We start from the raw sequence: 144,179 nt of genomic DNA on the forward strand, positions 1-144,179 counted from the left end.
AATACGTTTAGCATGTTGTTTTTGACATGTAAAACAACTCCCATGTCCAAGACGTTTTGTTTGTTGTTCCCTTAGAAAACAAAACAAGCACTTGATTTAAAAGGGTGGTTTGCCTTTAAATTCACTTTTAGTATGTTATAGAATGGCTAATTCTAAACAACTTTTCAACTGGCCTTAATTTTTTCTTTGTTATAGTTTTTTAATTATTTGCCGCCTCCGGACTCTTTCCAGCTTTCAAACGTGGGTCACTAACCCCCATCTAAAAATGCTCTGTAATAGTGATGCGAGAGCCGACCCGATACCCGCGGGACCCGCTCGTTTACTGGCGGGTTCGGGTCGACCTCTTCTCCTGCTCTCCCCGCCCCCTTCCGACTTTATATAGCCGTGCGCCTGCTCTTCCTGCCCCTTTTGCTGACGTCATTGGCGGTGTGGGTGGGCTTAAGGCGGGCAGGAAAACCTCTTACTCTGTAAGGCTACACATTTATTGTTATTGCTACTTTTTATTCAGATCCTCTTCTATTCATATTCCTGTCTCTATTTCAAATGAATGCATGGTTACTAGGGTAATTTGCTGAAATTGCTGGAAACTGGAGGGCTGCTGAATAAAAAAATCTAAATAACTCAGAAACCACAGAAAAAAAACAAAAACCAGTTGCAAATTATCTGACAATATCACTCTCTACATCATATTAAACTGTAATTCAAAGGTGAAACCCCTTTTAATTAGTTAAGACTAATTCAAATGAGCAGCTACAAAACTAAAACAAAGTGTATTTAATATACCTTTTGAGTGCTTCCTTCAGCTCTGGAACAGATCGGATACACTGAACAGTAGCATTCATGTAACATGTGTTACCAAGGTTTGTTAAGCCACAAGGTAACTCCATCTGCAGGAGGGAGGATACAACAGATGAATCTGCCTACATCTATATACACTCACACATTTACATTACACCACACATGGCTGAAAATATTCACACATCCCATACTAAACTAAAACACCACTACGTCATACAATGAGGTTCTTGAGAATTCTGTACTTCATACTTTGCAAGAACAGGTTGGGCAATGCTCTTTCCTGTTTCAGCACAATAATTCCCTGTGCCCAAAGTAAGTTTTGTACAGAACTGGAGTGCCAAGATGTGGAAGAACTTGACTGGCCTGTAGAACACTGTGTGATGAACTGGAATACCAGCTGTGTGCCAGACATGATACATAACATCAGTGCCCAACGTCTTGAGAGGACCAATTTCATATTTATAGGGAATGCCTGAAATGCTCTTCAACCTAAAGCACTTTCAGGCTAAAACGAACCAGTACTGGTTCTGCCAGGCCTTTAACAACAAAAAACATCAGGGAAAATCAGAATTAAATATAAAAAGAATACTTACAGCAGAAGCCAGCTGCTCTTCTGTCATGTCTTCTACAAAAACAGGTCTTACTGCAGGTTCCTCTGGCAGAGCTTCAGCAGATCCCATCATTAATAAGGTCATGCCCTGATAACAGACACGCATTCAGTATGTACATACATACATTATATCTGTACAGTTAAGTCCATAAATCTTTGGACAGAGACAACTTTTTTTCTAATTTTGGTTCTGTACATTCCCACAATTAATTTTAAATGAAACAACTCAGATTTTCTGAAACTGAACTGCAGACTTTCAGCTTTAATTCAGTGGGTTGAACAAAAAGACTGCATAAAAATATGAGGAACTAAAGACTTTTAACACAATCACTTTATTTCAGAGGCTCAAAAGCAATTGGACAATTGACTCAAAGGCTATTTCATGGGCAGGTGTGGGCAATTCCTTCCTTTATTCATTATCAATGAAGCAGATAAAAGCCCTGGAGTTGATTTGACTGTGAACAGACAACATGCGGTCAAAAGAGCTCTCCATGCAGGTGAAACAAGCCATCCTTAAAGGAAAACTATACCCCCCAAACAATGTAGGTCTCTATTAAAAGATACTGAGTAAAACAGCTCATGTGTAAAACCCTGCTTCATGTAAATGAACCATTATCATAATAATATACTTTTTCAGTAGTATGTGCCATTGGGTAATCATAACTAGAAAATTGCCATTTTAAAAAATAAGGGCCGCCCCCTGAGATCGTAAGATTCACTGTGCAAACATACACACCACATGTAAGGTCACATGAGCCAATTAACAGACAGAGTTAGCCTTTTGCTTCCTCACTTCTTCCTGTTACAGTTAGTGTTGTAGTATTTCTGGTCAGGTGATCTCTGAGGCAGCACAGATAGAGTCACGAAATGGTGGTTCAAGGCAAGAGGTGTAAAAGGGCAATATTTATGTAAATATATATTCCAGTTTGGTAAGATTCTTTAATATGTCATTCAATTTGATATAAACTATCTGTTGCTTAAGTATTCATTTTGGGGGTATAGTTTTCCTTTAAGCTGCAAAAAACAGAAAAAAAACCATCCAAGAAATTGCTACAATATTAGGAGTGGCAAAATCTACAGTTTGCTACATCCTGAGAAAGAAAGCAAGCACTGGTGAACTCAGCAACGCAAAAAGACCTGGACGTGCACGGAAGACAACAGTGGTGTATGATCGCAGAATCATCAAGAATAGAAAGGCTACCTTTCCAGCACAGTTCTCGAAAACCATTCTTTGGACAGTTGAAACCAAGATCAACCTCTACCAGAATGATAAGAAAAAGCATGATCCAAAGCATACCACATCTCTATAAAACATGGTGGAGGCAGTGTGATGGCTTGGGCGTGCATGGCAGCCAGTGGCACTGGGACACTAGTGTTTATCCATGATGTAGAGGACACACAGCCAAAGCAACCCAGGAGTTTATTAAAGCAAAGAAGTGGAATATTCTGAATTAAAGCTGAAAGTCTGCAGTTCAACTGCATCTGAGTTGTTTAATTTAAAATTCATTGTGATAATGTACAGAACGAAAATTAGAAACAATTTGATATATGGACCTAACTGTATATACAGCTATGTGCAAAAAGACATCAAAAATGAAGAAAATAAGAGGTAACAGAAATACTTACAGACTTTATTTTTAAGTTTCCCCAGTCATCATCCTATGAAGAAGATAAAGAAAATATATACAGCTATCAGCCAGTGGTTTGTTTCTTTCCATGATACTTTCTTTTCTAGTTCCAACTTTTTGGAACTGCTGGCGTCAAAATGAGCATATTTTTCAGAAAACAGGAACATTTCTTAGTTTCAACCTTTTTTTACTTGTCTTTGTACCATTTACAATTAAATACGAGGTGTCAATGATTTGCAAACCATCCTATTATATTTTAATTTACATTTTACACAGTTCCAAAAAACAAGTTGTGCAAACATTGCAAATGCAAATTCACAGCATTCGCAAATTCAGCTTTTTCGGCTATACATTCTGCTGCATGCAAAAACCATAAATATTACTTTGTGACTACACATGGCATCGGTAAAGTGAGGATGAGGATGGCACCAAACAAAGGATAATAAGTACTACAATTTATACCTTTAATGTTCCTCCTTTTACCATAACCTTTTGTCTGTCTGGCTGCACTCCAGTCAGTGCAAACAGCTGCGCTTTGAAAACCATGGGGGGTTCATCAGTGTTCAGTTCCACATTGTCAAACTTCTCCTTTCCCCATTTGACGTTCACTGTCAAGGAAAAGCCCAATGACTAATTCACACAGAAATTGGAATTCTCAAAAGATATTACAGTTAATGACTAGTTTGCTGCATAGACTCAAACACCACAATCAAAACAACAAAAAAACCTTAACAGTGTAGTAGTCCAAATTCTATCTAAATAATAGCAAAATAGCCAACATAGTGCTGGCAGGCAGCATTCTTTTTCCTGAATATTTTTTGCTCTGTTATTATGGGATGAATTCACCTTTACAGTAAACTTTTAGTATGGTATCACACCAATAATGTGACACATTGGTTAAAGTATTGCAGTTTTGCAAACAATTATTAATTATTTTCATTTATCAATCTATTTCCTTTAACTCACCTGCCTATTTCTATTTCCTATATGGCAAAGAACAGAAACCCTATCTTGCTTTATGGCAGGGATTTTACATAAACTGCCAGGATTAGAGCCACTGTCGCACAACAGAAATCAGCATCAAAATATCCTTAAAGGAATAGTATACACTTTAGTCCAACATGTACACAATGAATAGTCATTGTGTAAACAGACAATTTGCCTCCCATTTGTCATGTTTCGCTCACTAAGTAACAAAAACCATAGTTGTAATTAGTGAGGAGCGAATTTATTCGCTAGGCATGGATCCGCAGCAAAATTCCGCCCTTTGCCACCTGCAAATTTTTTCGTGAAACTGCGGCAAAAAATTGCCATGACAAATACAGTACATCTATTGGCCTTGTGCTTTTACACAAGTCATGGAAATCCGAGGTCATTCCTAAAATAATCATATTATTCAACAAGGGGTACTTTATTTATTATAATACACAAGTTTTAGTATGTCATGTGACAAAAATGACAAAACTAAGCTCGGTTTATAACTGATGACATCGCTTATAGCCGTTTATATAGTGAATAAAGTACCCCCTATTGTAAAATACAAGGATATTATAAATTACCGAGGAGTTTCATGACCATATAAAAACATGAGGCCGAAGGCTAAGTGTTTTTATACAGGTCATGGAACTCCTAGGTAAATTCTAATATCCTCATATTTTGCAACTGGGGGTATTTTATTTATTATAATACACAAATTTTAGTGAGTCATGTGACAGAAATGACATCAGAACTCACCGTTTATAACTGATGACATCAGAACTCACCGTTTATAAGGATATAACTTACAAGATATTCATGGCTTTTGTGTATTATATACTGATAAACAGACAACCATGAATATCCTGTAAATGATATCCTTATAAACAGTGCTTAGAGATGTCAGTTATAATCGAAGCTTAGTCATGTCATTTCTGTCACATTTCCGTCACTCAATGAAACTTGTGTATTATAATAATATTAGGAGCCCTCTTGCCATTCCACGACCTGTATATATGGTCACGGAACCCTAGGGGGTACTCTATTCACTATATAAACAGCGTTTATTAATGTCATCAGTTATAATCAGTGGTTTGTGTATTATTAAAAAAATATTGTGGCCCCTGCTGTAGAATACAAGGATATCAGAAGCCCATTTGGAGTTCCATGACCTGTATAAAAGCAATCGGTCTATGGCCTTGTGTGTTTACATGGTGAATCCTTATACTTTACTACAGAGTAAATTATCCTCTATATATTTAGCACTTCTATACATTAAAAAGTAACTAAAAAGTAATGAAAATGTACGGAAAGAAAAAAGACAGCAGTAGTATGATGTACTTGTTGACAGAAGATCACCAGTTTTTGTGACACTAGGGGGCAGGTTTATCAAGGGTCAAATTGAAAATAGTACTTCGACTAGGGAATAGTCCAAATATGATTCGGAAAAAATTTGAATATAGAAATCTATCATGTATGGTTTCTTTAAAACTTTGACCATTCATGCTGTTTTATCCTATGGGGGACTTCCTAGAACCTATTTGGAGTCAATTGGTGGACTTTTAAAAATCAAAAAGTTTTTTTTGTTTTTGTAAATACTTCAAATCGAATTCGATTGAATACGATCGATCTTACTTTGATTTGAATACAGCCTATTCACCCGTAGAAAAAAAAACGTTGAAATTCAACCCTTAATAAATCTGCCCCTAGGTGTGGCTGCCAGCATATGCACTAGGAGAACTAAAGCCTACAAATAAATATAAGTAGAAATGCTGTAGTTTATATATTGAAGTTACTTTACCAGGCCAGAGGTTCAGCAGCCCTAAAATGAGCCTGATTTTTACCTTTTTTAGAGCAGCTCCCCATCTTGGTTCCTTACCCTGCCTTTTGAGTGTCAATGTGCATGCTCAGTGAACTCTAGTAGTATTTGGGTCTGAAATAAAAGCTGATGCTGCAGGGTTAGTTATTAAAGTTATTGTTCAGTATACAAATAAAAACTGGGTAAATAGATAGGCTGTGCAAAATAAAATATATTTCCAATATAGTTAGCCAAAAATATAATAATGTATAAAGGCTGGAGTGACTGGATGTCTAACAAAATAACCAGAACACTACTTCCTGCTTTGCAGCTCTCTTGGCTTCCACTGATTGGTTACCAGGCAGTAACCAATCAGTGACTTGATGGGGGGGCACATGGGTCATAACTGTTGCTTTTGAATCTGAGCTGAATGCTGAGGATCAATTGCAAACTCACTGAACAGTTATGTCCCATGTGGCTCTCCTTAAAGGGATACTGTCATGGGAAAAAAATGTTTTTCAAAATGAATCAGTTAATAGTGCTGCTCCAGCAGAATTCTGCACTGAAACCCATTTCTCAAAAGAGCAAACAGATTTTTTTTAATTCAATTTTGAAATCTGACATGGGGCTAGACATTTTGTCAATTTCCCAGCTGCCCCTGGTCATGTGACTTGTGCCTGCACTTTAGTAGAGAAATGCTTTCTGGCAGGCTGCTGTTTTTCCTTCTCAATGTAACTGAATGTGTCTCAGTGGGACATGTTTTTTTACTATTGAGTGCTGTTCTTAGATCTACCAGGCAGCTGTTATCTTGTGTTAGGGAGCTGTTATCTGGTTACCTTCACATTGTTCTTTTGTTTGGCTGCTGGGGGGAAAAGGAAGGGGGTGATATCAGTCCAGCTTGCAGTACAGCAGTAAAGAGTGACTGAAGTTTATCAGAGCACAAGTCACATGACTTGGGGCAGCTGGGAAATTGACAAAATGTCTAGCCCCATGTCAGATTTCAAAATTGAATATAAAAATATCTGTTTGCTCTTTTGAGAAATGGATTTCAGTGCAGAATTCTGCTGGAGCAGCACTATTAATTGATTCATTTTGAAAAAATGTTTTTTTCCCATGACAGTATTCCTTTAAAGTCGCACTCAGAGTTAGAGAGCTGAAAAGCAGGAAGTAGTGTTCTGTTCTATTAGACAGCCGCTCACTCCAGCAATTATACATTACATTTTGGCTAACTAACTATATATAAGCATTATTTATTTTGTACAGCCTATTTACCCAGCTTCTATTTTTACACTGAACTATTTCTTTAAATCCTACTGCAAAGCACTGGCTTATAAATGGCCATGCAATGTAAATGTGTTACCAATAGGCTTTGTATGGTGACTTCTATATTGTATACATGCAGTACATTGAGAGTGAGTCCCTGAGATCAAGAAAGTGACAGCAACACAGAGCATAAGTGTGTGTATGTGTAGATAGATAGATAGATAGATAGATAGATAGATAGATAGATAGAGAGATAGAGAGATAGAGCTAATTACAATCTACTAAACACCAACACTTTAATCTTCCATGTGGGGCTTTACACACCTTCAAACAAAATACACAAACAGAATCCCACACATGACAGGCATAAAACACCAAGCAAACGTCTCATTAAAATAGCTTCTATATCCCCTATCTGAACTATACCTCCCACCACTCTCCAACAGCAATACAGTCTGAAACCAACAGTAAAAAGAGACACACGCGTTAGACATCCCTCTCCAATAACCCTATAGTGTAAGAGTATGCAACAGTCTTCCGCCGAGGATGCTGGGAACTGGAGTTTAGCAAAGGTCGCGTGTGAGGAATCTCCGTAATATAAGCTGTGTCTCTATTACCTGAGTACAGGGGCATGCTGAGACAGTCCCAAGTTCCTCCGATACAGGATCAGTGCAGGCCTTTCCTATCTGCCTGTCTCATTCAAACACTGACCCGCACACCGGTGACGCTGCGAAATTGCACGCCGTGCGATCAGAGAGCCAATGAGAAGCTACAGCTACAAATTTTATCCAATGAGCGCTCAAATGCAAGTCCTCGCATCCAATAAGATATCTAAAGAATCCAGAGTCCAATTGGGTACCGCCGTCTTCCTCATTTACCCGGAAGGGATTGTGCTTCACATGGAATGCCGGATCAGCAAGGCCGGAAGTGAGGCATTACCGGCAAAAAGCAGCTACCGGGTTAAGTTTTTCTTATGATGAACCGAGGACAAAGTCTGTGGCTGTATGCTAATCATTAACCGTTACCTTATACCGATGTGAAAAAGAACCTTGAAACGCGAGAACAAATAAAAATCACAATGTTCTCATTACAGGTCATTACATACTGGACCTAATGGTTGGTAAATGTACCATATTGTCGGACAAGACAGTTTTTTTAAAAAAAAAAGAAAAGACAAATGAAGTGTGTATGTTTGGAGGTTATTACGAATGTGTATAAAGCAGCAGCATATTCCAGTGCTGTACAACAAGACATCATCCATTCATAGAGCAGGACATACAGCAGGAGAAAGAAACCTCAGCTCATAAAGTCTTTATTTGTTCACAGTGGGGCTTATGGGTCTTTAGGTGCCAAACTAAATGTTTCTGTAAGTGAAACTGAGCTTTACTATAATGTATAACAGACTGGGGTCTTCAAGGAACGTAAGAAACATGTTAGAGGTACAGAATAAAAGGATCAGAAAACCCTGCTCACAAGAGCCTAGTAACCAGCATCCAACCTAGCCTGAAATTATCTTTGTGCAAGTCATTGAACCCCTGGGTAATAGTGACCAAAACAAATATATAATGGGGCAACAAAAACTGTGAATTTCAGAAAAGCTCATTTTAGTGCCTTCAGTTAGAGTCCTGCAGCGGGTCGGGTACCCGCGGGTTACCCGCAAAAACCTGCGGGTTGCGTTTAGAAATTCCAGGTGCGGGTATACCCGCGGGTCTTCTCAATATCGATATTCACTCCTTTCTTCTGGTCACATCTACTTCCGATGACGTCACTTCCGGGTTTACAATGACAGCACTTTCTGTTTTTCTCCTTTTTTTTCTAATCATGTCTACTTCCGATGATGTCACTTCCGGTTTACAATGACAGCACTTCCTGATTCTTGATGGTCAGTGGGTCAAGGGTCCGGGTTGCGGATAAGGTACTTGCGGGAGGGTCGGGTAGCGGGTCCAAGCGGGTAAGAATGCGGGTTGCGGATTGCAGGTACGGGTCGGGTTCGGAGCCCAAAAAATGGACCTGCGCAGGACTCTACCTTCAGTAGGGTTGCCACCTGTTCAGTTTTTTGAAGGGCTGCCAGGGTCAAAACTGCCTGGTTTTCCAAATAAGGAAAACCGGGCAGGATTTCCTAGGATTGACGTGGCGATCGACCAATCGCCACATCAAGCCCCGTCCACTGAAACTGTGGCACGCCCCATTATGTCATGGCCCGCCCCCACACATAATGGCCCTGTCCCCTGCCCGGAGTTCGGCAGTAAAGAAGGTGGCAAGCCTAGCCTTGAGGGCTACCCTTCAGAGCATAGATCAGGGGCAATATGTTTTCAGCTAAAAACACAACAGGAATGGTTGTCATTTAAAATTATATTAAATCTTTACTGTTCTCAATTTATTCCCTTAAGGAGTAAATGTAGAAGCTCTAAGAATCACCCTATGTGGCTTAAAGAGCATGTCAAGTTTAAAATAGAATAAGGCTAGAAATGCTGTATTTTGTATCCTAAATATAAAAATGAACTTACTACACCACAAGCCTAATCAAACAAATAATTTATGCTTTCAAAGTTGGCTACAGGGGGTCACCATGTTGTATATTAAACATCTTTGCAAGACTAAGACTGTGCACATGCTCAGTGTGGTCTGGGCTGCTTAGGGATCGTCATAAACAAAGCTGCTTGAGTTCTGCATGGCTGGGAAGTAAGGCGGGGGCTCCCCCTGCTGTTCATAAGTATGATTGTTTCCCTGCTCAGCAGTTAGGGACCATCTGACAATTCCTATCCACACGGGTAAATGAAGGGAGAATTTCACTGCATACAGTCAGGTTTCTTATAAAAACTGTACACATTTTTTAATTAAAGTATATTGGAGATAGGTTTCTTTTTTATTAAAGAAAGTAAAAATGGGGTTTTATTTTTTGCATTTACATGCCCTTTAAGTAAAGTTAATAGGAAAGCAGAGAAAGGCATTTAAAAACTACAAGTCTGTTGGGACAGAAGCTGCTTTGAATGAATATAAACACTATAATAAATGTTGTAAAACAGCAATCCGGAAAGGCAAATATAGGAAATGAGAATTGCGGCTGAGGCTAAGACTAACCCCATAAAGTTTTTTTAAGTATATTAATAGTAACAAGATGCGGGTTGAGAGTGTTGCTCCTTTAAATAATGGTACCAGTATGGTTGTAACAGATACAGAAAAGGCAAAAGTGCTAAATCATTTCTTTTCTTCAGTGTATACAATAGAGGAGTCAGATTTCCCAGGCTCATTTTAAAGCTGCACTGATGGCTCAGCTCAATATAGTCAGTGGCTGACTCAGGATATGGTTCATAAGGCTTTAATAAAAATGAATGTAAACAAGGCGCCAGGGCCAGGGCATACAACCCAGGTTCTAAGAGAGCTTAGTTCAGTTTTAAACAGGCCCCTATTTCTTATTTTCTCAGATTCACTTTCATCTGGTATGGTACCTATAGATTGGAGGAAAGCTGATGTCATTCCAATATTTAAAAGGTATAACGATATCAGCCTGGCAATTATAGGCCAGTAACTGTGGTAGGCAAATTATTTGAAGGCTTGTTAAGGGATCACATTCAAAATTTATCCTAGGGAATTGTATTATGAGCAGCAATCAGCATGGCTTTATGAAGGATAGGTCTTGTCAGACAAATTTGATTGTTATGATGAGGTAAGTAAGATGCTGGACAGTGGGGGGGGGGCAGTAGATGTGATCTATTTGGATTTTGCCAAAGTGTTTGATATAAGGCCCCATAAACAACTGCTTTCTAACCGAAGTTCTGTTGGGATTAATGAAGTCGTTTGCACATGGATAGGAAACTGGTTACAGGAGGGTGGTTGCTAATAGTACTACTTGGAGTACGGTTCTTAGTGGGATCCCTCAGGGCTCGGTATTGGGTCCACTTATTTAAAGGACATGTAAACCGCCTCCACAAAAATTGAATCAGTGAACAGCCTCTTTGAAATTAGATAACCACCACTTTGGTTATTAAAAGGTTAACAAGGTTGCAGCGTCCCCTTAATAACTTAGAAATCCTTCTCCTCCTCTAACCTACTCGGCCCCTCCCTCAGGAATTTGCTTTAACTTGACTTATGAGCATGCTCAGTTCTTCTCAGCGCAGATGACTTAACACACCCTACAGTCTAACAGCCAATGAAGAGACAGCATTGCTGGTTCCCATAGAAACTTTAGCTGTCTGATTCTATTTTTTCTCCTAACCACCTCTCCTGAGTTTAGCTTAACCACTTCAGTGCTCAACCCCAGCAGAACTTTTTAGCAAAGTATGTTGTGCCTGTGTAAACCTGCATTCTATTTTGCTTGAAGTTTACTGCATACATGTCCTGTTTGCAGATGGCAAGGTTACTGATGATGTGTCAGAGGGAAAATGGCTGCTGGGTGAAAGCTACTATTGGTTTTAGAAAAATGTGATGGTGCTGGCAAATGGAGGGGGGGGTATATGCATTACAAATTATGTAGCTTGGGTGGGGAAGATATGCCCAACTTATATACATGGTAGGAAAATGTAGGCTTTGTATGTCCTTTAACTTGTTCATAAATGACTTAGGGGAGGGTATTGTAGTAATGTATCAGTGTTTGCAGATGACACAAAACTATCCAGCCCAATTAATTGCATCCAGGATGTGGCATCCTTGCAGCATGATCTTGACAAACTGGCAATCTGGGCAGCTAAGTGGCAAATGAGATTCAATGATGATAAATGTAAAGTCATGCACCTGGGATGTAAAAATATCCAAGCCACGTATACCCTTAATGGGACTGCACTAGGCAAATTCATAATGGAAAAGGACCTTGGAGTCATTGTAGATAATAAACTTGGCTGTAGCAAGCAATGCTAGTCAGCAACATCAAGGGCAAATAAGGTCTTGAGCTGTATTTAAAGGGGCATTGATTCACGGGAGGAGGTGTTATTCTTCCACTGTATAGAGCACTTGTAAGGCCCCATCTAGAATATGCCATACAGTTTTGGCCTCCATCACTCAAACAGGACATTATTGTATTAGGGAGGGTACAGAGAAGGGCAACTAAGCTGGTAAAAGGTATGGAAAATCTTCGCTATTAGGAAAGACTGGCCAAATTGGAGATGTTCACGCTGGAGAAGAGGCGCTTAAGGGGTGATATGATAACTATGTATAAATATATAAGGGGATCATATAATAATCGAATGCTTTATTTACCAGTAGGTCTTTCCAGCGGACACGTGGCACCCATTCCGATTAGAAGAAAGGAGGTTCCATCTAAATATTTAGAAGGGTTTTTTTTTACAGTGAGAGCTGTGAAGATGTGGAATTCTCTACCTGAATCAGTTGTTCTGGCTGATACATTAGATAGCTTTAAGAAGGGGTTGGATGACTTTTTAGCAAGTGAGGGAATACAGGGTTATGGAAGATAGCTCATAGTACAAGTTGATCCAGGGACTGGTCTGATTGCCATTTTGGAGTCAGGAAGGATTTTTTTCCCCCTCTGAGGCAAATTTGAGAGGCTTCAAATATTTTTTTTTGCCTTCTTCTGGGTCAACAGGCAGTTAGGTAGGTTAAAACAGAGTTAAAAGGTTGAGCTTGATGGACGTGTGTCTTTTTTCAACCTAACTTACGTTTCTATGTATTTTATCACCTGAATCTGGTCGGTCTCTCCTCCAATGGCATAATAGACAGGATCAGACACCAAATGGCTGGGGCCCTGCTTGTAGTTTTACCTGTGATCCAACCACACTTCTACCTGGAGAGGTTAATTTTCCTAGCCAAAATTGGCCAAACCCAAGCTTGTGGGTTGACCTGCTTATTATCGCATGTTGTGGTGCTGGATAACTTTGTTTCTTGAAAACGGTAAAAATTTATATATATATAGTTAGAAGTGTACTTGAGATTTAGCGGTAAATAGTGTTTCATTTTGATCCAGATATGGACCATGAGGCCCTTGTGTGCCATGTCAGGGTGATCCATGACATTTTAAATTGTGTGTGTTTGAATCCTTTTGCTACTTGATTACCTAATATCAGACTTCCCACCACCCACGCCTGACTTCAGGGTTCCTTTTATAGACCCGCACCAACCTGCCCCGCCGATGACGTCACAAAAGGGACGGGGCAAGCAGGCGCGCAGCTATAAAACCGGAAGCCAGCAGTGTAAGGTGGCGGGCAGGGAGAGCAGGAAGAAGAGCTAAGAAGAGCAAATGGGGGTGCGAGGTCGGCCTGACCGACCCACAAGTAAACCCGTGGGTATCGGCCAGGCCCACACATCACTATAAGGAATCTTCCGGGACTCTGTTGCCTAGAAACAAGGTAACAACAATTAATTTAAAGGGGTGGGTCATCTTCAAGTTAACTTTTAGTATGTTATAGAATGGCTAATTCTAAGCAACATTTCAATTATTTATTTTTTTATAGTTTTTAAATCATATACCTTCTTCTTATTCTTTCCAGCTTTCAAATGGGGGTCACTGACCCTATCTAAAAAACAAATGCTCTGTACGGCTACAAATGTATTGTTATTGCTTCTTTTTAATGCTCCTCTTTCTATTCAGGCCCTCTCCTATTCCAGTCTCTTATTCATATTGATGCATGGTTGCTAGGGGAATTTGGACCCTAGCAACCAGACGGCTGAAATTGCAAACTGGAGAGCTGCTGAATAAAAAGCTAAATAACTTAAAAAACACAAATAATAAAAAATGAAAACCAATTGCAAATTGTCTCAGAATATCACTCTACATCATACTAAAAATTAATTTAAAGGTAAACAACCACTTTAAGGGTTAATCTTTAATAACGGCCCTCTGTGTCCTGACCTGGAACTTCTACATACTGTAAATTTAATATGAATGGGTATTCTTTGCAGGTGACAATGTGCAACATTATTTGTACTCATAATGCGAAAAAGAAAAAACTAATTCGATACATTTACATGTAATTCAAACAGTGTACTTTATTTGGAAACAGTGGTTCCATAAATAGGCTTTATTTCATTTCAAATGATAACACAGTCATTAGCATATTAATAACAGATATGTTTATTATTACATATCCATCAGTGCGTATTTCAATACCACTTGAAACATGCATATTGCCTTCAGACGAAACCAGTTTTCCAGTGCTTTCTGTCTAATTTTAATTATTACACAAACTGCAAAGCCAGTATAAATTATTCAAGAGGTATTTGGTAAAAAAAAAAAAAAAAAAAACCCCTAAAAACAAAAGGGAAAAAATGGCTGTATGTATGTACATGCGTGTGTATATACTTATGTGTAAACATTATGGGGTAGATTTATCAAGGGTCCAATAGTAAATTAGAATTTTCGAGTTTCAAAATTCACACATTCAAATTTTAATACCCCATTCGAATGTAAATTAGAATGTGAGATTTATCACATCTCGAGCATGGAAACAGTCCTAATTCGAATATTCGCAACTAAAACCTGCCGAGTTCACGTACAAGTCAATGGCAGAGGTCTGGTGAGCCATTTGGAGATGTTAATAGCCTTCCTGACATCCAAGTTTTTTTTCGGGAGAAAAAAAACTCGATTCATATGAATCAAATACGATTCGCATTTTCGGGTCGAATCCATTCAATCGAATATTAGACATGTAATTTTTTTCTTAAATCACCTCCCAGTCGAATTGTTAGTATATTCGAATTTTTAAAAAAATTTACATAAATTCGACCTTTGATAAATGGGCCTCTATGTGTGTGCGCATAAAAAAATCTAGAATCTCCAACATTAGAAACAATGAATAAGCTTATTCTAACATTTCTCTGCCTTACTAGCTATGGGAATGATAAGCTTCAACTGATGGGAATGAAACTTTCAAGATCTTTATAATTAAATTAAAAGTAATGTATGGTTACTGAAATAATCAAGTTACTCTTCAATATCTCCCTCTTGCTAATCTTGTCTCTCTACATTTACAGATTGCCTTGTGGGGAATAGTACATATTTTTAAAGGTATACTTTTTTTGACAATAAAGCTTAAATATTAACTTTTCTTTAAACACTGTGTCCGCTGATATTGCTCTGGCAGTGTACAGTAAAAACAAAGCTAACAAAATAACAGAATGCAAAAAATGGAATTAAAACACCCATTCATCATTTAATAATGCATATTTAATACTTGTGTATTAAAAGGAATAATACTAAATCTGCAAAAAAAATAAACATAGAAGGATGATAGAAGGCAGAGTCCCATAACCTGTGGTCTTGTGCTTTATACGATCACTGAATTCACGCCACTTCTAATATCCTTATATTTCATAGGAGTATATACACACACAGCATATACACACAGAGATATACATAATCAGTGGTCTCTGCTTATTAGCAAAATATTTTATGATTCACTATATTATGAAGTGTTCATAAAAATGCCAAACGTCTGTTGGAATAATTTGTAACTGTAGCAAGTGAAGCACGTGCACACCCGAGCCCTTCAGAGATAATTAAACCAGGTGCACAGACCCTAGGAAGTCGGCACTTCCCCCAAACAGACAGGAACAAAGAAATAGGTACAGGCACTCGTGGCAATTTCAAACCAGGGACAAGCCCCTTACATGTTTATTTTAGCATTAAAAAAAAAAAAAAACACGTAAGGGGTTTGAATTGCCACAGTACCTATTTCTTTGTTCCGGAATAATTTGTAAGCCTTGCAGATTTCCATTATATATATTTATATATGAAACAAAAAAAGATAGCAGGTAGTTTTGATCAGCGATTGTACATAATCACATGATAGGTCTTTCAATTGTTGGTGGTGGTGGTGGTGGGAGGGGGGGAAGCGAGTACGTGGCATAAATGACATTTAAATATATTTCACATACATTCAGGATTATTTGCTGTGCATTTACTCAAGACACACCACCTAACACATTTTCCCGTCTGTACAACTTTTTTAGCCTAGTATCTCCCTTTTTTCTATTGGAATGCAATAATTTTCGACTAATAAAACTTGCCTGGAGGGAAGAATCATTTTTAGAAAACAACTGCTAAAAGAGTGGCAGTAAAAGAACGAATCCGAATGAAGGCACACAATAAAAGGGGCGGGCGATACCCAATAAAAGTGTTCTAACAATAATTTAAAATTTCACACAGTGCATACTTTTTTTTTTTGTTTACGTTTGTTAACTTAATGTTCTTTATCATTTAAAACCTGTAAGGCAATACATTACAAAATAAACAAAAATGATGTACCCAAAACACGCATAAAATGGTCTTTTACGGTTAGTTTCTAATGCCTCTATGTATAAAACTCAAATCAATATGGCTTGGCAAAAAAATTAAATGCATAGTTAAAAAAAAAAAAAAAAAATCTTGACCTTTAACCTTGATGACCAATTGAATAGTACACTCCTGAAAGGGCTCACGTCTCACCCAATCTATTTTGCTCTGCAATAAGACTGACATGAGCTGAACAGCCAAGGCACTACATATAGTTCAGGGGTCACTTAGCTTCTTTCAAAAGAAAGGTAAAGTCTTTGAGGAACACCAAAAAACTACGAAGAAATCTCTGATCTTCTCATCTTGAGGTACTCTTGAATAATCTCCGTTGGGTGTTTATGCAAATCTGCATTCAGTCATCACAAACAGGCTTCTGTAGATATCCGACACAACTTCTGATTGATAGTGATTTTAATATAATAAATATATATATATGAATATATATATGGATATGTAGCTAAGCCTTGTTTTAATTGCATTACATAGTAATAACTCATCTAAATCTACCTTAAGGCAAACCCGCAATAAGAGACCCTCACAGCATTCTTTGTGCCAAAGCAAGGGGAAGTAGAACTGCATTCTAGCCCTGAAGCCTGTGATGTCTGTGAATTCCAGTCTTTTTGCACCACTCATACGAAGACGCAGCCACGGCACCTCATGACGGGGAAGCATTATTAGCTGAGAACAAAGTGGGAAATTATTAGTCTTTATATTGCAGATGGAAAATAACAGGCAGAATATTTTTATCCACATAGATCCTTTTCCTAGTTCACATTAGTTCAGTAAATATATTGACATTGCTCACAAACCTTAGATGTTCCCTCACCCTCTTTTCATATACACAAAAACAACTGCATAAATGGAAGCCAACACGCACAAATAAATACATACAAACACATATACAAAAATGTGGGGGCTTTGAGCTGAAGAAGGGTAGTCTACCCTTGGTAGATTTGCTTCTGTTTGGGGGTATTACACCTATATTATAGACCCCAAAGATAGGGCCATTCCCATAGGGTTAATAAATGCCTATGCAGTAATAAAACCTAAATGGGAACCATAGGGGGTATTTATCAGAGTCTGAATCTATCTCAATATTTTCTGCTACAAATCCGCTTGTTTTTTACGATTATTTATTATTACATTTTCCCGAAAATTAGCTTTTCGTGAAAAAATGGTTTGTTTTTTTTTGTGTGTTTTTTGCCATCTGATATTCATGATTTTTTCGGGAATTTTCACCCGAAAACTTTTGGGTATTGCACGAAACCCAGCACACATCAAAAAATCATTGGGACTTCTCCCATTGACTTATATGCAACCTCAACAGGTCAGAGATGCCCAATTTTCAAATTCAAAATTTTCCATCCTCTGGGTTTAATAAACTCAGGTTTAAAAAAGCTCTAAAAATTTGAGGTTAATTAAGTGTAAAAACCACAATAAGCTGTAATGCAAAACTTCGCCAATTAAACGTTGTCACGGTGCTAAAGAAGTCAGTGGGAGCAGCTTTGATCTTATTCAACCTCCTTAAATCAATTCGGACATTTAGAGGTTTTCCGATTTTTCCTTTGTTAGAAATTGTAAAAAAATTTTTAGTGGTTTCCATATTTTTTACCGCATCATCTAGAGCTTTTTTTTTTTTTTTTTTTTTTAGAATTCTCACTTTTTATATTCAAATCTTTTATAAATCTAATAATAATCGTGGTTTTAGAGTTTGTGAGTTTAGTGGTGATTTCAAAAACCTTTAAAATACGACATTTAATAAATAAACATTAAGCAAATAGTGGCTTTGGCTTGAATAATCAAGACCAAGTCTTCTGTAGTTGAGTTACTGTTAAAATAAACTTTTAGCTAAGAAATGTTGGGATTGGCCACAATACCTACTAGAACTTGGTACATGTAGTGAGCCAATTATAACTTATACAGTATGTTTTGGGCCCAATATATATGACAATAAGATGCTGAATGGGTTTAGAATGGCTGAATTAGCAGGAAAGATTGGGCTTGTCTGGTCAGTATTACCTGGATCCTAATCTGAACTCTCCCTAATGAAACTAAAGGTGGCCATCGACGTAACAATTACGATCTTTCCTGGAAAGATTGTTCTTTTCAATACACGGGTATAGCTGAATCGTCAGATATACAGGTAGAAACAATAAAATCTTACCAGTATCTAACGATTCAGCACTAAAAATGGTCGATGTTCGGGTGCCTTTACAGGTCTTCTGCTGATATTGGTCGGCTTGTCTCCCACCACACACTCACCGAATATCATATGAAAATTCGTTTGGCCACCTTTAGGAAACCTAGGGCCAAATCACCTTTCTAGTCTCTCTCTAGTTCATGAATTATCTCCTTTGAGGATTAAAAAGACAGAGCCCTGATAAAGCCTCAGCAATGAGAAGAATGCATTTAAGTCTAAACTCCTAACCAAACTGCATCTGTTTAACTTAAAAACCTTTATTTGGATGTATTCAGAGGACATTAAGAAATTATTATAATGAAAGTGATGTGGTAGTTCCTATGAATCTACACAGTAAAGTGCAAAGAGTACCTGGCTTTTCCAGATGAAGTTTTTGCAGGCTTTCGGAAGGACTGATTTGTTGAAGACCTAGTAGACAATGTTCTCTGATTTCCCCGAACTAATGTTGGAGGTGGGGTTTTGGGAATTTTCTTCACCAGATGAGACACCCATTTTGTCTGTTCTTCCTGAGTGCATGCCAGCAAAAGCATATCTCTTGCAGACGTTACATCATAGCTCACTAAATATTAGGAAGAGATGCATGGATTTAGTTACATATACAGTTATAGAAAATGTTACATGACCCCAAGACACAAAGTATATGGATATTGAAATACTTACTAAAGAGAATAAGTATTATTTGGGATAGTGGATTTTCTGTTATATACAGATGTTTAATCATAATAAATATAAACTCTAAAAGCTTAGCAGTGGAATTAAAAGGGGTAATATACAAACAACCCCCGCCCTTCCCTGAGTTACAGCCTGTTAGTCTTTGTATATAAGATAAGCCTGTTATGTAAAGGGCTAATCACTGGACTGGCAATATGTTTTGATTGTGCTTGTACACACAGGAAGAAGACTGGCACTTTAGTTTCAGAATTTTCCCATAAAAAAAAAAAATACATATTTCATATTATTTAGAAAGTACAGGTATGGGACCTGTTATCCAGAATACTTGGGACCTGGGGTTTTCTGGACAATGGATTTTTCGATATTTTGGCTCCTCATGCCATAAATAAAGCTAATAGACTGGTTTTGATTCTAATAAGGATTAATTATATCTTAGTTTGGATCAAGGTACAGTTCTATTACAGGTATGAGACCTGTTATCCAAAATGCTTGAGACCTGGGGTTTTCTGTATAAGTGATCTTTCTGTAATTTGGATCTCAAGTCTACTAGAAAATTATGTAAACCCAATAGGCTGGTTTTGCTTTCAACTAGGAATTCATTATATCTTAGTATGGATCAAGTAAAAGGTACTGCATTATTATTACGGAGAAAAAGGAAATCATTTTTAAAAATTTGGATTATTTTGTTTAAATGGAGTCTATGGGAGACAGCCTTTCCATAATTCGAAGCTTTCTGGATAACGGGTTTCCGATAATGGATCCCATACCTGTACAACAGAAAAAATAAACCATTTTTTTTAAAAAAAATTGGATAAAATGGAGTTAAAATGGATAATTCAGAGCTTTCTGAATAATACGTTTCCGGATAATGGGATCCATGCCTGTATATTCAATATACACCTTATTCATTCATTTGACGTCAAAAAGGGGCATACTGTCCCATGTAACAAGTATACTGTATGAGCTGTTTTTTATTTACCGTCTTTTCATAATGTGCCAAAATGTTCCTGATTCTGCACAGGATATGTGTAATGTAATAGAGACAGGCACGCTAGGAATGAAATCAGACATTAAGGGGGTTATTTATCAAAGTCTGAATTTATCTCAATATTTTCTGCTACAAACGCCTATCAAATCGGCTCGGGTTTTTAACGCTTATTTATTATTATTATATTTTCCTGGAAATTTGCAGGGAAAAAAAAAAAAAAAAAAATCAGCTTTTCCCAAATTTCACGAGTTTTCCAAATTTCCACTCGAAAACTTCGGGGTATTGCACAAAACCCAGCGCACATCAAAGAATTATTGGGACTTCTCCCATTGACTTATATGCAACCTCGACAGGTCTGAGATGCCGGATTTTCAGACTTTCCATCCTCAGGATTTAATAAATTCCGAAACATTTGTGATTTTGTTTTTAAAAGTCTGATTTTATATATAAAAAAAAAAACCCTACTGTTGTAGTAATTAAGTAGATCTCATTCCTAAGGAAATACCTTTGCAGGGGGAGATCAATTCCTCCTTTTTATCCAAGTGATCTTTATGACATTTGACATGGCATTTTCGACATTCGAGTGCTGGAGGGGGTTTGAAAACATGCCACAAAGGTTTGGCACAGGCTTCGCAATTTGCTGGAAAGTGATAAAGTGTTGGAATAAACTCATGGCCTTTATGATTGAGGAAATTGGTCTTCTCAGTTTGCTGGACTGGCTCCAGTTCCACGTCTTTCCTACATTCTCCCTCATTGGCATAAAGTATCTGTTATGATAAGAAAAAAAAATTAACTAATCTTCTGCATCCCCAAACCCCATTATACAATTCCATATACTGTTACCCAGAACTTGCTTCAAGCTCTAAGGCTAATGTGACATTTTCTATGCTGATGAAAAAACTGTGAAACCCCTGGTCACTGAGTTTAATGACAAACTGCTGTTATTGGGGAGACTGGAGTTTTTCAGACCCAAAACTTTCTGCACCAGCAGTGACAGAGGGTTGCCATTACACTCAATTACATAAAATTCAGACAAACTATTAGGTATGACATTACCTTAACTACTATATAAATAACAAGGAATCCGATCGATACAATTATATGGTCAGATATCCACATATCTCTCTAGTCACACATATAATTAAAACTTGTTATACAAAATAGAACTGCACAATGTATAAACTGTATTTGTTTTCAAATTTTGCTGTTACTGGCCCTATATAAATATAGCTTTTTACTAGGTATGAATAAACTTATACTCGTGAAATACTGCTTATAGCATATTATCTTTACAAAATTATTACAATTATTATGAAAAAGATAAAAAACAAAAACAAAACACTGGTTACATTACAATATGATGGCTGCAAATTACCTGAAATATCCTTGGAATCTCTTCAGTATTGGCTCTGTATACATCTCCTTGTGTAACAGCACGGACATGAAAAAGCTTACTGCAATACACACATTTTTTTATTAATAATTTGTTATATATGTTAAATACCCACCTATTGCAGCAGGTGTGGGTAAATTATGTACATGAAGATGGTTATGTGTACATATTTTATATATATTACTCTTATGTCTTATGTTTCCTTTTTTTCTTATTAACCTGTTTTGTTTTTACTCTATGCCAGCCTTACTCTCTCACCTTCTGTCCCCATTATTTTATCTTTTTTCCATTCCTTTCTCCCTTTTTTACCACCAGTTTTATTTCCTACTCTGTGCCATTTTCTTCTGTTTTTTCCTTCTAACACCAGACCCATTTCTCTCCTTTTTTAAATCTTCACTCCATTTCACACTCCCTACTGTTCTATCTGCTGTTCCTATTTTTTATAACTCCACTCTAGTTTTGTCCCCCATATATTCCCCTCCCTTTTTACTCTGCTTCCACGCAAAGTCTTTTCTCCTAGTGTTCCCACCTTTTCTGTTCTATGTTATCTTTCACAGTCGGTGTTCCATTCTGCCCATTTTAAAACATTTAACATAGATAAAGATAATCATATGATAATCTTAAAATATATATTTGAAATAAATTCTTCTCTGGACTTTGCACAAAGCCTAGCAAGTATGGTCTTGCAGCAAATAAATGTACTAATTCTGATGGTAGGTAAGTGATTAAATCAATACTTACTCTATGTCAAGCACCATGGATGGGTTTGATTGTTCCTTATTCTGTTCATCATTGTAAAACAGAACCTTTTTGCTGCTCACTACAACATACTAGAAACAAGAAGACCATAAGACACTTAACCAGGGATGCAATAAAAGTAAATAATTAATAAATCAGTTGGTTTCAGATTGCTCCACACATATAAAGACTTTTTCCTATTACTGTTAATTTTCTATTTGTGAGCATTTTTTAATATTGAAGTGTAAAGTTTCATTTTTCACCTTCCTTCTAAAGCAGCTCTAGGAGGGGGGTAGCTGACTCTTAACTGTTCTAAATTGATACATTTAGTCGATACGTGTGTTATATTTGTCCCTGCTGAGCTGAATCCTGATTTTCATTAAAGGCAGCTGTAAGAATTGATACAACAGTTGCAAATATTCCACAGATGCTGCTGAGAAATATATCAACTATTTGTATCAACTAAATGTAGCAAATTGCAACATTTCCGCATCTGCTCCTGGATCACTAAGCTGCCAGACTGAAACACTAGAGACAGGAACATTAAACTTTAAACTTAAATTTTGGGAAAGCATTAAAAAATAAAAGATTGAAAGCAACTGAAAAAAGTCTGTTTATGGTGAACAATCTAAAAAGTACTGAAAAAAGGTTTTTGGAAGGTGAACAGTCCTTTTAATGAACATAAAATTACGAACAACACTAACAAATACTGTATTTTTCTAGAAATTGTTTTTCACAAATTTAATCCAGAATCAGTTTTGTATATATAAAGCAGACTGTTGATCACACAGTTACTGTAGAACTTGCACCAAATAGGAGCACACATTTAACATCAAATTCCCCCCAGCTGGATTTCAGCATAGAGAATGCCATTTATTCATACTTTTTTAAAGAAACGGGTAACTGTGATTTGTATATTAGGGGTTTCTGTGTTATGTTGGCCTCTTTATAAAATTTTGGTTTGGAAGCCGGAGTTCCCCTTTAAGTCTGCTAAAAAAAATATTTAAACATTAAAAAAAACCAACATTATTGTTTTGCCACCAATATGGATTTCTGCGGCTTAGTATCCATTAAGTATTAGCTACTTCTTTAATATTACAGAGAAAAGGGAAATCATTTTTAAAAAGTTAGAATTGCTATGGAAGATGGCCTTATTGTAATTCAGACTGAATAACAGGTTTCCAGTTGAGGGATCCCATCCCTAAACATATGAAAAGTGGCCTTTCCCCCTCCCAACCATTTTTTACAGATCTATGCACAGCAGTGCATGAAGCAAATCTATTTATTTATTATGATCACATAAAGTACAAGTATGGGATCTGTTATCATCATCATCATTTATTTATATAGCGCTGTCAAGATACGCAGTGCTTTACTGCAGTTATAGCAAACAGGGAATAAATGGTGGATAACAGACAAGGATTACAGAGTACAATAGGGTTTACAAACTAAAAGGTTAGGGTACAATTGAGACATTAGGATTGTATAAACACTGTCATTTTTGATACAGCAATGATTAATTAAGGTACATTGAATAAGCCTCTTTAAACAGATGGGTCTTTAAGGAGCGCTTGAAAGTTTGGAAGGAAGGAGAAAGTCTGACAGCTTGTGGCAGAGAGTTCCAGAGAAAAGCAGAAGCCCGAGAGAAGTCTTGTAGACGAGAATGGGCAGAAGTGACCAGAGGAGAAGTGAGGCGAAGATCAGAAGCAGAGCGTAGGTTTCATGAAGGAGTGTATTTGGAGATTAGAGATGAAATATAGGGAGGGGTTTCATTATTAAGGGCCTTGAAAGTGAGTGTAAGTAATTTGAATTTGATTCTAGAAGAGATTGGGAGCCAGTGAAGGGACATACATATGGGAGCAGCTGATGTTGAGCGGCGAGCTAGATAAATGAGTCTAGCGGCCACGTTTAGAACAGATTGGAGTTGTGAAAGGTGACTTGTTGGAATACCTGCGAGGAGTAGGTTGCAGTAATCAAGGCGGGAGATGATGAGACTGAATCAGTGTTTTAGTTGATTCTGAACTGAGATAGGGTCGTATTCGAGCAATGTTGCGCAGTTGAATACGGCAAGATTTTGCAAGTGTTTGAATGTGTGGTGAAAAAGACAGATGAGAGTCTAAGATGACTCCTAGGCAGCGTGCCTGTGTGGTGGAATGAAAGGTGGTGTTGTTTACGGTGAGTGATATCTGAGGGACAGGGGAAGATCTAGGAGGAAATATAATGAGTTCTGTTTTAGAAAGGTTCAGTTTCAGGTGGCGCTGTGACATCCAGGAGGAGACAGCAGAGAGACAGTCTGTGACTTGGGAAAGGACAGAATTAGAAAGATCAGGAGTAGACAAGTAGAGTTGGGTGTCATCAGCATAAAGGTGATACTGAAGTCCAAATGACTGAATGAGTTTTCCTAGTGAAGTTGTGTAGAGCGAGAACAGCAGGGGGCCAAGAACAGAGCCTTGAGGAACTCCAACAGAGAGTGGGAAAGTAGTAGAAGTAGAGTTAGAGAAGGAAACTTTAAAGGAACGGTCAGACAGATAAGATGTAAACCATGAAAGAGCAGTGTCCCGAATGCCAGATGAGTGTAGAATGTCAAGGAGGAGTGTGTGGTCAACTGTGTCAAAGGCTGCAGAGAGATCTAGAAGGATTAGAATGGAATAATGACCTTTAGACTTTGCCAATAGAAGATCATTGGTTACTTTGGTGAGTGCAGTTTCAGTCGAGTGTGATGGGCGGAAGCCAGATTGCAAGGGGTCGAGGAGGGAGTTGTGAGTGAGATGCTGGATCAGGCGTTTGTAAACAAGCCTTTCTAGTAATTTGGATGCGAATGGAAGAAGGGAGACCGGTCGATAGTTAGTGGGACAGCTAGGATCAAGGGAAGGTTTTTTGAGGATAGGAGTGATTAGTGCTTGTTTGTATAATGATGGAAAGGTACCAGTAGAGAGTGAAAGATTGAATAGGTGGGTAAGTGCAGGAGAGAGTGTATCAGAGATTGGGTGGAGAAGGCGAGAGGGTATGGGGTCAAGGGAGCAGGTGGTGGGTTTTGGGCTGGCTAGAAGTTTGCTAACTTCATCTAGAGTTGCAGGGGTGAAGGAGTGCAAAGTAGATGTGAGTGGACTGCACGTTGGTCTGAGATTGTTGTCGGACGGTATGCTCAGCCTGTTATCCAGAAAGGTCATCTCCTGTAGACTCCATTTTATCCAAATATTTGAAAATTGTAAAAAAAAAAAAAAAAATGTGTTTTTTTTTCTCTGTAATAATAAAACAGTAACTTGTACTTAATCCAAACTAAAATATAATTAATCCTTATTGGAAGCAGGGCCAGCTAATTGGGTTTATATAATGATTACATGATTTTCTAGTACACTTAAAGTGATACGGACACTAAAAAAAATACTTTTTAAAATATGAATGTACATTAAAAGTTAATTATAGGTCATGCTGATTGTTTTTTACTGAGAGATTTGTATTTGAAAGAGTTTTGTATTTGTAAGTAATTGTTAGTTGAAGTTTCTAAACCTGACTGTTTTGCCACCCTGACTGTCACATCTCAGTCCGCATTGCTGCGTGTGCTTTAGTGCAGGCGACTTTTCAGAATAGCCTATGGGAAGACACGCTGAGGCAGTTCGGGGAGATTGTCGCCCAGAAGACGAGGTGATTAGTCGCCAGGCGAAAACATCTCCCCCGAATCTCCTCGTGTGAACTAACCCTTAAATTACAAAGATCCAAATTATGGATCCATAATCTGGAAAATCCAAGGTCCCAAGCATTCTGTATCCCATACCTGTCTGTACATGATTTTTGTTACTCACTATAATCCTTAAATGATAAGATCATCATTCTGCTTTTAAATAAATAAATATTACCTGCTTCTTCCATCCATATCTTTTAATGTTTCCTCTGTTTGGTATAGAGAGCCAGCCTTCAATTCTTGATTCTGTATGGAAAAAGGTGTTATACTGAATGTGCTATATTTCCATTTAACAAGTGCAAAATAAAGCAATAAGTAAAAACCATGCATAATGAAACAATGCATAGCAGAGAATAAACCAGAGAAAACACGGGTTGATTCTCAGCACTTCATGCCTGTAAACGAAACGGTGCTCAGAATGATGCAAAAATTGAACATGAATATTTTAAAAACAAGCCAAGGGAAAAAAAAAAAAAGTTGGCGTTGAATATGAATACAAAGCATTTAAAATGAAGTAACAAAAGCAGAGATGCAACAAGCTAAAGAAAACTGGTCAACATATAACAGGCAGGAAACGTGTGTTCCAATTACTCACAGAGGACAATAATAGGAGAGAAATAAATAAGGAATGCAGGTAGACTCGACTAGACGGAGAATAAGAGACAAACATTTTATTTAGACTGAATCAGAAATGCAGATCATGAGAAGATTGCTGAAGAACTAGATGTAATCAGACTTCATATAGAATCAGATTTATTAACAATGTGTAAATTCCTAGTATCAATAAAAAGCACTGCAATAACACACACACACGCAAACACACCTACGAAATGATGATCCAGTAAGACCACTGATTGCTAGCAAAAAAGAGAATACTTTGGGATAGTTGGATTGCCAGTTCCAAGAGCTAGCAATTTAAACTGCCACTGACACCTACAAATATACTGCATAGAACTCTTTGGAAAGTTTGGCTGTGCTTTTTTCTCACTTCTATACAGTAGTTCTAAAGTTTTCTTAACCCTTTGTTTCCTGGTTTCTTCTGGTGAAGGGTTAGGACTGGCAATGTAAGGGCTGTAGCAATCAAAGCTCTACATCCTTCCTATTTAACTAGTTCAGAAACCTCTAGTAACCTACTATATGGATTCACGTTGGTGGGCGACAGTGTTGATAAACAATGTCACAATAGAGGTATGGGATATTTTATGTTGATTGCTTGAAAACAGTTTTACAGATAAGGATTAACAATTTGGAGCACCATTCCTTAAAGCTACTAATAACAATTAAAGGACCCTGTAACATCAAAAAATTTAAGTGTTTTAAAGTAATACAAATATAATGTTGCCCTGCACTGGTAAAACTGATTTTGGTTTCAGAAATACTACTATTGTTTATATAAATAAGCTGATGTGTAGCAATGGGGGCAGTCATTCAAAGGAGAAAAGAATCAGGTTACACAGCAGATAAGCTCTGTAGAACATAATGGTGTTCTGTTATCCACTATCCACTGTGCTATAAAGCTTTTTTTCAACTTCGGCCATTGCTACACAGCAGCTTGTTTATATGAACTTTAGTAGTGTTTCTGAAACAAACAGATCAGTTTTACCAGTGCAGGGCAACAGTACATGATATTTTCATTACTTTAAAACACTTTCATTTTTGGTGGTACTGTTCCTTTAAATGCATTTTTACAGTTTTATGAAAAATGAACACTAGTCATTAATGCAACAGTTTGTTGCATACATAAGGCTAAAGAAATACAAAATATTATACAAAAACATCTAGGCAGTTTTCAAAGAGGTGTATGGGTTCATTTCAGTATAACTGCCACTTGATATATTTAATAATATAATATAGATTATCCAATAAAGGATATAGATGGTGCTGTCAATATACCTTTTGAGGTATCGTCCATTTAGAGACTATATTACAACATCAAAGTACACCTAATGTATTTTTTAAAATATATTTAAATATTTGAGGTATATTTCAAACATTTTATTTAAAATAAATGGTTTATTTAGAATTTCTGTGTATTTATTTCATGCATGCTTATTATATTAAAAAGGGCATTTGTAGTGTTATTTTAATTCTCCATGACACCTTTTATAAGTTTAAAACTGGGCTATAGAGACAAATCTTACTGACAGAGATCCTTCTTTGGCACAGCTGAGTTAGCCCTGCAAGTGCTGAGTGCTAGTACAGGTATGGGATTCATTATCCGTAAACTAGTTATCCAGAAAGCTCCCAATTACGGAAAGGCTGTCTCCCACAGACCCCATTTTATCCAAGTTTTTAAAAACGATTTCTATTTTCTCTATAATAATAAAACAGTAGCTTGTACTTGATCCCAACTAAGATATAATTAATCCTTATTGGAGGCAAAACCTGCCTATTGGGTTTATTTAATATTTCCATGAATTTCTTAAGGTATGAAGAACCAAATTAGGGAAAGATCCGCTATCCAAAAACCCCAGGTCCCAAGCATTCTGAATAACAGTTCCCATACCTGTATACTCTAGTTATCTATATATTTATCTCTAATGTTGACTTACTGGCCCTGGCCAATTCATACAGCCAGCCTAACTCTTGGAACAGTTCGGGGGTCTTCATGCATTAATAAAAAATTATCAACCCTGGACAGGAAGTCTGCTTATACTGTAAAACAGACACCTATATATAACAGTATACATAAAATAAATACAAAGATTTTGAATTCAAAACTTGTTTCCCCAAAAGTAAATATTACTAGATATAAATATTGATGGTCTTTATACACGACTAGCATATAATAAAAGCTCTTGTATTTCTGTTTTATTACATAACAAGACAGAAGTTTAACATATATTAAAGGCATTCTTATTGTGGTGTTCAAACAAACTTAGATAAAGGACAGTAATGGTTTTATGATGACAGTTTTAGAATGTGACAGCAATCCAAAACAAAGTTCTATACGTTCTAAATATACATAATAATATAAATATACATAATATATATATTATACATAATCAAGAAATGATTGACTTGTAATACTTTTCTACCATACATGAGTTTACCATTTTCAGCTTTAAGGAAAGGGATTCATTTTTAATCCATAAAACACGCAGCGCAGAAAGATTCTGTCTGGGCTGCGTGTTTTATGGATTAAAAACCTCACTTTTATGATCAACCAATGTATCAGCAGGTTTCCAAAATTGAAATGGCAACAATGTTTTTGGTGAATATGGATAAATGTAAATGGAGCATTAGCTGGTGGAAGGAAATTTGAAGAGGTGGTGTTGGAGGGACTGTACACAAAGGGGCAGATTTATCAAGGGTTGAACTTAAAATTCAAAATTTCCCATTTTTTTTATGGTCAAAACTGTCAAATTTGACTAGGGAGTTATTCAAATTCGATTTGAGTTGTTTAAAAAATTTGAATTTGATTTCTGAGATTTATCATACTCTGGCCCTTTAAGAATTCAATGTCGACTATTCGCCACCTAAAACTAAAGATTCACAAGTTCTTTGTCTCACGACACGGTGCGTCAATTTTTTTTTTTCACCCAATGAAGTCTATGGCGTCATTTTTGAGCCGAAACGAGGCAACAAAATTACACTCATGACTAGTAGCCATAGCCAGGTGATGAGGCTAAATCGGCAGGTTTAAGATGCCGATTTTGCCTTTCGACAGAATCTGCCCGCTGTAACACAAGGCTTATTTAAGACTTATTTAGTACACAGATTACAAAGATAAGAGTAAATCAGTAAATTGCAGTACTCACCACCTATTATGCCATCTGTATCGTCTGGCTGTAGACTAGCAACGCTGGTTGAGTCCATCCGTAGCTGGAGATCTGCCAGCCTGGCACGTAATTGCTCAATATCACTTTCTTTGCTATCCAACTGCATCTGGAGCTCGTTTTTATAATTGCTCTCTTCGGTCAATTGCTATAAAATGAAAAAAAATCAAGTTTAACTGCTGTTTCTGGCCCAATATAAATGGCTACTGTTGCTCCAGCAATGCTAAATCCTGAAGAAACTTGACAATGTAGTCAATTGCAGTGCACATCCTTGTGATATTGACAATATTAACAAAGACATTTTGGTGAATCTTCTCCTTTATTGATTTTCTCAGTGTTGTATATACCACTCCTGGGCAACCCTAGCTGCCCATATGGTTCTAGCCTAACTAAATCAGAGCAATGTAGACTACTACTTTGTCAAAAGAAGATGCTTACATAACAAAAAAGGAAACATTATATAAGCAACATGTCAAATAGCAAAGTTCTAGAGCTAGCAGCTAAAATACCTTGCGCCTGGTACAAGGTTTATTCCTTTGCCAAAAAGTAAATGAAAAATCAAATCTAAATCAACCTGTACTTAATGAATTCAAATTCTTACCGTCAGATTCTCATCCAGCTCTTTCTGGTGCTTTGCTACCATCTGGTTATACTTCTCTTTCTCTTGGTTAAGATCAAGTTGAAGCTTTCTGTTTTCTTTTTCTTTCTTCCTCAAATCTTGTGTGTTAGCTTTCTTTCTATCCAGTTTGAAGTCCTTCCGATTCATAATTTCAGCAAGCTTGTTAACAGCCTGAAACAGGTTCAGAGGAACATAGTTTTAAAAATGTAGCTTATTGATATATGGATATTTACTGCAAAATTCCAGGCACTAGAAACTGTCATATAAAAGAAAAAAAAATAGAGACGGTAGATTTACTTTTACACATGCTACAACGCATATAAAGAGATTGTTATAAGCACAGAACATAACAAGCATATTAGTTTCTCTGGTCATTGTGAGAGTGTGGCACAGAAATGGCCAAACTTTAGACTATAAACATATGTATTTGTACTGCCAGAAATCTAGAGGTATCATTGTCAGGAAAAGGTCTGAAATGCAAATAATCAGTGGTTACCTGTGTTTTCAGTGTTTTTTCAGTGTTAATAGCCTTTTCGTATGAATTTCTTAAGTTGACAATTTCTTCTTCTTTCTCCTTATATTCTGTAAATATATGAAAAGCGGAATATTGCTTTAGCATTGTTCAGTATTATACATGTGCAGAATATTACTATAAATGTGGCCCACATCTGAACAGAAAACATTTACGTGCACGGGGTAACACAATATTTTTGCAGGTTATACTATTACTATACTATAAGCTCAGTTCTCTGTAATAATCTTTTGTCTCATTGCATAGAAATGCTAAAAGCTAGGACAACAACACAATAGAGCATCTCACAAACAGTAAGAACAAATCCTCTCACTGTGTGTACAATACCTTGTTCGTGGTTCCTAACTTTTTCACTGAGCTCTTCATTTGCTTTTGTTAGAGTCTGAACATCTTTGGTTAAGGTGCTATTGGTTTCTTCCAACTGAAATAAACAAAAACATTAGCTTATTTTAGTGCAAAAGCTTAAATCTGTAATTGCATTCAAATAGAATATTACAGAACCATAGTGAATAATACTATCCTGCCTTGAAATGATTTGGCACATAACTGCTACACGAGGACAAAATAATCAGATTTTCTAGCTAAAAACAGTGAAATGACCAACATGAAAAACTAGGTTGGCCAGTGCAGGTATATAGCACACTGGTCAACCCAAAGAATGATTGCCAAAATTATTGAATTAAGCCCATTGCCTTGGATGTCAGGAAGCTTGTCACTATAAATTGCCGGTTTCTGCTATTTCATTTTTAACAGTAAAGTAAAATATAGCAGTATAGAATTATGTGTTTTAGTTTTTGTTGTGGGACACAACAGCCTAACATTCAACTATAAGAACCAATTAAACCTATTTCTAGACAGCTCTGAATAGCAGCCATTAATCTCTTGGTGTGACACAGGCATTACAACTGATGAACGAGTGCTAAATCTGGTCATTGGCAACTGAGGTCATTATGTTTACAATCTTTTATACACACTATACAATATGCTGTGTGCTTTGGTACTTCATAGGTATTCAGTTTTGAGAGATCCTCTGCATAGCAGAAATAGAGAGACTATATTGTATTGTTTTTCCATATGGCATGTTTCATTTAAAACAAGAGATGGAAAAAAGGTTTTGCACTGTTTTTTACCTTGTGAATCGTATGGTACTTCTCTGCATTATCTTGCCAACTTCTCGCAGACAGTTTTTTATTCTCTTGGGAGATTTCAAAATACTGCTCTTCCAGGAGGGCCCTGGCAAGCTGTTCTGATTCAGCTTTAGTAACTGCCAGGTCCAACTGTGCTGTCAGAGCATCCCTAGAGAATCACAGACACTTGATTATTTCAGCTTCCATGTAGATTACATTAAAGAGGTTGTTCACCTTGCGTTTACTCTTAGTATAATGTAGGAAGTAATAGTCTGAGACTATCTGCAATTGGTTTTCATTTTTATTATTTGTGGTTTTTGAGTTATTTCGTTTTTTATGCATCAGTCTCCAGTTTACAATTTCAGCTATCCAAATTCCCCTAGCAACCCTACATTAAATAGACATAAGAAAAAATAGTAATAACAATACATTTGTATCCTTACAGAGCATTTGTTTTTAGATGGGGTCAGTGACCCCCATTTTAAAGCTGGAAAGGGCTAAAAGAAGGCAAATAATTCAAAAAACTATAAAAAAAAATGAAGGCCAGTTAAAATGGACCTGTCACCCAGACACAAAAATCTGTATAATAAAAGTTATTTTCAAATTACACATGAAATCTAATTTCTATTTTTTATTAAAGCATTCATAGCTGTTGTAAGCTCATTTAAAAATCTCAGCTGTCAATCAAATATTGTCTGCCCCTCCTCTATGCCCTGGGCATAGAGGTGGGGCAGACAATTACTTTCACTTTCCATTCAGCACTTCCTAGAAATCACTGCTCTCCCCACATTCCCCCTGTTCTCTTCACCGTTTAATTGTGTAGCCAGGGCATGGGGATGGACATCAGGTCCCCCATTCTGGTGCACAAACAAAATTCTGAGATGATGCAAGACTTGCCTTAATAACAGTGTCGACAAAATGGCTCCTACCTGCTTGTTATAATTATGAGTTCCCAGACTATAGGAAACCAGATTTAAATAATTTATATAGTGTAATTAAAGTTCATTTTGCTTGACTGATGTGATAAAATAAGATTATGAATATTGTTTTTCGGTGACGGGTCCCCTTTAAAGTTGCTTAGAATGGGCCATTCTATTACATATTTAAAAGTTAATTTAATGGTGAACTACCCCTTTAAGTATTATTATGAGAGAAAACTACCACTGTACCATGTAGCTTTTATGTATTCACTACTTTATTCAAGAAATTGCTTGGAAATAAACATACTTTTCATTGTAAAGTTCATGCAACCTCTTCTCAAATTCTTGACTATGTTTAGTCTTCTCTTCAACTTCTTCTTTCAGCTCCCGGACCTGAGTTTTGTAAAGTGTCTGCCAAACAAGAGAAACAATCCACTTAACCAAATTACTAAACATAATGTTTAAACATAGATCTGGATAAGCATACTATATGCCAAGTTTAAAATTCACCATCCGGAAGAGAAAACATAATGAAAAGACACAAGCAGCAGGCTGGGAAGAGAACTGACTGAATTTAATTATCAATTAAAACTGATCAATGGTTTGACAGAGACACTATCAAGGGAGTTAGACTTTGGTTGTTACATAACTTATTTGTTAATGCATTTATTAAATGAACAGTGACGTTTTTAACTCAGGATCGCCTGTCCAATATGAAATTTTTGTTAAAGATTAGAAATGATTCATTGTAACAAATATCCAATAAGGGAGATCAGGAAAAGGACAAATAGTCTTAACAACTGGTACTGTAAGTAAAGGTACTAGAATTATTTTTTACCAAAATTAGCAAAAAATATTTGTTTTAAAAAAAATTAGGGACGCACCGAATCCAGGATTCGGTTCGGGATTCACCTTTTTCAGCAGGATTCGGCCAAATCCTTCTGTCCAGACGAACCGAATCTGAATCCTAATTTTTGGTACTGTAAGTACAGGTACTAGAATTGTTTTTTACCAAAATTAGCAAAAAATATTTGTTTTAAAAAAAATTAGGGACGCACCGAATCCAGGATTCGGGATTCACCTTTTTCAGCAGGATTCGGCCAAATCCTTCTGTCCAGACGAACCGAATCTGAATCCTAATTTGCATATGCAAATTAGGGGCAGGGAAATTTCGTGAGTTTTTGTCAGAAAACAAGCAAGTAAAAAATGTTTTCCCCTTCCTGTCCCCAATTTGCATATGCAAATTACGGTTCAGATTTGGTTCAGTATTCGGCCGAATCTTTTGCGAAGGATTCGGGGGTTCGGCCGAATCCAAAAAAGTGGATTCGGTGCAAAAATACTTTGTACGTACTTCCAATTAACATTTACAAAATTTGACTTCATTCCTAGATTTCATGACTGTATTCCTTAAAGAAGATAATAGAATATAACCTGCCTATAAGCAACTGAACATGATTGGTTAATAAATCACACTGGATCCATTGTGGTCTTTTTTTTAATTGCCCTGTAAGCAATAAATTATTGAATAAATGTTGGATTCATATTGAACTGAATCAAATTCATGTATAGTACATCCTTACACAAATGGTTTGATTTAGATAACTACATTTTAAGCGGCAGTTCAGTTGTGGTGGAGTCAGGAGGCTATTGGTCTCATTATAACAAATATACATTTGTAATGCAAAGAGGAAAAGAAAAAGTTCTACTTACAGAGAAGTACTGCTCTGCTTCAAGCTGATCCTGGAGCTCCCGCATTTGGCCCTCATTACCTCTGTACTGCCTATGAAAAACATAAAAATGTATAACCTAATCCACAAAAAAATACAATAAGAAAAAACATTGTAGGTCTGGTAAACAATCAATCTCACACACACATACAAATGATTAATTCAAAATACCAATTATGCACAGATCAATTGTAGTAAAGGAGAAGGAAAGCTACAGAGGCGGTTTATTGCCAATAGATTAACCACAATAGTGCAAGCTAGAATGCTATATTCTGCAGAATGCTATCTAAACAGCTCTAGATAGGGTTGCCACTTTCCGGGTCAAAAAGGGCTGCCCGGGTCAAAAATTCCTCTCGGTTTTCCAAATTAGGAAAACCAGGCAGGATTCCCCATGACACGGCGATCAGCTAATTGCAGAGTCAGAGCCCCCCCCCCCCGATGTCACGGCTGACACCCTGCCCGGTCTCCACCAGGGGAAAATGTGGCAACCCTAGCTCTAGAACTCTCTGTTTGTTTAGGATAGCAGCTTCCATATTAGCTTGGTGAGACATCACTTCCTTCTTATAGCTCTCAGTTCAGATTACAGCAGGGAGGGGAGAATGGAAAGGGGGATAGAGGAGCAAACTGAGCATGCTCAAGCCCTAGCCCTGGAGGTTTAGGCTGATAAGAGAAAGTCTGATACAGAAGCCCATGTATCCACAATAGAAGGAAAGAAATGCAGTGTTTCTTTTGACAGAGGACTTAAAGCAGCATTTTTCTGAGGGTTTACTGTCTGTTTAGACCTTTCTGATAAAGCTTACTTAATTTTAACCTTTCCTGATCCTTTAACGGTAATCAACTCACACTAATCCAATTTGTATATTACGTAGACGGCACACCATCTACAACTTGAACTATTCACAGTTGATTCCAAGCACTCCATCTGATTTAAAGCTACCATTAATGGGCAGCTATTAAGCTTTCCTCACCAGAGTTGGGGAATCAGTTCCGGCATGGACTAAAGTGTGGGTCAGCAAAATGTTTTGATGACATTTAAAAATCACAGTATTAATAAAAACAGTCTAGACTAGGTATGTTTTTGGTGTGGTAATGTTCAGAACTTTGCCTCTGGCAACATTTGAATTAACATTTTTATATATTTAAAAGGAAAGGCAAGCACACACAGCATCGGATCTACAGCATAGAGGGCAGAAGCATTGCAGGTCTGGTAGAAGCTTATTAATAATACAGCTTTTAAAGCATAGTTAATAAAACACCAGCATATCTTCTGACTTTTTTTTTTTTTTTTTTTTTTTTTAAATAAGATGAACTTTTAACTTGCACAAAATCAATGCACAAAAATTGACAAAAATAACATACTTTGTTAGCTGCCCAAGTTCAAACTCCAACATCCTTTTAGCTTCCAATAATGTATTTATTTCTTGCTTTAACTGTTTATCAGAACCCTTCAAAGTATCCACTAGACCCGCTTGCTGATTTAGTTCATTCTGTGTCACAATCCTTTTCTTAGTCTCTTGCTCCAGCTGCAATGTTAGTTGCTTTACCTAACAAAAATAAGAAAAGAAAATGACTATTATATTTCAGACCTCTCAAGTAGTATATGTACACAGTATCGATTTTATGGCTACCTCTATTGTTAATGTCAGTGGCAAAACATCATTAGCCTAACTTAAGAACATTTTAGGAAAAAGTCAGTCTCCTAGCGATTTACTCTCTCTTGCCAATTTTCCCGCAATGTCTAAGCTGTATCAAAAGTCTCCGAAAAAAACCAAAAACAATATCGTGTAGTAGGTGCAAATTTTACAAAAGCACCCGGTGTCAAAAAATGCTCAATGAAGTGGATCTCCTCTTTAAACTTTCCACTTCCAGTAGTGATGAATACGGTTAATTCTTGACATTCAATCTGTTACCACCACCATTTGACAATTTCCTACTCACAAGCCGAACATTTTATGAGGTTTGTGGTTACTAAGGCAACCAATTGTGAGCTGTTCTTAAAACGATAAACTCAATAATTTCTCCAAGGCATGCTAGTAAGTAAAAAAATATACTTTATTTACATCAATAGTTAAAAAACATGAAAAATATCCCCTCTAACGCCTAACACGTTTCATGCTTACCCAGCACTTAGTCATAGGCAGAATCCAACTAGTCTCTTTTGCTCTGTTCCTTAAGTACTAGCACTAAGTACTGGACTACATGTGCTAGTACTTAAGGAACAGAGAAAAAGAGACTAGTTGGATTCTGCATATGACTAAGTGCTGGGTAAGCATGAAACGCGTTAGGCGTTAGAGGGGATATTTTTCATGTTTTTTAACTATTGATGTAAATAAAGTATATTTTTTTACTTACTAGCATGCCTTGGAGAAATTATTGAGTTTATGGTTTTACCTCTGTTTGGTCACTAGAGGTCTCCGGCATGCATACCAGTAACGTTTACTGATCCTGCTCCCAATTTGATTCTAATTGTTCTTAAAACGAAACATGTAAATTCAATAGTATGCCTCTGAGGAAACCGATTGGATCAGCGAAACGCATCAGGCAGGAAGTGACATCATACTTGATCGCAGGGAAAGCCACAAGGGGAACACGCATGCCGGCAGGGTCCCTCTATAACAGCCTGTGAGATTTATGCATTTATGGGTGATTGATTTCAAAGAACCAAATGTGAGTGCAACTTAATAAATGGAGTTACACTATTTTGGATTTGGATTTCTCTCCATTGGAGTACAAGAGTGGACCCACGAGGAGAGAGAGCTCTGCTAATACTACGGGCAATATATAAAATTTTCATCTTGTGAGTAGAAAATTTAGCCAAATGGTGGTGGTAATGGATTGTATGGCCTTATTGTCCAATACATGATTTAGTTTCCATACAAAAAAACAGTAGATACGACAAATACCATGGAAGTTAACAGGAGTTAGGAGCTATAAAAGGGAAATATCATGAGTATCAACTGAACTGGTCAATGCCTAGGTTTATCACGGCCTTTAAAAGGGAACTCCACAAAACACTACTTAACCTTTTTGAAATGTAAACATAATTTCAAGCAACTTTGCAATATACATCAATTAAAAAATATGCAGACTTTTCATGATTTTAATGGTTTCTGACATTTCCCTAAGCCTAGCCCCCTGCTCTCCTGCTGATCTTTTGGACTACTTTGCTGAGCTGGCTGACTACTGTTACTTTGTATCAACAGCCATCTGTCCTTAGCCTGCATCCTTCAAACCCCACAATTCCCTGCACACATGATTTCAATAAGGAACAGAACATCACAGTGCAATGCATTGTGGGTTATGTAGTTTGTGCATGCTGTCTGTAAGCTGTGGAGTAGTTGTTACAATTTGTAACATCAGTGTTTTAGAAAGAGTTAAACAGCTGGATTGCAGCATAGAAAATGGCATTTACTCATACTTTTTGAAGAAACAGTTAACTGTGATGAGTATATTAGGGGTTTCTGTGTTATGTGGGCATCTTTTTATAAATTTTGGTTTGCAAGCTGGAGTTCCCCTGTAAGATTTTTTTCTAAAATAAAATAACAGTTTTTCATTGTCATATAACTGGACTTGAGAAAAATAGGAAAGGGCAAGTGTCTGAATATGCTTGTAAGGCGCAGTGTATTCTCACCTCCTCTTCCAGCCTCTCTCTCTGCTGAGTAAGGTGCTCCATTTTTTGATGAGACTGCTTTAGGTCAAATTCAAGCATTGAACACTGCTTCTCTATCTCTACACGACGATTCTCTGCTTTCTCCTTTGCTGCTCTTTCCACTTTCACTTTCAATTCCATTTCTGAAAGCGGCAACAAAACAACCAAATATTAACTTTGCACGGTCAAAGCAAAAAGGGGAACCAAATATCATCACTTTTTGGGCAATTCACTTGAATAATTTTAGACTACAACAGGTTTAAGGTGAATGTAGACTGGCAAGCAGTGTATGCTATCCGTGTCACAGGCTAATAAAATGCATACGGGGGAATGTGATAAAAGTTGATAACGAAAAAACGATTTGCAACGTAAAAAGTTATGCCTTTGTGCAAACAAATTTTGCTTTGCACAAATTTAATATAGCTTTTGCCCACCTGGAAACTGTTAAGCTACCACTTCCGACAGTGGAAGCCCGTTTGTGAATTTTCTAGTTTGCGTCAATGCACAGTAAATGTAATAAAAGTTCTTACTGAAAAATCGTTATGTTTGCTCCAAAAGATTAGGACATCTTCACGCTCTTCTTAAGAGTGCGCAATTACAATTCACAATGCAATAACAGTTTAAGAAACAATATTACATTACGAGATGTGGATTTTTATTCTTATTGGTACGAATTGTTTTGCAACTTTAATTACATCCCCCCCCCCCCATAGTGTATGATGAATCATGCTAAGGCAACAGATCAAACCTGTCCTGATAGTACATGGATATTGGCTGGGATCAGCGGACTGCTTTGTATGGCACAAAGTATCAGCCTGTTTAACAAGGCTAACTACAAAGGTGAAATTAGTAGCTGCTATTAGCAGCATGCAAGAGAAAATAACTAGATAACCAGAGCTTTAACAGTGTGCATTATACAGGGGGATCATATATGCACTGATAAATTAATTCTACACCTTCCAAGGACCAACATGAAAGCTTCAAATTTTCTGTTTACCCTTTATAAAAACTATAATCTTTTCATGATCCCTGTTCTAGATTTTCACAATGGTAACCTTTACCTAAAGAAGCTGCTAATCTTCCATCATAATATAACTGGAGACTGATCCTGTAACTTCACTACATTTCCATCATTTTATGAAAAAAGCACCATAAGGCTTATATAATAATATACCATATACATTTTATTATAGTTTCCCATAGGAAAGCAGTAATTGTATCATATATGAAAGCTGTATATTAAAGGGATACTGTAATGGGAAAAAACATTTTTTTCAAAATGAATCAGTTAATAGTGCTGCTCCAGCAGAATTCTGCACTGAAATCCATTTTTCAAAAGAGCAAACAGATTTTGTTATATTCAATTTTGAAATCTGACATGGGGCTAGACATATTGTCAATTTCCCAGCTGCCCCAAGTCATTGGACTTGTGCTCTGATAAACTTAAATCACTCTTTACTGCAAGTTGGAGTGATATCACCCCCTGCCTTTTTCCCCCCAGAAGCCAAACAAAAGAACAATGGGAAGGCAACCAGATAACAGTTCCCTAACAAAAGATAACAGCTGCCTGGTAGATCTAAGAACACTCAATAGTAAAAACCCATGTCCCGCTGAGACACATTCAGTTACATTGAGAAGGAAAAACAGCAGCCTGCCAGAAAGCATTTCTCTCCTAAAGTGCAGGCACAAGTCACATGACTGGGGGCAGCTGGGAAATGGACAAAATGTCTAACCCCATGTCAGATTTCAGAATTGAATATAAAAAAATCTGTTTGCTCTTTTGAGAAATGGATTTCAGTGCAGAATTCTGCTGGAGCAGCACTACTAACTGATTCATTTTGAAAAAACATTTTTTCCCCATGACAGTATCCCTTTAAATTAGAAAAATAATTTCAACAACATGCAAAATCATAGCTTATAGAACCACTTACCACACATAGCAACTGACTTTTCCTCTTCAAACGACTGATGTTTGTCACTTAACCTTGCCTTGGTTATCTTGTGCTCATTAATCTCTTGTTCAAGCGTCTGCTGCAATGTTTTTAGCTGGTAATTCAAGTCAATTTCCAGATTATTTTTTTCCTGTGAAAAACATACAATGAAAAATGCAGATTATGAAATAATAATAACAACAGGAAATATTTAAAATATGCATGCCACAGAAACTTTTCATACATTTCACACAATATTTTAAATTAAAACTGTGAATTATCAAGCAGGTACTATAACCTGTCACCCAGATTTAAAAAGATGTATAATAAAAGTCCTTTTCAATTTAAACATTAAACACATCATTTTTATTAAAACACCATGCCTGTTCTAAAGATACAGGTACGAGACTTGTTATCCAGAATGCTCTGGGCCTGGGGTTTTCCAGATAAGGGATCTTTACGTAATTTGGATCTTCATACCTTAAGTCTACTAGAAAATGATTTAAACATTACGCAGTATACAGTTTGGACTGACCACGACTATCAGCATGGAGCTTGTGCTTAGTTTAAACAGCAGTTAATTAAACTATTACGCATGCACTTCCCTCACATCCAGGGTCGGACTGGGGGGTCCGGGGCCACCGGGACTGGTGTCCAGGGCCCCCCTCTGGCCCCCGCTACCTACTTGCTAGGCGAATCCCTGCTCGGCGCCCAGTCGGCGCATCGCGCATGTGCAAACGGCGCGCATGCGCAAACGGAAACGGCGCTCATGCGCGAACGGCGCTGCGCCGAAATTTTTTTTATTATTTTTTTTAAAACTGTTTGGGAGAGGGGGACTGGCCCGGCGGGGGCCCACTAGGGTCGGGGCCCACCGGGTATTTTCCCGGTATCCCGCCGGGCCAGTCCGACACTGCTCACATCCGACTCTTTGATTTGGTATTGGGGTGTTAGTATATCCAAAAGAGGGATCCCTCTTCCTACATGCAGCGCTGCTTGCTTTTAATTTGTTTTTAACCAGTAGTACATGGCATGGTGGTAAATAAATATTGCCTTTTATTGACATTTTGAAATCTGTTTACTTTACAATATAGTATTATGGGGCTGAATAGCTAAAGGATTAAGTCCCAATTTTGTGTATGTGTGTGTATATATATCTATATATATCTATATATGTCTATATCTATATATATACATATACATATACACACACACACACACACACAGTTGGTTTGTTTGTGGACACCCCAATCCACCTCAGTCCCATTTTCTCCAGTATATGTGCACCCTCCCTTGAGTTCAGTGGCTATAATTCATTCATTTAAACATTAAATAAACCCAATAGACTGGTTTTGCTTACAATAGGGATTAATTATATCTTAGTTTGGATCAAGTACAAGGTACAGTGTTATTATTACAGAGAAAAAGGAAAAAAAGTTACTAAAAGAATTTGGATTATTTGTATAAAATGGAGTCGGACTTCCCTTAATTATAAGCTTTCTGGATAATAGGTTTCCAGGTAACGGGTTTCTGAATAACGGTTCCTATACCTGTATTTAAACATATATTGCCTACCCTACCTCTATGCCTTAGGCATAGAGGCTGGGAGGTCATTACATTCACTTTTCCATTCTGTACTTCCTTGTTGCCACTACATTCTTCACATTTCTTCCTCACCATCTAATTGTGTAGTCTGTGCAATGGTTTATACATCAAGTCCCCCATTCTGGCACATAAATGTGATTTTGGGAACATACAAAGCTTGGCTCAGTAACTGTGTTCACTAAATGACGCCTGCCTGCTTAAGACTGCCAATTACAAGACTAAAGTAAACACGATTTAAATAATTGATATAGTGAAAGCAAAGCTTAATGAGCTTAACAAACCCAATAGAAAAGAATTTGGAATGATCTCGGGTGACAGGTCCCCTTTTTAAAACAAATTGTTAAGTCAAAGCCCAAAACTTCTTTACAGTTCTGTTAAGGAACTCTTATGGTTTGAGACACGTATTAAAAAAAAAACCGTCGTAAGAAACAATGCAAATCATTATAAAGTAGTACAGGTATAGGATCCTTTATCCAGAAACTCGTTATCCAGAAAGCTCCAAATTACAGAAAGGTTGTCTCCCATAGACTCCATTTTATCCAAATAATCCAAATTTTTAAAACGAAGATAAAAATAATCCTTATTGGCCGTGTCGGACTGGCCCACAGGGATACCTGGAAAACTTCCAGTGGGCCCAGATGGCCATGATTTTCTAGTAGACTTAAGGTATGAAGATCCAAGCCCATACCTGTAATTAAAATATTTTAAATGGGAACTCCATCATAAAATGGACTTCTAAATTATATAAGAAAGCGTAATTCTAAGCAACTTTCCAATGTACATTAATTATAATCTTTCAGTGGTTGTAAAGTCATTTGTAAATGTAAATTATATTGAAACTAGTATCAGAGGAGAAAGTGATCATCGCATAGTACTTTTAATTGCACATTAATTTACAAATAGCTGCATTAATAGGAAAACTAAACAGACATGACATGATGTGTTTTAATCTGTGCAATGGATGCAGCGGCAGGTATTTGCTATTTCCTGTGACTTACTTCTTATTGGCTTAAATGTGTAATACAGTAGTTCATTATGCAAAACATCTGTTTTGGGTTGAAGATTTCCTTTCATCTTTTCATGAAAGTCTGCAACAATAAAGCTTACCTTTTCAGAGCTATTAAGTAAATCCTGTGCACGTTTTCTTTCTGATTCAGCCATTTCAAGGTTATTTTTTACATATTTTAACTCCTCTAGTAAGGATGCCATTCGGGCTACATACAATGAAAGAAAACACTTGCATTATACAATATAATGGAAAAGCCTGATTTAGAACATGTGCTAGGGATGCATCGCTTTTTTTTATATTTGGTACATGTAAACCCTGCATATTCAAATTTGATCAAAGTTAAAAAAATAAATAAAAACATTTGCATCACATGTGAACACAACAGTTGCCCAGAACTTTACAGTCATGAAACTTGCCAGTTTAGATTTACTTCCTACAAAAAAATGGTAGTATTCTACCGAATCCTAGATTTGCATCCCTAATATTTGCACAACAGCAAATACATATCACTAATACACTTATAAAAGCTCCACTATGTTTTTTAATATCTTTATAAATTACAGAAGGAGTACATTATCCACTATATAAACAAACCAGAAAACATAAAATGCCTAATTTATTTGTAATCAATGATCATTTTGCCATTAAAAGGATATGGACACATTCCTTCCAACTCTATGGAATGTCTCAGTATTGTTAATAAAGCAACACTACACGGTTTCTGTTCAAGATTCAATCTACCTTTCCCAGTCATTGTCATGCTTAGTTAAATGACAGGATTGGTCATGAGTCTAACTACTTTTGCAAGGCACTGCAATTTGTAAGAATATGAGCTCCGTAACTTGCATTTTATTATTATTATATAGCGCTAGCATGCTTCTGGATGCGAAATTACTTAGGCATGCAATATTTTTATATAAAATTACAAAATCCACCTAATAACATTACCATTGTCTCAAATCATTAAAATCAATTCTGCATTAGCAAAACATAAATGGTACTTAATCCCCACTATATTTGCATTCTTTACCTTGTAGGTCACCAATCATTTCTGATCCTTGACTTCTTTCCCTGTGCTCTGAATCCAAGGCTGCTTGTAAGAGGAAATAATCTTTCTCCACTTGTGATTTTGTACTTTCTAATAATCTGCACCTTTCTTGGAGCTCCCTGTTCAGGGCTTCTAACTGGCTCACAGTCTTGCTCATCTCTGTTTGACTCTTTCGAAGTCTTACTGCCGAATCAGACTCTGTCCTTAGCAAATCATTTGCTTCCTCCAACTTAAAGACAAAACATATATAGTTAAAACATTAATGACGCAAACAAGTTATTTAAAATCTATATAATATGCACTGAAATCTATAAATCTCTCTCTCTCTCTATACACATACACACAGGAGCAGAAGGAAAATGGCTGTGCTGTATTCTCCGTCAAGCTAATAAAATAAGAGAAATAGGCTTTGGCAGAAAGTTTAGCAACTCTGGTGATTTTACTTTACACTGCCCTTGTCCACACATTAAAAAGTATTTCTGCTGCAGAAGCAATATATGGTGTTGTAAGTACACTTCTCAATAGGGAAGAATGAATCCTACAGTAGGACGGAGGCAAAAACAATGGGGGAGAAAAACAAAGTGAAGAGGAAAGATTTGTCTGCCAAGTAACTATGGTAAACCTGCCAAAAATATGAAAACATGCCAAAGTTGGAGGTCAAAAAAGCATGTCATTTACGCAACAAAAAAGCAAATGTGTGAGTAGCCAGGCAGTGTTTTGACACACTAGAATATCACTTCTAGGGAATACAATTTTCAGTAGGACACATTCCTCACAAACATATGTTTCAACAAGATAGATTCTTAAACATATCTAAAGGTTGGTAATTTTTTATTTTTTTTATTTTTGGTGTTTAGCACTGTTTTAGAATGGTCTAATTCACCCAGAAATGTGTACAAATATGTAAAATGTAAAGTTGTAAGCCCATGCATTACCAACAATATTTTCAAATGTATAAAAGATGTGAGGTGCTTTTAATGAGAGGAGTTTTGCAAGATGAGAAATATCATGGAGGATACGATGGGGGGAAACAAGCTAACTGATGAAGGAGAGGCAATGGGAAGATAACTATTTTAGAGATGAATTAAGGCAAACATCTGACAATGTTGTAAAGTTAGGAGAGAGAGAGAGAGACACACACCATAGACAGTTGTTTAACCTGGGTGCCTGAGCTAAGAAATAACACAAGCAATGCAGAAGAACAGCACTCACAGGACTTGCTGAATCAATCTGCTAAAAGGTTTATTTTGCTCAACGTTTCGGTCCCCCACAGGGACCTTTGTCAGGAATTAGGGATGCACCGAATCCAGGATTCGGCCTTTTTCAGCAGGATTCTGATTCGGCCGAATCCTTGTGCCTGGCCGAACCGAATCCTAATTTGCATATGTAAATTATGGGCGGGTAGGGAAATCACGTGACTTTTCGTCAAAAAAGAAGGATGTTTTCCTCTTTTTCCTTTCCTGCCCCAAATTTGCATATGCAAATTAGGATTCTGTTCGTTATTCGCCCGAATCTTTCACCAAGGATTAGTGGATTCGGTGCATCCCTATCAGGAATCAAACAGTGCAACCAGACCCCTTTCTCTGGGTCTGGTTGCACTGTTTGATTCCTGAAGAAGGTCACTGTGGGGGACCGAAACGTTGAGCAAAATAATCCTTTGTAAGATTGATTCAGTCCTGTGAGTGCCGGGATATAGTTTATACCACAAACACTTACTTGTTTTTGTAGCTGTGCAACCTTTTCATTTGTAATGTGAGACGTATGGCTTATTTTCTTCAGGTCTTCTAGCTGGTCCTTTAAAGTAGACACTATACATGAAAAATAGGGAATGTAAAATAATTACAATACAAAATAGTACTAAATTATAAGTGAGACCTCTCAAATAAAGAGTCAAGGTTGGACCTTTATGTAATCTGGCGACACACATGGATGAGCACATGCACTAACTATGTAATAACGGAAAGGCTGATGTGTTGCTGGGTGAAAATGTAGGCCCTTGTAATTGTAGAGAACGGTCATATAACCTGAACCAAAACATTGACAAATATTTGTATATAATGTTTTATATATTACAGGGAAAGATAGCGTGAGAATCGCAGTACTCTGCTCAGAGACACTGGATAGTGCTGGCGGCACCTGTCATCAACCTGTCTGCATGATACTTGCCCTGTAATGTCCTAGACAAAGCACAAACACACATAAACAAGCCTCATTGACTTTGTTTACTTAGTCACACTGGCACGCCTCTATTATGTGAGTGATGTTTTTATTATGATGTATAACTTTGTCATTCCCGACATGACAAGGGAACCCCTTTAAAAATGCTATAGAATTTAATGGAGAGTGGCGGAATTTCACTATAGTGGACTGTGGTGATCTCTAACTTCACTCTTTGATAAATACACCCCAATGTAGAAAACTAGGTACAGTATATGGGAAAAACGATACTTAGAAACAAATTCTTGCAGTTATGACTATCCTCAAAGAACAGTAACTTGCCTTCATTTTCCACATTCCTCCTTTTTTCACTCTCTTGTTCTGCCTTTCTTTGGTATTCATTTATCCTATGCTGCAGCATCATTTTTTCCTTCTCAGTCTGAGCCACCAGCGATTCCAAGTTTTTTCGTTGATTTCCCTAGATTTATGAACCATGAAAGATTGCTTTTTTAAGCAAAATCATTTTTATTCCACATAACAAGATCTTTAAACCTGATCTGATTTTCTTGAACACAAGTGAGCGGCCAGTAGGACTGGACCAAAACCAAGTAACATAAAAGAGAAACACAATTATAATTATATTATACATACATTGGCATTGATGTTGCACAGCTGAGTACAATCATGTCTTGACTAGAAGACTGGACTGTGAGAAATACAGGTTAATTGTGCAGTTTAACACACCCAGGGTGATGTCCCACATAAACACATTTTTCTTGCACAAAGCAAACACAGTTTATAATTTAAGATTTGTTTTTTGACCCAAAGCCAAAAGATACTTAAATCAAAATAACAAATGGCAGTTATAAACTAGTATGATCTTAAATATCTCATATCACTCTAGATCAGGCATGTCCAAATTGTGGCCCAGGGGCCAAATATGGCCCATCTTTAAATTTACACTGGCCCTCAGCCTCCATCATGAAATTAATAATGAGTCCCCCCAGCACAGTGCAATTAGGAATCGCCTAGCCGTAATATTTGGGCACATTAGTGAAATGATCTGCCCCTTGGTCTATACTGCTGCCTGTGTGCTGAAGAAGTAGACACTTACTGGCACATAGTGATGCGTCACTTCACATACTTCTTTAGGGCTGAAGGTGTCAATAGACGTACTGACGTGCCAGTAAAGTAAACTACATGCCAGTACGTATCTATTGCTAACACTTTCAGCACACAGGCAGCAGTATAGACCAAGTGGCAGATCATTTCACTAATGTGCCCAAATATTACTGCTACGGCTAGGCGATTCCTTGTTTAAATGAGTTAAATGGTGTTAATGGTTCAAAGAATGTCAGGCTGAATGGTCGGCCCCCACACATTTTCACCAAATCTGGCCCTCATTGCAAAAGGTTTGGACACCCCTACTCTAGAAAGACACAGCAAACTCCTTAACCCTTTACATGCTACCCACTTTCAAACTTCCTTGCAATTCTACATTGCACTCTGTAATTTGACTTTCAGTCAGATTCTATCATCTTAAGCATTTAAAGGGTTAAACGAGCCTTCTTGATGAATCCTATAAGAAATTTATAAGGGTTGGATTATAACAAATTTGTCAGAAATGTTTAGTTGGGGATGGAATTTGGCTGGCACTGTTGGTAGTTAATGCTTGTAATACAGGTAAAGATTTGTTATCCAGAAAGTTCCACATTATGGGAAGGTCATCTCTCAGACTCCATTGTAATTAAATAATCCAATTGGATTTAATGTTTAAATTAATTTTTTACTAGATTTATAGGATGGTGATCCAAATTATGGAAAAAGCATTCTAGATAACAGGTCACATACATGTAGTTTGCTTTTAACTACACCATGTTATTTAAAGGGACACTATAACTCATTCCTCATTTATAACATGCACAGTTACATCCCTGATTCACTCTGGCCACACACCATTATGCAGAAACCCCACCCACAATCCACCCAAACTACACCCACTGCCAGCAAGCCTTGCCCCTTCTGCAACCAGTAAAACACACTTTTGTAATTAATACAAACTAGATAAAGCCCGTACCCCCACAACTTACATTTCCGGGGCTTCGGTACACAATGATTTTCAAAAACCCAAGTGATCTCAGGTTACCCCCCGTCCCCTGAGTTAGGTGTGCAGGTTTTTTTAATTCATAATAGCAGGTACAATTTTTAACTACACCAACCAAATAACTTTGTCTGGGACTCACAGCATGACTGAAGTGTTTGCAGCAGAAAAAATATGGCTAATTCTATACAGTGGTGCACAGGACATTTTTTATTAGATTATATGGCTGGATAGGTTTTCTAGCAGCAAACTCGCTGTAATAAAGGGAAAGGCTATAAATCGATTATATGTCAAGAAAAATAAACTGTTTTAATTTTTTCTTGATTCATTAAATTGACACATATCGTAAATAGCCTTAATCCATTCCAAAAACAGTGTGCACACAGTTAGTGGAAATGTTAAACTGAATTTACTATAGTATATTGCTTTAGTTTATTTCTGCCTGCATGCTGGGCAGTCTCTCTCTCTCTTAAAAGCCACAAGCAGGGTAGGATTAATCTCATGAAACCAATGCTGTTGTCTAGGTTCTCTCTCTCCTTTGAAAGCCAATAGCAGGGGAGGACTAAGCCCTATGATTGAAACCAATGCCCAGGTCGGGATACCTTTATTTCAGGTAATACTTTTATGCCGGGAGGCTTTAGCAATTGAGTTTTATGACCAGAGGTAAACAGTTAGGGACCGCCATATGGGTTTTACCTTGACGTGGTATGGTGGCTTATCAATTTTATGACCATAATTTTGTAACGATTATACCCCTGTCTTTGTAAATACATGCATCTGCATCTACTTATATGACAGGGGACCAGGAAATGTGCATTGATCAATTTCTCTTCTTTTTCTCTCTCTGTCTGTAGTTCATTTGGCCAGATCAGTAGCACTTCGATTGTATTTTAGTATTTAGCCATGGAGTGCTCCCACAACATTTTCTTCTTTGCATTTTGCATGCAAATAAAAAAAGCTATTTCATTAAAAGCTTGTTCCAGTAACATATATTACAAGTCAATAACATATACCTCTTCATCCAGTTCCTTCATTATTTTGTCTAACTTTATATTTGACATTCTGAAAAAAAAAAAAGAGAAGAAAACAAAATTATTGACACAACTGCTAAGGCTATAACAATTTTTCTGCATTCAAGGAGTAAACAATTTGCTGTTCTTTCTAAAGTCCCAGTAACTAAGAGAAAAGGCCACTATATATTATAACCAAATGTTGGGTCTTCTTAACTTCACCTTATATTACTAAGCAGTGCAAATAGCTTCAACATAAATGCCAGAAGAAAAGTTACAGGGTAAAGTTAGAGGACCTCTTTAGCAATGTGAGAGGACCTCACAAATCAGTGTAGCTATCCCAGCTCAGTGTGGCCTACTTCTGTAAGGCCCATGCAGCTAATTTTCTGCATGTTTAAAATAGAGATAATGTTAAATGTGAGCTTTTTTCCATAGACACCTTGAGACCACAACTGCCACTGATTGATCCTTCCTCACTTGGTTAGAGAGAAAAAAATATATTAGAATCAGTAGATGCTGGTTTTAGAGGGTCCATTATTCATGAAATGCTACTAGATCAACATGAGATGCAATTGAAAAAATATATAGGTGCACTCAAAGAGTATTATTCAGAAGATCTCTAGGTACAAAAATTGAAAGCTTATCGTAATTGTTACCTTGATAAGAGGATATGATCTTAGATATAAGCCCACTGCCAGAAGAGGCTCCTTAAACAAAGTGTTCTATTAGGCATTAACCCTAGCTGTTTCATAGGCTGCTCTAAAATGAGCAAAATGTATCATATTTTATATATAAATACATCCATTATCGGCACCACAAAGTACATTAATGCTAAGTGCATGTTGAACATGGAAGCATGGTGTGTCTGGCGACATGATATTCGATGTTTATATGAAACCAGAGACTTTAAATTGCAGGCGAAATCTTGCATACAAGTCTTTTACAAGAAAATAAATTAACTAATTCATTCTGTCATTTTAAGCATAGATTACAAGCAGTTGTAATTAACCAATTGATTGCAAATTTATTTGCTGACTCATCAAAAACCATTAACATCTATGCCAACTTTTCTGGCAGCAAACGAAAATTATCTTTAACATAAATGTAAACATTCTAGAAGCACTACTATTACTCATAATATTGCTTATCTTGTAATTACCTGCACTTTTGCTCCATCTCGTCCTTTAACTGCATTTCATTATGTAGCTGTTCCTCAAGTAGATATATATTCTTTTGTAAGTTTTCAACCTAAAACAATGCCAGTGAAACGAGGTATCAGCTGTAGTTTGTTATAAAGTTATAGGAAAAGGTGGAAAATGGAAAGGAAGGCAGCAGTATCACAAAAAGGCAAAACTCGAATAGTCAAGCTACAAGTGAAATAGATGCATATTTCCGCCAGTCCAGAAACCCCAATAGAAATTATGTCTGGCTGATCTGCTACAGTTAGGGTGTTTAGCCAATTTAACTATACTAGAAAAAATACTTATCCCCTTACTACAGAAGACCAAAAATGGATTTCAAGGTACGTCTAAATCTGAGACAGTTACACAACAGGCGCCTATCTGTTATTTTAGTTCAATTAGGCAGGTAGCACATCAGCTTTAACAACAATCCTTTTGCGCCGTAATTTACCTTACTTTGGACCCGCCAGTAATGCTGGGGGTACACTAAGTAGGGATAGCTTTATGACACTTGCGCCGTAATCAACCTTATCTCGGACCCGCCAGGAATGCTGGGGGTATACCGAGTAAAGATAGCCTAATGATACTTGCGCCGCAATTTAATTAATCTTTCACAGACCCACCAGGAACTCTGTGGGTGCATGATGAAAGTATAGTCTTAAGACACTACAGCGGTTAGACTGGTGCAATGCCGAGTACATAACCCTCAAAGACAGATTTCATGTTATTATATCTCTGTCATATAGAGTGGTTGCGGATATGATGTGGGTTCAATAGCAACATTGCCCACTATCTCTGCTCACGTAACGATTTCTGCACATATAAGTGTAGTCACCCTCTGGATATCTCATACCAATGTAGTTGCCATTACCTATTACACGCAGGATTTAATTTAGTCTATCCCATTGATAATTTGCTCTATATGATCCCCATTGGTTAGATGAGATCACATCTTAGAGCCTTGGTGATATGAGACTACATGAAGCATTGGATGTGCTCCTCCTTTTTGTATTTTTAATTGTTTGTGAATTTCTCAACCTTGGTCGTTTTTAAGTAATTTAATAAAGGTTAAGTTTTATGCTTCACTTTCTGACATGGGATTAACTGAATGATTAATGGGGTGGTGCAAATTGTGGGTCATTCTTTCCTGTCTTTTGAATATTTACAGTTACACAACAGTCTACAGTACACACTTAAAACTGTACGCTGTATGCAGAAGAATTACAATAAATACTCACACGAGTTCTAAACCTTCAACAGAGCATACAAAGAGTTTGTTTAACTTCATGCTTAATAACAAAATTATTGTTTCTTTTTTGATAAAAAAAGAATTTTGTTAGCAAAACTAAAAACCACAGTGTTTTCCATGAAACAAAGTATGAGCATGAGCATTAACCTACCAGGTTTTTATCTACTATGGAGCTGCTCCTGTTATCATTGGGCTTTGCTGAAGGGTCTTCCAAGTACCTGAAAAATATAGTTTTGTGATGAGACAAAAAACAAATACACTTTATTTGCATTCAGTATTATTTTGTCATCTCCAGAGAGAAATATGCAAACTACTTACTGTCTATTACTGTAGTAAGTAAATCCTACAAAGGGTAGTTGGTTGCCAACAAAAGCTTTAGGTATGGGAAATGTTTCTTCATCACCTTTATCTTCCTCCAAGTCGTCAAAATTGCTTGTGTCAATATCACTAGTTAGATCAGGGACAACAGGGGCTACAGCTACAAAAATAATATAGGGAACAAAACAAAACCATCCATTTCAAGTTTTTGCTTTCAACTTATCATGTAAATGCATCATTTATACACTACATGGTAGGGCTCAACTTCCCTTGTGAAGGAGGCAATCTTCCCCTTTCCCTGTGTATTACAGCAGTTTTCCCTCTTGATGTTTAGCTTTCAAATAGTAAATATTACGTTTAGACTTAATACAATTGTTAGGAAGGTAACCACAGTCAGACAAGGCTAAATGCCTGTGGGCTCATAATACTATGTGGGAAATTATGATGGCCAGTTCCTGTTCATCATAATCAGTTAGATTTGGCATTGAGGCTCTGAGCTACTCCCAATCAAGGTTTGTCAGCCAGTTCAGTGAAATAAGATATATAAAGAAAATGCAATTCTCCTAAAAAAAAATTAACACAACTAGTTTTTACAAACAAAATACTTACCGTCTCGAAGAGTTTCCCATGCCCACTGATCATTCTTGAAAAAAGGATGTCGTTTAATTTCTTCTACCCCATTTCGTCCAAGCCTGACTTCCCTACATAGGAGGCCAAACGGTGCAAAAAGAAAGGAAAAAAAGTTTTGTTTTTAACTTGCATAAAAATAGGAACTGAGAAAGGTCCTCAATGAGTCTTATACGCATTGGGCTAAATTTCAAATGGTCAGTAACCAAAGCAACCAATCAGTATCTCAACTGTAACTGTTAAAAGCCAAAATGAGATTGTAATGAGTTAATATCCAGATGCAATTATGCCCCCTGTTACTAAATGAGTTCCAGTGACTTTCACCTCCAACATTGGAAGGCATTGTGCATCTAGAGCAGGGGTCCCAAACCTTTTTTTAACCGTGAGCCACATTCAAATGTAAAAAGAGTTGGGGAGCAACACAAGCATGAAAAAGTCCCTTGGGGTGTCAAATAAGGGCTGTGATTGACCAATTGGTAGCCCTATGTGGACCGACAGCCAAGAGGCTCTACTTGGCACTATACTTTCAAGCTTGGAATTCGAAATTAAGCACCTGCTTTGAGGACCTTGAGAGCAACATCCAAGGGGGTTGGAGAGCAACATGTTGCTCATGAGCTACTGGTTGGGGGATCACTGATCTAGAGCTTCACAAAACAACCTCAAGTGAAACATCTATGAGAAACAACATAGTATCACATAAATTCTCTGAAATGGAATGCCTGAAGCCTGTGAATAAGAACAACTACAAAGCATAAACTTATAAATGGGAGACTTATAAGATGGGTTTCCACTGGGCAAGAAGCCTCGCACAAGCCTATGATTACTTGGTGCATAGCCACAAATCTGCAGGAGTGGCGCCATCTTTACACTCCCATTCTCTGGATTCATGAATTGCACTTCTCTACCTTGAGTTCTACCAAATGGTCTGGATATGGCACATGCCAGGAGAACACCACCTGCCAGGGCTGTTTTTCATGTTTCAGTCCAGGGCTTGTTTCCAATAAAAACAAACTTATGGTATACTATGTATACAATGTCAACTGTAGGTTCTATGTTGCAGCAGTCTTGCGGAGTTTCAACAATGGGGCAACAACTTGGGGAAGGCCCTGAGGGTTAACAGTTAGAAAAAACAGCCCTACATTAAAATGGCCAATCGACCAATATATATTAACAAAAAGTATGTGTGTTACATGTAAATGAAGGTGCTACCTGTCAGTAAGGAATGCACAGATCAGGTTTTTTGCTTCTTTGGAGATATCGCTATCCTCCGGAAATGTGAGTGAGTTCTTATGATTCATTATTTTGCTGTATGTCCCAACTAGTGAGTCAGCGTAAAAGGGTGTATCTCCTACAAAACAAATACAGAACAAATTATTTTTGGTGTACTGCCATGCATATTTTCAATCTAAAACTCAAAATGCTATAGAAAACTGGGTGTATACAAACATTTTTGTACTTGAAACCTACAATTTGAAGCATGGTACCTTTGCTAAATTTATATAGGTACAGGTATGGGATCCATTATCCGGAAAAACATTATTCAGAAAGCTCCAAATTACAGAAAGACTGTCTTCCAAAGACTCCATTATAATCAGATAATCCACATTTTAAAAACATTTCCTTTTTCTGTGCAATAATAAAAATGAAGATATAATTAATCCTTATTTGAATCAAAACCAGCCTATTGGGTTATTTAATGTTTACATGATTTTCTAGTAGACTTATGGTATCCGAAAACACCTAGGTACCGACCATACTGGAGAACAGGTCCCATACCTTTACTGCTAAATCAAGAAGCATCTGCGTTCTCTGGTTAAATAAAAATATGTTAAAGTGGGCAGCATCACAGAGGTTAAACTGTCAAGCATGAGGTTTGGTTTTTGGTAAAGCCATGCAGCCATGTGCAGAAATGCTAAAAACTGGCACAATTTCAATGAAGTACAACATGTAATAAATACATATATCCGTATAAACGATTCTGTCTGAACAGAATAAGCAGTGAATAAGTTTTAGCACACTTTTGGGGACCAATAAATGGTATATATTTGGTATATACTTTCCATATAAATCAGCAGGGTTATGGTTTTCTTCATTAAACACTTCCAAGTAAAGACAGCGTTTGAAGCAGCAGACTTGCCAATTTCTCATTATTGTGGCTAATGGCAGATGTGCTTGTAGTTAAAATAGCCTACTCTTTCCTAAAGAACAGGCACCCGAGCATTAGATAAGACCCTTGCTTATGGACCAAGCTTCTCAGTGATCATTTCTACCTCCCCAGCACAATCAGCTATGGGCAGCATAAAGAATTAATTCAGGACTGGACACATTGTTTAAGGGCAGAGACACACAGTAAGATTTGGGGAGATTAGTCGCCGGGCGACAAATCTCCTATTCTTCGGGGGGACTCCCCGAACTGCCTTCCGTCGGATTGAATGTAAATCGCAGGGGGGGGGTGGCGATCGGATTGCTTCGGTTTCCAAAGTTGCCTCACGAGGAAACTTCGGAAAACTAAGCGCTTCGAGTCCCTTTCCGCCAGCTAGAATGTAAATCACCAGCGAGAAGGCAGTTTGGGGAGATTAGTCCCCCCGAATAAGAGGAGATTTCTCGTCGGGCAACTAATCTCCCTGAATCTGCCCATGTGTCTCTGACCTTCTAGTACATTTAAAACAGAGCCTGTCATTAGCCTTCAGAATTTTTTCCTGCACAGATTAAATGTTATCTTGATCAGGTTTAATAAATAAAAAACATACAACCATTTGTATATCAAACCTACAAATAATGAGGACTTCTTTTTACCAAAAAGACATGGGAGAAAGTCAATTTCCATGATGGCAGTGTCATTTTATCAATATGAAAACATAGTAACACAACATACTCTTCAATAAACATAACTTCTATTTTCAAGGTTGTCTTGAGAAATGTATTCAGGAGAGGAAGAAGTGTTTTGACAACTTCAGTCCTTTAAATGGATAGTTTTTTTGTTAGGTTTTTAATGTGATCCTAATACATTTCTGGGAAAAGACAAGCATCAGGATTTCTAGTCCAGGGATCAAAGTGAAACTGATAGAAAGGGAATCATTGTATGCAGTTTAGAATGGTTCCCTGAGCAGGAAAACATAGGGGTCCGTTTACAAAACTGCGGTAAAAATATGTACACAAAATATAGACAAATTTGTCGCCGAATAGGTTTTAGCCAGTTTACTAACCTGTGGTAAATATAAATTTGCAAATTTTCATGCTCAAGAATATGTTCGACAGTTATCGCATTTACTGAAAATAACACTACTTACACATTAATGCCTCGTTTACTAAACAAAGAAATGTACGAAAGACAAAATTATCATCTGTATAGTGGTGGTAATTTATTTTTTAAGCCCGAAAATTCCCAAGGGGACAGGAAATATCCCATAAAACCTTGTTTTACCCATCATTCTGTTCCTGTTGCCATTCCTGACAGGAGAAGAGAGAAGTGACCGGATAAGCAAAGATATTTTGAATTATTCTTTTGTCTGCTGCTACAACATCTTTTACAGCTGAAAGACAATTTTTTATGACAAGGAGGGACCAATGGCTTCGTCAGCCTAGATTAACTACATTTATATGATGCACACAGATTTATTGGTAAAACTTGTTTATGAATTTTATTTATATGATTCTATTGGCAGGGGGTAGGTCTTGCGACTGGATGTATTGAAATGTGGCTTTATATGATGCATACATGTTTGATTGGGTGAAATCTGTTTACTGTGTTGTTGATAATATCTATAAAGTTTAGCTGTTTTGAAGATACATATCTGGCCATGAATCATGCCATAATAAACGCCATAAAACAAGACTATTTTATAGCATAAATATTCGCAAACTTAATTTGTCACTAAAATTACCGCTACCTTTAGCTGGTTCGTCAACGTAGTTACCGCAAGTGACCGCAATAACTTCTGAGTGCACCGCTGTATAGTAAACTTAGTCGCTGCGAATATTTTGGCGGAAACATATTGTCAAATTTACCGCGCTTTAGTAAACGGACCCCATAATCCAACATAACTCACTGAAAGGGTTGTTCACCTTCCAAAACGTTTCTCAATTCTGTTGATTTCAGATTGTTCACCAGAAATAAAGGCCTTTTTCAATCACTTTCTATTTGCAACCGTTTTTTTTCTAATACTGAATCTTAAAGGTTTTGTCACCTTCCTAAGCCGCTGTGTAAGGGGGGTTCTAAACGGATACATTAAGTTGATACATTTCTTATCTTTGTCCCTCCTGAGCAGAATTCCTGAGTTTCATTAAAAGCAGCTGTTAGAATTGATACAATTGTTTCTAATATTCCACAAATGCAGCTGAGAAATGTATCAATTAAATGTAGCAAAGTATAAGAATTGTTACAATTAGTTCAGAATCTGCACATGGATTACTGAGCTACCAGACAGGAACATTCTACTGTACACTTCAACTTTGGAAAAATGGTAATAAATATAAAATGGAAAGCAATTTTTGTTTGACTTTTTCTATTTCTGGTGAATAATCCGGAAACGTGTTTGGAAGGTGAACAACCCCTTAAAGGAGAAGGAAACCTAGTCGGCGCAAACCCCCCCCCCCCCGTGTGTTGCTCACCCTCCCTCCTCCCCCCCTGGCCTACCCGTCCCGCTGGGCAAATGCCCCTAACTTGTTACTTACCCTTCTGCGCAGGTCCAGTCTACGGAGTTAACCGACGCCATCTTCTTCCAAGCGACCTTCTTCCTGCTTTGACCGGCGCACACGCAGTAGGAGCATTTCACCGGTACGATCTACTGCGCATGCGCCACAAAGTGAAATTGGAAAACCTTGTGACTTTTGGCGCATGCGCAGTAGATCCGTACCGGCGCAATGCTCCTACTGCGCATGCGCCAAAACGCCGTTCAAAGCAGGAAGAAGATCGCGTGGAAGAAGATGGTGCCTCTGAACCTGGTGGACTGGACCTGCGCAGAAGGGTAAGTAACAAGTTAGGGGCATTTGCCCAGCGGGACGGGTAGGCCAGGGGGGAGGGTGGGAAACACACGGGAGGGGGGGAGGGTTTTTGCGCCGACTAGGTTTCCTTCTCCTTTAAACAGAAAAATGACAATACAATTAAAAAACCCACCACCACTTATGACAAACTCTTTCCAGCTATATGTATAATCATTTTCTATCCAAGGCAATTACTATGAACCAAATAAAAATTGAGAAATCAGAGCATAAAACAGCAGCTACATTCTATTGCAATGCTTTGTTTTACTGCAATACACAAAAGTGTGCCATACGATTATAATATCCATATAGATATAAAGCAATAAATGAGACACCCTGGAAACCTATATTTATAATTAAAGGTGGCCATAGACGTAACAATTACCATCTTTCTTGGAAAAGATCTTTCCAAGAAAGATTGTTCGTTTCAATACACACGTGTAGAGCTGAATCGTCAGATATACATATAGAAACAATAAAATTCTACCTGTATCTGACAATCCAGCACTAACAATGGCCGTTGTTTGGATGCCTTCAAAGGTGCCCAATCAAAATTTTCTGCCCAGCCCGATCGTTGAGCCGACCGAAATCCAAGTCTTTTGCCAATATCGGTCGGCTCTTTTCCCACCATACACGCACCGAATATCGCACGAAAATTCATTTCGTACTATATTAACTGCGTGTCTATGGCCACCTGAAGTCGGGAGTATTGAACCAGAGTAATTTTGTGTATTGTGTTATTCATATCAATGCTTATAAGTGCTCAGTAGTGTCATCAGTACTAGTCATGTGATGCATCTTTATGCACAGTTAAAGACCTTCGTACACTTTATCATGTAAAAACAAACCAAAATTCGTGCAGCAAATATATAACTATAGATAGGCAATAACCGTAAACCATGCAGATCAATAGTCACACCTTAGAGAGCAAGTTTCTATGTTTTCTTTATTACATTGCTTAAACTCAAATTGATGTAAAAACTACTCTGCAAGATTGTGTATTATTACCTCCATAAGAATGTCTTATGATGTACTGTTTTTTTTTATACGGATTTGATGTGGAGAACTCAATAAAGCAATTTTGGTTAAAAAAAAAACAAAAACCAAATGAACTAATATCAAGTTATCTGTGACGCGAGACCTCAGGGTAAATATGTATTTTGACAACACTTTTTACAGCTGAAATGATTTGAAAGGGAAACCCCATGTTTTACTCACCAACAAGCATTTCATATAAGAAGACACCAACTGACCACCAATCACATTCTCGTCCATAGTAACCATCACCTCCCTGGGATTTCAACACTTCTGGGGAAATGTAATCAGGAGTTCCAACAGCAGTGTCACATCGTACCATTCCTTCCTGTGTGTCAGAAAGCAGTTAAATCTTGTTAAAGGAAAACTATACCCCCCCCCTGTACAATGTAGGTCTCTATAAAAAGATATGGAGTAAAACCGCTCATATGTAAAACCATGCTTCATGTAAATAAACCATTTTCATAATAATATACTTTTTTAGTAGTATGTGCCATTGGGTAATCATAATCATAAATTGCCATTTTAAAAAATAAGGATCCTGGGATCTTAGGATTTAGGGTACACACAAACAAACCATACATGTTAGGTCACATGAACCAATTAACAGACAGAGTTGTGTCTTTTGCTTCCACACTTCTTCCTGTTACAGTTAGCGTTGTAGTATTTTTGGTCAGGGTTTAATTAATGTTGACATGATTTTCTAGTAGACTTAAAGGACAAGGAAAGTCTAAAATAGAAAAAGGCTAGAAATGCTGTATTTTGTATACTAAACATAAACTTACTGCACCACAAAGCCTAATCAAACAAATGATTTATGCTTTCAAAGATGGTCACAGGGGACTGTCATCTTGTAACTTTGTTAAACATCTTTACAAGACAAGACTGTGCACATGCTCGATGTGATCTGGGATGCTTAGGGATCGTCATAAATTTTCAAAACAGCACAAGTCAAATATCTGCCAGAAGCAAATACAGCAAGACTGATTAATAATCAGACTATGCGGCTCTGTGTTGTCATGTAATCTAATGTGGATTTTATAGTTTTTGTATTGTTTAATACAATCTTTCTCCAACTCTGGGATTTTATTTTTTTGCCTTTCTTTACATGCCCTTTAAGTTATGGAGATCCAAATTATGAAAAGACCCATTATCTGGAAAACACCAGGTCCTGAGCATTTTGCATAACAGGTCTCATACGTGATCCCAAAACCCGTTATCCAGAAAGCTCCAAAGTATGGGAAGACCGTCTCTCATAGACTCCATGTTATCCTAATATTACATTTTTTTCAAAAGCCATTTTCTTTTTCACTGTACAGGTAGCGGTTATCCAGAATGTTTGGGATCTGGGGCTTTCCGCATAACAGATCATGCCTTAATTTGGATCTTCATACCTAAAGTGTACTAGAAAATCTTGTAAACAATAGGCTGGTTTTGCTTCTAATAAGGATTAATTATATCTTAAATTAGATCATGTACAAGGAACTGTTTTATTATTACAGAGGAAAAGGAAATCATTTTTAAAAATGTGGATTATTTGAGTCTATGGGAAATCCTCTTTCCGTAATTCTGAGATTTCTGGATAACGAGTTTCCAGACAACAGATCCCATACCTGTAATAACAAAACAGTGCCTTGTAGTTGATTCCAACTAACACATAATTTATCCTTATTGGAGGCAAAACCAGCCTAAAGAATGTATTTAATGCTTAAATGATTTTCTAGTAGAATTATGCATGCAGATCTAAATTATGGAAAGATTTGTTATCCGGAAACCCCAGGTCCTGAGCATTCTAGATAACAGGTCCCATACATGTACATGGATACATCCATCTATCATATAGCAATGCAGATTAGTTTGGCTCTTTACAAATATAATAATCATAATACATGTTCCACAATATATAACTATCCCTGCATCCACCAGCAAAATAATCACATGTAATTAAATAAGGGATTCACTGAAATGTATTTCACTAAGATTTCCTTATTTTATTTCATATACTTTTTTTTTTGCTGATATATATCTGTTATAATCACATTTTGGCCCAGCAACAGAGTGAACTCTAGCAATCATGTTATGAAAACCACTACTGCTACAGTGTTAAAGTAGCCTAGTGGAATGTAAATGTATTGACTTATTTAAAAAAAAAAAAAAAAAAAAAAAATAGATTTGGATAGATTTAAAAAAAAGTGGTGCTTCTTTCAATGTAGGTACATCTCCACTGAATTCAGCTACCTACAAACAGAACAAGTGGTGAAGAGAGTGAGATTACACAGCTAGTCAGTAAATCTCCCTAGTATCTGTGCAGCAAATCTAGATAAAATATATCCGTAGAACTTACCCTGTTCATCTTCATACATGTACCGAAATCAGCTAGTTTTAAATGTCCAGACTTATCCAGCAGCATATTATCAGGCTTCACATCTCTGCAAAAATTATAAATATATATTTATTTAACAGGAAGCAATAACACCAGGAAGAACAGAAGTTAGGCACATCAAGACTTTACTGCATATATCTGATACTAAACCCATACAACCTGGATGCAACAATTTGCTTTACATGGCAATAGATTTAGGTATATGAATGACATTTTCATCTTTGCCTAATACATTTTTTCAAATGAAGTACTCCAGCAATAATGACTTCTTTGTGTGGTTTTGTATTTATTTTTGACTTTTTTCTTCATGTTTAGACTTCAATTTTACACTTTCTGATGTTTAAGGACAATGACTTAACAGCGTTGCGACAAAACGCAGGCTACAATAGAAATGTTCTCCTTAATATGAAAGCTTTCAGTGTATTTTGGATTTTAATTACATTTTCCTCCAAAAACAAACTGTTTCCCACTTTTCTCACTGGCTACCAGATTCATGTTGAGACAAAGGGGCATATTTATCAAGAATCAAATTCGTTTTCTACGAACATTTGCGTGCTTATGGAAAAATCAGAATGCCAAAAACTTACATGAAAAACAACGGGGAACAAAAACTCTAATGATCGAGTTTGTGTCCCAAAAATCTCATAATTATTATTATATTATTATTAGTTTTCAGATAAACAATTTTTACATTCAAATTTTCTATTTTCCACAATATAACTCGAAAAGTAATAACCAAAGCATTTATCAGTTCAGTATCACACATGGTTTCTTCTTGCTTCCTTACAAACTAGTAAAGAATTTTAACTCACAAGGGAAATCTGTTGTTTAAGGACTCTATTTTTATACATTTGAACATATTTTTTTTGTATGTTTTGAAAAACTAGGGCAAAAGTTAATGTCCTTCAGATATTGCCTTATGATGGATATAAACACCTTGTGTACAAATGAAAAAGTCCTGTCTTACCTGTGAATGAAGCCCATTGAGTGAATGGCATCTAAGGCTAAAACTACTTCGGCCGTATAAAACCGGGCCCATTTCTCAGGGACATCATAATTACTCATTAAATTTACAAGATCTCCCCCTGGCATGTATTCCATAACCATATAAAGATAACGACCGTCTTGGAAAGCATAGAATAACTGCATGGAACAAAAAAAACACAAACAAAACACTGTTAAAATCGAAAATGCACTTGAATATGTGAGGTTATTTCAGCAGATTTAACTATTAAATACAAGATTAGATAAACAGACTGAAGCAGATCTTGTATTTTTTAGGATATGGGCAGATGGAGATTGTCGTCCCGCAGAAGAGGCGATTAGTCGCCAGACGACTAAATCTCCCCGAATCTGCCCGTCTGCCCTTAGCCTTAACCTGCCAAATCTTTGCATGGGTAAAAAGGTCCCCTGCTATTTGTCTATAATGTCCTCTAATGTACTTGTAAAGTGTAATTGTGTCCCCTCGCAAGCGCCTTTTTTCCAGAGAAAACAACCCCAAACTTGACAGTCTACCCTCATAATTTAAGTCTTCCGTCCCTCTAACCAGTTTAGTTGCACGTCTCTGCACTCCCTCCTGCTCATTTATATCCCTCTTAAGGATTGGAGTCCAAAACTGCACTGCATACTCCAGATGAGGCCTCACCAGGGACCTATAAAGAGGCATATTTATGTTTTCATCCCTTGAGTTAATGCCCTTTTTTTTGTGAGACAGAACTTTATTTGCTTTTGTAGCCACAGAATGACACTGTCCAGAATTAGACAACTTGTTATCTACAAAAACCCCTAGATCCTTCTCATTTAAGGAAACTCCCAACACACTGCCATTTAGTGTATAACTTGCATTTATATTATTTTTGCCAAAGTGCATAACCTTGCATTTATCAACATTGAACCTCATTTTCCAGTTTGCTGCCCAGTTTCCCAACTTAAGACAGATCACTCTGCAAAGTGGCAGCATCCTGCATGGAACCTATAGTTCTGCACAATTTAGTATCATCTGCAAAAATAGAAACAGTACTTTCAATGCCCACCTCCAGGTCATTAATAAACAAGTTGAAAAGCAAGGGACCTAGTACAGAGCCCTTCGGTACTCCACTAACAACACTGGTCCACTTAGAAAATGTTCCATTTACCACCACTCTTTGTAGTCTATCTTTTAGCCAGTTCTCTATCCAGGTACAAATACTATGTTCCAGGACAACATTCCTTAATTTAACCAGTAACCTTTTGTGTGGCACTGTATCAAATGATTTAGCAAAGTCTAAGTAAATCACATCCACTGCCATCCCAGAATCGAGGTCTCTACTTACATTCTCATAAAAAGAAATTAAGTTAGTCTGGCAAGATCTATTACGCATAAAACCATGCTGGCGCACACTCATAGTATTATGATTTGCTATGAAGTCCAGTATCTTATCCTTTATTAACCCTTCGAAAAGCTTTCCTACCACGGACGTCAGACTAACTGGCCTATAGTTTTGAGGCTGAGAACAGGATCCTTTTTTGAATAGAGGCACCACATTAGCAATTCGCCAGTCTCTCAGCACTATGCCAGATCTCAATGAATCCTGAAAAATTAAGTGAAGAGATTTGGCAATCACAGAGCTAAGCTCGCGAAGTACCCTGGGATGAATGCCTTCTGGCCCCGGACCTTTGTTAATCTTAACATATTCTAGTCTCTTTTGAATTTCCTCGTGTGTGAACCATGCATCATTTGTTGTATTACTAGAATTGTGACTATTAAGAAGGAAACCTTTATTAACTGGTTCCTCATTTGTGTAGACAGACGGAAAATACAAGTTCAGAATCTGCACTTTTATTTTGTTTTCATCAACCAGCTGACCCCCTCTGATACCAAAGTTCCCACCCCTTCCTGCTTAATTTTTTTACTATTAACATATTTAGAAAATAATTTTGGATTTTTTTACTGCTTGCTGCAATATCCTTTTCCATATCAATTTTAGCTTGCCTTATAGCTTCTTTGCATGATTTATTGGCTTCTTTGTACCTTATAAATGATTTGGCTGTCCCAGCTAATTTGAACGCTTCTATTGAAAGGTTTTGCTTTGCAACAACGTTCCTTACTTACAAGTGGAATATACTGACAGGTATATTTATTAAGCAGCATTTTAAAAAGACTTCCGATTCTTGTTCTGTGTTTAACCCTGTAAAAAGCATTTCCCACCTAATATGTTGCAGAGATGCCCCAATACTGTCAAAGTTTGCACGTCTGTAATTTAGTGTTTTAGTTACTCCCTTATAGAATTGCTTCTGCAACAGAATCTCAAAGGAGACCATGTTGTGATCACTATTCCCTAAATGCTCACCCACACAAATGTTAGAGATGAGTTCAGTATTGTTAGTTATTACAAGGTCCAAAAGTGAGTTATTCCTAGTAGGTTCTTGAACGAGCGGGAATAAAAAGTTGCCATTCAGCATATTTACAAACCTACTAGCTTTTTCGGTCTTGGCAACCCCATTATCCTAGTCAATGTCTGGGTAATTGAAGTCACCCATAGCAACAACTTGACCAAGTTGTAAAGCTATTTGTATCTGCAAGAGTAGCTGGGCTTCATACTCCTCACTTATACGAGGTGGTTTATAGCATACACCAATGATAATTCTTTTTGTTACCTTTTGCCCAGTCAAAAAAACTCAGAGGGATTCTACACCTTCACCAGTGCCAGCTATGGTTATTTCTTTAGCGCATAGCTTTAATTCAGGCTTTACATACAAACACACTCCTCCACCCTTTTTAATCCCTCTGTCCCTCCTAAAAAGGGTGTAACCATTTAAATTCACAATCCAGTCACATGTTTCATCCCACCAGGTCTCAGTGATACCAATTATATAAATTTTTAGAGCATGCAATTAATTCTAGGTCTCCCATTTTACTTGACAAACTCTGTGCATTTACCAGCATACAGTGGAGGTTACTACTTTTACTTTTGAAATTTCCGTTACTTAGTGGAGAATTATACGTTAAGTTAGCATTATTCTGTTTTCCTTGTAAAAGAGGGACCTCCTTAGCTGGTAAACTGTATGCCCCCCCCTCACTCCTCCACCATGACCCCTTACTAACCCCACTGCCCCGTCTACCGTAGCTTCCCCATAATTCTTTATCTCACCTGCCCCCCCCCCCTTGCCTAGTTTAAACACGCCTCCAACCTCAACCATTCTTTCCCCTAGTACAGTGGACCCCTTTCCATTGAGGTGCAAACCGTCACGGCTGTATAGGTTGTAACTCAAGGAAAAATCAGCCCAGTGCTCTAGGAAACAAAACCCTTCCTTCCTACACAACGACTTGAGCCACGCATTTAGCTCCCTAAACTTCCGCTGTTTTCCTAAACTTGCACGTGACACAGGAAAAAATTTCAGAAAAAAATTACCTTTACTAATTCTTAGACCCTAGATCCCTGAAATCACTCTTTAAGATCTTCCATCTACCATCTATTTTGTCATTAGTACCGATATGCACTAAGACAGTTGGGTCATGCCCAGCCCCACCAAATAATTTGTCTATCTGATCAACCACATGCCGAACCCTGGCACCAGGTAGACAGCAAACTGTTCGGTTGTAGCGATCCGGATGACAGATTACCCTATCCACTTTCCTAATAATGGAGTCCCCTACAACCAAATCTGCTTAGGCCTGATTCTGCTCTCCTCCCCACCACTACTAGTGAAACTGGTCTCCCGGCTGTTAGAGAGATCAGCCCCATCTAGAATTGCCAATTCAGAGTTCATACTCCCATCATCACACAATCTGGCAAATTTGTTGCCATGTATAAGCTCTGGATCAGCCTCCTTTTGCCTACCTTAGATTTTCTGTCACTCAGCTAGCTGCCTCAACATCCTGCTGCTTTTCTGTTCCCCCCCAAACTATCTGACCCCGCTAGGTCCTGCTCAGTGAGCATGAGACTCCTTTCAAGATTGTCAATCAACCGCAGTGTTGCAATTTGTTGCTCTAGTGAGCCTCCAAAGTGGCAATTTGCTCACAACCACCACAGAGGTAAGCATTTTGGATCTCTTGTTCCAAATTTGCATACATATGGCAGACTGTGCACTGAGTCAGACCTTCAATCTTACTAGCACTCATTATCCCAGTTACAGATCAAAACAGGAAAAAAATGGGTTTAGAACAAACTTTTGACCTAGTTTGAAACTCCTGTGTTTGTAACTCACCCACAGATCCCCCACCCACAGATCCCCCACCCACAGATCCCCCACCTAAGAGCAGCTAAACACTAGAGCAAGCTCCACTGGAGTCCCAGGTGTTCTATTTATACAGTCTGTTCAGGTGCAACTAATCAAACCCCACCCCCTCAAACTGAGGGAAAGCTAACTGCAAAGTAAAGCAGGTTGTGACAAACTTGCTGTAAGAACACTAGCACACCAAACTTTGCTGTTTAGCACCCAAGACAGAAAAAAAACCTATAAAAAAAATGAAACCACAGTAGTTAAATATAAAACCTTAATATAAAATAGCAGTTAATAACAAATACGTATCCTTTTAATTTGATTTGTTTGCTTTTTAGTTGCTTTTTCCAGTCAGCAGCCTTTTTCAAACAGCTCACATACCTGTGTCATCAATTATCCATAGTGAATTACCTCAAAAACCCCACCCAGCTAATGAAAAAGTTAGGTATCTGTAACTGAAATTGAGAGCCAGCTGTCAAATGAATAGCATAAAAAAAAAAGCCTCAGAGCCTGATTTACACACTTTTTGATATTAAATGACAGTTTAACATTTTTAGTTCAAAGGCATTTTCTGAGTGAAAGGTCTATGCAGGGCACATATATATTAAACAGGTCCAATTCTGTGTGCAAGTACACTTCTCAAACAATAAAATACCCAAAAGACACTTGTTTTATAATATATAGAAATACAGATGTTTCTGCAAAATAAATAGATGGACATATAAAAATATGTAAGCATATTCTTTAATATGCATGAAAACACTGTTGAATCTTGATGCAAATTAGATTCAAAACCCACAGCACTAGGAATAACCATATTTTAATGTGCAAGGCCAGACACACATGGTTTCCTATACATGGCCCCCAACCTATATTTTATAAAAGCAGCCATCCCAATTAATGCAAATGGGTGCAATATAATTTATAACAAAATTCATTCAGTAGCTTAAGTACAAATTATTTAAAAACCGATATATCAACTAAAGTCACAGCAGTCTGTCTCCACATAAAGTAAGTAAGGAGTAAAGCAAAACGTCAACTACGCAAACAAATAGATGACCCGCAGCCCCCAAACCAGTACCTAAACCCAGAAAATAACATTTTTGGAAATAATACTTTCCAATGAATTATCGAAAGAAAAATAGAAGTGTAAGGGCAAGAACATCACCAAAATTTGCAATAAAACAAACCCCAAATCACTTGGCCGAACACCGAACCGAATCCTAATTTGCATATGCAAATTAGGGGTGGAAAGAAGAAAACATTTTTTACTTCCTTGCTTTGTGACAAAAAGTCACGCAATTTCCCTCCACATCCCAAATTTGCAATGGGAGAAAGATTCAGTGGAATCCGAATCCTTCTGAAAACGGCCAAATCCCGAACCAAATCACAAAAAATGTAAATGTAACCACTGATCACCAGGTCTGTTATTGCTCCCAATACACTCCCTACACCTTGGGAGATCTGAATAGAGAAGAACAGTTTTACCATCTTAAAACCCAGAAAAGCTTTGAACATATGAACTGCAGCAAAGAAAGAACCATACATTCTACAATCTGTCCCATCTAATGGGTGTTTTTTTTTTGTCAAGTTAAATTAAATACCAAGTTAAGTTAAATACCTCAAACTAATTAAGACCTCAAATACTTCTCTTGAAGTTAGCTTGAATGAAAATGTGTATATTATGGAAGCAACTTTGGTATTACTCCGCCTTTGATATACAATGGGATATACAGTGAGCAGTGTCATTGTTAATGATGGGCGAATTTGTCCCATTTCACTTCACCTCGAAATTCCCATGAAATTTGCAAAATGGCAAAAAAATTGTGACGCCAGCGAAAATTTGCGGCCGTCAAAATTGACGCTGGCGACAATTCAATGGGCATACGTTTAATTGTCGCCGGCATCAAAAAACTTTGAATTTTCTCGGCAATTTCAACATTTTATTTGCCGGCGGGGAAACACGGAAATTCGCCACAAATTTGAGCCTGCCGAATAAATTCACCCATCACTACTCATTGTAGCTAAATAGGATTATTGATAGGAATTATTTTTATGTAGTACACAATTGATTTATATGGATTACAACTGTATTGTACTCCATTATGATGTCTGGTAGCTTATAATCTTTGTCCAATGTGTTTGTGTAACTAGATTTTTTGTTTGTTTTCTTCATTTAAAGTGATTAAAGTGATTAATAAATTATTAATAAAGTGTAATAAATTATTCATCAAAATATTAATGTACAGAAAAAGATACATATAGCTCATGTTGATCATTTTTCACTCATATGGCTGCTTTTGTAAGAAATTGTTACTTGAAGTTCCTAAACCTGACTGTTTTGCCAACCTGACTGTCCCTTCTCAACGTGTTGGTTACGGTTTCTAATGCTAACATACTGCTGAAGCTCAAATATGGCAGCACCCTCAGAGAGGAACATTAGGGGGAGAACATATGGGTAATGTAAAAGCATCTGTGAATACTTTTATGGCAAAATTATAGATAGCACACAAAGACAATATTATGATAGATGTCAGTATCTCTCTAAGTGGTATACATGCAGTGGGGCCCTTGATATGGCGTAGTTTCTCCTTCACTTCTCTGTATGGGAGTTTACTCTTTCTTAGTATGATGACAGCCATGATAATATATATAACACTTTATGAACATTTCAGAAGCAAGTACAAACTGAATGTAATAAAAGCATTCCCTGTGGTTTACTATTTGAAAAGATAATCACTGAACATAGAAAACACTGGTATTCATACCTGCACAACCCATGGGCTATTGGCAAAAGCCATGATATCCCGTTCTTCCCAAAAAAACGCAGAGTCCGATCGTTTTATCATTTCCAGCTTGCTCAAAAGCTTCATTGCATAGACCTTCCTTGATGATTTATGTCTTACCTTGTAAAAGAAAAAAATATATTATATAGAATTTATAGAATTAATTTTGGCTAAACTCACATTTCATTATCATGTGGATTTACAATGCTGAGGTAAAGGAAGGGCAAGGCATGACATTTTTTACTATGCTGGGCATAGGCTTTAAAAGACACACTGTAGCTTTTCAATGCCATTTCATTTAGAATCAATAGAAACATCATACTTTCTTTTATCTAATTGAAGTATGTTAAATTAAAAGGCCTATTTCTCTTTATATAAAATATCTACAGGTATGGGATGTATTGTCCTAAACCAGTTATCCAAATAGCTCCAAAATATCAGAAAGCTAGTTTTAAAATTATTTGTAAATGTTATTGCAAATATGTCCCTTTTAAGGCTGTTCAGCTTGTGGACCTTATGGCTCCATCATGGATTTTAAGTGTCCTCCAGTCTATTGCTCCATAGATTCCTTGAATAATCGGGCCCGTAAAAGGCAAACTAAAATAGTCTAAAATAGAATAATGATAGAAATGCTTTATTTGTATTCTAAACATAAACTTACTGCACCAGAAGCCTAATTAAACAAATGATTCATACTTTCAAAGTTGGCCACAGGGGGTAACCATCTTGTAACTTTGCAAGACCATGCACATACTCAGTGTGGACTGGGCTGCTATTTAGGGATCATCATAAATTATCAAAACAGCACAAGTCAAATAATATCTGCCATATAAGCAGATACAGCTAGATTGATTAATAATCAGAATATGCAGACTGCACTGGGTCCTGTGTTGTTTAATACAAACTTTGGGCAACTCTCCAGAACCAGTGGCTGCAGCAAATAAATCTGGCACCATGATCTTTGTCCCTGCAGCTGGAGTTGGAAACATTAAAGAGGATGTAAAGGCAAAAATAAAATACCATTTTTACTATTAACTGAAAAGAAACGTATCCCCAATATACTTCAATTAAAAAATCTGCCGTTTGAGAGTATGATTGTTTCCCTGCAGAGCAGTTAGGGACAGTCAGAGAAAGTAAATGATTTACAAGTATGGGATCAGTTATGCGGAAACCCGTTATCCAGAAAGCTTAGAATTACGAAAAGGCTGTCTCCCATAGACTCCATTTTAACCAAATAATTAAAATTTTTAAAAATTATTTCATTTTTCTCTGTAATAACAAAACAGTACCTTGTACTTGATCCCAACGAAGATATACAGTATTTAATCCTTATTGGAAGCAAAAATTTTTTACATGATCTTCTAGTAGACAAGATATGAAGATCCAAATTGCAGAAAGATCTGTTAACCGGAAAACCCCAGGTCCCAAACATTCTGGATAACCGGTCCCATACCTGTACTGCTTTATGTATGCTCCTTAGGCTGGTCAGTGCTCCTTATCACCTACCAGAGGGCTCCTATTGTGTCTATGATAACATTAAAAAGTTGTGTTGCTTCTTAAAAACACACACAAACAAATTAGAGTAACTAAAATGTTGTATAGTTCATTTAAACTAATATACAATATGTTCTTTTTTAAAAATGTAAAAGACTACTGCAGACTATGCAATGAAACGCTACTATTGCGGCAGGAAACGTATCTATTTATTACCTTGGTCTACAAAATGTCGGTCTTTATGCATAGTGAGCTAAATTATTACAGTACTATTACCAAAAAACATTGAAAAACTTACCAACTGAACCTCACCAAATGCTCCTCTGCCAATCACTTTTACCACTTCATAATCATCAGCTTTCATACGTAAATCTCGAATTTTACTTATCGTGTCTTTGTCTAGACAAAAGTAGAAAAAATTGAGGCTGCAGCAAAAACATGTTGAGGTGTAACATTATGAAAACAACATTTCAGTTACAAAGGCAGATTCAATCCTAGAGTAGATGCAGAACTGGCAATATACTTCTTATTATTACATTTGGAAGCCAGATTTTAATTTAAAACATGCAATAGGAATCACAGTAATTATTTATATAAACCTGTCTAAACTAGAGTGATTTACAAATTCCCATTGGGCAGATTCTTCAGCTCCAAATTTGGTCATGGATAAAAAAAATATGCTATTTTAATCCATTGGGGTCAACATTGGCATGAGATTGCATGGAAATTTCAAAATGCTAGTACTCTAGAAACAGACAACAGTTCTAAAACAGAAACGCTAGTCCTCACTGAATGTGTATATCAGTAGTTACAGTATTTTGGATTGTTTCTTTTATGAAATGTGCAACTAATCTGAATAATTGTTTAATCAATGACACAATCTGAATAAAAAATCTCTTTTAAACTCAGTTATAAACCTGAACATCCTTTAGAAGTACAGGTATGGGATCCCTTACCCGGAAACCCATTATCCAGAAAGTTCAGAATTACAGAAAGCCCGTCGCCCATAGACTCCATTATAATCAAATAATCCTACTTTTTAAAATGATTGCCTTTTTCTCTATAATAATTAAACAGAACTAACATATAATTAATCCTTATTGGAAGCAAAACCAGCCAATTGGGTTTATTTAATGTTGACATGATTTCCTAGTAGTCTTAAAGGGGAACTCCGGCTTCCAAACCAAAATTTGACAAAGAGGCCCACATAACACAGAAACCCCTAATATACCCATCAGAGTTACCGGTTTCTTCAAAAAGTATGAATAAATGCCATTTTCCATGCTGAAATCCAGCTGTTTAACAGTTATTCTCTTTCTGCATCATTTGAAATCCTGCCAGGGAAGGAGGAACTAAACACTGATGTTACAAATTGTAACAACTTCTCCACAGCTTACAGACAGCATGCAGGAACTACATAACCCACAATAACCCGCATTGTGATGTTCCTTTCCTTATTGAAATCACATGTACAAGAAATTGTGGGGTTTTGGAGGATGTAGGCTAAGGACAGATTGCGGCTGATACAAAGTAACAGTAGTCAGCCAGCTCAGCAAAGTGGTCAGAGAGATCAGCAGGAGAGCTAGGCTTAGGGAACCGTCAGAAACCATTAAAAAGCATGAAAAGTCTGCATATTTTTTAATTGATGTATATTGCAAAGTTTCTTGAAATTATGTTTACTTTTCAAAAAGCTTAAGTTATGTTTTTGTGGAGTTCCCCTTTAGGGTGTGAAGATCCAAATTACAGAAAGACTCATTATCCGGGAAAGCCCAGGTCCCGAGCATTCTGGATAATAGGTCCCATGCCTATATTATATCACAAAGAGCACAGGAAAGGTAGCCTTGGCCCTTTGGCTCCAAATAAAATTCTACCCCCCACTCTATCCAAATCAATATTTATCTCAATGTTTTTACATTTTAATTGTATGCTATGCCTGGTTACGGTACATCTCTCTGACAAGTAAAGAAAAAAATTACTTTGAAACAAACATAGCAGTTGTTCATTCGAACAGATCAACTGGAGTTTATGAAGTTATACCGATGAATAACAATTCATACATTTTATTTAACCGTTTGTTATTTGAAACACGATGTATTTAATGACTCATTTGACACTACACCTTAATAGCAACAATGATGCCCGAGTTCAAACTTGTCACAGGGGGTCACCATCTTGGAAAGTGGCTGTGAAACTCACATGTTTAGTGGGCTGTTGAGAAGTTAAACTTACGGGTTGTCACAAATTATCAAGCAGAAAATGAAGTTGGCCTGTAATATAAGCTGATGCTACAGGGCTGATTATTAAATTCTGATGTTAAATGCACTGGTTATGTGCTGCCACGTAGTAATTATCTGTATTAATTACTAATCAGCCTAATATTGTGACTTTTATATTCTATGTGTACTTTATATTGTGAGTGATCCCTAAGCTCAGTAAGTGACAGCAGCACAGAGCATGTGCAGTGAATCAGCAGAAAAGAAGATGGGGAGCTACTGGGGCATCTATGGAGACACAGATCTTCCCTGCTAAAGGTTTGTGGTTGTACCACATTTCTAGCTACTTCTTTAGTTAGACTTTAGTTCTCCTTTAAGCAACCTGTCTCTTTTACACTACACATACATGCATAAATACACTCACACACACAGTTATTTCATGTAGGCACTGACGTTATGTTTAGATAAATATACCTGGGTGCAGTCTAATTTGTCTAATCAAATCATTGAGGCAACAGGATACTGCTTTACATAAGGCTTATGGTGAATCATATCTAAATGTACTTGTAGAAAGAATTACATTTTGGCTTTATCATTGGTTTCGGATCTAGCCACCATGTCTGTCCTGTTTAAAGCAATCCTGTTGCCACGAATATTTGATAGAAAGATAGATAGATAGATGGATAGATAGATAGATAGAGATTTTTTTGACCGTTTTATTATATAAATAAATTGCTCAATGAGCACCACTGCTGCTTTAAATGTTTTAAAGATGTAACTAGAATTAAATATGAAAAGTAGAAGAAAGGGCAATATTTTTAGTTAGAAAGTGTTTGGACCGTAAGGCAGAAAATGGAGGCAATGGGGCTTTAAATGAGCCACTTACACAACGCCATATAATGCTGCATCTCTATGTACTTATGCCATCAATAGATCCATACTGAAGCCGAGTTCCCCACCTGTCTTTTAGAGTTGGAGTTAAGCCCCTAACAACAACTACAGTGTACCCTCTCCCCCCGACCAGTATTCCACCCCAGCATTTTGCAACCGGCACATTATGTTTACACTTCCTGTTATAAAATACTTAGGGCCACACTGTGCCTGTCGGGAAATGCTTAGTACCAAAAGCCATTTACTACAGGTACAATGTTGCTCCCCCAGCATTTCACAACAGGCACATCCTATTTCAACTCTACACAATCATGAGTGGAAACTTTCCTGCAGATCAAAGAAGCAATAATCAGTATACAGTAGTTAAAGGGAATGTCAACCCCAAAATAAAAAAAAAATGCCTAATAAAAGAAAACATTATTTTAAGCAACTTTGCAGAATGGCATTACAAATGTTCTATGTTTTTTAAGTTATTTCTATCTGTATTGCTATTGAAAGCATTGTTTGTCTCTCCCTTTTTTACTCTCTGCCCTTATGTCTAACTGTTGATACAGTGTAAGACAAGGCAGCTGATTAACAGACCTGACTTTGCTGGGGAACCAAGACTTTTGTAACATTGTTTAAAAAGAAACAACCAGGCAATGCTGCTTTCAATAGCAATTATTTTTTGCAAATAACTAAAAGCACTGGAAAGTTTTAATTGATGTATATTGGGAAATGGCTTAAAATATTTTTTACTTTTATTATGCAAAACTTTTATTTTGAGTTTGACTTGCCCTTAAAAATCCAGGCACATTCCAGATGACCAGCTGCACTGTATAAAAGACCACTCCAAGTGGTGATCCACACATGCATACGCATCTCTGCTTTTCATGTGCAGCTTACAACCTTCCACAGAGTCTATCTGCATCCTTTAAAATGTTTAAACGTTTTTAAACCTTTGTTTTTATAACCCATTTTACAATTTGGAACCAATTTATTATTTTATAGTAAAAAAGAAAAAAAAATACTTACAACGGTTTAAAAAATTGTCAATGTTCTTGTTTTTTCTCATGGCAGGAAAATCTAAATCATACACCATAGCATCCAATCCGTCCTGAAAGAGAAAAGATCAAATCAGTGGTATCAACAATCATGTAACTGTATGAAGCATGTAATTTCATTTTTCACTTCACTTTTATGGATCTCAAATGTAATCAGAACTGAAGTTAAACTATGGATTTATGAAACACACTGGTCAGTTTTGCTCAATTCTTAACATTTTAATTATTAACCCTTTGTACTTGAATGAACAAAATTTGAATCCCTTATACGAGAGGTTTGGCAATCTCAGAGCTTAGCATGTTTAGTTCCCTGGGAAGAATACCATCCGGTCCTGGAGCTTTGTTTACCTTTACAAGTTCTAGTCTCTTTAATGTCTTAATTCATCAGTAGTTATATTATTAGAATTGGTTCTATTATAAAGGAAACCTCCACAAGCTGGTCCCTGGTATTTAAAGGGGTTGTGCATCATTTAATTACCTCTTTGTATGACATAGAGAGTGGTATTTGGAGACCGTATGCAATAGATTTTTATCATCATGTCCTATGTGTTTTTTGAGTTATTTAGCTTTTTATGCAGCAGCTCTCCTGTTAGTAGTCTGGTTGATAGGGTCCAAAGTTCCCTAGCAACCATGCACTGTTTTGAATTTTAGACTTGATTATGAATAGAGGGCCAGAATAGAAAGAGGAGTAATAAAAAGAAGCAATATCAATACATTTGTAGCCTTACAGGGTATTTATTTTTAGATGGGGTCAATGACCTCCAATTGAAAGCTGGACAGAGTCAGAAGAAGACAAAACATTCAAAATTTACGAAAAAGATACAATGAAGGTTAATTGAAAAGTTGCTTAGAATTAGCCATTCCATAATATACTAAAAGTTAACTTAAAAGATAAACCATGCCTTTTAAAGAAGTCAAATCATCCAGCGAACGAATACTAGAGCCCTAGATGCTCCTTCCACAAGCAGCTCTAGACTTAAGATGACCATACACGGAGAGATACGCTCGTTTGTCGATGTTGCCAAATGAGCGGATCTCTCCCCAATATGCTCACATTGCGGTGGGCGATATCCGCCTGATCCAATCATGGGCCCTAAGGTCCAATGATCAGACAATGCTGCCAATATGGGCAGGCGGATTGCGGGACCGCTTTTACAAACAGATGCCCCCGTGATCCAATGGGATTTTTAACCTTGTCCAATCGAGATCTGGCTGACTTTCGGGCAGATACCGATCGGGGAAGCTAGTCGGAGGGCACCACGCACGGGCCGATAAGCTGTCGACTCGTTCTCTCGACAGTTTTTATTGGCCGTGTATGGCCACCTTTACTAATAGCAAAGAGAGATTGCACAAGTGCAGGTCGCTCTCTGAGAACAAGATGGAGAAACCGGCTAATCTGTGGCCTTTAAATATCACTATGAAGCTCAGGATACGGACTGCAATCAAACAGATCCAAAGGAAAGGAAACATCATGCACAGAAGTTCAACCCTTCATAGTCCACCAAGTACCACCCACTGACCAGGGTAATTAAACTGGAAGGACATGTCACAGTATCTAAGGAAAGTCCCACCCTATTTACAAGCAAGGATGCACAAAGTTTTATCCTAATAGCACTTTTGACCCTCATGGTGGAAAACGGCAAAGTCTAACCATTCTACAGGAAAGCCCCAAGCCTTCATAGAAGCCATTAAAAAGAAAAATGGATAACATTAGACCTGGAATAAAGGAAGAGGGATGCAGTATTTTTCTTTGAGCCTTGCCACTGGAAGAAAGGAAGTGAAACCATGTCCTGTGCCCAGCTAGAAAATTAAAAAGGTTCCCTTTCTTTTGTACCATTGCAATCCATTGTACTATGACTAGGAAATCCCAAAGGATTGCCTGAAAACTAAAAAGCGAGTGGTACAGTTTAAATACCAAACATCTACTGACATGGCATTAAGCTTGCAACCTTTGTCAAAGAGCTTAGCCGCCTACTACTACTGCAATGTTTTACCCAGATCAGATGCAATACAATCTGATCCTTCATGTTGCAATGTAAAATCTGATCGGATAAACTCAGATGATTTCCTGTTATCAAGTGTCTGCATCTGACTTACTTAAATTAGGAAACAAAAGTCTATTACACTTCTTGCTGGATGAAGACACAGCATGCAGCATACCCTTTTAAGACATGTGCAACTACATTCAACATGCAATCTTTGAATTTAGGCGCATCCAACAGAATCTCCCAGTAATTCTATCCCGAGCTTGAAGCATAGTTTTAAAATGTAGAAGGCACCCTTAAAAAAATAAAGGGCAGCTGCAAATGTCTGCAATAGTGTTGGCAACAGCCACCTCTGGTTGGATGGCATTCCCTCTCCCTAAAAACGATTGTTGACATGGAGTATGCTCACCAAAATCCAGGTCCAAATCAGCAACCAATACACACACTCCTGAGCACTAGGAAACCAGACACCAGATGTGACAAGGCAAAGTTAGTGGTATTAACCCTGCTGCTGCGGAACCCATCAGTTAGAGTGTTGTTAGGGGGGTGGGGGTGACACACTGCCAACAATGGGATAAATCAATTAATACAATAAACATGTCCCCCATTTGAAAGACAATACCCATCAATGTAATCGGACAAGCTTCTTAAGTAAATAAAATGCAGGAAAATGTTCTTTCAGTCTTGGCTTCAGTTTATAAAATTCCACCGCAGATATGTACATGCCAAAAAAATATTTGCTCTCAGTTGTTGTACTAAACAGTGTTCATCTGTAGGAACTATAAGGAGAACTTTATAATAATGGAAAATGTAAGCTTTCCAGGTCTATCTATTGCTGTACATATACTGTAACGTGACACACATTTCAAGCACAGAAGACACCTGGGAATAATTAGTCCTGGGATTTAGGGAACCTCACTCTATTTCTTCTACTTTAGGGTAAGGGCCCATGCTAAGATTCGAGGTGATTTAGGCGTCCGGCGACAAATCACCTCTTCTTCGGGCGACTAATCTCCCTGAAAAGCCTTCCTGCCGGCGGGATGGCACTCTGAGGGCTTAGTTTTCCGAGGTCGTCTGAAGTTTCCTCATGAGGCAACTACGGAAAACAAAGTGCTCAGAATGCCATCCCGCTGACGATATAGATTCTAGCTGGCGGGAAGACTTTTCAGGGAGATTAGTCGCCTGAAGATGAGGCGTTTTATCGCCGGGCGACAATCAACCCAAATCTTAGCTTGTCCTTACCCTTATACACCTCAGGAGTGTGTTTTTTGTTTTCTTTTTTACTTTTATGCATGTATGTATGTGAGGGGCTACAAAGACATGTATATCCTTTAGTGCTTAGGCACAGATAAGGAATAATGGATACCCCTTTTTGCCAGACAGACTGGCCTCACAGGCATAGACACAATTTTACTATTCTTTGGGTGGTGGGAGTTTAAATCTTCACAACCACGGACGAGAAATTACGATCACACAAGTCATGTAATAGAGGCAATCTGGCTTAACCGAGGGAAACTAGATTCCTTTGCATCTTTCCCCAATTAATCAGGCTTGCCGCGAGTACCAAGTACTGTAATTTTATTCAATGGAAAGTCTTTTTTTTTTATATTTGTTGCCAGCGGTAGCACAGATTTAACCACAGGAGAAAAAATTGCATTAAAAAACAAAAAAACACACACACACACACACACACACACACACACACACACACACACACACACACACACACACACACACACACACACACACACACACACACACACACACACACACACACACACACACACACACACACACACACACACACACACACACACACACACACACACACACACACACTGAGGAACCAAAGACCCTGAATTTCAGATAAGCAAATGATGGGGCAAAAAGGGTTGGTTGGTTGATTAATTAAGCAAAGAAAGATTCTTAGTGGGGTCCCCCTAAGGGTTCTGCATTGTGTCCAATTTTATTTAACTTCGTTATTAATGATCTGGGAGGGTATTGTAGTAATGTATTGGTGTTTGCAGGTGGCACAAAACTATGCAATTAATTCCATCCAGGATGCAGCATCCTTGCAGCAGGATCGTGACTGATAATCTGGGTGGCTAAGTGGCAAATAAGATTTAATATTGATTAAAGTCATGCACCCGGGATGTAAAAATATGCAAACCACTTCTACCCTTAATGGAACTTCACTAGGTAAATCCATAATGGAAAAGGACCTTAGAATTCTTGAAGATAATAAACTTGGCCGTAGCAAGCAATGCCAGTTAGCAGCATTAAAGGTTAAGTAAACTTTTAAAATAAGTGAATTTAAAATTGATGAGGGTGCTATTCTAAAAGCTTTTGTAATTTACATTATTTATTTTCTCTTAATTCCAAGATATTAAGGGATACATGTAATGTTAATATGAATTAATTTTGTTCCAACAGTGCCACCTGCTGGCCATTTTCTGACCAGTCTGACCACCAAGTAGTCAAGGAAGTTGTCAGGAGAAAGAAAGAGGCTGCTCTGATGTTTTTCTACTTAGGAAAAAAATTAGAAACCTATCTCAAATCTTTCCTAACCAGAAGAACATCAGAGCAGCTTCCAAGTAGTCACTTCCTTGACTACTTGGTGGTCAGACTGGTCTGAAATTGGACAGCAGGTGGCACTGTTGAAACAAAATTCATTCATATTAACAGTACATATATCCCTTAATATCCTGGAATTAAAAGAAAATAAATAATGTAAAAGTTCTTAGAGTAGCACCCTCATCAATTTTACATTCACCTATTTTAAAGGTTTACTTATCCTTTAAGGACAAACAAGGTCTTGAGCTGTATTAAAAGGGGCATTGATTCATGGGAGATGGGGGTCATTCTTCCACTTTACAGAGCGCTGGTAAGTAGTTATGTGCGGGCAAGCCCAGTACCTGTGGGACCAATGCTCAAACAGGACATTATTGAATTGAAGAGGGTACAGAGAAGGGCAGCTAAGCTGGTAAAAGGTATGGAAAATCTCAGGTATGAAGAAAGACTGGCCAAATTGGGGTTGTTCACATTCACTAGTTGAGGCACTTAAAGGGTGATATGATAACTATGTATAAATATATAAGGGTATCATCAAAACATTATTAGTAACCCTTATTGCACACAGAAAACTGACTGGATAAAATTGGCAATTTTTAGAAGTTCTCTCTCTCCCTCGCAAACAAGTATAGCGTGGGAACAAGTGTCTCATGGGACATGATTGTTCCATGGGCCATTAACAGCAGCAAAGATGTGGTGAGCACGTGTTCAGTGTAAGAGCCCCCAAATACCTTCTAGCTGTTACCCGCATAAAAACGGATACCCTGCGGGATGACAGTAGGATTTTCGGGTTTGGGTACAGATGCGGGTCTCATCTAAATTTCTTATCTTTTGTTATATTGTTTAAATTTTACTACTTTTAAAATTTTACAAAACTTTCTTCTGTCCCTGCCCACTTTTGATGATGTCACTTCCAGTTTGCAGCAACATCACTTCCTGTTTAACGTTGGTTGGCGGGTTGCGGATAAGGCAGTTGCGGGTTAGGGTCAGGTAGCAGATCAAAGTGAGTAAATATGCAGGTTGCGGTTCGGGTCACGGGTCCGGGTTTTATAAATTAGTTTTGCGCAGGATACAACTTCTTGCATTCCTTCAGGCGTCTGTCTGCCTGCCCACAGATATTTTATAAACACACACTTCATTTAATTTTTTGCACACTCAAAGCACACATTTTGATGACACCTGGAAAAAAAACACTGTTCCCCATCCATTTCATATAACAGGAATACACAGATTGATTTTATCAGTACTTTATATTATAGTGTTTTGCTTGTTATGTAGCAAATACATTTAGATGATCCTAAACAGACAGTTTGATCCTAGCTTCCAATGTTAGTTACATAGTAAATTTTGATTGCAAAAAAAAAAAAAAAATGTACATCAAATTCAAATCTTGAATGAAAGTAAGGATTAATTCAAAATAAGCAGTTGTGGGAGGTCCTAAGCCAAAAAGTAGTACAGGTATGGGACCGGTTACTCAGAATGCTCGGGACCTCAAGTTTTCAAGATAAGTGATCTTTCTGTAAAGTGGATCTCTATACCTTACGTCTATTAAAACAAAAAACAACGGCTGAGATTCAACACTGTACTGTTTTCGGGACCTGGGGTTTTCCGGATAACAGATCTTTCCGTAATTTGGATCCTCGTACCTTAATATATTAGAAAATCATATAAACATTAAATAAACCTAATAAGCCGGTTTTGCCTCCAATAAGGATTTACTATATCTTCGTTCGGATCAAGTACAAGCTACTTTTTTTATTATTACAGAGTAAAAGGAAGTTATTTGAAATTTGGATTATTATTATTAACGTATTTATATAGCGCCAACATATTTTGTAGCGCTGTAAAGTAAATGTGTTTATACAACTAAATCACATGGATTACATACATAGAACATATGGAGTTATATACATCACAATCAATAACGGTACAAAATGTGAGGAAGGCCCTGTTTTGATTATTTGCATAAAATGGGTTATATGGGACAAAGCCATTCTGTAATTCGGAGCTTTCTGGATAACAGGTTTCCAGATAACGGATCCCATACGTATACCTTTAACCTGATGGTAAAGCTGAATGGCAAAACATTTTGGTCACCCAGGGACATATTTAGGGGGTTACTGCAGTCATGGCAGGGTTACAAGAAAAGTAAACGTGTCATATGTGGGTGAATAGGCCCTTTATTCCATTGGGTCTCGTTCTACTTTAAGCAGGACCCTCCTCCCAAGGGGCCAGGTAACCAATGGTTTAATATTTTGGGAAGGGAAGGCCACTTTGTTTTTTTTTCTTTTACAAAGTTTTCCTTCCCCCTAAAATTTTAAAAGTAGAAATACGTTGGTCCTTAAAAATATGTGAAGGGGTGGATAAGCAACACACAATGACAGAAGGAAAATATGTGTTAGAGCTAATAATAGAACATACCAAAGACTAAAAGTAGCAATGTGGATACCACTTAAAATAATATAGTTTAAAAGATAAAACTTCTTCTAGCAAACCACTGGCACGTTTATATAGGTCTTTGAGTAAGTCCAATCTATAAACAAAATGAATTGGACAAAAGTCTGGAAAGTAAATCACAACTTTGGTACAAACCTGCAACTACAGGCTGTTATTCATTCTCAGTGAGCCTAAAATCTCTTTTTATTAAAATAAAAAGAAAAAAATTTGCTTGAAATATTCCAAAATATTTCACATTGACATCTACAGAAAATTTGGTGGTAAATGTTTCCTTTTTTCTGCTCTAACAAATATTGACTATTAGGGCCAGATTTATCAAAATGTGATATTAGAGCTCAGCTCAAAAAAAACGCAAATTCTATTTTTAGAAGCATATGTATCAAATGGTAAACGCTTCAAAAACTACTTCTCACAGGAATGAATAGAAAGTGAGTGGGTTTTTTTTTGTGTGAGCTCAGTTTTTGATAAATCTGCCCCTTAGAGTTTTAGACAAAATCATACTAGATTATATACTGTGCTGCAGCATATTCTTTTTGACAAGCCAAACTACACACCGAAATGATCATTAAACAAACTGCTAAACACAACTCACTAAGCCAATTAAAAGATAACCAATGTACCACAGAAAATTTCTCTCTTATAGCTAAATACCTTTCGAGCAAAAAGCTAAACAGCTATGCATATTTGTATTAGAGGGATGGGGCGAAAAATCTTTCCCCTCCAGCCTGTCACTGCTGCACGGGGGAGCCGAGGGGGAAACCCTTTCTTCCATGATACAAACATGCTTAAAGGATAAGTAAACCTTAAAAATAAGTGAATGTAAAATTGATGAGAGTGCTATTTTAAGCACTTTTGTCATTTACATTCATTATTTATTTTCTTTTTATTCCATGATATTAAAGGGGTTGTTCAAACAACTAGTTGGTTTCAGATAGATCACCAGAAATAACGACTTTTTCCAATGACTTTCTACTTTCTATGTGTGACAGTTTTTCTAATATTGAAGTGTGAAGTGTCATTTCTCTCCTTCTGAAACAGCTCTGGGAGGGGGGGTCGCCGATCCTGTCAACCGTTCTAAATGGATACATTTATTTGATACATTTCTTATCTTTGTCCCTGCTGAGCAGAATCTCTGGGTTTCATTACAAGCGGCTGTTAGAATTGATACAATTGTTGCTAATATTCCAGAGATGCTGCTGAGAATTGTATCAACTAAATGTTGCAAAATTGTAACAGTTCAGAGTCTGCACCTGAATTACTGAGCTGCCAGACTCAAACACCAGATACACGAACATTCACCTTTAAACTTAGATTTTGGAAAAAACGTAAAAAATAAATAATGTAAAGTAATTGAAAAAAAGTCTATTTCTGGGGAACAATCTAAAAACAACTGAATTGAAAAAAGTGTTTGGAAGGTGAACAACCCCTTTAAGGGATACATGTACTGTTAATATGAATAAGTTTTGTTCCAACAGCGCCACCTGCTGGTCAGTTTCCGACCAGTCTGACCACCAAGTAGTCAAGGAAATTGTCAGGAGAAAGAAAGAGGCTGCTCTGATGTTCCATAAAAACACACCGAGGCAGCACTCACTCATTGCAAAAAAAGTGTATTCAGTGAAAAGTTAAAATGACGCAAGTCATTTTAACTAGATCATATAGGGAAGCTTTATAGATCAATATCTTTGAGTTATATAGATCAAATCTTTGAGTCTATGGCCAGCTTAACTCAGAGTTAGAGAGCTGAAAAGCAGGAAGTAGTGTTCTGGTGATTATGTTAGACATCCAGTCATTCCAGCCTTTATATATTTCATTTTTTGCTAACTAACTATATTAGAAACATTTTTTTATTTTGCACAGCCTATTTACCCAGTTTTTATTTTTGCACTAAACTGTTCCTTTAAAGACGTACTGACTAAAATAACTGATGTTTTACCATCACTACTGAGCCCTGACAGGGAAAACTCCCCAACGCAGCTAAGAGAACAAATCTCTGTGGGCCTTGCACATAGTTCACTTTTACGTTTAATTTTAAAGGAGAATTAACCCCCTCAACCCAACAAGAAAATCCCCTATCTACTACCCTATTTAGTCAACCCAGCCCTGCTTCCCCTCCCCCACATAGTTAGTTACCCCTGATATTGCCCCTAAGAGTTTGCTCACGTATCGGTGCAAAGTAAGCGCAGTGGAGCACATGGGCGCCACCTTCCGGATCTCTGGTCTTTTTCTGTAAGTGAGCTCCATATTGGTGGAGCAGTTTTCTAGTTCATAGCAACTATGTATGCGGCAAAAGTCAAGGAAATTGCCGAAATAAAGGAAGAGGACCCGAAGAAGACCGGAGGATTCGGAAGGTGGCACCCATGAGCTCCTCTGCCCTTCAATACATGAGCAAAACTCTTAGTGCCAATTTCAGGGGTAACTAACTATGCAGGTGGGAAGCGGGGGGTAGGGGATTTTCTTATTGGGGTGTTTATTTCTCATTTAATATAGTATAGAATGGTCTATTCATAGGTGAGTTTTCAAATGGTCATTTCTTAAATAGTTTTTGAGTCTATTGATACTCCAATCATCTTTAAACCACTGCCTGGTTGTTATGTTAAATGAAACCCTAGCAACCAGATTCACAGAAGACAGCACTCCTTTGTTTGAATGCAGTGAACCATAGAAAACATACCCAAAAGGTGTTTCTAACAAAGTTCACATATAGAAAGAGGCACTAATGTACAATAATGTGCATTTAGTGACGTCACATATTTTACGAACCATAAATTTTGGTTCCTGTAGCCAATAAAAAAGATTTAAACAGAGCAGTGGTTTTTAGGACCCCCTTACTTGACAAGGTCATTAATATATGAAATTGTCACATTTGACATCCGCAGTTTGCTTTTGAAAATATTTAAGACCACAAATAAGTACTCAATCCAATTAAACATTATTTAGTCTTCTGTCTATGCCCCCACCCACTGCTACAAAAATCCTGAATTTTAGGGATAAGCTTGGTATCTTTTTATATTCTTATTAATAGCTCCCGATCCAAAGCTACACACCCACCTAAAAATATTATAGCCTATAAAATCTGAATTAAACTAGAACACAATACACTCCTAAACTTGCATACACAAAGCCCGTCAGGTAATGTTATAGTCTTTAATCCCCACGCTCATCTTCTCAATTTAAAAATAAAACATGTTAAAATGTAATTATTTTTAATGCAGTGATTTTTTTCAGATTACACACCCATCTAAACATGCTATACAAGAGACGTGAGACGCAGTAAACTCATTGCCTCGCTTCACTTGAGCTTATAGACACATCCCGTGACGTTTGAGTGTTTTGACAAATGCCAGGTTTCTACATATTACACCATTACATCACAAAGCATTTATCCCCACAATTAGTGATATGAAAAAGCACAAAAGTAATATATTGACTCATTTAGATTGTTTTTTATTGCTATAGGCAGCCCACTATAGCATAAAACACGGAGTGTCACATCTTCTTTTCATTTTCCAGCCAATAAAAGAGAGCTAAGGCTACATATATATCGAAATGCCTGGGTGCCCCCAATGAAAACTAGATATTTGTAGCGACACTCACAGGGCTTTGTATCTTGCAAAAAAGTATCTTTTATATTTATATATAAAGGCTAGGGAGCTAGCCGAGATGTCAGTTGTTTTTTGGTAAATAAACTTTTGTACTTCTTCATAAGACCTGAGACTGTGATCCTTCGATGCGACGATTTATTTTTTGGATTTTTTGCACCCAGGAATTAATGACCTACTACACAAGTTCTGCTGGCAGCACACTTATCACACACACTTTTCATTATACAGTCCAAACGTAAAACGGGCAATGCAGCAGATTAGTACAGGTATGGTACCTGTTATCCAGAGTATTTTGTATAATAATTTGGATCTTCATACCTTAAATCTACTAGAAAATCATGTAAACATAAAATAAAGCCAATAAACTGGTTTGGCTTCCAATAAGGATTAATTATATTTGGATCAAGTACAAGCTACTGTTTTATTATTACAGAGAAAAAGGAAATTATTTGTAAAAATTTGGATTATTTGGATAAAATGGAGTCTATGAGAGACAGACTATGTAATTCAGAGCAATCTGGAAAACAGGTTTCCAGATAACAGATCCCATACCTGTACTGCAAAGAAATTACTATATTTGCCAATTTCTCTCTTTGTTTAAATTACTTCTACAATAAACATACAAATTGCAACAGTATTTTGCTTTACCCAAGCCCTGAATGCAGGAGAAATAACCCATTCAACAATGTTTAACGGGGCCACCTGGAAATCAACTGAGCTCTGGATGCAGCAGCATGAAGTGACCTTCATTTGGAAAAAGTGCACTATGGACTGTGTTCACCCAAGGTTATTATAGTATTGTACAAAATGTTCAAACTTAACATATAGCACAGTGTCTGTAAGAATTTACAGTTAATTTCCCCTAGTTCCCCTTTAGCTTATAACAAGGTTATAGATTTAGTTTAACCACTTGAAAACCACTAATATAGATGAATAGGAAAGTGTTATATATGTGTAGAATGTTTTAAAAGAAGTATATTTTAAATGACAGATGTACATGATGACAGTTTAGAATACATGGGTTTGACACATCCCAGATCTAGTACTTTTGGCTATGTTGCTTGGGTTTTTTTTTTTTTTTTAGTTGAGAAACAGCCCAATATTAAAATGGTAAAAATATACTGCTAAAAATGAAATCCTGAATCAGTGCACTTTGTAAATATCTTGTCCCAGCCTTCAAAACTGCAGTAGAATTAGAATCATCATCTACAAGCCTATTTAAACAACGAATCCAGCAAGCAAGAAGAAAAAACGAATCTGCACTAATTCATGCGCTTCCCATTATGCTATTAATAAACACATGCATCTCCCCAGAGACAACAAACTTACTGTTCTTGGTGAAGTCTGTTAGGGACTCAATGCATTTCTTCCACTTAACTCTTGCAGACATCAACTTTTTGAAGAGGGAGAATACAGACCTACTGTAAGTACACCCTGCTGCTTATTTTTTTTAATTACGTGTAAACAGAGAAGCTACATTGCGTAATGAGCCTGAGCAACAGGTCTGCACTACTAACTAACTGTAAATCTGTCTATGGACTAAATGTGTGTCCTTTAGAATTCTATACTGGTATCATGTACATCCCATAGCATTAGCTTTCTCGGATGTCTTTTGCAGCAAATCTCAGAGTATGTGGGTAGTTCAGGGGTTGATTTCCTATGCAGAATTATCTAATCTGAAGCCTCCTGCATAGGGAGTCCTTCATCCTAGACAGTACAGATTCTCTGCAGGCAGAGAAAATGGTGTCCAGCTGCTCTCCTTTCCCTTCTACAGGCAGGGCGGATTTTGGCTCAAAAATGCAAAGTGTCACCTTTCAGCTCCAAAATCCACGTGTCTTCCTGCACCCGAATGGAGGCAATGCTTCTGGATGCAGGAAGAGCTGGAGCATAGGGGAAGCATATTCTCTGCCTGTGTTTCTCCATAGGCCGAAGTCCGCAATGGTTTGGCCCTAGCCTTAAGTGACAGTATCACTTTAGTTTTCTTCACTCTGCAGACTCCACTCCAACTGCTGATTTGTTTAGTCTTTGCTGTTACCATGTGCTCTGAGCTGCCATATACCCTTAGCCACTTTTTGGCCATGTTCGCATTGGCTTAAGAAATGTTGCCCTCTAAGTGTTTCAGCTGCAATTTAAAATGCAATGCAATTTAAAATGCTGTTTGTTGGGATTCATGGAACCCAGGCAGTAAAAATAACATTTTTTTCTATTAAAAATAAAGACTGATTTCACATGGTCTCAAAATATCAATTAATTTCATTGTCAACATCATACCAAAAGCTAATTTATAAGTGATATAAACTTTCACATGGCAGTAATTTTTTGAAAGCATTAGCACTATTTGGCACTAAGAAACAATGTATATTTTAAATTATAACAAACACCGAAGTTAGACATTTTGCCACATACTTCTGCCAAAAACAACAAAAAAAGAACACCATTGGCAAAACAACCCTTTATAAGTCTATTTATGAATTAGAACATAATCTACTAAATATTTTTTTTTTTTTACAGAAGATTACAAAGCCATCCAACAGAAAGTTAATACAGATATGGTATCTGTTATCCAGAATTAAAGGGGTGGTTCACCTTTGAGTTAACTTTTAGTATGTTATAGAATGGCCAATCCTAAGCAACTTTTCAATTGGTCTTCATTTATTTATTTTTTTACACTTTTTGAATTATTTGCCTTTTTCGTATGACTCTTTCCAGTTTTCAAATGGGGGGTCACTGACCCCTTCTACAAACAAATGATTTGTAAGGTTACAGCTTTATTGTTACTGCTGCTTTTTATTATTCATATTTATGTCCTATTCTATTCATATGTCAGTCTCTTATTGAAATCAATGCATGGTTGCTAGGGTAATTTGGATTCTAGCAACCAGGTTGCTGAAATTGAAACTAGAGTGCTGCCTAATAGCTTAAAACCACAAATAATAAAAAATGAAAACCAATTGCAAATTGTCTCAGAATATCAGTCTCTACATCATACTAAAATTTAATTCAAAGGTGAACAACCCCTTTAAGGAAAGGCAATCTCCCATAGACTCAATTTTATTCAAATAATTCACTTTTTATAAAAATGTCAACTTTTTTCTTAGTAAATATATTTCTAATGGGGCTTCTGACATTAGATTTTCACCAGATGTCAGTAACAACCCACACATACAAAAAAAAAAAAAACAAATAAGTCCATAAAATTAAAGCTAAATGTAGTAAAGTGGAATGACACAGGGATTAATCCTTATTGGTGGTCTATAAAAAAGGTTTCTCATTACCAAGGTATCACACAAGAAGCATCTCATGATGGGTAAAAGCAAAGAGCTCTCAAGACATTGTTGCAAAACATACTGGCATTGGTTACAGACATATTTCTAAGCTTCTGAATGTTCCAGTGAGCACCTTTGGGCTATAATCTGGAAGTAGAAAGAACATAATTTCACCCTAAACTGGCCACAACCAAGTATTCCTTGCACGATTTCTGACAGAGGAGTCAAAAGAATAATCAGAAGGGTTGTCCAAGGGCCAAAATCATAGAGAGTTTCCAAGTATGAATTAGCAGGTACAGTTGTTTCAAAGAAAACAATAAGTAATGCACTCAACCAGCATGGCCTCTGCACACTCACTGCGCAAGACTCCACTGCTGAAGAAAAAGCAGGTTGAAGCTCGTTTTAAGTTTAATGTAAAACATTTGGAAAAGCCAATGAAATTCTGGAAAAATATAGTCTTGTAAGACGGGACCAAAATGTAACTCTTTTGATGTCATTGCACACACCATGTTTGGAGAAGAATCGGCAGTGCACATCACCCCAAAAACACCATAACAACAGTGAAGTTTGAAGGTGGGAACATCATAGTGTGGGGCTGTTTTTCGCAATATGGTACTGGCAGACTTCATATAACTGAAGGAAGGACGTATGAAGAAATTTAGTGGGACATTCTTGATAAGAATCTGCTGCCATCTACCAGGATGCTGAAGATGAAACGAGGGTGGACATTCCAGCAAGACAATGATCCTCAACACACAGCCAAGGAAACTCTACATTGGATTCAGAGAAAGAAAATAAAACTGCTAGAATGGCCCAGTCAATCACCCAACCTGAATCCAACTGAAAATCTATGGAAAGAACTGAAGATCAGAGTTCATAGAAGAGGCCCCCGGAACCTTCAAGATGTGAAGACCGTTTATGTGAAAGAATTGGTCAAAGTTTCTCCATACAGGAGGCGTCTTTAAACAGTCATCACCAACAAAGGCTTTTCTACAAAGTACAGGTATTAAATAAATTTCAGTAAGTGTTCAATACTTTTTCCCTGTGCCATGCCACTTTACTACATATAACTTATGGACTTTGTTTTGAGTTCTTTGTACGTGTGGATTACTTGGGTTGTTACAGACATCTGGTGCAAACTTCATGTCAATAGCCCCATTAAATATATACATACTGAGAAAAATGTTGACGTGTTCAATACTTATTTTCCCTGCTGTATCACTAAAAATAGCCAGAAAACTAGCCTGTTACTACAGATAAGCTGGAATGGACAAAAAATTAATTTGGTGGCAATGCACAAACTCTCTGGGAAGCAGGGTGACTTCAATAATGCTATTGTTTAGAATAATAAAAAATTATAAAGCAGCACTCCGATAAGTGAATCAAACTTTATTTGTGCCACTAGCAACAATGCTATTGTTTATAAAATCAATTACGACAGCACATCAATCTCCTATAAAATAAAGGAGAAAATGTGATTTTAATGGTAACGGTACAGGTATGGGACCTTTTATACAGAAAGCTTGGGAACTGGAGTATACTGGATAACGGATCTTTCTCTAATTTGGATCTTCATACCTTAATTCTACCAAAATAAGATTTAAACATGAATTAAACCCAGTAGGATTGTTTTGCAGTCAATAAGGATGAATTATATCTTAGTTTTAATATATCTTAGTTTGGATCAAGCACAAGGGACAGTTTTATAATTACAGAGAAAACAATTTGGATTATTGATAAAATGGAGTCTATGGGAGATGGCCTTTCCGTAATTCTGAGCTTTCTGGATAATGGGTTTCCGGATAATGGATCCCACACCTGTACATGTAAGAGAGCAGCCTCCTTTTGACGCCACATTTGTCTTGATTTTAAAAGTACCAGGAGCTAATTCAAGACCTTTCCCATTATGGTTAAAGTAAATCTCTAGTTTGGTGGCACAGCAAGCAGGAAAAAGCAAATGCAAGAGGAACAACACTGCAAGTCCTCCTGAATCTTTAACCAGTGATTAAACAGCATCTGCCAGCCACTGCTCACCCAAGATGAATATCAGCCCAAAAATGTACTGTGCAGCACTTAAGCTGGCCATAGACGCAAAGATCTGATCGTACGAATCGAGGATTCGTACGATTTTGGAATGTGTGTGGAGAGTCCCGACATTTTTCGTCCGGCGGAGATCGGTCGTTTGGTTGATCGGACAGGTTAGAAAATTTCTGTCGGCTGCCGATAATATCTCTGCGTGTATTGCTGATCGTACGATTTTCAGTGGGAGACTGTCACTAGGTATGGTTGGACATAGATATCGTACGATTGCTGTCAGGGGCAGAACATTGCTATCTGTTCTTAACTAATCTGACTGGTAAGACTTTGATCTGAATGGTTAGTGGCGGGTCGGGAGATGGGAAAGTCTGATCGTACGATGATTCGTACGATCGGATCTTTGCATCTATGGCCAGCTTTATAGGCAGAAACCAGTCTAGTGAGCAGTGACAGGTGGAAGGCATTCAAGCATTGTAGTTGAGTTCTCTCCTCCAGTGGAGTAACACCAAATGTGAGACGTCTTTATGCGTTAACTGAGGAAATTTCAAAATAGTTTGTTACTTAGTAATTTCTAACACATTCCCTATAAAGTATTTTGTTGCTCAGCATTTGATTATAAAGTAATGACCAGGGGAAATTAATATTCTGTGCCTTCCAATTGAAAAAAAAATCCAATCCACAACTGTAATAACAGATAATTACATTGTCATGGTCTGTCTTTAGTGTTCTCGCTCACAGTAATGTACTTCCGTTCACTTTCATCACATACAATATTGTGAAATAATGAAACTTAAGCTTTTTTTAAAGTTAATACAGATACAAGAACCCTTATCTGGAAACCCATTATCCAGAAAGCTCCAAATTAAAGAAAGCCCGTCTCCCATAGACTCCATTATAATCAAATAATTCCTATTTTAAAAAATGATTGCCTTTTTCCTTGTAGTAATGAAACAACTTGTACTTGACCCCAACTAGGATATAATTAATCCTTATTAGGGGCAAAACAATAATATTAGGTTTAATTAATGTTTTAGTAGACTTAAGGCATGAAGATCCAAATTACAGAAACATCCCTTATCTGGAAAACCCCTAGCATTCTGGATAACAGGTCCCATGCCTGTATTAGAAATAACACACAAATGTTTTTTTCTAACACTTGAAGGGCACCTCCGGCTCTGGGAATAAAAAAAAAAAAAAAAAAAAAAAACAGGTATAAAATCCGTTGTATGGAAACCGGTTATCCAGAAATATCCAAATTTTATAAAATTATTAAAAATACATTGTACCTTGTAACTAAGTTATAATTAATCTTTATAGGAAACAGAACCAGCCTATTGGGGTTAGGGGCAGATTTATTAAGGGTCGAAGTGAAAATTCGATTTTTTTTTCAAAACTATCAAATTCGAATTATACAAACGATTAAAGTTTTAATTTGAATTTCAAGATTTATCATACTCTGGCCCTTTAAGAACTCAAATTCGACTATCTAAAGCTTGCCGAATTGCCGTATAAGTCAGTGGGAGAAATCCAGGGATCAACTTGGGTGATGTTTGCAACCTTCCTAACATTTGAGTTATGTCGTTTTTTTTTTAATTAGATTCGAGTTTTTCGAAATCGAATTCGATTTCAGTTTTCTGGTCAATTAAATTCGTCTGAGTGGAGAAAATTCTATTTTATTAATAAGTTTTGATTAATGCGAGGTTATGAGAGTTTTACATAACTCACATGAATTCGAAATTCAACCCTTAATAAAGCTGCCCTTTAATGTATACATCATTTTTAGTAAAAGTAAGGTATGAAGATCCAAATTACAAAAAGATCCGTTATCCGGAAAGCTCCAGGTCCCGAGCATTCTGAATAACAAGTCCCATACCTGTACTATTTGGGCCAGAAACTGCTCGTATAAAGCGCCATGCTACTCACACTGGGAGAGAGCTCCTGGGGAAGGCAGCCATGTTTGATCAGACACATGTGCATAATAAGAGCCCAGCTTGCCCATTAAGCACATGCCTGTGACATTGTAAGCACACACATAATGAGCAAGCTGGGACATGGTTATTTACATTAGACTCCTGACATGGTGCTTGCTAGGAGAATTTTCTCTATTAGTTTGCACTTTAAGTGAGCGGGAAATAATTTTACTATGACAGGTGACCTTCAAACCCTTAAAATAGGCAAATAATTAAAAAACTAAACCAATATAAATAATGAACACCGATTGCAAAGTTTCTAGGAATCAGACATTCTTTAAAGGGGTTGTTCACCTTCCAAACCCTTTTTTTTAATTTAGTTGTTTTTAGATTGTTCCCCAGAAATAAAGACTTTTTTCAATTACTTCCCATTATTTGTTTTTCACTTTTTTCCAAAATTTAAATTTAAAGTTGAATGTTCCTGTCTGTGGTTGAGTCTGGCAGCTCAGTAATTCAGGTACAGACTCTAAACTCTAAGTTACAATTTTGCAATTTTGAGTTGATACATTTCTCAGCAGCATCTCTGGAGTATTAGCAACTATTGTATCAATTCTAACAGCTGCCTGTAATGAAACCCAGAGATTCTGCTCAGCAGGGACAAAGATAAGAAATGTATCAACTAAACGTATCCATTTAGAACAGTTTACAGCGTCAGCGACCCCCCCCCCCTCCCAGGGCTGCTTTAGAAGGTTAAAAATGACACTTGACACTTCAATATTAGAAAAACGGTCACACATAGAAAATAGAAAGTCACTGGAAAAAGTCATTATTTCTGGTGATCTATCTGAAAACAACTAGTTGTTTGAAGGTGAACAAGCCCTTCAACATATGTAGTTCAGCCACCCCTTTAAATTGTAGAAAGAATTGACCTGTATACATACTGGATACAAAAGGAAAATATGTATAACCAACGGTAAAACAGAGGCCTCTCCAAGTGCCAAATTATTATTATTATTATTAAAGGGATACTGTCATGGGAAATATTTTTTTTTTTCAAAATGAATCAGTTAATAGTGCTGCTCCAGCAGAATTCTGCACTGAAATCCATTTCTCAAAAGAGCAAACAGTTTTTTTTATATTCAATTTTGAAATCTGACATGGGGTTAGACATATTGTCAATTTCCCAGCTGCCCCAAGTCATGTGACTTTGAAAAACTTCAATCACTCTTTACTGCTGTACTGCAAGTTGGAGTGATATCACCCCCCTCCCTTTTCCCCCCCCAGCAGCCAAACAAAAGAACAATGGGAAGGTAACCAGATAGCAGCTCCCTAACACAAGATAACAGCTGCCTGGTAGATCTAAGAACAACACACAATAGTAAAAACCCATGTCTCACTGAGACACATTCAGTTACATTGAGAAGGAAAAACCGCAGCCTGCCAGAAAGCATTTCTCTCCTGAAGTGCAGGCACAAGTCACATGACCAGGGGCAGCTGGGAAATTGACAATTTCAAAAATTGAATATAAAAAAAATCTGTTTGCTCTTTTGAGAAATGGATTTCAGTGCAGAATTCTGCTGGAGTAGCACTATTAACTTATGTGTTTTGGAAAAAAAACATGTTTTCAGATGACAGGATCCCTTTAATAAACAGGAGAGTTTCGAGTGCTACATTGTATCTACTATACTAACTATTGGTTCATGACAGTGCAAAGTAGTCTGCAACCAACTCATTGGGAACAATAGCCACATCTAGAATGGATGAAAAAAAATCAAAGTGAATTTCAGAGCTTGTACAGCCACAACCTAAAAGAGCTTGTCTAGACTATTGCAGTTAAGCGTAATTATTAGTTTTAGAAATCTTCACAATCAGCAAGGTAAAAGCAAATGAACCGACCATGAATTAATTTAGAAATGTTCATTCTATCAACCTAAATCAATTTCTGCACTACATCAGCACCCCTCAAGACTTTTAGATGACTGGCTGAGGCATGCTGGAAGCTGTAGCTATGGTAACAGACTCAAAATAGTGGTGGGTGAAACTATGCCCAAAGTACAACGCAAAAAAAAAACTCAAGTGTTTATCTCTATTAAAGCTCTGTTATCACTAAGTGGATGCCAGCCTCATTCATCGTCACCTCTCTAATGATACCTCATTTATCACAACTTATGCTCCATTTCCTCAGATAGGGGATATTTAAATATAGGTATTTGTTGGTCACCCAAATCTAGCTTCCCAGCTGTGACAGACTATATAAACAAATTATACCAACAAGCTACTGCAGAAAGAAGAGTGGGAGTAAGAAGAATCTAACATGGAATGAGGTTGGCGGTTATGGTACATATCATAAGGCCTATAGCACACATGCTTTTTGATGCCAATGCAAGTTTAGGGCCATCTGTCACAACTCTGTGTGCTTTAGAAATACACTTTTGATTGAGCAACATTAGCAGCACACTTTCCATGATAGAGCGCTGAGAAATGCACAAAACATGGCGAAATGTTGCCTCATAACAACAATAAAGGATCCTTATTCACTTTGTTAGGGGATGGCTGAAGTTTACTTGTATTATAGTTCAACTAAGTTTTTACTACATAATACCCACCTACACTGCTGGGTATAAAGGGATACTGTTATAGGTATACTGGGATACTTTCAAAAAATTCAAAACGCATCAGTTAATTGTGCTGCTCCAGCAGAATTCTGCACTGAAATCCATTTCTCAAGAGCAAAACAGGTTATTTTTATATTTAATTTTGAAATCGGACATGGGGCTAGACACATTGTCAGTTTCCAAGCTACTTCAGTCATGTGACTTTTACTCTGAGAAACTTCAGTCACACTTTACTGTTGTACTGCAAGTTGGAGTGATATCACCCGCCTCCCTTCCTCCCAGAGCAACCTAACAACAGAACAATGGGAAGGCAACCAGATAACAGCTGCCTGATAGATCTAAGAACAGCACTCAATAGTAAAATCTAGGTCCCGCTGCGACACATTCAGTTACATTGAGTAGGAGAAACAACAGCCTGCCAGAAAGCTGTTCCATCCTAAAGTGCTGGCTCTTTCTGAAAGCAAATGACCAGGCAAAATGACCTGAGATGGCTGCCTACACACCAATATTACTAAAAAAAAAAAACACACTTATTGGTTCAGGAATTATATTTTACATTGAAGAGTGAATTATTTGCAGTGTAAACAGTGTAATTTATAAATAAAAACTACACAAAAATCATGACAGAATCCTGGTAGTGACAACAGGAGAGGGACATTTTCATCACTGCTGTTTGCTGCCAGATGACAGTTCAGACACTCATCAGATTCTTTTAGACTATGCACATTGATAATACTAGTTAGTTATTCAGTTCCACTATTAAATCTATATGAACTGGAAATGTACCATGTTTATAAAGATGTGACATGCTGCAACACTGGCCTGACAAGACCTGATTGATCAATAAGCAAATCCCCAACAATGGCCTCAGATGAATGGAATATGGGGCAGTTGGTAAGCTATGGACATTGAGCAGTGGTTGACTAAATACCCCTGTCACTGTTTGAAATGTTGTATCATGCTCTGGGTGAAGCACCACCATAAAAAAAAATTATCAAGAAATTGTATATGCACAGAGATTAATGGGTTGCCTTGCACAGCGATTAATGGGTTGCCCTGAAACCAGCAAGAATGGAATGTTTGGGGTGATAAATTGCCCTCTACAGTGGGTCAGGGGCTGCCAGACTGGCAACTACCCTGCCCTGTTCGCCCCTAGTTCTTATGTCAGAAACAGACTGACACCGTTATTTATGTACTCGCACTTGCCCTCTTCAGTGGTGTCAGACAGGCAGGTTGGTATATAAATCATTGCGATGGACTGAATTAGGTTACAGATCAAAGTTTTTTTCCCCTCACCAGGCCCAGATTTGTGGAAAGGCAACCAAGGCCCACGCCTAGGCTGGCAGGATTTTCAGGGGCGGCATGCTGCCCAACAACACCCACATTGGTACAAAAACACTGGGGATGCCCTGTAGACACAATAATTTCTTACATTTCCCATGTGCCAATCCCCATTGCTCCGGTCTCAATGATGAACATTTGCACAAATAAAGGGGAGGGGACAGGGGCGACGAACGGAAGTGGGTCAAGTGATCGCCCACTATGTAAATCCAGCCCTGACTCTCACATTACTAGTCCCCCTCGCACCATGTGCATCAGTCAAGGGCACTTAATAAATATTTTGCTATGTGAGCAGGTGGACAGGGACATTTAGTCACTGTTTTCGGTTACAAAACAACAGCCCTAGGATAATGGTGACAGATTTTGGCAAAAAAACAGTCTCCTCTAGTGACAGGCTGAACAGCCATGCTCTGCTTCTTCTCTGCCGGCTAAGAGACAACACAGGTGTCTTATGGAAGAAACATCTCCAGTGCAAGTAGTCTGATCAGATGAGGCCACACAAGAGTCCCACAGACAAACCCATCCTATACACACACAATATCAACAAGTGGGCACAGCTTTCCCAAACAATAAAGAATCACTTTATTCCTCTGCTCAGATAATACACAAAGTCAATTCCAGTAATCACCTCCCCTGCTGTCTTTCAGTTGCTGTTGTACTACAACTCCCAGAGGCCACCCAGTCGTCACATATGGCAAGGCCTGTGCTCTTGTCTGTGAGGAAGTGTTTGTGGACCTCTAGCATGTTCCTCAGCTGGGAGTTTAACAAGAGCCATTACTGATGCCTCAATCGTTAGATATACGCCCTGTCAACCCAAAACCTTCCCACATGTTCAGAGTTGTAGTTCGGGTAGAACATATCGGGCTGAAGACACTCACCAGCAGACAGTCGGCGTTAACCTCAGACTTTGGATCCCGTAAGATGCTATCAATCCTCCCGCAGCGGGACTCGAAGTTCTCCCCGGTAGACATGGTGAGAATGGGCTGTGCCAGGGGGGCACTATTTGTCGCTTTGTATAAATGCGCGACGGCGGCGGCTCTCTTCAATCCTCGCTCCTATCGCAGAGATTAGGAATATCCGTGCGCCCCCTCACCCCCGCTTCATGGCCCGGCTGTGCGGTGTGATGGGCCCCGGCATCCTCTCCTAGGGCCTCCGGACACATAAACACAGGCCTGGGCCAACCCCTCCCCGCCCCGGGGATAGTCGCACACACCCTGAATGCTGCTGCGAGAAGAACGCAAAACAGGTGACAGTTCAAATAGCGCCCAGTGACAGCTCCGGGCTGAATACAGAGTCCTGTCACCCGCAAGCAGCACCCCCAGTGTGTCCTGTGCCCCTCCTCCTTCTCAATGGCCTCCCCGCCGCCTCATCAAGTCTCCGCTCCTCAGGCCTGCAGTGCCACGAGATTTTTTGTCGCTACACTCCTTCCCCTTCCTGACGTTGTACAAGGCCCAAGCAAAACCCTTCTATTTCCTGTGCTGCACAGTTGTGCTCGCCGATACCCCTGCCTCACAGATTCTCTACAAACATGTCCCCTTTTCCTGTTCAAACAGACACTGGCGGTCGAGAGAGGAAGATGCGCTGCGCAGGCGCTAAACCTTAGGCGGAGCTGCGAGGGAGGCGGGCCGCGCGGAAGTGCTGGTCGGTAGCGGTACAGCGGCAGGGACTCAAGACTTCTAACTACAGACCGGATCTATTTTATAAAAGTGCATTACTGCGTTATTGGCACTTCCTGTTGTGAAACACTCGCGACTGATTGGGAATACACGCTTTTCAATGTACACAGTGTACTGCAGCAGCGCGCATTCCCAATCAGCTGCTCTCACAAGTTTTCTATCAACAGGAAAGGTGTTAACCATCAACCACCTGACCGGGAAACCGGAAGTGTGTCAGGCTGGGCGGGAAGTAAGGAGCTTTAGAGTCATGTTGGGCGGCAGCGTAAAAAGAAAGACGTGTAGAACTAGCGGTACCCTATATATTTTATGCCTGAGATTCGCGGGCGTGTCCTGTGTTCTTACCAGCAACTATTCCAGTGAGAGGATAAAAGAAGTTAAACTGGAGCATTGGCGTAAGGGTTGCCACCTCACCCCTATTTTAATTTGAGAATGCCTTATCTCCTACAGCGTCTCCTTCAGCAAGGGCAAGAAAACAAATTGTTAGGTATATGCTTTTAGATGTATATTGGTTGTTAAACTAATCTGATGATTCTCCTTGTTATAAACAGTAGCTGACCAATGAAGTTTAACCATTGATTTAGCTGAACTCAAGTTTAGCTTTAGAGGTTACCTGTCACTTAGCCATAAATTCCTAAAATTAGACACGGGTATTTTTCTTTGGGGGTGGTCATTGCAGTTATGAAAGATTTTTAAATCGTTAAGGGGCTTACGTAGTTAAACCAAAATATGGAGAATGGAAGAGTCCACAAAAGAATTATAGCTGCACACTTGCACATAACTTTATAAAAGAAATCAAATGGGTAGCAGTGGTGCCAAAAAATAAAGCAAACATATGTCATAAAAAAAATAATGTTTTTAGAATAAAAGTCTCCTTTCATGTGGCACTGGCAACTTCAATTTATGCTGGAAATTATGGTCATCTAGTAGGGAGAATAATAGGGAGCTCCTCCCTACTCCAGGGTACATTATATAAAAAGTTCATTGTTTTTGTCTTGACTATGTCAAAAAATCCTGTCCAAGAGTATAAGGATAATGACACACAGTATTTTTTTAGCTGCTAAAAGAAGTGTAAGATATCCCAGCCCCCTCCCACTGAATTGAATGGGAAATACCTTCCAAAAAACAATGTCTAAAAAGTGTTCTATGTGTCATAAGCTTTAATAGGGAATAATGACTTTTAGATGTAGTGGTAGTTGACCTTTTGCAAGTGGTAGCCGGTGTTGTTTCAAGGGATTGAGACGCACAAATGCTTGATTATTAGAAATCAGGTAGGCATTGTTGTATGTAATAACGGATAAGGTAGTTAAAGTATGCAAGCAGTTTTGACTGAAATTTAGGTTAGATTCAATACAATAGCTCATCATAATGATAATGAAAATTCAGGAATCACAATGGTTAAAAACAGGCCTTAGCTAGGTAAAAAAACAGACAGGACAGGACACTGCATCTGGTTTTAATTGTGATCATATTTGATCATTGGTAATTAATAATGAGATGCAGTGAAAAGTCATACGTAATGAAAGACTTCTGCAGAAGTATTACTGCATACTAGAAAATATTTGACATGTATATGGACAAAAGTACCTGGATACCTGCCTGTCCAATACTTTAATATTAAACCAGTATGAAGTTGGTCCTCCCCTTATTACATGACTCTTTTGGAAAGGTTTTCAAATTGATGTTGGAATGTAATCAGTGGGATTTGCTTTCAGTAGCCAAAAGAGCATTTATAAATTTATTTGCGACTAGCAAGGTTAGTAATGGTGAACAATAAGGCCTGACTTGTAGTTGTGGTTCCAATGCATCCAACAGGAAGGATGCTTTTATGGTTCTGCTTCAGTGCAATATCAGTATTTTGTTTTTACTGGAGCATTTATTTAATCTATTTGTTGTTTTTATCTATATAGTCTGCACTAGGGACTGTGTTGACACAGCAGACTGTTTTCCATGAGCTATGGAGTTATTGCACTGGCCATAAAATAATTTGGATGGTCGTCATAATGTTTAATCACGGTATAATAAACAAAGTGAGATGGGGCTCTATCTGATGTTACATAGAAAGGCACGATGTATAAGTACATGTATAATAGATCTGGATGATTATCCTGTATGAATTGTACTCGATTGTATGTTCTCACTTTCTTGCCGATGACTGCCATTGTATATTCTGTAAAGACAAATAAAAAATTTGAAATATAAAAACATGGCAATTTCTATCCAAATTTTGGAAAAATTGCACTTTACTTCAAATTAATCTGAGGGCAGTGTGTAAATTTTGTATACTTAGATAACATGCCATGCTACATATTTACACTATGCTGATATTTGCTACCTGTAATAACTCACCCTGGTCGTCTAGTGGTGCGGCAGGGATGCCCGCCAAGCCGCTCCTCTTCTTCCTGTGTGCTGGTAACTTAGGGCGCATTCGAGCTGGCGTGATGACGCCAGCGTGCAATGGCGCGAAATTTAAAGATACTTAAAGGGTATTTTTTCATTGCCCGTTATTTGGTTCCTGGGTGCTATTTTGATATTCTGATTCGTATTTTGACCCCTGCCTGCCTGACTTTCCTGATTTCTGTTATCCTGACCTCTGCCTGGTATTTGACTATTCTGATTTCTGTATTCCGACCCGTGCCTGCTCTGACCATTCTTGATTGATCTCCCGGCTTTGACCCCTGCTTGTTTGACTCCGCTTGTTTTCTGCCTGCATCGATCCGGCTTGATTTTGACTGTGCTTTCTGTCTGTGACCCAAAAGACTTTTGCATAACAATCGTGCCCCTCTGCTCGTCCAGAACCCTTCGCTTGGCTCCTCTCTTTATAAGACCTGGTGGCACCCGATTAGCCAAGGGCTCCTCCCAAGGTGAAAGGCGGCTGTTAAAGGAGGAAGCAAGAGCCCGAGACCAGGGAGCCTAGCATTGGTTCTGGATTTTGGGTGCCGATCGTGACACTACCTTAGTAGCTTTCATTCATGGGGGTGATGTAATTGAATTGTGTGTTTTGTTACCACCTCGATAAAGAGCTATTGCAAGTTTAATGCCAGAGGCGTTTAGGTTAGACAAAAGAGGCTTTCTCCATATTTCACACAATGAAATGAACCTATAATATTTCTGAATTAATCGTAAGTGCCTCTTATATGTCACAATTGTAAACATACATGTAAGATCTGCGAATAGATCATAAGTGAAGGATGGACTGAGCCAAGGTGTAGGAAGAAGGAGAGTCGATATTCCAATAAATTAATTGATCCAGTTTCCACATTTCACATATTCTGATCATTGTTCCTATTACAAAATACCCCTCCTGGCTTACTGATTACTTCTTAAAAAGATTTGATGGATGATTTACATGTATTATTTAAAGGATGGTATCATTATTCATGGGAAGGCACATTTATTAAATTTCGAATTCGAATTTAACTCACATGTATTCGATTTTACTCGAAATTCGATTTGGAGGTTATTGATTAAAAAAATCTAATATGTAAAAAGAATTGTATCAACCCGAAAACTCTAATCAAATTTGATTTGAATTCAACCAAATCGAATGGAGTTTTTTTACTCCAAAAAAAACTTGAATGTCAGGAAGGCTGCAAACATCTTCAAATTGATCACTGGACCTCTCCCATTGACTTCGGCAGGTTTTATTTATTATTTATTTATAAAGCCTCAAATTTTTTTGGTAGAGTTTTTAACAGGAAAAATCCAAAATTTCATTTCGGATTTCATAAATTTCATAAAGTCGAGTTTTCCTGGCGACAATTCGAAAAAGTCACAAGCTTTTTTTGAGACTTTTCCCGTACGGACACTTTTCAATCTGAATTGTTAGTCAGATTGTGGATGGGAGTTTGCTCAATTTTTTTTTATTAAAAAAGAGAAATACGAGTTTTAGTAAATATGCTCCCAAATGTGCTTCATCTCACGGAAATAAAAAACATACTAACTGTAAGTTTCTGAAATACATTTCTGAAATAATCAAGTTACTCTTTATTATTTCCCACAACAATATGGGTCTTTACATTGAGGAATTGGAGTCAGATTTTAATGAACAATTACAGCAAATACACCATTGGTATGTGTGTTAATCAAGTGACAAGAGAGACAATGCTGAGTGGGTCTAGTGAAGATTTAATTATTTTTAAAAAGGTACATATTTTCCAACTATAGTTCCCCTTAAATCACGTCCCTACTGGAAAGCCATTGACTTATTTTACAGCTGTACTGAATCTGCTGTGTGCATCTTTAAATAAGACTTCCAGGCTAGTGACTGTAAAAAGTTTAATTGTCAACAATGTTTGACCCTAGAGGATAGGTTTGATAGTGTCACAATAATGCAACTTTAAAAGTTTACTCTACAACTGGAAGTTGCACAAATATTGCTAATTTATTAACTATAGACTTCCTGAGTGGTTAATGCCCAGAATGGCAGGTACCCCTTGCACAGTCATAAACTATACAGAATGCATCTTGCGGCTTGCAACCTATTTGAAAGGGACAAGGCATTTTCATTACACGGAGCAGTGATGACTGTCTGTGTAACATACTCGTCTATCAGGAACCTTGAAAACAGTGGGTACACTCAGATGCACAGGGACAGTGGATTCCAGTGTTCACCGACGCCCTTTTGGGGCCCCGGGCTTTCTGCTGCGGAACCTACAAGGAATTAGTGCGAATGATAGAAACAAGTCCGTAAAGAGGTCCCGGCAAGGATTAGGCAAGTCGTAGTCAAAAACGGGCAAAATGGTCAAGGCTGGCGGCAAGAATCTGAGTCAAAACAGGCAAAAGTAAAAAAAAACAGGATATTCCAAACAATAATATTGCTTTGGCAGGATCTGTAAACAGAAGCCAGCTTGGGAACTGTTACAATGGGGACAGGCCCTTTTAATGAGGAATTGGCACCAAAAATTTTAATCTGGCGCCGGAAAATGACGCTCTGTGTCAAAAGGTGAGCGCCATGATGCTCAGCGTCAAATGCTGGCGAAAGGACGCCAGAGTCACTTGTGCACAGGGCAGCCATCAGGGGGGGACAGGGGGGAGAGTTGTAGGGGGCCCGACGGTAAGGGGGGCCCGGCCACGCCACACTTACTTGATTAGCCAGGCCCCCCATCTTTCTGAGAGCTGCTGACTTTGGGAAGGCATGGACGTTTAAGGGGCCCTGGCCACCAATTTTCTTATAAGGGGGGGGCCTGGCCACCAATTTTGGCCACCAATTTTTTTTCTCACCAATGTGGGGGCCCCGGCCACAAATGTTTTTTATGGGGGGCCCTGACCACCAATATCTTTTTATTTTTTTTAACATGTGGGAACCCTAGCCACCAATATTTTTTTTTTTTGTTTTTTTTTACTGTGTGGTGGGGGGCGGACCTGTAGGTGGGGCTTGCAGTGGGCGCAGCTTAGGGGGCCCAGGAAATTTTGTCGTATGGGGCCCTGTGATATCTGATGGCGGTCCTGCTTGTGCATGGCGCGTCATCAGACGGGGAGAGATGTGCCGGGATTTAAGAAAAAAACTTCCAGCGCGTCTTACAGTCTGCTTCAGTGTAGGCAGTATTTTAGTTCTCCAAATACCATTATTTTACTCCTGTATATATTGATAATGGGAGAGCACACTGGACCTATTGATGAATATTGCGGTCACAGCCTTATTATACCCCTGCCAAATGATTTTACATGTTGCGGAGGGCACAATATTCCATTTTTTGCATCCTGTTGGATGTCCTTTTGCTTCCCAAAATTCAATTCAGAAGTAACAGAAATAGTTGTTTTCCCACCCATGCACGCATGACCTACCCCCATTGTTGGTCACTTTAACATTTAACTTGATGCTGCACTTTAATTCCTCATACAATATTACACTAGCCCATTCATTAACAATCTTTCTCCTAGACTTTTGCAACCTCATCCTTATTGGCCTGCCAGTCACATGCATATCCCCTTCTACAATCAAACCAAAATATTCCTTACACATCATATTTCCTTTGCTGCACCTCTTTGCAAACCTGTACACTGGCTTCATATATGCCAGGAGGGGTATTTTGTAATAGGAACAATGATCAGAATATGTGAAATGTGGAAACTGGATCAATTAATTTATATGCTCACAAGCCATATTTAAACTCCTCCTCATTTATCAACACTGGGCAAATTTGCCCCTGGGTAGTTACCTATAGTTACCTAACAGTAGTTTGCTTTCTAAAGCCAACTACAAGTAGAACAATGAATGCAGCTGAATGAATGATTGCTCGGCTAATTTGCCTAGTGTTGTTAAATTATCCCACTTCTCTTTAGCTACAAAGCTGTATTTAAAACCAACGCCACATTACATTATAAATATATCCAGGTACTCTTCATTTTGGGAACTTCGTTCCTACAATGAATTTAGACTGTGCTCTTCTCTAGTAAACTCCTCATATGCCCACTTTCAGGACTTCACCAGAGCAGCTCCCTACCTGTGGAATTCATTACAGCACATCAGACATACATCAGGCTTTTCTGCCAAGGCTATACTCTAACCCAGTGATCCCCAACCAACATGTTGCTCACATACCCTTTGATGTTGCGCTCAGTGCCCTCAAAGCAGGTGTTTATTTTTGAATTCCAGGCTTGGAGCCAAGTTTTTGTCGCATAAAAAACAGCATACTGCCAAACAGAGCCCCCTGTAGCCTGCCAGTCCCCATAGTCCCCAAATACTCAAACAGAGCTCTTATTTGGTATCCCTAAGAACTTTTTTAATGTTTATGTTGCTCTCCAACTGTTTTTACATTTGAATGTGGCTCACGTATAAAAAAAAGGTTTGGGGACCCCTGCTCTAACCTAATCAATTCTACCAGCCCTTTTACAAAAGTCTTCAGTCCATATTTATAATTTATTCCAGCTCCGTTAGATAGTAAGCCCTTGTACAAAGGTCTTCAGTCAATACTGAAGTCTTCAGTAAATTGATTCTGAGAATAGATGATTAAGCTGCCTTATGTGGACATCTTGTGGCATTTTCTAGCACTGCGCTACATTTCCATTAAAAAAGTTTTCAATGAAATCCCCTTTAAGTATTATTAATATTATTAACATGTAATAAAGAGCGACAACACATTGTGCTGAGTATGACAATTTGCAGTTGCTCTTTTTTTCTTTGTGTTTTTTGAATGAATTTTTTTTTAGATCTTTAGCAAGGAATTTTAACTGTTATTTCTTTGTTAGGGTCCCATGTACTGCAAACAGGATATGATTTAATGGCAGAGTGGATGATGAATAAGGGGGGGGGGGTATTTAGAAAGACAAATAGCAAAAATATTAATTGCAACAAATAACTTTACATTGCATCTGCTTTCCTGTTGCTTGTCTGCAATTAAAAATATAAACTAAAGTCAACTGCAAGTGGCAATTGCAGCTCTGTATTTATATATTTTATATAATTGCTCTTGGAGCTAATGCATAACAGTACATTATTTTTAAATGAATATTGAACCTTTTTGGTGTTGGCCCTCTATGTTAAATGCATTAGTTTACTTTCCTACTGCTTTTTAGCTTAAAGGCAGTATATTCATAGGCTTATGGATCCCCAAAAGGGCAGGGAAACTGCTCCATATTTGAACAGATGAATTAAAAACTAATTGTAAAATATTTAATTAATATTTAAAGGGATATTGGTATATTTCTGATAAAGTGTGGAAAGTACCACTATCCCTTTATATGAGCACCAACAAATACCCACAGTCGCAATTCATAGAGGATGCAAGGAAAACTATACCCTTAAACATTACTGGTCTCTATTGAAGTATTTCTGTTATTGATCAATCGCATATTAATATTCTGCCATTGTAATAAAGCTCTGACTCGTATGAGGCGCCTTGCTCACAAACAAACTAAGTTCACAAATACATACTGGGTTACATCAGCCAACAAATGGACAGAGCTGCATCTTTTGCACTTCCTCCTGTTACCGTTAGAACCAGCATTATTTCCTATCAGGTGATCAGAACATGACTAAATGGTGGGTCAAGGGAAAAAATGTAAACGGCAATATTAACTGATATCTATACTCCAATTTGGTTAGATTAATTAATAGGTCACATTTTAAATGATATGTTGGTTAAGTATTCGTTCTGAATGCACTTAATGGGATCTAAACTTCAAAATATGAAGTGATATAAACTTATTCAGATTGGTTCTCTGAGTCCTTTTTACAATTTACTTCCATTTGCTGTTTTAAGCAGTGTCTAGATATTCACTGTTTTAGGCACTTTTATACTACTAGGCAGGCTTGGCTCAACAGCTGTTTTTGAAAATGTCAGTGGGGGTTATTTATAAACACTGGGCAAATTTGCACCTGGGCAGTAACCCATGGCAACAAATCAGATGATTACTTCCAGTGTTGAGCCAAAAGTCTGGTACAGGTATGGGACCTGTTATCCAGAATGCTTGGGACCTGGGGTTTTCCAGATAACGTATCTTTCTGTAATTTGGATCTTCATACCTTAGGGGGTAACCTTATCAAAGAGTGAAGTTCTGCCACTAGAGTGAAATTCCGCAGCTCACAATTCATTTCTATGGGATTTTGAAAGGCATATTTATCAATGGGTGAAAGTGAAAGTTCACCCTTTGATAAATATGCCTTTAAAAATCCCATAGAAATGAATGGAAAGTGGCGGAATTGCACTCTAGTGGCGGAACTTCACTATTAACTTCACTCTTTGATAAATATACCCCTAGGTCTACTAGAACATCATGCAAACAATAAATAAGCCCAAAAAGATTTTTTTGCTTCCAATAAAGATTAATTATATAGTGAATAAAGTACCCCCTCTTGTAAAATATAAGGATATTATAAGTTACCGAGGAGTTTCATGATTGGCCGAGTGTTTTTATACAGGTCATGGAACTCCGAGGTAACTTCTAATATCCTCATATTTTACAACTGGGGGTACTTTATTTATTATAATACACAAATTTAAGTAAGTTGTGTACCAGAAATGACATCAGAACGCACCGTTTATAACTGATGACATCAGAACTCACCGTTTATAAGGATATAATTTACAGGATATTCATAGCTTTTGTGTATTATATCTTAATTTGGATCAAATACAAGACACTGTTTTATTATTACAGAGAAAAAGGAAATCATTTTAAAAATTTGGATAACGGATCCCATACTTGTATTCACCATATAAACTGAAAATATCTTAGAAACCACAAAAAAATTGAAACCAATGTAAATTGCAAAAGCGCTCAAAGAAGCACATTGATTAAGTTTCGATCAATTCATTTTTTGGAATTTGATCCCAAATTAAAGGAACAGTGACTAGATAACGGATAGTCTGCAGAATCCCATTGTATCCTACAGAGCTTATCTGTTATGTGCCGTGCATCCTGTGCTATTTCTCCTTAAATCCTCAGCTGAAATGGCTGCCCCCATGGCTACACAGCAGCTTGTTTATATAAACTATAATAGTTTATATAAAGCTAACACACCAGTTTTACCAGTGCAGTGCAACATTATTTCTTTTTATTTTGGTGTTACTGTTCCTTTAATACAAGTATCTGTTGAAATAGAATATAAAACAATTATTAATTTCTAAAGAAATCAATCATTAAGTTAGTGGACCCTAGAGCAAAGTAATTTCAAGCCCCCCAAAATCACATAAGTTGACCTGTTTTAGCAATATTTAGCAACTGATATTGTTCATTAATTAGGGCCCCCTACAGTCCTGGGACATCCTGCAGTGATTAAGTCATGCTACTGTAATTCTGTGAAGAAACTCTTTTTGTTTAAATAAATGGAATATTTTGTAAGGTTTAGCATTTCACACATTGCAATTCCTTCATAACTATGCCCTAAAGACAAAATAAAAGACACGGCTATTGAAGCGACAATGCCCTTTGTGGACAAGTCCTTATATTTTCTTTCTAAGCCGTAAAGCAATTTTTTAAAAAGGAAATGGCATAAGCAATAGTGACTGCATTTGTAATATGAGGCACTACAGTGTCGAATGGAAAAACACCACATAATGATAACTTTAGCAGTGGTGTAAGGGTGCCTTTTATCAATAAATCAAAGAAAGAAAAGATCCTGTGGACCAGTAAAATTATTCTTATCCAATGTAAGCGTTACTCTGTGGAGTGCTGGAACTGAATAGGTAACTGGGCAACAAAGGGAACCTCTAAAGAAATCAAGCATATGTTTTTCTTTTTTATTGGCTCAGCCTTTGTGGTTTAAAGTGCAATAGATTTCTTTGTTCTGTAAACCTTGCACTGATGGTCAATTGCCCTTGACCTGTCTTTATATCCCTCACATATCATCAGTGACCCTGAGTCAGCAAACAGTCCCAAATCATAAACAATTCAGATCACATTGTTTCAGCCATTCAGTTTTATATCTCTCTTTCAAAAACTGTCTTCAACAAAAAGCTTGTTCTTTAACATTTTCTCCTGGCGCCTTTGAGTATAAGGGCAAAGACACACGGTCAGATTCGGGGAGATTAGTCGCCTAGCTGCAGGAAAATTTAAATATCTGTGAAAAATAACCAGTTGTTGAAGTTTATTTACCAATAACATGTGAGCAGGTTTCTGTTGAAAAGTGTATCCTTTGGCACTCTGCTCATGTGATGCCCCTCAAGTATGCAATGCATTTTAAAGGTCAACTATCAGTAACATAGACTTTATGGTACAACATGCATACTATTATTTCTAACACAGGAAAAACAGTTCCGGCCAAGCAAACAAGTAGAGAAAAGAGCATTTGCGCAGTGCCCACCATCATTCCTTTATTTTTTTCTCATTTGTAAAGAGTATCTTCCAGCAGGAATATAACTGATACTCACCAGGATCCCTTGTAAATAAAATATATGGGTTTCACCCCCTAGTCACACCTCAAAGTATAGAGCCATTTGCTCATAAATCTTTCAGTGTAGTGCAGGCTCAAAAGGAAAAAGAGGCATGATATTGTAATATAGGTATGGGATCTTTTATCATTAAACCCATTATCCAGAAATGTTCAAATTATGGGAAGCCCATTTTCTATAGATCCATTCTATAGATGTTATTTTTTTTGCTGTTGTAATAAAAAAGTACCTTTTATTTGATTTTAACTAAGATACAATTAATGCCTCAAAAGAATGCGTCAAGTGATTTTGGAAGACTGAAGCTACACATGGGTTTTACCACCAATGATTCATTTTATCACCCACAGAAGAAGAGGTTTATTGATTTTTAGTAGACTTAAGGTATGGTCCAAATTACGGAAAGACCTTTTATCTAATATATAGATAGTTAGTTCCCAAACATTCTGCATAACAGGTCCAGACTAGCCCTCATCCTTTATCCTGAAAACTTCCTCCACTACTTGGTGTTTGGAATGGTTGGAAACTGACCACCAGGTGGCACTGTTGTAACAAAATGAATTTATATTAACAGTATATGTATCCCTAAAGGAAAACTATACCCCCCAAACAATGTAGGTCTCTATTAAAAGATACTGAGTAAAACAGCTCATGTGTAAAACCCTGCTTCATGTAAATGAACCATTATCATAATAATATACTTTTTTAGTAGTATGTGCCATCGGGTAATCATAAATAGAAAATTGCCATTTTAAAAAATAAGGGCCGCCCCCTGGGATCGTAAGATTCACTGTGCACACAAACAAATCACATGTAAGGTCACATGAGCCAATTAACAGACAGAGTTCTGCCTTTTGCTTCAACACTTCTTCCTGTTACAGTTAGAGTTGTAGTATTTCTGGTCAGGTGATCTCTGAGGCCGCACAGATAGAGTCACGAAATGGTGGCTCAAGGCAAGAGATGTAAAAGGGCAATATTTATGTAAATATATATTGAAGTTTGGTAAGATTCTTTAATATGTCATTCAATTTGATATAAACTATCTGTTGCTTAAGTATTCATTTTGGGGGTATAGTTTTCCTTTAATATCTTAAAGGTCAATGCCAACTTTTCTGGTGGGCTCTATGTGGCCCAGTCCAACACCGAGAGGCTTATTGATCAACATTTTCATTTTAGAGGTTTTTGAAACCACAACTAAATTCACTCTGAATATCAGGGAATTTATAAATAGATCCGAAATTAAAAAGCACAAACAAAACTAAGCACTCAATGATGCTCTAAAAAATACGAAAAATAAAGATCGGCTCAGCTCCAATTAACTTCTATAACACCTCAAAAACTTTTAGTTGGCAAATTTTTGCATTTGAGGTTTTCGTGGTTTTTACATTTAATAAATCTTCAATTTTCAGAACTCAAGAAATATAGGGAAACCATGATTGTTTGACATCCACGGAAAAAATAGAAATTCCATTGTTATAAATGGACCCCTTAAAATGACAGCACTGTTAGGGAGAATGGTAACAGATTTGCAAGAGAAATACCAGTAGGTGGCAGCCAAACACAGACAAATTAAACAACAACAGAAACAGAATGGAAAGTAAATACTTAAATCAACCAATAAAGCTGTGCATAGATGCAAAGATCCCATCGGTCGAATCACTAAAATATCCCAGTTATAAATTCTTCTGTTTATCTTTAAAGGGGTTGTTCACCTTTAAACACGTTTTTCAGTTGAGTTGGTTTCAGATTGTTCACCAGAAATAAAGACTTTTCCCAAACACTTTCTATTTGTGACTGTTTTTCTAATAATGAAGTGTAAAGTTTCATTTTTCCCTTTCTGAAGCAGCTTTGGTAGGGGGGTGTTTTAAATGGATACATTTAGTTGATACATTTGTTATCTTTAGCCCTGCTGAACAGAATCCCTGAGTTTCATTTAAAGCTTCTATTAGAATTGATACAATAGTTGCTAATATTCCACAGATACTGCTATTTGTATCATCTAAATGTAACAGTTCAGAATGCTCCTGGATCACTGAGCTGCCCAGAGACACGTAGGGGACGATTCATGAAGCTCGAGTGAAGGATTCGAAGTAAAAAAACTTCGAATTTCGAAGTGTTTTTTGGGCTACTTCGACCATCGAATGGGCTACTTCGACTACGACTATGAATCGAAGGATTCGAACTAAAAATCGTTCGACTATTCGACCATTCGATAGTCGAAGTACTGCCTTTTTAAAAAAAACTTCGACCCCCTAAAAGCTACCAAAGTCAATGTTAGCCTATGGGAAGGTCCCCATAGGCTTGCCTAAGTTTTTTTGATCGAAGGATATTCCTTCGATCGTTGAATTAAAATCCTTCGAATCGTTCGATTCGAAGGATTTAATCGTTCGATCGAAGGAATAATTGTTCGATCGCAGCATTTGCGCTAAATCCTTCGACTTCGATATTCGAAGTCAAAGGATTTTAGTTCCTAGTCGAATATCGAGGGTTAATTAACCCTCGATATTCGACTCTTGATGAATCGGCCCCTAACTTAAATTTTGGGAAACCGGTAAAAGATTAAAGAAAGCATTTGGAAAGAGTCTTTGTTTATGGAGAATATCTATGAAAAATTTATGAAAAAATCGATGTAACAATCACGTTATCAGGAACCTTGCACAGTGATAAGTACCTTCGGATACACAGGTGGACCCTGTGGGTTTCGGTGTTCACCGACGCCCTTATGGGGGCCCCGGGCTTTCTGCTGGAGAAACCAACAAGGTAGTGCGTAACAAGTCCGTGAGCGAGGTACTGGCAGGGATTTAGAGTAGACTAGTCAGAGTCAGGCAAAGAGTTCAAGGCAGGCGGCAGGAATCCTAGTCAAGAGTCGGGCAGGAGTCAAAACCAGACAGAAGACAGAATAAAAGCTTGAGCAGGAACTTATAAACTGAAGCCAGCTTGGGCATTTTTAAAATGGTGGACTGATCTTTTAAGGATGATTTGGCGCCAAAATTCAAATCGCCCCACGATGATGTCATGACGCTCAGTATCATGATGCAGGAAGTGCGCTCCTGCGCACCGACAATGTTGGAGAGATGCCGGAAGGTAAGAGACTACCGCAATCTCCCAACGCGTCTTACAATCTAAAAACAACTGAACTAAAGAAGTGTTTGGAAGGTGAACTACCCCTTTAATGCATTTATCATTAACACTGTGGAATTGTTTCCTCTCGGCTTAAAATCTTGCAGTGGTTTTCACTGTAGTCTGAAAGTTTTATCATGGATCTGATTGCCTACTAGGAGCATGTACATGAGAAATGAGGACATTATCAGGTTTCACAGTGCATGCTCCTGTCTGGTACTTGCAACCACCAACCCCATTGCACAGGTCTTCCCCAAGAGATCTGGTACAAAAGAGAAGGGCTGTCTCCAGTTGTGTTTTGGTGGAGTTTGCTAGGGATCTCTGAGGATCTGAACTTGTTAAAATGGCATGTAGAAGAGTTTATTTCTCCTTTAAATCCACAAAATCAGTGTCCTCCACAAAGAAACAATGTTCTGCTGTTAAGTAATACCACTGTGTGTCAATTGGAGGCTAATTTGTATTGCCACATGCTGTACATGACCTTGACCATGACTAAATTATCAAATGGTGTGCTAAAAAGCTTGGACTTGACCAGCTTTTTATGAACTGGGGCCGATAATCACAATGGTTACTCAAATCTAGCTCCACATGTGTCATCACCAATTGCAAACGTCAAAATGTGGTCAAAAAATAACATTGTTTCTGTCAGTTCTCCATTAGTAAAATTAAGTCAGAAATTCAAACACCAATGGCAGTGGTTCATGAAACAATATTTATAATGACATTTTTTTTAATGTGTTTTAGATGCAAACTCATCATTTGGTTGATTCTGCTAAATTATTCCTAGTTATACTCATAAGTGTTCAGTGTTGTGTTTTTTTGCATTCACACTTTATCACACTTGCTGCATTTTCTCGCACTTGATGTGGCTTTAAAATACAATGGAATGAAAGTTGCATTTGGACTCAAAAAATGCACTGTTGCATAAAAAAATGCATATAAATGCTATACAGTATATTTACACAATTTAAGTTTTTTACCTTCAGCAATTCCTATGATTTGCAATAAAAAGGTATTTTTGGACACTTTTTTACTTTTTGAGTGAGCCACAAAATGTTCTGTGTGACATTACACTAAAAAGTCAATAAAATGTCACCAACAAAACCCTACTGGTACACCACTGCCATATTTACTGACAATGGAAGATCAGGCCCTAGAGATGTTTCCTGATAAAGAGGCTCAAGACTAATAGATTACATCTACCTCAAAGTATTATAAACAGAATGCGTACTGAATGGCTTCTTCACAGATTCCCAAACAACCTGTTTGGTCATTGCCAGATAAGTTTGACATTTCTTAGCGTGTCCTGGGAATACAGAGATTCTGGTTTCTCTTTTAGGTGTGGTGTGGATAGATAGGAATGCACATTCCATGGGTAACAAAAGTTTTGCTCAAAACCCTGCCACTAATGACCCCTTTATCCGATTATACAAACTCAAGGGTGAATACTGCATTGTAACTGTTGCTAAGATCAGAGGTTCATACTGCTAATAAATCCAACAGGAAACATTTGTTTTGTAATGCCCAATAAAATAATGACCTTACGTTCAAAGGACCTATTATCTCCAGTGCTTCCATTATCTTTTTTTTCTTTCTTTTTTTATGTTTGAAATATTTTATTTGGTTTTCACAATAAACCATAACAATCAATATGATAACAAATATTATGCAGAATAAGAAGATTAATACAATGACATATTATACAGAATGTATAACTTACAATGAAGTAATATGTAAAATAAAATAGAAACTAACAAGAACTAACTAACTTCCATTATCTTTGTAAAAGTGTATTCACTGACTTTCATATACACATTTCTATGTTTAATGCTACATGAACAGATTAAAGAGGAAGGTTGGAAGACACAGGCTGTGGGCAAGCAGGGGGCAGCCAGCAAACAATTCCCAGAAACAGCCCTTCTGTTTTCTTGGCAGGTCCAGAATGATTTGCTGCTTGAGAACTGATATGCAAACAGCAGATCACACAAGAGTTAAAGAGCACAGACGGATACCAGTGGTATGGTCTGTCAGGCTGGTAAGTATTGCACCTCCCAGCATCCTTAGTAAAGGAGAGCTGTGAATTTGGCATCTATATACTAATTTGTGGCTTAAGTGGCTAAGTAAAATCCTGATGCCTAAGAATTTTGTCACTGCATCTCACAGATATCACACGCGTGGGGACTCTAGATGTGCCCACACACACATCTACACACTGCAGATCAATGTTCTGGTTCTGCTGCCGTGGGAAAAGAGCTACATTTCCAGTTAAAACAAGGAAATAATTATTTATATATGTAACTCCACCCTGGTTAATTTGAAATAATCATAATCATGGGTGAATGGCTTTTTTTTTTCTCTCTCTCTCTCTGCTTTGAGAAATAAGTTTCATATAATATTTGCAGGCTCGGGAATACCTGCAAAAACGCACAAATCAGTTGATGCATCTATTTAGAACAGGCAGGACTGGCCATCTGTGGGTTCTGGCAAATGCCAGAGGGGCTGCTATAAGGTGCCATAGAAAGTCAGTATTTAGTGGGCTGGTGGGGCTGTTTGGGTCTCTGTGTGGGCTGATTGGGCCTCTGTGTACCTGAAATGCCAGGGCCTATTTTATTTCTCAGTCCGGACCTGTTTTAGAACAGTTTGCAGGTCACCCCCCACCACCCAGAGCTGCTTCAAAAATACATAAAATACAAGATAGGGCTTCCAATATCATGGGAGCAGGAAAAACAGGTGAAACTAGAAAGTCATAGGAATTGCAGAACACTTGAATTTGTAGTTTTGCTGATGGAATGGGATTTTAAGTCCAGAATGCTATAAAAACACAAAAAAATGTCCTAAAGTCTAGCTGTGTTGGGTCAACTTTGCAACCCAGTGCCGTGAACAAAGAACCCTCTCCTTTCTAGATATTATGATTGAAATGGTACAGCTCAGATACGCCCAGATTTTTGGTTTATTTCCAGATATTTCATAGTGCCAACACATTTCTGCAGGACTTTAAAATTTTGCATTTTTATTTGTTCTTTGTAATGGTTTTAAACAGTGGCAAGTATTAAAAGAAATACCTAAAGAATCTCATTTTGATGCAGTTCCTAATTTCTAGCGCAATTGCATCCAATCCATTTGGATTGCACACAATTTGACATATCAGTAGGGGCAGCACAATTGTGCAGAACTGCAATGAGCAGCTTTGGATACAAGTGACTCTACAGAATGGTGTTCATTCAAACAAGGATTGTGTTCCTTTTTTGCTAGAGTGTAATTAAGGTTGCATTCAAAAATTAACCATAGTGTTCTCTAAAATTATAGGTTAATTTGTGGTCAAAATTTGTGATCAAAATTTTTAGTTGATTTAAAGTAATAAATAAATGTAATTGTTATTGAGAACACTGCCCCTTGCAATTCCCAATACTCAGAAACTGAACTAAAGGGGGGCAGGCCCTGGCGCAGGACGCGCAGCCGGGCCCCCGCCCCCCTCCGCAAACCCGGGAACTGGCCGGGATATGCGCAGCGCGCGGACTGCCGGGGGGCCCTGAGGGGGTGCGGGCCCTGGCCCGCTCATCACTTCCTGCCTGAGTCTCTCCCTGCTCTCTTACAGCTCTGAGCTCAGATTACAGGGATGGGAGGAGGGAGGGGGAGAGGAGCAAACTGAGCATGCTCAAGCCCTGCCCTGGAGGTTTATGCTGAAAACAGGAAGTCTGATACAGATGCCCATGAGTACACAATAGAAGGAAAGAAATGTGGTGTTTCTTTTGACAGAGGACTCAGAGCAGCATTACTTTGAGGGCTTACTGGTGTATTTATATAGACCTTTCTGATAAAGCTTACTTAATTTTAGCATTTCCTTCTCCTTTAAATAAGAGACTTTTTGCAGAGACCCAAAAACATAACACTCAGACTTTTAGAAATGTGTTCAAACTTGGCAAATTTTGTAAAATAGTCATGGTAATTAGTGGTGTGGCCATAAAATGGATGTGGTAAAAAAAATTGCCGCACTATTCGTGCCAGATCTTTTTGTCCCTCTTTCCATTTTTCAAATGTTGGGTGGTATGACATAAGCTACACTTTTCATAGAGGCCAAACTGTGTACCAAATCTGGGCATGTATGCAGGGCCATAGTTCTAGGTGAAGGATCCGTTATCTGGAAACCTGTCAACCAGAAGACTCCATTTTATTCATATTTTTTTTCTCTGTAATAATAAAACAGTACCTTGTACTTGATCCAAACTAAGATATAATTAATCCTTATTGGAAGCAAAACTAGCCTATTGGGTTTATTTTATATTAACATGATTTTATAGTAGTCCAAATCCAAATTATGGAAAGACTCTCAAGACAGAATATTGCACTCATCAGGATTATGTACAAATCCTAAATCCATCTCTCTATAGGGCTCTTACTCAGAAAGATCTACAGATAGATAGTTAGGGTTGCCACCTGGCAGGTATGTTACCGGCCTGGCCGGTAAAAATGATGGTTGATCCCAATGTTATTAATAGAGAAAAAAGATAAATATTTAGGAAGGCCGGTATTTTTTTCCAGAAAAGGTGGCAACCCTATAGATAGGTATAGACAGGGTTGCCATCACAAATCATGGGCCCCCCCATCCTAAAATGTATTAAACAAACCACATATTAGTGGCCAGGTTTTAAAAAACAAAATGCTAAGTAGGCCAATTTTATTTATGTTAAACACCAACTTTTTTAAAATAATAATTTCTACAAAAATAATATTGTGTGGGGTTTAGCTTTCACTAACAATCAATTTTATGTTAATTACTTTCATAAAAAAATACTTTCTTACATGTCTCTTAATAGAAAAAAGAACATAATAGAAAACAAAATGTCTTGCCTTGCTTGGTTTAGTTGCTCAGTACCATTAAAAATGCTCACTCTGTGGCTGGTCCCCAATCTGGTAGGGATGGCTGAGCTTTAATGCCTTCACTTTTCTCCCCAACTTCTATAGTACTGATAGAACTGCACAGGGATTGGATAGGCTGGAAGGTGAAATTTGACCTTCCCTCCCTGCTAATCCAATCACCGTGCGGCTCTACTGGGACTTCGTTAAAATACCAATAGTTTAGAAGCTGGGGAGGGGAAAGAATTGTGCAGAAGAAGCTCTGCCCTCCCCACCAATTCTGCAGCTCCCTGACAGCAGTGGGGGCCGAGCTACAGAGTAAGCACAGTGGTCGGGCCCTCCTAAGACCAAAAAAAGCACTGGGCCCCCAGTTCCCCCCCCCCCTGATGGCAGCCCTGGTTATAGATATATTTATATATTAAAATCCCTAAATGCAATGGAGATATATCATTATCTTGCTTATACGGTTTGTGCAGGAGGGAACTGGTGAAGGGAGCTTCAGGCAGTACTGTCCATAAATAGAACCCTACATTTATGACCACCTTTAGCCAGGGGCTTATAGGAGTCATGGGCAGCATTATTTTTTCTATAAAGGCCATTGAAGCTCTTCCAGTGGGATGGTAATTTCATACCTCTCAACATTTGAAAAATGGAGAGAGGGACAAAAAGCAATGTGCATGGCGATCTTTGTTGACCACAACCATTTTATCACCACACCCCTCATTACCATGTCCAAAATTTAGCATGTTATGAAAGTTTGAGCACATTTCTGGAAGTTTTATGTGTTATAACAGTTTTACTAATCAAGGTGAAATTACCTTTAAGCTGTGAATCACAGTTCTCCCAAGAGACCTGCTTATCTTAAAGGAACAGTAACACCAAATAATGAACTTTTAAAGTAATGAAACTATAATGTAATGTTGTGATGCACTGGCAAAACTGGTGTGTTTTTTTCAGAAACTTTGCAAAAGTATATATAAACAAGCTGCTGTTTAGCCATGGGACCAGCCATCAGGGGCTATCCAGGCCATTTTGCCGCCGAGGCATCCTTAGTTTTGCCGCGCCCCTCCCCATGGCACTCACCTTTTCAGCGCCGGGGTCCATGTCGCTAGTGCAGAGAGCACAGTTGCGCTCTCTGCACTAGAAGAGCCGAATTTCCGGGTTGAAAAACGTTAATACAGCTCTTAAGGTTACAAGGAGCGGCATTGGCGGAGCGCGCCTGGCAGCCATTCACAGCTGAAAAGGAGAAATTCAGAATTTATCTGTTATCTACTGTGTATCCTGTGCTTTAATGGCAGCCGCATGGCTACACAGCAGCTTGTTTATATAAACTATAGTTGTTTTTCTAAAGCAAACACGCCAGTGCAGGGCAATAGTACATTATATGGTAATTCATTTTTTTGGTGTTACTGTTCTGGTCTAATTGACAGACAGCAATCGTACGAAAGTTATGTCCCGGAAATACTAGTGATGGTCACCTAAGGATATTAGCAGATAGGCAATACATGCATATTTATACAATTGATTAAATGTAAAGAACACAAGCAGATAAATAAATATAGTAGAATTCTCACTGGTCTCAAAAAACGTGAAACTCAATAAATAGAGGAAGAAGTCCAAGTGCACCGCCCTGAACCTTCAGCTGAGAGAGCGAATAGCCGTATCTTCCAAAACTTCAAAAACCAATCTTCCAGACAGACTTGTAAAAAGTTTAGTTGCAATTTATATCTTAAGGAAACTTAATTATAAAGCCTATGATTAACAGGCCCCGATTTGTGGAAAGGCCACCTAGGCCTAGGGCGGCAGGATTTTAGGGTGGTGGCATGCTGCCCAACCACACCCACATTGGTTCAAAAACACTGGGGATGCACTGGAGATACAATAATTTTTTTAAATTTCCCGTGCGCCAATCCCCTTTGCTCCTGTCCCCCTGGAGGGGACAGGGGCGACGAACGGTAGTGGGCCTAGGGGCGGCCACTATGTAAATCCGGACCTGATGATTAAGTGTCTTTATGATATGAAACGAATAAAGGTGGCCATACATGGATAGATCCGCTCGTTTGGCGATGTCGCCGAACGAGCGGATCTCCCTCCGATATGCCCACCTTGAGGTGGGCAATATCGGGCAGATCCGATCGTGGGCCCTAGGGCCCAACGATCGGATCCTAGCATTCGGCAAACGGACGGTCGGATCGCGGGACCGCATCAACGAACAGATGCGGCCGCGATCCGACGGGATTTTCTGTCCCATCCGATCGAGATCTGCCCGACTTTCGGCCAGATCTCGATCGGGGAAGCCCGTCGGGGGGACACAGTCTGTCGGCAGCTTTTATCGGCCCGTGTATGGCCACCTTTAGGCTGTCTGGAAGATTGGTTTTTGAAGTGCCTGCTCTACTATAATCAGTCCAGCAACAATGTAATAGTGGAAGCACTTACCGGTACACAGCCAAGCTTCTGCGTGCTGCAACGTCCAGACCGATATCCCAAACGGCAATCCAGGGCAAAATCAATGTAAAGGAACGGAGCACTGCAGAGCCAGAATAATATGCTAAAGAAAGTCAAAATTTATTATAAATCCATTAAAAATGACAGCAGCATCTCTCCTGTGGGGCAGCCCGCTTAACGCGTTTCATGGCTCACTGCCAACTTCATCAGAGACAGCTTCTGATGAAGTGGCAGTGAGCCACGAAACGTGTTAAGCGGGCTGCCCCACAGGAGAGATGCTGCTGTCATTTTTAATGGATTTATAATAAATTTTGACTTTCTTTAGCATATTATTCTGGCTCTGCGGTGCTCCATTCCTTTACATTGATTCTGCTCTACTATAATACAATTCAGGGGTTTAACTACAGAGGAAGCAGACCCTGTGGCTGCAGGGGGGGGGCCTGGAGAAATAGGGGCCCCATGAGGCCCTAGTTCACATACAATTCCAATAAATATTAATAAAACTGCTCAGCCTCTAGACATTTTGGGGGCCTGAAAAATGTTTTGCTGTGGGGGCCAGTAATATCTAGTTACACCACTGATACAATTGATTAAATGTCGGACTAAATTGTCAGAACAATTACAGATCCACACATGGTTCCAAATCGTATGAAATGAAGTTTCGCGTGATTATATCTGTGCATCTATCGCCAGCTTTACTCATAACCAAAAACTGGGAGTTTCAGTGGGCTGGAGGGCTACAGATTGGACATTGCTGTTGAGCCCTATCTTTAAATCTGGCCTTGGCTCTCACCCAAGAATACCAATAAACAGATAAATGTCCCAGTGAAGCACCCCCTATCTATGCCAAGGAGCCAGCATTGCCACAGTATGAAGTTATGTCAGCATTAGGACCCTGCAGTCCTGACTCCAAGTGCAGAACATTGTTCCTCCCAGGAGGAGGAGTGTGGCACCAACTGCTCCCAGTAGAAGGGCAGCGATCAGAAACTGTCAGTTTAGGGAGTGTGGTACTCGGGGAACGGGATTGCTGCAATTGGAGGTATAGCGGGGACACGGCGGTGTATGGTCTATCCCACGGTCTGTCCCGTGTAGTTGCCGTGAGAGAATCTAGTAGGATATAGAAGCCTGGCTGATATCAGGACTAACGGGAGAGAGTGGGGAGAATTTTGGAAAGTGGAGGAGTCAGATCCAGATCAGCCCAGACTGTCTTATTTCATCTGCAGGGACCTGGCCATTATTAGCAGGTAAAAGGGTATACACACATAAACTGTCATGTATATTATTATCATTCCATTCTAGTGATATAGTGTCATTTATTTTATATTCATGCTCTTTTTAATTATATACTACATAAAGCAGCTCTCAACTACAACACTCAGACCCCCCCACACACACATACAAACATACACACACAGACATACAGACACACTACACACACAATCACACTCAGACACACATACTCAGACACACACATACACAATCACATACACAATCACGCGGCAGACTGGAAGTTATAGTTGTAACTGCTAATTGGGCAAACCTTCCATAAAGGCTATGTGCACAAAAATGGATTCAGTTTTAAGGACATGTGCTCAATTTAAATGAAAAAGGTTTTGCATAATTAGCTGACCTTTCAGTAGAATTGATACCCTTTGTTTTGTTCAAATAGGATATGTTAATGCCTTAAAAGTACATTACATATGGTGTCCAGCAGTTGCTGCAATATGTGTATTGGGCAAAGTCTTCCTCATAATGCCTTGATGGCTTAATTATCATCAGAGCCCAACTCCACTTAATTGCTATTGATGTCAGAGGTGAGAAAAGGTGAGGGAACATTGGCCAAATGTCTATGCAATGAGTTGCACCCCCTGGTTTGTTTCAGTAGGTGCTTAATTAAATGCTCTGCTATTGTTTTGCAAACACTTAGGGCTCTTACACACGGCCGTTCCAACCTGCGCTCCCCTGCGTTCCGTTTTTTGGCGTTCAGCCGCAGGGGAGCGCAGGAATAGACGCAAGTAATGATTTGAAATGGGGCTGTACTCACGAAGGCGCGTGTAGGCGCCGAACGCAGGTTCAGACGCAACATGCTGCATTTTTCCTGCGTTCGGCGCCTACACGCGCCTTCGTGAGTACAGCCCCATTTCAAATCATTACTTGCGTCTATTCCTGCGCTCCCCTGCGGCTGAACGCCAAAAAACGGAACGCAGGGGAGCGCAGGTTGGAACGGCCGTGTGTAAGAGCCCCAACAATCAAAGCAAAAGGGTCTGTCCAGTCCTCCTGTGCCTCCAGCTGTTGTTGTACTACAACTGACATCCACTGTTGGGGTCTTGGGTAGCTGAAGTTCAGTCACACCCGGAGATCAGCAGAGCCACATTTCTAATTTACAAAGGGGTTTGCACTTTTTTTAAAGACATTTACTGCACTTGGCATCCCAAATAACCCAGGCACTGGTGTTTTTCGTGAAGATTTTAGTGCCAATGATTTTCTAGTTAACACCTAATAGGGCACAAGTCTCTAGTATTCAGAGGTATTGTTCTGGCATTACATTGTATTCTCTAGATTGCACTTGCTTTGACTTAATTTAGTTTCATGGTTTCGCCTTTTTCTTACCCACAGTTCTGCAGATTATGTTGATTTTTAATTCAAATAAAAGCCAAACTATAGGGACACAGGGCTCAGGTATTTTCTAATGAGTGTTTATAATACTGGATCTTCTCTTGATTTAAAGGAGAACTAAAGCTTAACTAAAGAAGTAGGCTAGAAAATATTGTACATTATGTTTTGGGCTTCTGTACCAGCCCAAGGCAACCACAGCCCTTTAGCAGGGAAGATCTGCGTCTCCAAAGATGCCCCAGTAGCTCCCATTTCCCATCTTATTTTCTGCTGATTCACTGCACATACTCTGTGCTGCTGTCACTTACTGAGTTTAGGGACCCACTCGCAATATATATGTCACAATATAAGGCTGATTAGTAATTAATACAGATGCTTACTACATGGCAGCACAGAAACCAATTAGCATCAGAATTTAATAATCAGCCTTGTAGCATCAGCTTATATTAAAGGCCAACCTCATTGTCTGCTTTATAATTTACTAAGACCCCTAAGATCAGCTTTTCAACAACTACTCAGAGCCCATTGAGCATGTGAGTGTCGCAGAGACTTTCCAAGATGGTGACCCCCTTTGACAAGTTTGAACTCATGTATTATTGTTGCTATTAAGAAGCTGAAACTTGAGGCTGATGCAATAAGTTCAGTACATAAAATATGGCATTTTTATCCATATTCATTTTTAGGGTTCAGTTCTCCTTTAAGCTTCACATAGATGCAAAGATGCAGTCATACAAAAGGAAGATACTATTTTCATATCGGGTGTGGAGTGTCCTGATATTTTTCATACCTTGGCAATTGGACGTTTCGTTAATCGGACAGGTTAAAAGATTTATATCGGCTACTGATAAGATCTCTGCATGTATTGATATCAATGGGTGACTGTCACTACTATCTGTCAACAAATACAAGAGGTCCTCTGCACTCAACCCGTTATCAATATATTTAGGACATTGAGACATTTTTTGCCTTAAGCTACTAAAAATGCCTTACCCTTTAGCTTAAGCACAAAATGTCTCAATGTCCTAAATATATTGATAACGGGTTGAGTGCAGAGGACATCGACTGCTTTATTTTTCCTAATTATTCATTCTGAATGGTTAATCGTAGATCTCTAGACTGAAACAAACGGTTGTTTGTCGCACAAAAAATTAAATCTGCATGTATATGGCCAACTTAAATAGGCTAAATAAGGAAGCCTACCCTCCCATGCCCCTCCTGTACATAAAGGTCTTGTACACATCAGTACTTAAACCTGTGTTTAGTTTTAAAGCGTTCAGCCGTAAGGGAGTGCAGGACGATCAGCAGCCAACTCCTCCTTATGGGGATATACTGAGATAGGCGCATGTAAGTACCAAAAGCAGATGGAAAGCAACATGCTGCGTTTAACCTGCGTTTGCCGTTTGCATGCACCTATGTCAGTACTGGTCCCTTTAATTGAATACAATGCTCCTCTGAGACTGAATGCTTTAAAACTAAACTTAGGAGAGTGCAAAATTAAGTTTGGCAAGAGGCTGACAGCCAACTGACAGCCACGTGATAATGCGTGTTTACTTGTCAAAAACATATAAATAAAAGCCAGTAAATCAATATGTTGTTAAATATTTCTGCTGACTTCTCAGTATATTGTGCGCCTGATCCCTGATCTTTACAGGCACATTTTTAAAGCCCTTATGGTTATTACTGGCCTTGTGGTTTATTGAAATGTAATTACAGTTTTATCTTTGGATGGATTTAGAAGCCTTATTTGTTATTTGCATCAGCACTGAAGAGAAGTTTCAAGTATATTGCTTTAAGTGAGATGCTTAGAGGATGTAAAGGCAAAACTATAATTAAAATAAAAGGGTTTTATTTATAGGGATACAGAAGCTATCATCGGGAATTCTTGGGATTTGAGGCTTTCTAATTTTCCTGTAATTTGGAGAGCCATGCCAAAAATCTACCAAATATATTTTAAAGGAGAAGGGGCTGCAAACATTTATGCACCACTTCATTGGGGTGCACATCCAAATGAACAGCCAAATGTTTAAGAATAAAAAATATAAAGCCTGCTTTTTCACTTTACTAAGCATTTGTTGAAGTAGAAGGGGAATTAGAGGATTGTTCCATGGTGCTTGCTGAGAAGAAATTCAGGCAGGGCAGTTTTCTGATAACAGGAGTACCAGCATGGGGTAGTAAATGATTAAAATCACTTGATGTGCCTTTGTTGTGGCCGCATGGAGGCTAAAATCAGCCTGCTGCAATACGCAGGCCAAAAATCAGCCCCTATGCAGGCATTAGTCTATTCTCCTGCCTTGCCTAGTTGTAGTGGTACGGGTGAAAGCACAAGCTGCTGATTTCTGTGCAATAATGGAAACTTTTGTGTTTCTTCGCTGAAATCAGCCATGTGTGTCTGTACCTAAAATGACATCATTATTGGATTGGGCAGGTTTTCCAATGGGACTGCATTGGTTATTTGATGAAGTACTCGCTCCAACAGCTTGTATTCTCACAATTGTAATCCAAACGTTTGGACATAGGGTCAAATACTGGATTAAAGCACAAAATATTCCTCCTCAGGTTGGCATATTGGGGGAAAGACTGCTTGTTTGGCAACCTCGTCTGTTATGTATGGCCACCCTAAGGGTGGCCATACACGGGAAGATTTTTTTACTTCGAAACTACTGATTTCAGAACGTTCCAATAATATCGGTAAGTTATCGGATAGTTGATGGTGTAAGAACGATCGTCTCAACATTATCATTCGCAAAATTGATCAGATGAGTTTCAAAATTTTAGTTGTTCAGGGATAAAATCCATCTTTGCGCATGTCAGGATTGTAGCACAAGCCAACGAACATATATGGAAGGACCCGAATGTTCTTTGCCAAAACTTCATTTGTAACCATATGAACTATGTAAAGAAATAAATTGGTGCTGACTGCAGGAATATCACCCTATCACCTCATATGTGAAAGAAGTTTATTATGCCATAGCAAGATATAAATCCATATGTCTGCATAGAGCAGGGAAGGAGAAACTGACTATATAGTACAGACAGTGACACAATGCTAGCACCACTCCTCGTTTGTTGAACAACGGTTATATCTGTTCATATGATCGTTCTCTGTGGATGGCATATCATATGGTAAAATAATCGTCAAACGATCGTTTAACGATACGAACGTTCATTGCAGAACGATAAAAGTATGCCTGTGCATGGCCACCTTAAAGCTGGCCATAGACGCAAAGTTCCGATCGTAAGATCGGACTTTCCCATCTCACGACCTGCCACTAACTAAACGATCGATCTCCGGCGGACGTAAAATGTCGGGACTCTCCACAAACGGTCCGAAAATCATACGAATCCTCGATTCGTACGATCAGATCTTTGCGTCTATGATGTATTATGATGCACTCGCGGCGCTTCAATTTCCGATGTCGCATGAAGTTTCCTCGCGAGGCAACTTCGGAAATCGAAGCGCCGCGAGTGCCATTGCACTGGTGTTTTCTCATTATAGCAGGGGGGAAGACAGTTCGGGGAGATTGTCGTCAGGCGACTAAATCTCCCCGAATCTGCCCGTGTGCCCCTGCCCTAAAGGTCAGCAGGGAATAGGAACCAGCTTTGTTATCAAAATTGGAATAATGGATCGCTTATTCAGTACATTTGTTTCTGATAAAATAGGAGAGGATAATTATCTGAACTGTTGTGGAAAAAGCAAATACGTTTTTACTCTTATCTTTCACTTAACAATGGAGTTTGTCCTTGACCTGATAAGAGAATCATTGAACATCCTACTTGCTGTTCAATCAGTGATTTTTATCCCCATGCCTTACCCTTACTGATATATTATTCAGGGCTTGGAAACTAAAATATGGTCCTCTCCCTGAGTGGACTATTATGTTTTTTTGTAAACTAGTCTAGGTTAATTCAGATACATATGTGTTTGTAACCACAAAAACCATATCTCGTAACACTTCTTCTCTGGTTATGTAGGTGGACTTTTCATGTGATTTAGCAGCACTGAGCAGGTTTTTCTATTTATTGAGATTGTTTCACCTTTGAAAAGCTGCAGAATGTTTTGGTATAGGAAAGCAGGAGACAAACAAGGATGCGGCCTCCACCAGTCAGTATATTGAGCAGTTTAGTCGGATAGAATAAATATGGTTTATATTAACAATATATAAGCTTCTTTGTAACAGTGGTCCTCTGTTTCTGGATGTATTTAAGAGAAAAGGGGCGCTAACTGGTTTAATGCAGTTGTATGTCGAAACGAATAATGCTCATGAGTAACAAAGTCCTGGGGGGAGGGTAAAAAAAAAAGTCCAAATACTCTAAAGGTAAGGGCACACCTGGCGATTCGGAGAGATTTAGTCACCTGGCGACTAATCGGCTCTTCTTTGGGGCGACTAATTTTCCGAACGGCTTCCCCCTATCTTCCGCCGGCTATAATGAAAAAACGCCTGCGGCATGGCACACGCGGCACTTCGTATTCCGAAGTCGCCCGAAGTTTCCAATATTTTTGTCATTCTGTGCCATATTACCTTTATTTTCCAATATTCCCTTGTGGGTATCTATGCTCGTGCTGCACACTATAGAAAATTTGTCAAGTTTTACTATTGTAGACAATAAAAGCTGCTAACCTGGCTGCTTATCGGTCCATGTATTGTGCCTTTTATCAACCTGCTTAACCTTTATCTAGCTGAAAACCAGGCAGATATTGATTGGGCAAGCTTTATTATTCCATTGAGTGAGGACCACTGATTGAGACTGCCTCTTCTGGTTGGTCTGTGTAAACCTACTTTATAATCTGACTGTTGGGTCAGGGGCCCAAAAATTGCATAATCCTAATATGACCCAACTCGTAGGTGGCCTTACCATGTATACCAAGTCTGTACGCTACAATGGTGGAGCTGCTTTTAGTAGGAAACATCTCCATATTGGTGTAATTTTTGCCAAGCAGGAACACTGATCTGGGGGAAAAAATATTTAATATAACGAGGGAGTGCCAAACATATCGCCAACGCTCCAGTGTGTTATCATTTTTGTACAATGATCAAGTTAAGATTTGAATGTTGGTAAAGGAGAGCACCGTTCCATGATTTTGAAATGTAAGCAGTGGGCCAAATTGGGTTCATCAGATTCTTTGGCCCAAGGCAGATCCATCAGGAGTGGGCTGCGTTCAAAGGCTAATGTAGACCACTGTCCTACCTGATAAATATCTGATTAAGCCCTGATCAAATTCTGGTTTAGGAGGCTGTCACAAGTCAGTAAAGCTGCCAAGAGAGGGGTTTGAAAATAGTCAGTGGGGAAGGTGGTTATGCACCCTAGTTTTCTAACGATGTTATTTTTTTTAATTATTATTATTTTCTGCCTCTTTGCACTTTTTTTTGTTTCATTTTTAAAATTATTAGAATGTTTTGAAAAATAACTGGTGAATATGAGATTAAATAGGTAAATTAGGTAGAATTTAGCTTTGGCCTGTCATGAATAAGTGGTGGTTACAGAGAATATTTTTTTACTGCATTGCACTTTTCTGGAGAATTGGTTGAATCCCAGCTAATTTTGGGGATGGGACACTTACAGGATGATATGTTTACTGACAGTGCAAACGCATAATGTAATGATTACTCAGCTGCCTGCTAGCTTTATCAACCCAGCACCCACCTAGGCTCAGACACCCTCTTAATTCTCAAATTGGGCTGTTCCTCAGCATTTTTAAGAAGGAGCAGCTGCCTGTTTTGGCTGATCGCATTACCAGTCTCTGAAATAGGTGACAGACTGTTTGCCTTTGGGAATTACAGATTAAGATTTGATCTGGTGGGGGTTAAGGTCAAAGGTTCGCAATTCAAAATTTGATTAAAGTTGCAGAGAACTGTTCCTTATAAGTATATTTTTCAATGCATCTTTTAAATTTTTTGTGGGATATCTTTTTTTTTTTTTTTTTTTTTTTTTTTTTTCTTCAAGCAAAGGAAAGCCCATGAACATTCATGCACTCCTGTGTGTCTCTGTTCTGACAGACATGGAGCAGATATCAGTGCGGAAATGCATATATTCACATTTTCGCACCAATATCTGCTCTGTGTGTCTGCAATCTGATGCTGTGTTGGCTTCTACTATTTGCCAGAAAGGAATACCCAGATCCCCCTCATAAGGGTCTGGCCACACGGGCAGATTCGAGGAGATTTGTTGCCAGACAACAAATCTCCCTGCCTTCCGTTGGCTAAAATGTAAATCACCTGGGGGCAGGCACACGGAGGGCTTCGTTTTTCGAAGTCGACCCAAAGTTTCCTCGTGAGGCAATTGCGGGCAACTTCGGAAAACAAAGCATTCCGTGTGCCTGCCCCCAGACGATTTACATTTTGGCCGGTGGAAGGCAGATTGGGGAGATTAGTCGCCACGGATAAGAGGAGCTTTGTCGCCTGGCGACTAATCTCCCCGAATCAGCAAGTGTGGCCAGACCCTAAGGGCTGGGACACACTGGGCGATTTGGGGAGATTTAGTCGCCTGGCGACTAATCGCCGCGACTTTCCACGACCAATCTTCCCCGAATGCTTCCCCTCTCTCTGCACCTGGCTAAAATGAAAAATCGCCTGCGCTAATCACACGCGGCGATTCGTTTTCCGAAGTCGCCCGAAGTTTCCTCGTGAGGCAACTTCGGGCGACTTCGGAAAACGAATCGCTGCGTGTGATTAGCGCAGGCGATTTTTCATTTTAGCCAGGCGCAGAGAGAGGGGAAGCATTCGGGGAGAAAAGTCGCTGCGATTAGTCGCCAGGCGACTAAATCTCCCCAAATCGCCCAGTGTGTCCCTACCCTAAGAGCGCTCCGTGTGCCTGCCCCCAGGCAATTTACATTTAAGTCAGCGGAAGGCAGGGGAAGGCAGATCGGGGAGATTAGTCGCTGTGAAGAAGAAGAGAATTGTCAACTGGCGACTAATCTCCCCGAAACTGCCCGTACACGTTTCAGTGTTTGCCTCGCTCATGTACATATCTGAGACACTATAGTTTTGCCCCACAGTAACTGGGAAGTGTTTGGAAAACACTGTTCATCATCAGGCCAACTTCCTGTCAGCTGATCTTTTTTTTTTAACACAGACAATAGCCCTGTACTCCACATAGATAAGAGACCTTAATGGTGGAATTTGAGATCCCTAAAATTTCCAGTCAAATTTGCTATCAAACTGCCAAATCTGCAGTCAGACCCTCCGATTAAACGGGAGACTGACTCATGACCTCTCTAAAGTGGAGATAGTGAAGAGAGAAACCTTTTAAGGTGTAAATTGAGTGCGGATGCTACTGTTCTGCTTGCACTTTTTTTGCAATTGATCCACCCTGTGAACAAACTTTTGTATTTTTGTGAGTTCCAGGACAAATATTTAAGTGGAGATTATCAATCTTACATGGTTCTATTTAGCTTCCTTCTTAATTTAAAATAGTCCTACAATTTTATTAATTTTCTCATTGAGCGTTTTGTAGAACTGTTTCCAGGGTTGAGGTGTAATAAATATCACATTCAAATTCGAGTAAGTGAATTAGAATTCTAATTTGTGAGGTTTTGACCAAAAATCTTTTTGAAAATTTGAATTCTAATTCAAATTTACCATTCATACATTAATAAATCTGCCCCTAATTGTTATTTTCACTTTATTTTACTCATCTTTCTATTCAGGCCCGCTTCTATACAAATTCCAATCTATTATTCAAATCAGTGGATGGTTATTAGGATCCTTTGGACCCTAGTAACCAGATTACTGAACTTTCAAACTGGAGAGCTGCTAAAACTCAAATTAAGAAAATTAAAACAATTGCAGATTGTCTCAGAATATCATCTACATCTAGGTTTGCCACCTTTTAATAAAATTTTCACTGGCCGGTGGTGGGGGTGGGAACAAAAGGGCGGACCGTGACATCAAAGAGGGCAGATTGTGATGGCAAAGGGGGCGGGCCATGTTGTGTGATTGGATTGGGTGGGTCGTGATGTCAAAGGGGGCGGAGCCATGGCACACAATTGGCCAGAAGCCGACAGCAAACAGGTTAGTTTTGAACAGAATGGGGGCAGGCTTTTGTTAGGTGTATTACAAATTTACCAGCAGACACATTGCCGGTAAATTTGTAATACTGGCCCCGACCTTGGCAGGTGTTTTACTGGCTAGGCAGGTAAAATACCGGCTGGGTGGCAACCATATCTACATCATAGTAAAAGTTAATTTAAATAAACCCTTTTAGTCGGAAGTGGCCAAGCCTGGCCTATGTATAGCTAGTTTTAGTCCAGGCTAATATATCAATGTTGCTTGGCAAAAAAAAAATTGAAATAGATAACAAACAAATCACCTTTATTAAACATATATATTGATGTTGCCTCTAATTCCTTCTTGGCTATGTGTGCAAAAAAAATTCTTTTGTACGCACATTTTAAACTTGTGTTTGCAGTTTTGAAAAACTGTGTGCTCAGATCACAATTAATACAAAATTATGTGTTTTCACACAAAAACTTTTGTGTGCACCACAATTTGTTGTGTGCACTGCATGAGCGACACTTTAGAGGGAACATAGCAAGCGATACTGAAGATGTAGGAAAAAGTTAATAATTATAAAAATCTTAATTCCAATTTTATAATCTAGAGCAGTTTTGGACTGGTTTGTCCAAGGGCCACTGGGGCTGTTACCTGAGGCCCTCCCACTCCAGTTGCGAGCAACACCAACCCCATCTCCAGCCACACACAATGTACCTTATGTGTACTCCTTACAAACCTGATCACTGGGGGAGTGCTGGGATCAGCCCCAGGGCCGGATTTACATAGTGGGCGCCCCTAGGCCCACTGATGTTCGTCGCCTTCCCTTTATTTGTGCAAAATCTGGACTGGAGCAATGGGGATTGGCGCACAGGAAATTTAAAAAATTTAAAATCCTAAAAAATGATTGTACTTCCAGCGCATCGGGCCTATCCACAAATCCGGGCCTAATCAGCCCCACAGTTCCTAAAGGAGGAAGCAGACCTGGGTCAGCAGTGTAGGGGCTGCTTGGGCACACCAGTGTGTTTACCCAGTGTGAATTTTTTTATTTGTGTGTGATATTTTGGCTAATTGCATCTTCGGGGTTCACTGTATCTGATACAGAAAGTACCGGTGCTGGCTCCTTTTCAGCATTTCTTGCAGTTAAGGGCAGATACACATGGTCAGATTCAGGGAGATTATTCACCCAGCGACAAATATCCTCTTCTTCGGGGCGACTTATCTCCCTGAACTGCCTTCCCTGCCTTCATTTTCCGAAATCGCCTGAAATTTCCTAGTGAGGCGACTTCAGAAAAGAAGCGCTCCGAGTGCTAACCCGCCTGCCATTTGCATTCTAGCCGGCAGGAAGGCAGTTCCGGGAGATTAGTCGCCCCGAAAATAGATTTGTCCCTGGGCGACTAATCTCCCCAAATCTGACCATGTGTCTCTGCCCTTAAGGGGAAACTGCTAAATGAAAATATATGAAAATTCCTCATTCAGTCAAATCAGATGCCTTTTCTGTTTTTTCGCTGGCCATTTCTGGTTAGATCTAGTGGGAGCAGAAGCAGATCTGGTCTTTTTGCATAACTGATCAAGATTAAGCCCGGAAAGGCATTTGTTTCAAAGCCAAAAAGCCTGCTGAGACAAACAAAATCTGCTGAGGGCTAACTGTATTTAGACTGGAAAACAACAGCAAGGTCTTTGTCCCTTTTCCCCCTGTCTTTCTAGTTTCTAAGGCAACAGTTTCTTAAGAACTTGAGATCTTCATTGCATTTGATTTGATGATCTCGCTAGTGTATTCTTTTTCAGGCAAGGGTAGTTTGGCTTTTTTTTTAAAAACAGTACAAGATCTGTTTCAAATGTAATTTCCTCCTTTACCTTGAAACATGGGTCAACCAGATAAAGAAAAAGGCTGGGGAGGGGACTGGTCCAGAGCAGAAAAAATATAAACAACCGGTGAAGAGGACTTGAATGGAGAAAACACAATTAATTCTATCTGAATTCGTTTAAAGAAAAGCCCTGAATGTTTGCTGTTTTTATATAAAAAAAATTGTGACATTGGCAGTTATACTATAGCCCATGTGTTATCTTCAAGGGTGCCATCTGGGGAGGGGCACCCTGGACTAATGTAGGGGGCTTGGGTAGTGGCACTTTTTTTTTCTTTTATTCCCTGGTGCTGCAATGGCACCTTGGATCCACCTGCTTCCAGGCAGATAAAGCCCTAGTATCACAACATATATGGCCTCTTGCAAGATACCAGTTGGATAGAGTTGACAAGAGTATTCATCAGTTAGTCGCCACTTTACTGTATTATTAAGTATGTCTGTAAAAGGAGCCCAAAGAACCTCAGATATGTCCTGCAAATAAGTAAAGATTGATAAAAGACAGGACTGAATTCCCCAGGCCATATTGTTTGCTCCATCATAACATCCTTAAAGTTACTTCCACTTTTATACCACTTTACTGTTTAGAAAGAAAGGCTATTGTAATGTTTTTTTTTCTTATATGGTTAATGCCATATGTAAAGTTATGCCGATAGCTCAGCCAGCAGAGAAACCCTTGTCTCCTGTCAATTATATATCTGCCTGAAATTTCATATTTGAGCTTTTTTTGGGCAAGAAACTGCTTATCATGTGTGGTAACATGCAGATTACAAAAATATCATTCAAGAGGCACTGGGTCGGTGGTGGTGGTGGTGGTATCCAGTGTTTCTTTCTGGTTGGAGTACCACAGGGGAGAAATGCTCTATGTACATATGCCCTGGTGAAGGAACTTGGTATTAATATTAACATGCATTTGGCCTTTTTGACCTGGAAACCACTTGACAACATGGTTATCAGGTAGTACCTATTAATCCAAGGATTCAAACACTTCCCTGCCATCTTGTGTGCCATAGGTCTTTCTCTTCTAGATATTCCTTGAATAGCAAACACTATAAAGCTATAATCATGTTCAATTTGTTGTGTTTTACATGAGTTTACAGGTGTAGTTCGATTCGAACTATTTAATCGTTCGATTCGAACGATTTAATCGTTCGATTCGAACGATTTAATCGTTCGATTCGAACGATTTAATCGTTCGATTCGAACTATTTCTATTCGATTGTTCGATAGTTCGAATACGCCATAAATTCTTCGACTTCGATATTCGAAGTCGAAGGATTTCAATTCGAGGGTCGAATTTCAACGTTTTTTTAACTTTGAAATTCGACCCTTAGTAAATCTGCCCCTCATGGTTTGGTTATAAACATAGCAGGAAAGGCACAGTTTGTTGCAGCTGCTGATACAGGTACAGCTTGTTCCAGTACTACAGGAGGTGAAAAGGTTATGGACAATTGGATTTTCTGGCATACGGCAGTGCTAGAATAATTCATGCTGGCAAATTCAGTTTCTTGTAAATAACAGCAAGCAGTGAAAATATGAAGTGCTTTGAACAAAATGTACTGCTGTCTGCTGATAAGAGTTGAGTTTTCTGTATAAATGTGGATTATGAAGAGAACAACATGCGCCTGGGCAACACATTAATCATCTCAAGCATAGCTTGGCTTGGCAGCATTCACAGAGTATGAGGCCCGGGGCGTTGTGGGGGGTAAAATATATTTTGTTTGTAAGTTAATGTATCCTCTTTAATGCGGGAGCAAAACCTATGATTTTCTTTATTCATCCAATTACTGAATTACCATATTCATATTTCTATTTATACACAGCTGTCTTTGAGCAGAGTTGGGCAAATAGGTGTGAGTGCCCTCGGCCCTGTGTGTTGTGGGTCCCTGGAGAGAAGCAGTTGTTAAAGAATGGAGTAATGATCCAAATTCCCCTTACAGACAACACAACCAATAAAACTTCTGTCCATTTTTAATGCCCAGTCCTACCTCAATGAATCCAAAGGGTGGGACAGCACAATGATGCCACCATCACCATTCTGGAAACCTAAAATAAACTATATAATAAATAATAAATGAAAGTAGTGAGGGGTGTGTGGATGTTGGGTTTTCATTTGGAGGCGTTGAACTTCACGGACTTTGTCTTTTTTCAACCCGATTTAACTGTATAACTATGTAACTATGTAAACTAAAAAAACTAGAAAAGCCATAGTGGTTCTATAATCAAAAGATACTCAGCCTTATAAAAAATAGGCACATTAAAGAGGTGGTTCACCTTTAAGTTCACGTTTAGTATATTATAGAATGGCTAATTCTAAGCAACTTTTAAATTGATTTTATCGTTTTTGATTTGCCTTCTTCACACTCTTTCCTGCTTTCAAATGGTGGTCACTGACCCCATTTAAAAAACAAACTCTCCGTCAGGCTACAACTGTATTTGTATTGTTACTTTTTATTACTCATCTTTCTATTTAGGCCCTCTCCTGTTCATATCCCTGTCTCTTATTCAAATCAATGCATGGTTGCTAGGGTAATTTGAACCCTAGCAACCAGATTGCTGAAACTGCAGACTGTAGAGCTGCTGAATAAAAAGCCAAATAACTCAAAACCTACAGATAATAAAAAAATGAATGAGAGATGAGTGATGATGTGTTATTGACACTATGATCATAGGCACGCCAAAATTCATGTACAAATTGATTGAGAAAGACTGACACAGCTTGCATGCAACGTTAACATTTCTGCACTTTGCATATAATACAGCTTTAATGCAGCTTTTCTTTTACACCTGATGCTTATTGGCAGGGATCATGCTTGCAACTGATAGAATGTAGATCAAAAGTAAAACAAAAATAATTAAATTTTTTTCATTTGAAACAAATGAGTACAAATTGTGCTTTTTCCATGGTAGGAATTGTTTGAAACTTTGTTTAGAGAATTAGGGTAGGGGCACATCGTTTGGCGACTAATCTCCCCCAATAGCATTTCCTGGCATAGATCAGAACACAGAATTATTTCAGTGGCTTTTTAAAAATGGTCATTGTTCAGAGAATGCATTAAATGTCTGGTTTTTAAATCAAGCCATCAGGTATTTTTTCAATAGAAGTATTGTGTACGGTTCTGCATGTCTGGATAGTAATATGAACATACTTACACTCATATGTAATAAAATGCACAAAGTTTCTATTAAATACTACCTATTGATTGGTTGCTATAGGTAATTGCTTGCAATAGGTGATTAGACCTGTAGCAAACAACACAGAATTTCTAATCCTTATTTAATGTCATAGAAATACAGTACATGCATAAACTTGCACTGCTTATTGGCGCTGAATGGCAAATCACATAAGGAACAACAAACTACATCCTAAAGGCCTTACAAGTCAGACACTGTGCAGTGGTGGTGTGCCATGCTAAGCTAGATGTACACTATTATGTGTGCCAATATTATCTGTCAACTTGGCTACTCCTAACCGAACTAGTAGTTTTTTAGCCTGTGTATTAGGCAATTTGTTTGTTAGATAAGGCCTGCATTGTACTGTGAATGTGGCCCTTTCACAACAGGTCTGCACAGCCCCCCCCCCCCATGAAGTTTAATTACATACACTGTGCACAGGTTTAAAAACTTTGTAGTCTTTCTTCCACTGGTGAATGGTGTCTCTTAATGTTTTCCAGAGTAATAAAAGCTATATTGAATTTTGCGCAAAGAAAAATTATTGCGCAGAGGAATACATTTTTCTCGTTGCAAAGTAGTGATATGTGGATCAGGAAACACTCGGCCCGCACCCGACCCATACCCGTATCATCTCGCTCTGTATGATACGTCTATGCGCGTCTCTGATTTTAAGACATATAATCTTCTGGAGAGGTGGAGGAGTTTGACCCAACCCTAACCCGCAATCGTTGGCTAAATTTCAACCTGAACTTGTCTAATCCATGGTCAAACCACACATCAATATTGTAAAGATTATTGTTTATTACATCCCACCAAACTCTGGTTATTTGGCACTCCAAGTGGGCCCAGATGCCCAATTAAGTTGCATGTAGGGTTGCCACCTGGCCGGTATTTTACGGGCCTGGCCGGTAAAAATGATGGTTGATCCCAATGTTATTAATAGGGAAAAAAAAAAGAATATATAGGAAGGCTGGTATTTTTTTCCAGAAAAGGTGGCAACACTAGTTGCATGCCTGGCCTAACCTCCAACTGCCTCAACCATGCCTCATCACACCAAAATCATGCCCATGCTTCATGTAACCCCAGCCTAGTGCTCGCTATCCCTGCTTCCTTCATGGCCTTCAAATCCTGCATCAGTGTTTCTCAGTGTCCGCCAACTACCTCTGCCTTTGGGCCACTTATTGGACTCTCCCCGATGGAGTCCAACAGTGCTGAGATCTGATTCATTGTGCAGTGTTTTACTAAAACGCCAAATACATCATTTTGTTTTCAGCCCTGTCACAGATGAGTTTTGTGGATGAGATCTGCCTATACAGATTTTTCTACATCAGTGGGACCACAGAAAAACAATGAAAATTAGGTAAAAATTGAGGCTTCAGATTTAATATTAGTAATAAAATACATGTCAGGCTCTGACACTAAGTTGTTTCCCCTACAGCCTTTAGTCTATCAAGGATAGATTTCAGATACTCTTTATACACAATTGTGATTTGCATTTATTGCTAATTGGAGTGTCTTTAAATTTGATATGCAATAACTGCTGGGGTTAAATTAGGTGAATAGGGAGGGGTTATACAATACAAATGCTATTGGCAGGAGTAACGTCACAATGGGCACATTTTGTCCAGCTATAATAAGTATCAGCTAAAATTAGGTACAGTCAGTCTGTATTTACGTGATTAAGTGTTTCATCTTGTTGGGACTCTAATGTTGCTACATGAACAGGAGAAATAACAGTCTGTCTAAGCGTGACTGGTTTGCAACTTTATTGTTTTTGCTTACTTTGTATTGTGCAGTTTTCTTGTAAAGGAAAATATTCCCATTTTGTTTTCTTGTAAAGAATGGGGTGCAGTATTGCTCAATTGCATTGTTGGTATCAGTCTAACATAACAATAACCGGATGCAATAAACTTGTTGTTTTACCATTTTTATTGATATTGTATGCTGTAAACATAGGTACATAGCATCATGGGCAAAGTTGCCATAGCCTTGTACCCCATAACAATCAGTCTGGGTATGCTTTCCAGCTCACAGGCCCGTGGGGTGAATGAACAGATAGTGTACGAGAGGCCACACACGGTATTGCCACCTCCATATTGTTCCAATCGCTCCTGCATAGCTCACAAACAATTGAATCAGCAGGAGGCTCCTCTTCACTTCCTCATCTGCTGGTGAACCATAAGGGCTGGGACACACTGGGCGATTTGGGGAGATTTAGTCGCCTGGCGACTAATCGCCTCGACTTTTCTCCCCGAATGCCTCCCCTCGCTCTGCGCCTGGCTAAAATGAAAAATCGCCTGCGCTAATCACATGCGGCGATTCGTTTTCCGAAGTCGCCCGAAGTTGCCTCACGAGGCCGCGTGTGATTAGCGCAGGCGATTTTTCATTTTAGCCAGGCGCAGAGCGAGGGGAGGCATTCGGGGAGAAAAGTCGCGGCGATTAGTTGCCAGGCGACTAAATCTCCCCAAATCGCCCAGTGTGTCCCAGCCCTAAACTGACGACCAAGATTCCATACCTGTATTCAGCAGATGTATTTTATTTGTTTAAATGTTAGACAACGGGGCAATTCTTTGCAACCCATTGTAATGTTTTGTATTACATTTTGTTTGAGACCCAAGAGACTCTATTGCTAATAAGACTGAACCTGTCAGGTAAGCCTGGCACACCCACTTACCATAACAAGAGGAGTCAATTCTGCAAGCAGCTCTCACAAGAGACTCAGGACAAGGCTGTCTGGGGAAACATAGAACAATAAGGTGAAGCATTTCCAAAGCAGTAAGTGTTACTTGTATTACACACACACACACACACACACACACACACACACACACACACACACACACACACACACACACACACACACACACACACACACACACACACACACACACACACACACACACACACACACACACACACACACACACACACACACACACACACACACACACACACACACACACACACACACACACACACACACACACACACACACTATAATCCTTATGTTTATTTATATAGCACCAACTAGAGTCCTGCGGCGGGTCCGGTACCCGCGCGTTACCCGCAAAAACCTGCGTGTAGAAGTTCCAGGTGCGGTATAGACGCGGGTTGGGCCGCGGGTCTTCTCAATATCGATATTTACTCCTTTTTTGTGGTCACGTCTACTTCCGATGATGTCATTTCTGGTTTACAATGACAGCACTTCCTGATTCTTGATGGATCAGTGGGTCGCGGGTCCGGGTTGCGGATAAGGTACTTGCTGGTTGGGTAGTGGGTCCAAGTAGGTAAGAATGCAGGTCCGGGTTGCGGATTGCTGGTTGCGGGTATGGGTCGGGTTCAGGTCCCAAAAAATGGACCCGCGCAGGACTCTAGCACCAACATATTTTATAGAGATTATACATTAGCCCCTGCCCCGTGGAGTTTAGAGGTTTACGGTCCCTATCACATTCACTCACAGTGAATTTTTATCCGGAGTCTGCTAAAATGCCTGTATGTTTTTGGGATTGGGCAGAATACAGAGTACCCAGAGGAAACCCACACAAGCACTGGCCAATAGACTTATATAGACTGCCAGAAGATGAAAGTGCCGGTGTGAATATATTAGACAAACAAAATAGGATTACACTGACACTATGTCATGTGGATTTTATGTTAAGAAATATTTTCATATACAGTAGCTTGTATTTTTAGGGCTGTGCCAGGTTTTAATGTTTCTGTTCAGCTTTCAATTGTTTTTGAACTGCAACTGGGTGTTGGGGGATTCTGGGGCTTGAATGACTGCTGGAGGCCTGAAGACTGGTCATACCTGTTTTGTATTATCAGAAATCAAGAGACCAACATTTCTGCCTACCTTGCGCATGTATTGGCTTTCTTTTGTTTTTCTACTATTTTCTCTAACAAGTTTTTGAACGGGAACTATCATTGATAGAAACTTGTACCCAAACTGCAGTGGAAACTTAATCACAATTTTTTACAAATACGTTTCACTATTGTTTTTCTTAACCATTTTTCAATTCAGTCATGCATGTGTAAAAAGTTCATTGCTAATTGCTAATCATGCTGGAATCTGCCAGTTACAGTAGACGACTGTTGGCGACTCACAGCATCATTGTGTTCTTTGCAGCTAGGAGGAAAGGTTAGGTTAAGGAACTTGCTTACCTTTATGCTAGGGCCACACAACATGGATTCTCTGCCTGCAGAGTATGTGCTGCACCAGTGCTCCTCCTCTTTTCTTCAGCTGAGCTGCAGGCATGTTGGATTGCGGCACAAAATGCAAAATCACGTGTCTAAGCACTGAAATCAGCTGCGTCTGTCTGCACCCGAGCAGGCTGAGATCTGTGTCATGTTGTCCTACACACTGGCGGTTTTTTCCCCTGCGTTGCGATTTCTTCTGTTCAGCTGCAGGGGAGTGCAGGAGTAGACACACTCAATTATTGTCAAGGGGGCTGTACTCACACAGACGCATGTTTGCGCCGAACGCAGGTGAAATGCAACGTGCTGAGTCCCACCTGTATTTGACGCTTACATGCGTCTGTGTGGGTACAGCCCCCTTAACAGTTATTGAGTGTGTAGTCCTGCACTCCCCTGCAGCTGAAGGAAGAAAGCACAATGCAGGGGAGCGCAGGAAAAAACGCCCGTGTGTAAGAGGCCTAAAGAAAAACTATTTTAAAAGCAGATTTATGATAGTTTGCCTTTAATACCCCCCCTTTATTTCTGGGAAATATAATAGCAATTAATTTCCATAATAAATTAGAGAAAATTAATAGCTCAGGTAAACTGTTTCTCCCAGTATTCTTGAAAACCTAATTGGAAGCTACAGAAGTAATTTGATCTGTTTTTTCCTATATTATATTCCTACTTGAAGGAATCCTACTTTGGCATCTTTGATGGGGAGAAATACTGCCAGATGTGATTTCAAAAATATGTCTACGTGAGCAGAATGGATTTCTTTGGGCTCAGATGCACAATTTTTTTTTTGGAGACTCAAATGAAGACAAACCAAATTAATTAAAATTTCGGTACATTCCCCCAACATAATTAAGCATTGATTTTTTTACATTTTTTTTTTTTACTTATGAAACAATTGATCAAAAGCAGAAAAATCTATGAAAATCTAATATTTGTGTCAGTACTTATGCATGGTTTGCTATCTATTTGTCACATTTACAACTTTATTACATATTTGCGTTTGATTTACCAAATTGCTTGAGGTTGAAACATGTCCAGTGGTATATCTTTTTTATCAGCAGCCTGGGTAATTGAGTCAAGCCCTTTCTATAGTTGCATTAAGAATGCATACCTTTTGCTTTTTGATATGCTAATGGCCTGACTTTAAGTACAAAAGCACGCATTTCTTACTGTTGTGATGAATGACTTGACATACACTGATGGATGAGATAGTCAGGGTGGCTTTGCCCTGCTGAATCTTTCTGAAAGTAGAAGACCATTTGTGAATGTAATCCGTACCATACGGGATGATTTACACATCTTTGGCAATTCTTTGCAAAACAGGTTTCTTTCACACCCTTCAATTCTTACTTCTTTTTTTACTATAAGGGGGGGGGGATGGGAGGAACTGGTCCTTCTTTAACCTTTTAGTACCTGCGGAGAGCTGCCTTGTATCATGACAGTGGCTACATTTCAGGAAATGTCCCTTTGAAAAACAAATGATCTGCACAAAGGTGTAAAGCTTTGTCTGGTAGTTGAAGCTACTGTGGCTTCACATTAATCAGGACTGCCATTCATTAATGTTATAACATTTATTTTGCACTGTAATAATTCAGCATTATCATTTCTATCTCAAATATAATGTATGGAATATTTGTAATTGTTCATAATTTGCAACTAGGGGCGCTGCTGCCTCAAGGTGTGTTGAGAAACTCCTCAGGCAGAAGCAGCTCCTGGTAACCCTAAAGGAGAATTTAACCGTTAACTAAAAACCCTACCCTCCTACCCTAAGTAGACCCCCTCCGTCCTCCCCCAGCCTACCTGCCCCCCCCCCCCCGGGAAATGCCCCTAACTTTTTACTTACCCCTCCGTGCAGATTCAGGGATCCTAGATGGCTGCCGTGAACTTCGATCCCTGAATCTGCACCGAAGGGTAAGTAAAGGCTGGGGGGGGTGTCTATGTAGGGGGGGGGTAGGGCTTGTTTTTAAAGAGATACTGACACCTGAAATTAAACTTTTTTTTACATCTATTATAATATTGGCTTTGCAAGCTACTTCTAACTTTGCCATAAAGTATTTGCATGATGCTTTTACATTACCTGTCTGATCCCCCATGTTCCTGTATGAGGGGGCTGCCATATTTGTTCAGCAGGAGTCCGTTAGCATTAGAAACTCTAACTAACAGGCTGAGATGGGACAGTCAGGTTGGCAAAGTCAGAGTGTCAGAGAGTCAGGCTTAGGAACTTCAACTAACAATTATATACAAAAACAAACCTCTCAGCAAAAAATGATCAACATGACCTATAGGTAACATTTAATGTACATTCATATGCTAAAATTCATTTTTTAGTGTCAGTATCACTTTAAGTTAACAGTTGAATTCTCCTTTAAGAGCCAAAATTTCCGATTTTTTTTAAATCAGAATTTCGGCTCTGCTACACACACTAGCAATGCTGCCCCCCTACACCGGCTCCGATGCTTGAAATGATATGTGAGGTGTGGACAGCATCAGAAAGGCCACCTCAGGGAGGCAAGGACCCCCAAACGCCCCTGTTTACAACTTCCCTACTTGCCTGGTCTTCTCCAGTCTCATCATGAGACTGGCAGTGATCTTTATTGGCAACCATGATGCTAGGAAGTGGCAGGGTCTCGTCATACCTCCCACATTTTGGAAGGAAAAAGAGGGACAAAAATATTTTTTGCACGTAGTGCAGCGAATTGTTTAGACCACACCCTGTTCTGTGGTCACACCCCCTAATTACCACGTTCATTTTACAAAATTTGGCAGGTTATGAAAGTTTGAAAATTCTCCTTATCTAACCTGTTTTTTTGTGTCTCAAAATTGTTACAAAGTATCTTATTTGCACCTGTTAGATGTTCTGTGCTCGCTGCAGTGGCGTAACTAGATATTACTGGGCCCCACAGCAAATTATTTTTCAGGCCCCCAAAATGTTTAGAGGTTGACTTGTTTCTCCAATATTTATTGAAATTGTATATGAATTAGGGCCTCATGGGGCCCCTATACCTCCTGGGCCCCCCTGCGCCCCAGGGTCTGCTTCCTCTATAGTTACGCCCCTGGCTCGCTGCTAAAAGCCAATTAAGTTAGAAACTTTGTTTATTTTTCTGGCTGTTCAGTGCAGAGGGACTTTCCAGTACAAATGAGGGACTGCAGGTTGAGCTGTCAAAAGAGGGACAGTTGGGTGGTATGGTCTCGTGCTCTCAATATATTGTAGATTTTTAGACTTCTGCTACTAAAAAAGTGCTAAAACTGTATAATGTATTTTCCCCTCATGCTATTTATTGGGAGCGGCTTTTAGATCAAGCTGTGCTTCAGCCGACATGCCCATTCCTTGACCTTTGGAGAGGTGTATATTTCTCCCATCAGTGGCAGTTGTTGAGTAAATTCCTATTTTTACTGTGAAATGGCTAATGGTTGAGAATGGGTTACTTTAATTGACTTTGCTTAGTCTCCGGCTTAACAGCCCTTTCAGCTTTACTGATTTAGGGCAATTTTATTGGTGGCCCTTAATGTAATGATGATGGCTTCTTCATATGTCAGAATGAGTGCCTTCCCCCTTCTCTGCCTTTTTTTTCCTAGAGCTCATCAGCTATTTAGAGCTTATATTTATGGGCTTGTGCTAGTAATGGCATTCATTGGAATGTTACAGGCTTTTGTTTACTGGGAATGAACTTTGCATCCTTCGTCACTAACAAGCAGCGCTCGGCAGGTAGTCAGGACAGTATGCATGAGATTTAAGACATGACCCAACACCCTGGTGCCTAATTAGCCCAGAGTTGTTATTTGCAGAGAAAATAGACCCCATGGTAACAGGGAAGGTTATATTGCTGTTATGAACTGCCAAGGAAGGATAATCTAGGTCACTTCTGTTCAACTTTTATACATGTAGTGGGCTGATTATTTTTCATATGACATGTTTGAGAGCAAGATTATAGTAAATGAATGGTGTTGTACAAATATTATTAGGCCTGACTATGTTGTAGTCAAGGAAATGGTTGGGTTTTGTAAGACCTGTAAGCAGGACCCTCATCTTAAAGTGAGAGAAATAAATGCAACTTTCTGGAGTGGCAGTGGAAGCTGATCGAAGAGATTAATTATATTAAAATATGCATAGATAGATGCACAATTGAAATTTTTTTTTCCTACAAAAGTTTCATATTACAACCACTGTACTAAGTACAGAATTCTACTAGGGGAAGCTTTTCCAACTTGAAACCAGAATTAACATTTTTAGCTGGTGATAATGTTCTTTGGTACTGTGTAATAGCAATCTGCTTGCATCTTCGAGGGTTAATGGATGGTAAGAGATGTAGTCAGAGTTGGAAGCAATTTTGGGTATCTGGTTTCGGAGTTGCCAAAAATGTAACAACTCCAGCTCTGGTACCTAATATACTTAAAATACAAGCACTGAAAACAATCAAATCAGATTTAAGAGTTTCTATGAAGGAGAATATGGCAGAAGCAATTATGTTTTTAAGATCAATGCTTTAATTAATTTTGGATTATATTTAACAGCTATTCTACAACTGTATGTCAGGTTCAATTAATATATACGTTGTAGGTTTTCCAGTTCTTTTTGGTTAATGTAGTTTAACTTAAAAAAATGCCTGGTATGTTGTACACTTATCTTCTTTCAATCAACATGGAAAACATATTAGTATATTAAAGGAACAGCAACACCAAAAAATTAAAGCACTTTAACATATACAGTAATATACCGTTAGTATGGACTGGTAAAACGGGTGTGTTTCAGAAAGACTACTATAGTTTATATAAAAAAAAGCTGCTGTGTTGCCATGGGTGTTGCCATTCAAGCTGAAAAAAGGAGAAAACAGGTTACATAACAGATAAGCCCTGTTCAATACAATGATGTTTTATCAATTATCTGCTATGTAGACTTAGTAGTGCTATAGTAGGCTGCTACTACTATTCTTTAGTAGCAGCTACTTTTTGTGGCTACAAAATACCCTGCCATAGACAATACTGAGAGTTGCCTCAGCTAAAACATGCATAGTGACTTAGTAAAGCCAATTATCACTATTGTCTATTTTGTAGCCATGACAAG

The 144,179-nt window shown here is 38.3% G+C and overlaps 3 protein-coding genes across 7 annotated transcripts in view; 1 reads left to right on the top strand and 2 right to left on the bottom strand.

Moving 5' to 3' along the window:
* The window catches only part of usp14.S (ubiquitin specific peptidase 14 S homeolog), a gene marked incomplete at its 5' end in the record, with an annotated part of 21,124 nt that extends 13,374 nt beyond the window's left edge, over positions 1–7,750 (bottom strand). The window contains 5 exon segments of the mRNA NM_001094403.1: positions 784–887; positions 1,392–1,496; positions 3,035–3,067; positions 3,499–3,644; positions 7,690–7,750. Of these exon segments, the coding sequence (NP_001087872.1) occupies positions 784–887; positions 1,392–1,496; positions 3,035–3,067; positions 3,499–3,644; positions 7,690–7,705 (404 nt within the window).
* A 7,396-nt stretch (positions 7,751–15,146) lies between these two features.
* Positions 15,147–98,239, bottom strand: rock1.S (Rho-associated, coiled-coil containing protein kinase 1 S homeolog). The gene is made up of 33 exons (XM_018223653.2): positions 97,244–98,239; positions 74,553–74,634; positions 70,733–70,833; positions 68,923–69,060; positions 61,920–62,095; positions 60,914–60,998; positions 58,753–58,897; positions 53,761–53,899; positions 52,534–52,625; positions 51,925–52,084; positions 51,758–51,824; positions 50,336–50,424; positions 49,180–49,228; positions 46,408–46,543; positions 45,625–45,716; positions 43,891–44,137; positions 42,959–43,065; positions 40,250–40,400; positions 38,301–38,461; positions 36,029–36,213; positions 34,653–34,722; positions 33,250–33,353; positions 32,026–32,191; positions 31,223–31,316; positions 30,860–30,945; positions 30,346–30,534; positions 29,727–29,892; positions 26,141–26,211; positions 22,287–22,375; positions 21,528–21,606; positions 20,658–20,919; positions 18,844–19,051; positions 15,147–16,970 (listed from the first exon to the last, which is right to left on the bottom strand). Exons 1-33 carry the CDS (start codon positions 97,334–97,336, stop codon positions 16,967–16,969), a joined length of 4,083 nt encoding a protein of 1,360 aa, XP_018079142.1. The 5' UTR covers positions 97,337–98,239; the 3' UTR covers positions 15,147–16,966.
* Positions 98,240–120,253: 22,014 nt separating this feature from the next.
* Positions 120,254–144,179, top strand: part of LOC108695263 (GREB1-like protein) — a 78,031-nt gene continuing 54,105 nt past the window's right edge. For 4 of the 5 annotated variants that reach the window (XM_041567842.1, XM_041567843.1, XM_041567841.1 and 1 more), the window contains exon 1: positions 120,254–120,533. The gene's annotated coding sequence lies outside the window, so the exon portion shown is untranslated. Of the gene's footprint in view, positions 120,534–137,680; positions 137,702–144,179 lie in introns of those variants that run through there. The other variant, XM_041567845.1, reaches the window with a different exon arrangement.

Source organism: Xenopus laevis, chromosome 6S (genome assembly GCF_017654675.1).
Source record: "Xenopus laevis strain J_2021 chromosome 6S, Xenopus_laevis_v10.1, whole genome shotgun sequence".
NCBI classification, from domain to species: domain Eukaryota; kingdom Metazoa; phylum Chordata; class Amphibia; order Anura; family Pipidae; genus Xenopus; species Xenopus laevis.

What these genes read in the sequence shown, in the direction of transcription:
- rock1.S (XM_018223653.2), bottom strand. Translation starts at nt 97,336, where the DNA reads ATGTCTACCGGGGAGAACTTCGAGTCCCGCTGCGGGAGGATTGATAGC. An exon ending in CCATAGTAGATAAAAACCTG is followed by an intron (nt 50,425 to 51,757) that starts GTAGGTTAATGC and finishes GCATTGTTTTAG; the next exon opens with GTTGAAAACTTACAAAAGAA. An exon ending in AGTACCATACGATTCACAAG is followed by an intron (nt 31,317 to 32,025) that starts GTAAAAAACAGT and finishes TGTTTATTTCAG; the next exon opens with TTGGAAGAAACCAATAGCAC.